Source organism: Cataglyphis hispanica, chromosome 6 (genome assembly GCF_021464435.1).
Source record: "Cataglyphis hispanica isolate Lineage 1 chromosome 6, ULB_Chis1_1.0, whole genome shotgun sequence".
In the NCBI taxonomy this organism is placed as follows: Eukaryota; Metazoa; Arthropoda; class Insecta; order Hymenoptera; family Formicidae; genus Cataglyphis; species Cataglyphis hispanica.
This window is the reverse complement of record NC_065959.1, coordinates 8,614,715-8,730,661: the sequence shown is the minus strand read 5'-3', so window position 1 is coordinate 8,730,661 and position 115,947 is coordinate 8,614,715. Positions and strand designations below refer to the sequence as shown.

The window sequence follows — 115,947 nt, the reverse complement described above, 5'->3', positions numbered from 1 at the left end:
TCTAATTATAAGGAATCACAAATTGTTATATACATAAATAGAGAAATTTTACTAATTTATATTTCTACATAAGTTTTCAATTGATTTTTCTGTCCAATAAACAAATGAATCTGTTAAGAATATATATTATTATAGAAAAAGAGAAAAGTGTTATTAAATATATAAGTTAATCAAAGATTAAATTATAATCTAAAGTCTAAAGTCAAAAGTCAAATAATATTGTTTATTACCAAGCCAAAAGTTTTAAGCGAAAATAACATCGGTGTCTAGGTTTAAAAATGTCTTTTCTCATCATGGGTTTATATCCGCGCAAATTGATAGATGTTTTAAAATTAATTTCTCTTCAATTATTGCAAAAATCTCAAAATAGTAAAGGACTTTCCTGACACGATCTAACCTGCTCTATCTGCATACGGTGATACAGTTGTTACTTCGCGCCTACACCCTACATACATGTAAATATACAAATAGATATTTAAATGCGTTATAAAGTTTTAAGTTTTTATATTTTTATGATTTTCAAATAATTTTTTTAAACATTAATTAACAAATAAAATATTTAAAAAAAATAAAATGTTTTTAAAAAAATATGTAAGCGAGTGAACGTGTGAAAGTGACGAGTCAGGAAAGGGTGAAATTAATATACAGAACTGTGAGCCACATAACGTCTGTATTAAAATTAATAAATAATTACAAGCGTTAATCGAGTCTAATTAAACAGTACAATTCCCGCGAGCGACGGATAGTTCCGCGAGCTACGGAAAGTTCTGCGAGCGACGGAAGGAATTTTGTAGCAAATATTCGCAAGCTACGAATACTCTCAGAAACGCATAAATTCGCGAACCACAAGCGATGGTGTGTAAAGAAAAGCGAGCTTCTTTAACTTTACAAAGCGAAAGTCTCCGTACAAAGATTCACACACACTTTCACGGAAAGATCTCGATTGAGTGCGAGCGGCGGTCTCCCGAGAGGGCTTATATACTATCGTGAACTCGAAAAGTTCTAGAATTTTCGAGAGGCGGTTTTTCAAACTATCGGGTCGACTATAACAATGATTTGCGATAATAGAACTAAAAATGTTGTATTTTTGTTTCTCTCGGATGATCGCTGTGAGGCCCGCAGCGATATCATATCAATGCCGCGAGGCCTCTCGTGATTTGCTATGCGAGACTGACATAGCGCTATCTAATAAGCGCTCTGTTCGGGCCTGCAGCGAACGCGCTTGAGCCGCGCATTATCGCGGCGCCGAGAATTCGCGCAGTTAGTTGCTTGCATTTGCGAGCATTGAGTTCGATTTCGAACAAAATAAAAAAACGTTACTAAAACCGTTAAATGAAATAAAATTTTTACCAAGAATATTATTTAAGTAGAAATTTAATATTTTTGACGCATAACAATAATTTTGGTTACTTTAAATTCCAAAAAAATGTTTTTAATTTTTTTCAAATTTTTATCAATACTAAAAAGTTGCATAATTATTTGATGCTTTACAACTGTGTATATAAGTTTGAACAAACAAAATATTGGGGAGGTCCCGTTTGTCCACATTCCGGATTGCTTACAGTTTCGTTTGCCTACAACGTTTTGCCGACAGCTTCAATTGCCGATATTCCCGATTGCTTACAGAGCGATTGCCTACAAGCATTATTGTACACATATAAAAAATAAAAATACAAAAGTACGTTTGTACACATGTCATTATTGTGCACATACACATTGGAAACATGACATTATTGTGCACATACACATTGTACACATGACATTATTGTGCACATACACATTGGACACATGACATTATTGTGCACATACACATTGTACACATGACATTATTGTGCACATATACATTGCACACATGACGTTATTGCGCATATACACAATTGTACACATTCGTATGATGTTAGGCGACGACTAACACTTTTATAAAATAATTATGTGTGAAATCAATTGTATTTTGTTTGTAGATGTAGTGCATTTATTTTTGTTTGATACTTCATAATTAATTTTTAATTAATTATTTAATTGTAGACCATGAAAGTAGTCGACATGTACTATAAAATTACAAAAATAGATGTAAAATCGATTGTATTTTGTTTGTAGATGATTGTGTATTTATTTTTGTTTGTTAATTTATAATTAATTTTTAATTAATTATTTAAAGTTTGAAATATACCAAAGTACATGCATGGACAGGAAGCACGCACGCGCACACACACACGCACACACACACACACACACACACGCACGCACGCACGCACGCACACACACACGCACACGCACGCACGCACGCACGCACGCACACACACACGCACGCACGCACGCACACACACACACACACGCACGCACGCGCGCGCACGCACGCACGCACACACACACACACACACACGCACGCACGCACGCACGCACGCACGCACGCACGCACTAATGGAAGGGGGAAGGGGGGTGCAAGGAGGGCCTTCGGCCCCCCTCCCGCACTCACTCCACCGATAGGCTGGGTGAACTTTGCTTTACATTATAATACAATTGATTTCACACATAATTATTTAAAAAAAGAGTTAGTCGTCGGCCAACATCATACGAATGTGTACAATGTGTATGTGTGCAATAACATCCTAGCTAAGCCTAGACGAAGCCTTCTCTAAAATCTCGCGTTTGAATATATTGAATATATTGTTTGAATATAGTGCAATAATATGCACATTTTTTATTTGTTGTTGCTTAACCGTTGAACTTTGACAATGTATAAAATGCATTTTAATTAGTCATATGGTTGTATTCATCACTCATTTTCACTCATTTTTCTCGGAAGTGACGCTGTTATATTTTAAGTAGTTATTATACAGTTCATACCTGATTTAACATATAGTATTGCATGTTTCGCTCTATGATATAAATTATCATCGAATTATCCAGTTTTCATAGTTCTGTTGTTACTAACATCGTTTTATAGTATTAATTTCAATAAAAAAATTATTTGAAAATTGAACGTGGTTAGTACAAATTTTCCTATTTCACATATTTTTTTTTAATTTTTAGTAAATAATCTTAAAGATTTTTTCTGTGTGTAACTGAATCATGTGCACAATATAGTGCGCATACTTAGAGCATATATAAAATAATGTTTATATATTTATGTCTTCTTTTTGTCTAAATATTCTAAACAACTGCTTTATATTTTTATTCTGCTAATTTTTTTATTTAATCTTTTATTTAATCTGCTTTTCTATTTTGAAACTCAAAATACAAAAATTTTTATAGCATTGTTTAATAATAACAATGCTATATTTTATGTTTTTTTAATAATTATTCCGACATAATAATAATACATTTGCATAGTTATTAGTTATTTTTAAAAGAAAATTTTTTTCTTTATCAGTAATTTTTTAAATAATGATGTTAAAATTTTTAATAATTAAACCAATTTTATATAAATACTATAATATTACAATTTAGACATTGTGTTGGGGCCGTTTCTGATTGCGAAAGTTCAGAGAGGTGAACACAATGGGAACAGCAATTGAATGTACACCTTTACATTTATAGAAGCTTATTTAATACTTAAACTTTTTTTGGTTTTTGCTCACTACAGATTAGTACGTGTTAACACTCTTGATCACAAGTCGCCATTTTGATCCTTACAATCGATAGAATATTAATGGTGCCACTATACTTTATATGTCCTTAAGGGGTATGTATTTATAATAAAATAAAAAAAAATCTTATATTGCATCTTATTTATACTGTATAAAATCAAAATAAATAAATTTATTTATTTACTTACGTGTAGAGAGATAAGAGTAAAATAGAAAAATAAATGTTGAACGACTACAAAAATATAATAATAGGAATAATGGAATAATGAAAGAATAATAAATGAACAAAAGGAAAGAGAGAGAGAGAGAGAGAGAGAGAGAGAGAGAGAGAGAGAGCGAAACAAATAAGGAGCAAGCGAGATAGCTAACATGAAAAAGTTTCTAAGCTCGCTCGCAAGGCTGGCTTTATCTATAATCTTTCGCGTTATATATCGTTACTGTAAAATTTTTGTTTTTCGCATTTATTGACTCGAAAATAACTACAATAAATTAATAATATTTTACTGATTAAAATAATACTATTAACACGATATAAATCGGATAATTTTTAATCAATTATCTAATTATGATAACTTATTTCATTAAAAATTATACTAATTATATCGTATTTAGTATCATTTTTATCACAAGAATGTCATTAATCTATTATATTTATATCCATATTGATAAAATGCAACTTTAAGCTTTTTTTATAAAATGTTTATATTTTATAAAAATTTATATGTAGATAAAAAAAATCCCCGATGCTGAAGAATCGACTAAAGCGAGAGCAAGAAAGAATGAAGCAGCAAGCGAGATGACAAACATCAAAAAGTTTTAAAATCTTACTCGCCAAGCTCTCTTTATCTCTGTAATGATGACGTATATATGTATTCTTATTACATAAAATAAAATCTCTGTATTTCATATTGTATTATCTTTGTATATTATACATTATATACAAGGTATCCTTCAAAATTTTGAAATTTAGATTTTGCAATGAAATAATTCTAGAAATATTAAATAATAAAAATTTTTATCAATTTTTTTAGCAGTATTTTCTAAAATGTAATAGCTTTTATTTTACTTAACTTACGATTTATGATTGCCTGTGATTCGTGCGTCCAATAATTGAAAATCGATTATTTAAAATTTCATTTTATATACAAAAATTAATTAATAAATTATCAAACTTTAATATCAATCTTGTTACTAATAAAATACTAATAAGATATAAATATATATAAAAATAAATATATATATATATATATATATATATATATATATATATATATATATTTATTTATTTATTTTCATATAAAGTTTCCAACTTTTTATTATCAACTTTTTAATATCAACATGTGTAAAACAAAAATATAATAATTAATTAACCAATTGAATATCGAATTGATCTTGTTAGTTATTATCTGATAATAATACTATAAACGCGCGCTACGCGCACGCCATTTATTTTATGTGTATGTGTATATATAATTATACTTACATATTAATTCTAGTTTTCCACTTTTTCTAAATAAATTAAATAAAAATTACACACCCACTTAATATTTAAACTATTAAATGTGTCTCTCAGTTATGACAAGCTTTTGATATAAAGTAATGTTCAGTGCATCGTCGAAATAACCAATTAGCATCGCGAAAAAGAGATAACAATAGTGTCAATATTAATTTATTAAACTCCGTAATATATTAATTGATAATTTAATAATTGATTTATAATTTAAAATACATGTATAATTTAATATTCTGTTTGTATATAGTCATAGTACGGAAAATATTTTGGCAACGAATAATCAAAACATGGTATAAGGCATAAACGTTAGCGCGCATTTGTTAACATGTTATGCTTACAACTTTAATAAAATTTCTCACGGCAATATTTGAACAGTAAGAAAGTAGAACGCGAGACACTCAATTAAATTTCTCTACTCAACGCGATCGCGACAAGCATCGGAAAATAATTTGATATCATAAATAATTAATTATCTTTCATACACTTAAAATTTTGAATAATACGTAATTATATCATAATGGATAAATTCCAAAACGCGTATTTTGCGTGACGTTTTAATCAAGAATCGAAATAATTAGAATCAAAATTGTAAATTATTGTTTTATTGAGATCTTTTTTTCTCTTTCTCTCTTTATGAACAATAATTATTTCTTTAAAAATACTTGATTTTTAATTATATTTTATATTTTATCGTTATTCGATTTTTTGATAAATTAAATATGATTCGGCTTGAGAATGCGTAATAAAATAATCAAATCGCAGGTTCGAATAATGATTAATATAATAATACGCTCCATGATATATTAATCGTTTATTAAATAATTAATCTATAATTTAAAATACTTGTATTATTTAATATTCCACATCGTATATATGTCATAGTACGAAGAATATTTTGACTGCAAATTATCAATAACATTGTATTCGGCCTTGGTGATGTAAACATTAGCGCGTTATTGTTAATGTTTTAGGACTTATAACCTTGTTATCATTCAGACAGCAACACTCGAGCAATAAAGTAGTACTTGTCGACTCACAGTACGATTTTCGAAACGGGGTTCGATCATGCCGAAAGTGCGGGAGTGTCGTTTAAAATATTGCGCGTGTGATTCAACCTAAGAGGAGAAGGCCTCAGACATCGGTGGAGCGGCCCTGTGATAAGTAATTTGTTATTTGTATATTAATTATTTATTAATTGTGTAATTTTAATTAGACAATTAATTGTGTAATTTGATTTTGTAATTATATGATTTAAATAAGAGAGAATTAGAGAAAATGATTTTTACTTTTAAATATATTTTAATTATAGCTTTTATATGAAATTATTAGTTATTAGTGTCTTTTTTCAAAATTTATAAAATTATTTTATTAATCTGTTTATTAGTATATTCATCAAATATAAAATTCAAGCATACAATAAATTTTTTGAAATATTAATTATTTTATGCGCTGCTACAATTTGATTCTATTTGTGTTACAGATCAACCTAATGACCTTGAGAAGAGGAGGAGGAGGCCTAGAAGAGGTATCCTGTATTGGCGGAGCAACCCAAGGGTGAGTATTATTATTTTTATATTAATTATTATAAATCCCGCACACGCATTAATTCGATTCGATCATTGTTTAAACAAGAGACACTCATACTATAAAAATTTTTATTTAAAATAGTTTTCTTTTTTAGAATTTATAAAATTATTTCATATTTATATATCTTCTTATTATTATACGCATCGGATATAAAATTTGATGAGCATAATAATAATTTTTTGAAACATTAATAATTATTTTAAACGTTGCTATAATTTGAATTTTATATTTGTGTGTTGCAGACAATGTGGCCTTAAGACCAAATGTCCGCTGTTGCTCATCAGTATCGGTGAGTGAGAAATTTTATTTTATTTTGAGGTGACGGATCCGTAGATATTGTAGATGCAAATGTAGATTGTAGATTGTAAATAAATCCGTCGCCTCAAAATAATGGATGGGCTAGAATAAATGCAATCAAATAACTTTTAACAGACTTTTTAAATATATATTAAAACACATTAGAAATATAATTTAAAATATAAATTAAAACAAAAAATTGGAAACAATATAAAATATTTTTTTCAATAGAAATTTTATTTAATTTATTTAATGTAGAAGACGCTAATAACTTTATTTCTTATATGAAATATTGATAATTATTGTGATGTTGCGCCAATTTTGTCATAATTTTTCATAGCCCATCCATCTTTATTATCATAACAATGAAAGCTTAGACAATTTGTCACGCATCGATTTAAAATAATTTTATTTTAGTCAATCTAATGCCAAGTTATCAATCAAATTTAATCATTGTTTGAAGTAATAATATTTAATCTTATAATATATAATATTTATAATAATATATAATATTTATAATTTATATTAAAATAAATTAATAAAACATTTGTGTCATATAATTTGAATAATTTTACTTTCAGTTAAATTATTCATATATCAAATTTTGCAATTTATTGAAACGATGCATGACAAACTGTCATGTCATAAATGAGCATAAAATTATGCTTGTATACCCCGGCGACAATAATTAGCCGACAACGGAAGAAATTTTTTTCCTTCATTGACCTCTGATAGAAGGGTCGAAGCTACATCTCTGGCTAGATGTAGCCAGAATTAATATGGCTCAATGGTCAAGGATCAATGATAGGTAAGTCCAACTAGTCCGGAAGCAGCCTACAGTACATTATATTAGAGCATTCTATTAGGGCACGCGAGTAGGGCACGCGGTTAGGGCACGCATCTATTATAAAATACATATAACTATTATTAAATTAGTTATATGTAATATAAGTATTATCTATTTTTTTAAAATCAATTAAATCAAAAATTATATATATATATATATATATATATATATATATATATATATAAAATATTTGAATTGTCAAATACGCAGCCATAACAGATTTTTATTAATATGAAGTAATGTACAGCGTAATATTAAAATAACCAATCAACATTGAGGAAAAGAAGCAACAATACTTGCGAGTATCAATTTAACATGTCTTTTTTAAGAGTGGAAACATTTTTAATGACACACAATTTTTAATACTATTAACCTCTTGATACACATAACTGTCAAAATATACAATGACAGCCGCTAACGAAGTAAGCGCAATGATAGAGCCAATCAGCATCACGGAAAAGAGGCCTCAATATTTCGATACAAACTGAATTCACTCAGTTGCCTTTTTTAGAGAGGATAATATCAGAGAAAATTACATCAATTAAAAATAAAAATTATGCAGTGTAGAATTTAATTCTTTTATTAATATGTTTCAATATCAAAATTATTTTATTAAATTTTATTAAACATATCAAGCAAATTATATTACACTTTACTTAATAAAATAATTTTAATATTAAAATATAATGATTAAAAAATTAAATTCTTCATGCATGATTTTTATTTTTATTTAGCGCAATTTTCTAGTATCATGTTTGTAGAAGAAATAACATTTTTTGTATAACAATTTCTTGAATGGACGCGTAAACTTGACGTTTTTATTACTTTTCTTTGAAAAAATAATAGAATTTTGTATCATTGAAAGTGTCTTCCAATCAAACATTGATAAGATGATATTTTTCTTAATTCTGTAAATTAAATATAAATTTGAAACTTGTATTATATCGCAAAAAACACGTATATATACTTATGGTAAGTATTAATAAATATCTTAAATATCCATTTCAGTTTTATTTTTAATCCAATGTCGAAGATATATAGCATTAGTGTATACGCCGGGTGAATATATTTCTGCGCAACCGTCTCCCCATGAAGTTATACCGAGCAGAATATTATCCTTGTTAACTAGCGATGCTCCAGAATCACCCTATTTGTATTTATTAATAATTATTATTAATAATGACTGATTAATATACAAGGTAATTTTAAATAAGTGCGAGAAATTTTAGGAGATTCTCTATCGAAAATTAAAGAGAGTCTTTCAATATGTACTACTATATTCTTTCCTGAGGAATTACATTCTTCCATAAGGGAAGGTGAAAATTATACCTTTAATTTTTTCAAATTTGGGACAAGTTGAAAAAATAAAATTTGATGAATATTTTTCATTAGTAAAAAAACTTATTAATCTTTTTTTTTTTAATCCTGCAGTATCGTAATAAGAGGATAAAATTAGCAATCCCTATTTAATTTTTTATTAGAATTTTTTAAAGAGTCGAAATGTGATCATCTAAAAATATGCATTTGAAAGTTTTATTTCTTTAAAAATCTTTTTATTATTTTAATTTTTTTTGTAAAATTAATTAAGTTTTGTAAAATTAATTAAGTTTTCAAGAAAAAAAGAAATAAAATACGTTCAGCACGATGCTAAATGGCATAGATTTCGAGTTACGAGAAGTTGAATTTTAAAATAAAAAAGCAAATAAAACAAAATTATAATAAATATTGAGAAAAAATGGAACAAAGATAACACAAAATTATATTGAAAATAAAAATCTAATTTTTGCCTCTTTCTTTGGAGGAGTGTAACTTCTCAATGAGGAGCATTTATATGAAAGTTTATACGAAAGACCCGCCCTTAATTTTCGACAAAGAATCATTTCCTAAAATTTGTCGCACTTATTCAGAATCACTTTGTATAATGGGAGCTATGACTTAAATTAAGTCTTACTTTACAAGAATCTTCGGCTCCATCCTGATATCCATAACATAACATTCGTGGTGTTATTACGTATCTATCTTTATAATCTTCGCAGCATAACTCTCTTTCTATTAGCGGTATTTCGATACACTGCAGAGTTTTGGGCAGAACTGGATCGATATAATCATCAATTATCTGTATATATTTTATAGAAGATTATTTTCTTTCACATACATAGAAGCGAACTTCAAAAAAAGAGAGAATACTATTTATTATTATATTATATTATATTATTATATTATATTATAATATCGATTATCTCGTTATATTAATTCCAATTTACCAAATAATATCCCCAGCCGCAAACTGCACCCCATTTTGTGAAGACATTTTCGGCGTTATCTGGTGCCAAGTCAACAGCTTTCGTAAAACTGTTGTATGTAAACGTAGGTGTTACTTTGATAACAGCAATATCATAATCATTGATCATGCTATTGTAGTTTTCATGTACAGAAAAATCAACAATATTATGAAGGACACAATTCTCGTAGAGAATGGAGGATCCACTGCATACGGTGATTTCGTTAAGAGGATCATTAACTCTGTGATATATTATATCTATTAGTAAAATAAAAAATATACGTTCTTATATGTAACCATATAATGAAAATTTAGAAATTATTATTTCTGAATCTATTATTTTACTCACGCTGTTATACAATGGGCTGCTGTTACAGCCCAATTATTGTTTATTATAGCAGCACTACATGCGTATTTACCATTCAACATCAGTGACAACTGTAAAAATAAAAAAAATTTTGTTTTAATCTTGATATAATCTTGACCAAAATTCAAAAGAAGTTACAGGTTCGAAGTTTCGACATGATATGTTTTATATATTTTAATGAAAGTTTTAAAAAGAGTCTAACTTTAATTTATTATTTTTTTAAAAAACAAAGTTGTTATCTATTTTTTATTCTGCACTACTTAATAATAAACAGCAAATAAAAATCGTTTTGTTTTCAAAATATTTTGTATTCTATCTATTTCATATACATATATTGTATTCTATCTATTTCATATATATATATATATATATATATATATATATATATATATAATTAAAATTTTATTATTATAATAAAATGTATATAATACTATGTGTATATATATATATATATAATACTATAATATTAACATTTTTATATATTAAATTATAATATAATTATATTAAATTATGATATAATATAAAAATTTATGATATGATATAAAAGTTTACTTACCATATAAGGAACTGACTCGATATTGACGTCTGAGCCACCGATGATTCTTTCAATTGAATTGCTCGAAATTGCTTTACATTGCGAATATGGTAAATTGGAAAATGTAATTCAATTTTATAGATTTAAAAAACTGTTTTTAAATAATGTGAAACTTATAACGATATAAATACTTACTCGTGAAATAAAGAAAACTTAGCATTAAGAAATGAGCATTCATATTGACGATGTAAAAGGCACTAGTAGTTTTGACCAGCGATTTGACTTGCGATTATTAGCAGAAATTATCAAAGGACAAAACGTTTATAGTCATTTGCAAAAAATAGTTTATCTATCGCTGTTCCGATTATTAAAATATTATCAATGAGAGCATATTATTTATTTCATCCTATATTACTTTATTTTAATCAAATATTATACATGTAAATATAGAGATTTATATATTTATTTATTTATTAATAAAAAAAATTATTTTATAAGATATAAAAATAAAGATATTTGCAGCAATATTATACGTAATATTATTATACCTATATATAATACCCATATTATTATATATAAGAGCCAAAACAAGTCACTTTTATCAATAAACCCTTATTCGCAAATGAGCATTAGAGAATCAAAGATATATATATATATATATATATATATATATATATATATATATATATATATATATATACATACATACATAGGGTATCCCAGATCAATGGAGACAAAACTCGTGTGCAGATACAGCGGACCAAACTTAGTCAAAAAGTCCTTTATCATTTTTTTGTATAACGCTTAATAAAAGAATTATTATTGAGTAAAGTCTGGTCAATTATCGCCGATCTTTAACTGGGCGCACGTCGGTGAGTCGCGGTGTAACAGCTGAGCTCTCTCGCACACTACTAGGCGCGAGAATTATCAACAAGCGCCCGACTAAAGATCGGCGATGATAGGCTATACTTCACTCAATAATAACTCTTTTATTAAGCGTTATAAAAAAAATAATACAAGTCTTTTCTCCTCAGTTTTATTTGCTCTACACCTGCAGATGACGGGTGATGCGATTGACTCCGAACACCCTGTACATATTATACACAAGGTGTCCCAAAAGGTAATATTACAAATATTAAATATTATATTTCGAGAGGTAATAACATTTTAAGAAAAAATATTTTATAAACAAATATTTTATTTCAAAGTTTCCGAAGATAGAACTATTTGAATGTATATTTGCAAAATTATAGATAAGAAAAGAGATCTAATGTACTGTTTTTAATTTATTGTTTGAATGACACATTTTTTACAATTTATAAATTTTCAAAAATTTCACATCAATATGTATTTATCAACTTTTGTGAAAACAGTATATAGAAGTTATATTATTATTCGGAATAATAAAACACTCATTGTTCATATGAACATTTTTGCTTAAAATGACCGATATCATTACCTTCCAAAATATTAATCTTTTCTTCTGCATATTTATTTGTTTATTTATATGTATTGTGTAAAAAATTGTGTTAATTTAACATTTTAAAATTAAAAAATACAGAAGATAGAAATTACCATTGCATTTATATGTACATAATGTATATAATATGTACATAATATATGTAATATGTACAGCCAATCAAATTTGCTTTCTGATATATTTTTTTGAATGAGTTTAGGAACGCTAAAGAAAATTGTGACTGGATAGTTATAAAATATAAGTTATATAAAATACAAATATAAATAATAAATACAATGTCCGAGTAAGTACATGTAACTTATATATAGACTAAATACTTACAACTTATATATAGAAAAATTTTTGCAAAAAAAAATAATATATTAATTATTATTAATTGCATTCAGCCGGAATAATCTTTTGATACATAACCTAATAGTAGTTAATCTACACTATAAGAATCAAAGAGTAAAAATTTAATAGAATTTTTATATTATAATGTAGATATATATTATATACATAAAATTTACAATTTATTATATTTATATTCGCCATTGATCTTATTATCGCATGTCCAGCAACCAATAACGACTAAGGAACTGTTGCGCGCGCAAATACAAATTACAATATGGCACGCAAATCATAGTTTGCAGATTTTCTTATAAATTTTTTTTTAATTTATTTCTTTTGTATAGCTAAAAAGAAGTACTATTTAATTTCATAATTTATATAGTTTTTATCTTTTTTACATTATAATCATTTTTTGTTTAATGTATGCAGTAATATAATCTTTGGAACGTACAAGTTTTTTCTTATCTATTAATTTCCAATTATATTGTTCAAATTTTTTATCAAATGGTAGTGGATCTGTTGTACAATTACATCCTTCCATAGGTCCAATAACGAGAATTAAACTTCCTTTGTAATTTTCTATATAATTACAGAATGCAGTACTGTTATTAAAATAGCAAAATAACATGGCATATCGTTTTGGTATCTGAATTTTCGGTAACTCTTTCTCAACAAAAATTATATTTTTCAAGAATTTAGGTGGAGAATATTTGCTATTCCACCAGGAACTATCCAATTCTATACCTATAATGTCTAATCCTAAAATATATCAAAAAGAAAGTAAAAGCATTGTTAAAAAAAAATATGTATTAATATACTTATTCATTTCAAAAACTTACCTGAATATTTTTGTAATAACCATTCTAGTAATCCACAACCACAACCAATACTTGCAATTCCAAATAGATTATACTTTTGTATAATATTATTCATCCAATACAAATCATCTATATCTGGTAATACCCATGATAATCTTCTGAGTTCATTAGTTGTACAAGATAAAGTAGTGATTTCTTTCCACTTTTGAGCATTATATAACGAAAAAATTTCTTCCTCGATATTATCACCACTCATTACTAAATTTACATATATTTATATAAATATTATATATATTGGGTAGTCTTAATTTAATTTAATATAGTTTTCTTCTTCACATTGAAAAAGAAAATAACACATTACTTACATGACATTATAATGCAGAATACAGAATACAGGATACAGATATGTGACAGACTATTTATATGAATGAGAGGGAATGTTCGACCATGAACTTGAGTTGTGTAATTTTTCCAATAATAGATTTGCTGCTACCTAATAGCTATAGTATAGTTCAATGTACATAATAACTCTGAATATATACATACATACATACGTTTATTCACTAGATTCTGCCGCGACGTGATATATGTAAAATAAAAATATAAGTCAACCTTTATCAAAAATCCTATTTATATTTTATCCTGATTGGTTTACACTACAGTATTACAGAAATATTTAAATTATAAATTCAATAATTAAAATATAAAATAATATTATTGTAATTCGTGAGAACGTGCACATACATCCTATATAATAAAATAATAAATTAGAGTTAATCTAAATCTTATGCTCTATTTTATCTCTTCAATCGAGATCAATATTTTGTAATGCATAATGTATATCATCTTTTGATACATTTAATAGAATCTTTTGGTGTATATTACTACCTGAATATTCATATATTAACAATCTGTAATCATCTAATTTTGTGCAAATATCAAGCGTTTGAGTAATATTGGGTGTTTCATAGCCTAAAAAAAAAAAGATAATTATAAAAAAGCAAAATTTTTTTATATCATTTTTTAGCATTAATTATCTATATACAAACCATTAAAGGAACATAAAAATTCAAATTGTTTGTAAACATTTATGAAACAAACTTCTTCAACACCGATTCGTGTAACTTCTGAGCATACGGCTTGCAAAAATACTTGTTCAAATTTCGAACAATGTCTTATTGCTTGAACCTTTGGATTTGTTATCATCTCCGACAAAGCTTCGTTTACGTCATTTATGGTTACTATAACACCGTTGCATGTTTCGGTAATTTCTGCCGCACGACGACAAATGTCCAAAGCACGGCGAGCGTCACCTGATACCGCAGATACTTTCCTAATATACATAAAAAATAAATATTATTAATAAAAAGATATTGTTAATTAAAATGTTTAATCATATTTTATTCTATTAATAACTTTTTGTAAGTAAAAAAGTAGTCTATAAACATTTAGAGCGGTTTAAAAAACTTTACTCCTTGAGATGAAGAAGAAAAAAATATCGAGGCAAAGTCATTAATCGAGAATTGAACACAAAAAAATATTTACAAATAAATAAAGACATAAAAAAATTAAATAGAAATTGAATATAATGCTTACCGTGCAATTAATTGTAAAGCTTCATTTTTGAAAATATTTACATCTTTAAGTCTAGTCAGTACTATTTCTTGCAATTGCTTATGATTGTATGGTTGAAAAGTTACTCGAGTAAGACCTAATCGTGATGTGACTCTACCCATTAAAACTCTTTCTGGAAGATCCATAGTATTTGCAATAGTAATGACTATTAATCGTGCAAAAGCTTTAGCAGGCCAATCTAATAAATTATATATCACATCTTGTCGTTTTGTACATAATAAATCAAGCTATAAAATCCAAATAAAAAAAATTGAAAATTAATGCAATTAAATAATAAATTAAATAATAAAAATAACAACATAAATTGATGCAAATTTAAAATAAAGATATAAACAATATATATATATATATATACCTCATCGACAAGTAACAATGTCATTGGTCTCTTAGCATTGCTATTGAATTTCTTTTCTAGTGCATTATATGCTTGTTCCCATGTTAAAACTTTTCCAGTTAATTGCTTTAGAATCTGAACATAAGCTTGTCTGGGATCAGATAATTTCATTCCATTAATTTCAACAAATTCAAAACTGTTTAATTTGCCCTTTTCCACCGATCTCTTTAAACATTTTATAATTTCATTTACAGTAGCAGTTTTACCTGTACCTGGGACGCCACTTATATAGATACATCTGCAATTAATATTTGTACACAATATTTTAGTCTGAATAAATAAAAATAAATGTTAAAAGATATTTATTAAAACAAACTTACCCTCCACTATTATCCATTAATTTACTTTCTAAAAATGTATAAATGTCATTAAATTGTTCTTCTCTACAAGGCAATGACTTAGGCACTGTACTGACATGTAATCTCATTCTAGCTTCTTGCAGTGGTGTAATTGGTTTAGCTAAGACTTTAGTTCTTCTTTTCACAGATGGTGTTAAAGCACTACGCTTCAGTGATGCACGTCGTGATTTTGTCTGTGAGTGTGAAATACTGATTAAACTTTTCTGTATTACTAATTAAAAAAAAAAGCATTCTTTACATCTTACTCTCTTTGTTTAGTTTTTATTAACAAATATTTTTTTATAACATTGTATATAGTCTCTATCTTGGTCTTACTTTTATCTTTCTGTATTATTGATTCATTTATGAAATACAGTAAAAATAATAAAATTATTTAAAAAAAGCCTCTCTAAATAATATCATTAATAGAATAAAAAAAAGGCCAATTAGAAACTATGTAGTAAATAATTCATAATGTGAAAACAATTTACTATATGACAAAATTGTATTGATATCAAATGTTTCAATCCACTTCGGATCCTTTTCATTCGAGGAAAAGAAATAACATAATAATTCAATCAAACAATCATATATAATTCTTTCAATATTGAAATGTCACTATACACACTTCCAATATACATAATACTCACCTCCATATTTATTAATTTCTCTCTGACAATTTCAGAAGGGCAAAATATGCAAGATTTTGCTTTTGTTATTGTGTTCTGCGTTCTTCTTCGTCTCAATAATTGTTTCAATAATACTCGTCGATATCTCAAAATCAATTTTTAAGAATCGACAGAAGAGACTAGTGATCAGCTGGCCGGCAAACATCAAACTTCTGCACACAGAACGATCTGAACGACAGAAACGCGATAATGCTTGCGCGCGGCTAAAGATGACGCGACGCGGTAGCCAATCAATTTTTTGCTCTAATGGAAAAGTTGTAAATTGATTGGCTACCGCGTCACCTTTTGCGGCAAGTTTCCACTGAGCTGCATCTCCCTTCTAATATGAAGAGAAAAAGATAAACTCTGAAGTGCTCTGAAATAGTCAACTGCTGCAGAGTTTAGCGTCAGCGTTCAACTCGGTTCAATTATAAAGAACAGATTCCGGTTATAAAGAATGGACCTAATGTCAACGAATATGATTGAAACGATTATTGAGACGAAAAAGGACGCAGAAGGCAAGAATAAAACGAAAATTTATTGTACATTCTGCCCTTCAAAAATGCTTAATGCTGGGACTGCCAGGTTAATAAATATGGAGGTTAGTATTATGTATACTGTGAACGTAGTAACATTTTAATATTGAAAGAATCATACTTCTTATTGATTATTTCTTTTATTTATTTTTTTTAATTTAGTTAAATATATTTATGTAGCTTTAATATTGTTAATTAATTTTTCAGGCCAATTGTAATCTAAAAATTGTATTGATTATTATTATATATGAATTATTATATACTCTATATATAAATTTTTTATTCGTGCAAAACATTCATTCTTGAAAACTTGCCATAAATAGATAATTTGCAATTAGATGAATAAATAATATTTTTTGCAGTTTGCGTTACCTTATATTCATAGCAAAGGAGAAGGTAAAGACAATCAATCAGAAGTTATTTCAAACTACTGGTTAGTAGAAGATATGTATACCTTCGAAAATATTGGTGTATCGCACACAGTAGATAATGTCAAGTACCTAGCTTGCGCTGATTGTGAGAAGGGACCAGTAGGATGGCATGATTTGTCTACCAAAAAATCATATATTGCATTGTGTAGAGTCAAACACGAATGAATAGAGATATATATGTTTATTTATAAAATAATTTTATAATTTTATATATGTAATGTGTATAATTTTTTATATGAGCACAAGTGTACAGAAATAATAATGTTATATAAATATCAAATAATAGTTATGTAATTATATGGGTTTTTTTTTATACAAAAGCTACTCTAGATTTTTATATCAAAATAAATTAACGTGTATCTTTTTTAAATTAGTCAAATAATTATTTTAAAGATTAAAAAAATTCCTATTTATATAAAACAACTCATAAATATGATATTACTTTATGTCAAGCTTAGAATTATTTTTATTCCATATATAATAAGGAATTGTGTCAATGTTATACAAAAGTAATAATCTAGTTAAGAATAAGAATAACAATTTGTTTATTTTAGTTGATAATGTTTTATTATGTTACAAAGAGTCAATAAATCAAATAATAAATTATTGATATATTTTAATAATCAAACTTTATTTATAATAAAATGTCATCTATACATACACATTGTGTGAATCAAGTATGTCATTACATATCACTTTCATATTAGTTCAAATATTATACATAAAGGTACAAGTGTAGTGTGTCATATATTAATATAATTAATCATAAATGGTTATTATATGGTTATTATATGGGTATACATAATGTTTATACATATATCTATTATTTGCGTGATTGACATATATGTATAATATACTTATCATATTATGTATCATATTATCTATACTTTTTTTTATAGAAAATTATTTTTACTTGAGGGAATTTGACTAACTATTATTTGTTTAATTATATCTATATGTTTTTTTTAATTTTCTTTTAATGTTAAATATTGCAAAAATAGTCACGCATTTATTTTAATTGTATTACATTGACATTTAGTAACATTACAACTTTATTTTGTTTAAAACATGTATCAGTGAAGTAAAATGCTTTACTTTTATTCACTGATGTGAACATATATGTATAATGTAATACAAATTGTTAATTAATGATAGAATAATTTTAATTACAATTATTTTTTTATCATTTTGCAATTATACTTATGATAGTAAGAGAGATTGAGAGCAGATAAAATCATAAATCCCGCGCCTGCGCGGTCTATAGCAGGGTCGCCACACTTTTATAACTCTTTTATAAATAAATAAATGACAATTTTTTAGTTTTAGTTTTTATGCATCTATTTCATAAAAAAAAGTACCAAATTTCTGTAACTAAAATATTATTGGAAAGATATAAAAATAAATTATTTTAATACAACAATGCAAAAAGAGATTAAAATACTAACAATCAATAATTTTTTATTATTCGATCATTACGTTACACTATAGATATTATTCGATGTGAGTAATTATAATTAATTGAAATTTCTCGAATCTCTGCAATTCAGCTATTATTCATTAAAAAAACGAATACATTTAATTTACAAGCTAAATAGCCATATGGAAGAACTGTGGTCACTAATAAAAGTAATAAAAAATACAATAAAAATTAATTCTTGATCACAATATAAAATAGAATTAATACAATTTATTAATAACTAAAAATAAAAGCAAGTAGATAAAAATAACTGTTCTATAGGTAGTGTTCCCGTAGGTATAATAAAGAAATGCAAATAATAGTAAAAATAAAATGTTTTAAATGATGGCACGCCATAATGCACCCTTCTTAATTATTTGCAAGATAAAAAGGGGACAAAAAATAAATCCTGCGCGTGCGCAGTAGTGCAAGCTGATATTAGCTTGCACTACTGATTAACTATTTAGCTGATTTTAGTAACATGTATTCCACTATCTATAATTATCAAAATATCAGGAAATTTATCTAATATGAATATTTTTCTAATTATTTAAATGTCTTATTTTACTTTATGTTAGTTTTTTTTTTTCAAATTATTCAAGAATGTTACAAATATTCGAATTAATTTTTTTACATTTTTTGACACGTTTTTATGAGTTTATTTTGTAAAAAGAAAAAATTAACAAATTTCTGTAATTATACATAATATTATCTTTGTATAGATAATTACTGACATCAAAGATTTGTAGAATATTGGTTCATTTATGAAGAAACTCCAAGAATATTTTATTGTTAGCTGTTTTAAATATCGAGATCTTTATTAAGAACTGCTTAGAACAAAAAAATGCATAAAACTAAAATTTTAATCTATGAAACATTTGGATCTTTTTTTTAAATCTCCATCGACAATTTTAATTCTCCGATGTATCCAGAATCGAAAATGCCGAATTTATAAAATGTGTTTTTTAAATTTCAATATATCATAAAAAGAAAAAAATATCTCCCTAAAACAAAATAAAATTCAAATTATATCGATAAATTTTGCGAAAAAGAAAAGGAAGAAAAAATTTTAGATTTCAAATTTCTATAATAATTTCTCAAGTGATATCTGCGATATTTTATTAGTAAATAAAAACATTAATTTTTTTCTTACTGACACATAAAAAGAAAGATTAGATTAGAGATGAATTATATAAATTAGAACATTTGTTATAAGAAATTGTCCTTTGAACTAATAGGCGATTAATTAAATTGAAATGAATTAATTCTAAGTCTCCAATCGTCGTAGGAATCCTATTATAGAAATACTATTTACATAAATTTGAAGTTTTTCTCATTAACTTAAATTCAAATTCAAAGAGATATAGTTAAAGACCTATCTCATTTATTTTACTTGTTTTATCTGTATAATCTTTCTATGTTCTATCTATTTTACATTTTCTTACGCATTTTTTGATGTTATCTCATTCTGCTTTACACTTTTTTATAAAGTTTTCATAAGCTTTTCGTGAACTTTTGATAAATTTTTGTAAACTCTTTTGGAGAGCTGAGAGAAATTTTGAAATTTTGCTATCATTGATACAACGATATATTATTATATTTACAATTGTATTTATACAAAATATCTACAATATTTCGCTATAAATTATGTATATTTGCATTTAAAAAATTTCGCGATATAATTTAACTTTGTAGCTGCGATGCGTTTTAAATCAAAATCATTTCCTGTATATATATATATATATATATATATATATATATATATATATATATATGCATATATACTATCACATTGTACTATTTTTACATAAAACAGACACACAGTTCATAAATTAGTGGTTAACGAAATTCTGAATAAAAAAATGAAACTATCTTCTTATAGAACATATTTATTCTTAAGAATAATAATTTCCATTATATTTATAATTGACAGAACGCGGAGTACGTGTTTTGCACAACGTATCAATATTAATTCGCTTTCTCTCTCTCTCTCTTTCAATGCGATGTATATTCTATAACATTAAACTCTAGATAGCGAGTATCGTGAGTATGACAACTTCTGTATAAGATACAAGATGGATTGGGAAACATAATTTCAATAATTCTACAATTGAGAAATAGTTCCTGCCATAATAAAATAAAATTAAAAATGTAGACAATTTTTTTTGTATGAAGCTTAACTTAGAAAAACTCTATTTTGTAATTTAGAAAATTAATAATATTTTTGGAATTTATCTAAACGAATAATTCCTAATAATATTTTATCGTATAAATCATAAAAAATTCACATCTCAAGATTATTAACACAAATATAAAATTACAGCGTTCTGTTTAATAAAACGATTAAGTTACCGAATATATATATGTGTAAAATATAGATAAATTTTATTTTTTAACAGAACAAAAAATAATTAACATGTTATCAATTTTCCAAATTTTAAAATCACTTTTTTTTTAAATAAAGCCTTGTAGAAAAAAAAAACATTTGCTTATTATACATTTTTAACATACTTTTGCACAAGAAATTACCTCCTTTTTAGTTGTATTCTATTTTCCATAACAATCCATTCTGTATATTAATATACAAAATGAACTAGATATGTACACACATGATGAAACTTAATGCATATATACATAGCACAACGATTAAATTATAACACATCCCGTAATATATACATTAGTCTAAAGCTGTACAATAAAAATACGACGTTATATTTTCTATAATATTTAGGACATTCGTAGAAAAACGTAATCATGATTTTAGCTTCCAAACACTTTTGATATTGTCTTCGATGTGTTATATTAGCTTATGACTATTATGTTCTACAAAAACACGACTTAGAAATCAGTGGTATCTTGTAAAATCTGATTCAATATATGCAAAAATTAGCAATTCCTATTATTTAGCATTTTACTATTGATAAATAATCGAATAATTTATAAAAATCTCTAAGTTCAATATATACTCAATAAAATGAAATATTTGAATATCGCCATTATCTGCATAATTTTTTTATACTTTGTTTTCACCAAGGTGCCCTTATTTTTACTATGTCTTTATTATACATATATATATATGGAAATAATTATATAATATATGAGAACAATTCTCCATATTTGTCAAATTTCTGATAATTACATTATCATTGATATTACATTATCATGACATTCTATGACATAATTTTGATAAATCTCTTATGAAATATTAACTTTATGGTAACAGTGGGACCAGCACCGTCAAATTGTAATACAAGCATAAAATACAGAAGGCTTTTGATAGAAAAATTTTAAACTGCAAAAAATATATTTTTTTACAAAAAAGGATTCAATTTGTTTCATCCGACATGATATAACTTGGAGTTAAAATTATATAACATTCATATGGCATATATTATATGTTTCGAAATGACACATATTAATTAAATTGTTACTAAACTTAAACTTTTAGCACAATTTATGAAAATATTTTGTCACTATATATATATATATATATATATATATATATATATATATATATAATTATTTAAAATTATTACTTTCATGCACAAACACATATATACAATACTAAAATAATACTTGTATTTAATATAAGAATGCCTTTAAAAAAAAAATATTTTATACAATTTTGCGTTCTCTAATTCAAATGAGTGCATGGTGAAATTTGCATACAAAAGGCAAAAAGAATATTTACACGCGCGGACATAAGCATATACGTGTTATTTTTTTGTTTATTGTAAATTCATGTAATGTTATATTATGCAAGCGCAGATGCCGGTAGGGAACTATGCTTAGGTTTTGTCTTATTTAAGAAAACCTTGATACATCCATTGAAATCGGCACTCACAAGAACATGCCCTCCACAGCCTTTAGTGCGTTGTTCAACGACAGGATCAACGGGGACACCTATGTTAGAACTATCTATGCTTTTTGCTTCCTCTTTGCTCTCCCATTGTTCTCTCGCCTCAATTTGCTTAATAATACTATCTGGATTCGGCGCAAATACGGCACATGTTACTACAGCATTGTGAGCCTTTATACCTTCCCAGAAATCATTACGATCTCTGCGAACGCTGGAAAACTTGGAATAATCATGATGAGTTTTCCAAATATAAATGCATTGATTTTCAGAACCACTAACTATGTATTGTCCATCTGGACTAAAACTTGCTTTAATTTGACTACTAACATTAACATATCCTTTATATTTGCAAGATAAGTTTAAATCTCTCAAATCGTATAAACGAATACGACTATCGTTCGATGTAACTAAGATTTTGTCTTCTCCTGGCATAGGTTCGATTCCACTAATCTTGCGACCGGTAGAATTTTTACCTCTTGTCGATCGTACGTGTATTTGCGTGTGATATTTCAATTGATCCGTATTGTAAAATATGCATCTACCATCATATGATCCTACAACTGCAAATTTTCCGTTTTGACAAAAGTTCGCCGCGGTAATTAATTTCGTTTGTCCGTCTACTTCGTTCCATACGGCGACTTTTTTATCTGGAATATTCCACAAGCGTAATTTGCCATCTAGTGATCCTGAGAGAAAGTATCGATCGTCCCGTGGATGGAATACTATAGCAGTGACAAAATCAATATGCTGAAAACAGCATAAGCATTCCTTGCGAGATATATGCCAAAGTCGCACAGTCTTATCCATCGATGAGGATAAAACAAAATAGTTTTTAGACCATGAAACATCAAGTAGATCCGAGGTATGACCAGTGTATGTACAAAACGGCTTTGGCATGAACGGGCTTTTCGTTCCTTCAATCTCGCTGAAAGCACTAGCCACAATGTTAGGATCTTCCATAGATTGCTGCGAAACTAACGATTCCTGCGAAGGAGTAGGACTGACCTTTTCCGCATTATATTTTGTTCGCATATCCTGAAAATATGTGAAAGCATCTCGTAAAACCCAAATTCTCAAAACCCGATCTTGTCCCGCAGTGGCTAACAGTCGACCGCAAGCGGAAAACTTCATGCACCAGACAGGTCCTACATGTTCTCCGCTAAGATCTTGAACATGCTGCAGACAACTGAATTCGTATGGACCTTTGTGGCTATTTGACGCCTTTAACTTTATGTATTGTTGTTCACCAGGATAAACTTCATCCACTATGTCCATAACGTCTTCTTTGTGTCGCGCATGCGATACTTCTTGCGCGATGGATTTGGCTTTATTCATAGTCTTTTTTACAGTGGAACCTAAAAATCGTTTCAACTTTTGCGTCCGCTTACGAACTCTATCTACGGACACATCTTCGTCTGGAGGTATACTAGATATTTTACTATCTACGCTTTCCTCATCACTCTCTTTTTCTTTCTCAAGACTAGAATTGCTTATATATTTAGACTTAGTGAGTCTCATAATGTGTAATGATAAAGGATTAATACACTGCGGTAATTTATCTTCTGCTATACTCAATGGCACCTGTTCTCCTGTATCTAAATTTGTTACAGGCACTTGTTCCAAAATTTCCTGTAAGAACAGATAATATTTTTTATTTCATTAATATTCTTAATATAGAATATTTGCGCTTAAAATAATTTATTGATGCGATCGATTATTGATGAACGAACCATATCGGTAAGACGCTTGCCGGAATCTGTCCTAGTTCTCACAAACATATTCAACTGCTTGACCATATCTTGGTCACCAGCGGATTTACGCCTTTCTCTGGAAATTTGTGGACTCATACTTGATAACCTGTGCGGGCCCAAAGAATAACGGCCAATACTGTTGCTCGATACTGATCCTAATGGACTATTAGATTTTTCGCTTGCTCGACTAAGCAATTCTGCTTTCATTCTTGCCACCCTTTCCAATTCCTCAGAAGATGGCCCCTCTGCTTTCAATTTATCCTCATCCTAATAAATAATGTATAATAAATACTGGTTATAAAATATCGCATATATAAAATATAATAAATAAATATATAATAAATGAGTAAATATATATAATGAATAAATATATATAAAGATTAAATTTTATAAAAAATTATTTTTCAAGATTTGCAAAATATTTACCTGCGGCTTAACAACATACTGTCCTTTTGTCGCAGATCGGATATCAAGAGAGTGCTCAAATTCTCTAGTAATTGATTCTATAGTACTAGCTGGACTTGGGAGCGGCGATGCGGGCACAAGCGTTTCTGCAGAAGGCTGAAATTAATTATATTATTTAGTCATTATAAATAAATCACATCTCCATTAATTATTAACCCATATTAATAAAAAAATAATGGTGAAAAATCTTACAGCAAGATCAGTAGGTGTATAAGCTTTTGTTTTCTTTTTACGACGTGGCGGAGCAACGGGTACACCAGAAATCGCAACATCTTCTGTCAGTTTTCCATTATTCTTTGTACTCGCGATGACATCAGGTTCTTGAAGCATAACAGTCTTGTCACTTTGCGAGTGAGAAGCATAATTGGATCGGCCATTAATAGAGGATTCCTGTAGGATATCCCCTGATAATGTATGGACACTGGAAGATTGGGACACCTTACCAGAGGTTGCGTCCTCATCTTTGCTTGGAATACTAGCAATAGAGGATATTTGACTTTCACGAGTAAGGGCGGCAGAAGGAGGGCACTGGGATATAGCAGGTATAAGTACACCAGAAGTATTATCTGTGACTCCTGCCAGAATTCGACCGACTCGTCCTAAAGAAGTCATACTTTGTAAACTGAGAGTGTCGTGTTCTATGATTCTAAATGGATGGGTTGTTTTTGAAGGGGTGGGGTAAACACCCTCGATGGAAGATGTCTGACTATCTGGAGGTGAATTAGTAATCGGAATATCGTCGTCTTCTGTTTGCATACGTTGTCGAAGTTCGCGAAACCGTTTCCTTCCAACAATTTTATCTGTAGTTGAATCTGCGCCATCTTCAATCTAAAATATTTTAGATATTAAAGTTTGTTTTTTTCTTTAAAAAAATTGTGTTTTAGATACAGGATAAAGATAAATAAAACATCATAAAGTTGTATAAGATACAACAAGATATAACTTTATAAAGTATTAAATGTGATATAATTTTCCTGTTTCTCAACTGGAAAATTCAAGCTATGTGATATATATATTGTATCTCATATGCAATATACAATTGTATATGTGTATATAAAAAACACATATTTATTGTATATATACAAAATTTACAATATATACTTACAAGTTTATCTTTATTTTGCTCGCTATCTGCAGATGTACAACTTTTTGTATCAATAGTTGATTTAGGTATAGCAGGCTTTGCAAAAACATGGTCATCGTCCTGTTTGCAAGTTTCTAATACTTTATCAGCTTCGACACTGCTGGTACACTCGCGTACTTTAATTTTCCTACAAAAAAAAATTTAATATAATTAATATTATCTTATATATTTATTCATATATGTATGTCTACATATATATTTTACATAATATAACAAAATTTTTATTTCTTTTGATGACAACTCCATGTAACTAAAGTCTAATTAGATCTAAATAGGGGATATATAAAATAATATAATATATGTAAATAGTTTTACATAAAATACAGATTTATGAATATTTCTACAATGCAATATGCACAAAATGATTACAAAAATTGCTAAAGCAAATTAAAATATCCTGATTAGTATGCATACTACATTAAGTATATAAATAAAAAATGTATTAAAACTATGATACACATCTTTGGTGCAACAAATCATAGTATGATGGACTATTCTCAAAATCATTCTTGGATAATCACGGTTAAGAACGATATTATTGTATAATCCATGAAACTGCAAATACTCGCGATGAAATTATTTACACGCACCATATATACGAGATGTGCACCCATTCATTTACGATGTCGTAATACTATCACGCAATGGAGAATCACGCGAATGAAAAATTACCGTGACGCACGATGAAACGAATCGTCCTCAGCGTCGAAGAACTCCTCGGAATCGCTGCTACCTGACATTGTGGTATTGCACTAGATGATCCGCGAGGACACTCGTCCTCGCATCAATAGATTCGCTGATACACGTCACGCACGTCGCTGGATCGCGAACAAAATGACTGATGTTGAACAAAAACGATTATGCGAATGCAAACTATATGGAATCATTATTTCAACTCGTAGCAACGATTACACCACGTTATAACAGAGACCGATGAACGTCCGCGCACGTCCGCGAGTGCCCGCAAAACAGTGCAAAACAGCACGCACCAATCAGTTCCAGAGAAAGAGAGATAGAGTGAGGGAAGGAAAGAAGAGAGAAGGGATGGAGAAGGATGAAGAGCGATGAAGGGGAAAGGAGAAGGAAGGAAAGTGACGGAGAAGGGAGGGAAAAAGAGACGAATGGAATGGAAAGAGAGAAAGAGAGTGGAAAGGAGAGAGAGAACTCTATACATAGATAATATAAAAATAATATAATATGCATAGATGGGACCTTTTCTGTGATAGGGTCCTGTTTGATCACGTGATTGATTAGAACCATTCATATTGATCAGTGCCTAGGATTACTAGCAACAGCTGACCAATTAAATGGCGTTTTTGAATAGACGGATTGATCTAATCCGGATCAATTAATCATTATATTTTACTATGAATTCAAGTCTTTTATTGGCTTTGATTGACCAATAAGAACCTTTTTCAGCTTGCCAATAAGCATTGTGTCCAACAATACATTCATCACAACTAGAATTCCTAGATTCCAGTCGAAACTTCGGAAAATGGAGTCTTGAAGAAATAACGGAGTAGGTGTCATCAACACGCGTATGGTCAGCCGACCATAGCCTGTGCTAATGCGCATGCTTGAAAATATCATGCTCGCTGACTGATATATTTACGATAAATTGGGCGAGCGGTACAAACGCAAATATGGGTCGCAAGATACCGGCGAAGAAACACCGAGGCGTCAAGGATCCCGAGAAACAGCGTGCCAAGCGCTTAGCGGAGTGAGTGTATATCAGCAAAGTTACAGATTAAACAATGTAATATGAAACGTGCACCACTTGACGCTATTTTCGTTGCGAAGCGCAAGATTCTTCGTCCTGATTGGTCCATCAAACGCTTCGAAGCAAAAGTAGCGTCAAACGGAGCGCATCCATGGACGATAATTCTTAGCCAGCAACGTGTTTTAGGTTAGAGTCGCGCACGAATGCGGCACCAAAGGATACGGATGAGCAGGCGATCCCGAAGAGTCTCGAACGCGTAATCAAATTAAAGGAAGCTGCAAAACATAATAATGGCATTCTGAAAAGAAAGCGAAGAAAGAAGAACGCGCTCATTTGCGTAGGTCAGCAACAAAAACCTAAACTAGGTTCACATCCAAAAGCAAAACCAGAGAAAATTGTGCCGGTGTTTCAGCAGCGACCAGATGAATCTGGTGAAATATTTTTGCACAGAGTTTCCAGAGACACATATGCCTTTCTCAAGGAGACTGCATTTGAGAAGAAGTACGGTGTTCAGATTGAGCGGAACTCTGAAACTGGTCAAATCCAGGGTCTAACAAAGTGCAAACGCGAAAAAGACGATGTAGAAATGTTGCGAGCTAAACACAAAAACATTAAGAAAAAAAGGAAAACAACTGAGAGTCCTTTAACCAAGAGCGAGAAACGAAAGCTGAAGTTGCAGTTGAAGAAAGAAAAGAAAGTAAAAGATTCTGATGAATTCGAGAATTTGCAAGACAAGGTTGCCTTTAATGAAGTAGTTCATGAACCTCCAAAGTTGAATATCAAATCGAAGAAAATTAATGAAGAGAGAAAACCGAAGAATTTGTTACTGAATTCACTATTGGAAAATTCTAAGCTTTCTCCCATTTCCAAAGTGATTGATCGGTCTGGAAAGAGAAAAAACTTACCTGTGATAGAGAGAAGAAAACTGGAGAAACAACAAAGCGAAGCTATTGCTGCCTACAGACAACTGAAATCCCAGCGATTGGCTAATACAAGCTGCTAGGGTATGTTTAAAATTTATAAAGACAATAAATTGTTTCAATAAAGAATTTATATTTGTTTTCTTTTTCTTAATTCAGTTTTCTTATTTTTTTTATCCATTACACATAGAGATCGGATGTCAAAATTCTTATAATATAACTTGTAATTTTTTCAAGTTAGAGAATTATGATAGGATCTTTGCTAGAAAAATGTAATCAAATAATGATTTTCAATTGCAACATTTAGATTCTTGTTTTAACCTGTGGTCCAGACAAAAGGTTCAAGTCTCTCTTCTATCGGCAACAGATTATTGAGTGTCTCTAAACTCTCGAGAGTTTGATTAAGAAGCGAGTGGCATCTGGTGAGTTGGCGGCTGAGTTCATGTATCTTGTTCAACTGCTCGGCGAATCTAGCGAATTTCTTCTGCCGATCGATAGCAAAATTCAACGTCTTAGCGAATTCCGCTTCTATATTAGTGCACAGAGCGACTTGTTCCGCGGCTATTGTCTGCGCGTTCGTATTAAGATGATGTTGATAACGCGCGCACAGGTTGAATAGGCCGACAGGATCAAGTCTCTCCAGGACTTCTGGATCGCGCACACCCGGCGGTAGGTTCAACGTGCCGCGCATAATTGGCAGAAACATCGGAATACTCTGCAATCTTACTAAATCAGGATCCTTGTCCGCTGTAGGATCTGCTTGAGCTGGCTTCACTACCACAATGTTATGAATCTTATTATCCGACATATTAGCCTTTGTGTGTCTGATAGAGGGATAGAACAAAATTAATTGATAAAATATCATATTAATTGATGCATATATAAGATGAAGTATTCCTAAAATTTTAATTTTATGGGACATTAATAAAATAAATTTAGTCTAGTAATAAAGTTTTAATTACATATTATGTTTGCACATATGTTAAAGGGGGATAACTTTTCTTACATATATAAAAAATAAAATTATGAGAATATTATTTGGTAGGATTAAATTTATTGTTTTTTTAATTATATATTTTATCGAAAATTTTTAAGAATTACTGCAAACTGACATTTGATAACTTGATGTACCTGTGATTTATAGCGCCCAAACTATTTTTTCGCCTCGAAATCTCTCCAGCTCCAATACTCTTTCCTCTGTAAAGCTGTGACTGCTTGTTAGTCATCTTTGGCGAATCTCCGATAGGTCGATTCACTGTATAAGAAATATATGGAAGATCGGAATCAGAACAAATACTGGCGCCAGGACTGGTGCATCTCGGTGGGGTATCTTCTGGCATTCTTTCGCGATTTGGAACACTTTTGCCACGTCTAAGCTGATTAGTTCTCGCTCTTCCACTATTAGTACCTTGGTTACCACTTTGAGAGCTTTGTTCAGATCCCATTTTGACGTTTCTTGCAATTTATCAAAATCAAGAGACTAGAAGTGTCTGTATTACAAAATTCAGCCAAATCAAAATATATTTAACATAGTTCATGATATATTTAATTCCTTAATCATCTTCATGAATTGCTAAGCATATAATGAATTTCACAAGTTGCGATGGAATCTGTCAAGCCACGAAAACTAGAAAAAGTTATATAAAATCATATTTCAGCAAAGTATCAGTACATATTTCATATATTTCACAGCATATTCTCACTATTTTCGCAATTTTTATGAAATGCTTGACAGTATTTTTGTTGTTATTTATATCTTATTATATACTGTCATAATTGTGTCAATATAATCGATACTTTATTTCGCATTTCCAGTTCTATAAAGTATCTTATCTATAGCACAAAATTTATTACACTAGGAGGTTATTGTATAGTACATTATTGCACAACATGAGAATATCCATCATCTTATTTACATATTTACTTCGCTATTTAATATTTTTATTTATTTTATATTTTATTAATTTTTTTATATTTTTTTATATACACATATGTTGTTTATAAATATTTTATTTTATTGTGCTTGGAAATTATTTCACAATTATTTATATCTGATACTTTATATTCGATTTTCGTCTGCTAACTTTCTGTCAATCTATGTTAATCATTAATTATATAGAATATAGTTAAGAATATTCATTCAAAAAAATTGATACGTGATAATTGCGCCATCTTGCATCGTATGAACGATGTAGAAAATAGGGACTGGACAGAAAATACTTGACTGTGATTGGCAATTTGCTTACCCTAGAGATTTTATGTACAGAACACGACGACGCTTGCGCATGACAAAAGGCGATGCGGTAACCAATCAATTAATTGCTTTTCCGTAAAAGCACAATAAAAAGTATAAATGTAATATAAAAAAATATAAATAAAATATAAAATGCCAATAATGAAGCAATAAAGAACGAATCTAATATCGATACTCAGCACATTGCTCGGCAAAAAATCATTGCAGACGAAAAATTAAAAAAACATTTTGAACCGCTATAACAAAATATTAAATGACAAAAATCGTAAATATTATATATATAGAAGATTAATAATTATTACAGAAAAAGATATCATATTTCTATATATACGGAGTTTGTGTGCCACTATATATATACATGTTACAAGAAAAGGAGCGGGAAAAAAAATAATATTCTTTATGTAAATTCTCAATAAAAATGATGTTTTACGTTTATAATAAAATATATATAATTGAGTTGTACATTACAATTATTTGCATCTGAAAAAATTTTATTTAGACTATATCAATGCAAAATTTTAACAGTTCTATAAAATATTTAGAATTTAAGTTTTATTTTAATATATGTTCAAAAAATGATTTTATATATAGACATATATTTCCAATATTATACAAATTTTATTTATAAAATTCTATGAATAAAATTGTTTGAATGTTTTTTTTAAATTCCTTTTTCCTCGTTTTACAATATTTTATTATTGTATATGACATTGAATTTGACACTGAAAATACATAAAACTTTTATGACACTTTTTATGCAAAGGCTGCTTGATAATATTTCAAAAATAAATATACTTTAACGATATATAATGATAAGAACGATCATTACTTCTTATGTAGATAAAACATTTTAGACCATTTTTTTTTATTTATATGAAGTGTGTATTTATGTATTAAGGAATAAAATAAGACATTTCTGTGCTAAATCGACTATAAAGTACAAAATAAATATTAAAACTTAAACTCAAAATTCAGAAAATGTATTTTTTATTATTATTAAAAATTTTTTTAAAATATTAAAATATATTAATTATAAATTTAAGTAAATTTAAATATTTTTTTAATTTTACATACATCACATTTTACGTACACACATATACAGGGTGTCCGAAAATTTGCGTAACACCCTTTAAGGAAAGGTAGAGGGTGTTATTCTGAACAGAAAAGTCCTACATCATTTTTTTCTATAACGCTTAATAAAAGAGTTATTATTGAGTGTCGGTGAGCCGTCGTACATGAGCGCTCACGCACACTACCAGGCGCGCGGCTCATCGACCGTACGTTCAGCTAAAGATCGGCGATGATAGGCTAGACTTCACTCAATAATAATTCTTTTATTAAGCATTATAGAAAAAAAATGGTACAGGACTTTGCTGTTCAGAATCACCCTCTACCTTTCCTTAAAGTGTTACGCGAATTTTCGGACATCCTGTATATGTAAAATTTTAGTATAAATATGTATTGTATGTGTTGCATTTTACATAAGAATAATTAACTGATACCATCCATCTGAATTTAAAAACTATTTGTAAATATAAGTATATATTATGTATGTATTTCATTTTACATAACATTAAATTAACTGATATCATCCATCTAAATGTAGAAACTACATATAGAAGATAAGTTGAAATATTTGATGCAACGAGACAATAGTGTGAAGTCACGAGAGAGTTGATCTGCCAAGTAAATAGTCAAACGACCGAATTTCACCGCAAAGTATTCGCGCGCACTTTTCTGCATATAAATGTATGATCGAAAAATTTTCTATTTTTGTGGTACATCTAAAATATCGTAAAATCACGAAAATAAAGGAAACCAAATTTACAAGAAAACATAGTTCACACCAAAAAATACATACAAATTTTCTATTATGTATCTATAATTATAAAGAAATAAACTGCGCTAACAAATAACTTTTTTGCCATCAATATTGAAATACTATAAATATTTCTTTCTAGATTTATTACAAATTATTATATTTATATTTATCTTAAATTTACATGCACATACGTTTATATATGTATATATATATATATATATATATATATATATATATATATATATTATTTAGTTTTAATTAATAATATAAAAACATTATAAAACAATATAAAAAAAAAATATTTAAGACATCGTGTAAAAAAAAAAAAATTTTTTACAATTATTTATTTCAGCTCAATTATCTCTCTCTCTCTCTCTCTCTCTCTCTCTCTCTCTTTCGTTTATTAACACAAAATATGTAATATTGTTTCAATAAAATTTTCCATCCGCTTTGCATTTGTATTTTTCATTTATGCTTTTATCGCTGATAAATATTTTATTGATGATTTATGATACTCTTTCAGGAATATAGAGATATGCGAAAAAAAATATTTGCGAAAGATAAATTTACGTAAATCGCGCTGCATTAAAGCGAAACGAAATGTGCAGACACGCATTTTGTTTATACATTTGTTCGAAAATTATTTTCACATTGATATGTGAAACCTGCTACACTTGAAAAAATACTTGTTTTAGAAAGTTTGTATTGAAATATTATTTTAACGAATATTTTATGTACATTACGGGGCGATTAATTAACAAAGTTGCTATAAAATGTTACGTAAAATATTATGCAAATTCTCATTAGTTCGAGAATCGTAAAATATCTGCATATTTTTCGTGAAATTATGTTTATTTTTATCATTATATATTATTTATCATGATATTTATTTAGAACACGCGCGAGCACATACATACATACATATATATATATATATATATATATATATATATATATATATATATAAAATTTATCTATTATGTAATAAAATAATATAATAACTTAATAAAATAATTATTATTTATTTGTAATTTATATCTTTTGTACAAATCATTTTATTTGCATATTTTATATATATTATCAAACTTTTATATTTATATATTTATATTTATATATTTGTTATTTTCTCAAAGATCTTTATTATATATTATTTTATATATAATATAATATAATATTATATTTTATTTCATTATTTATTTATTTTAATAGTTATATGTATAGTTATACTGTGTTATAGTGATAAATTTAAAAATAATTTTATTCCCTAGTTGTATAAAGCGAGAAATAAACCAAATGAAATTGAGGATTGCGATTTACTCGACATATACATATATATATATATCTATATATATATATATATATATATATATATATATATATATATATATATATATCTCGATTCGCTATACTCGAATCGCATATCTCGGGTGTCGCGAAAAGGTTGAGTGTCGCATAGTGCCTTTACATCTTTTTTTTTTTTTTGATGACAACAGAGGCCATTTTCTGTTAAAGTTTCGCGCGTCAGGATACGAGCAATTTGATTTTAATGTTTTTATACTCGTTTTTATACTCGTTTGATCATTTGATTTTTATCTTAGAATTGCGCCTTCAAGGGATACGACCGGACGAGCCCTTAATTCCATTCTACTTTCAAGTCATCTTTTAATAATTTATGCCGAGGATGTGATATACATTGAAGATATCTTGTCTTAATTATCTTGTCCTTAGTTGTTTATTTAAACTATTTTTTATTTATTTAATATAGTTATGTAACATATACGCTCACAAATATATATTGTAAAATATACTTATATATATTTAAATTCTTTTTAAATTATTTCTAGAAAAATGAAATACTTATATATATATATATATATATATATATATATATATATATATATATATATATGGTGAGTAAAAACAATTAAAATAAACAATTAAAATATCTGTATATATTTAGTTTAATTAAATGTAGAAAAAGTTACATGTTATTAGAATTTTCCTTTCAACTTGTTGTAATTTGGAAAGCCAAACACATTTGGCAAAAACTCAACCATTTGTAAAATAAATGCATTTTAATGTATGTACTATATAAATTGTACAATGTACATTATTATGTAACATATACATATATTAATGTATATATTATATAATACATATGTACATTATATCGGAAAATATTCGATGATATTTTATATATATAATAAGAGATATATTGCATATAAAAATTAATAGAATGTGAATATATAATATACACATTTTATTTTGTAACGATTTAACAAATTTTGTCGCTGCCATCGAATGTATTTAAAAGGCAAAGTAATTGGATTAGACGAGAAATGTATTGCATATATAATACTTTTTTATGAGCTAAATAAAGAAAAATGATTTCTTTAATAAGCTATTTCTTTTTTAACTTTCTTTTAAATTGAAACAAAATAAAATTAAAAAACAATGTATACGATATCTTTAATAATTTCTTAGAAAATTGCATGTAACAAAGTTAATGAAACACTCTGTATATAAGTATATAAATTTTTAAATATGTATATTACATTTAATAAAAAAGATCAATTTTTCAATGAATTATCATCTCCTTAATCGAGCGTAGAATATGATTATGAATTTATTATATTACATTATGTACCGGTATATATGTATATACCGGGGGTAGTGCGTGTACTATGAGGGTGATATGGGTGATGGGCGAGATGCGCGTTACGCGCATGCGTAGAATGTGGTGGGAGACACGCGCGCGGACCGCGATGACGGAGCAATGCGAGGATTGTGAAGTGTGCAGTATGCCGCGAGCTGCCGGCGTGTGAGGATAGTTTTTTGCGCGCGCTCTATCCTGACAACTGCACAACCACGTGGTGCTCCCATATATCTCTCGCCTTCCAACGTCGCTGTCGTACATTATATTGCATGATCGCGTGACACGTTTGGAAATCGGGTCGTGCGTTTCGTTTCGTTTCCTTGCAATTCAAATTGTCGATTGTCGGCATTACGAGCCGCCTATCCTTCGATTTTCCGCGGCGTCGCGACGCCATCATTCTGTCAAAATTTCAAAGCTCATAGCAAGATATCCATGAGTGTATAAGATATATTTGTGAGTGTTTATAAAGTTCTTCGTGTCATTAAGAGGCTGCGACAAGAGAGTGACTGAGAAAAGGGGTATGTACAACGATTTCGTTCAAGTTTTTTTTTGTTCTATTAAATAAAAGTATTAAAAAACTTTCAATGCATAAGCAATATAATTATTAATTTTTAGGAAATGGAAATGTTGAAGTATACATTATATCACGTGACAAACTGATAGATTTATTAATTGCGAATTCTATTATATATAAGTATGTTTAAATCAAAGAAAAAAACCATTTTTTTTTTAATATTAAATTATATTAAATTAGTGTATATCTATTTGTCGCATACAAATATAAGTTTTAGTATTTCTATTTACAATATTCATACATCGGTCAATATATAGCAATAAATAATTAATTTGCGTCTTACGCAAAGTCATGCGCATATTTATTCATATTTTAATTACGAAATAAAAGTTTCTTTCAAGCATCTTTCCTTCTCTTTCTCTCTCCCTCTCTAGATCTCTCTTTATAAAAGTAATTGAGTTTTCCCTTATTGGCACTCTTCTCTTTGAGCACATAAAGTACGTTTTCAAGCTGTCTCTGTCTAAGAAACGTTGTATCTGAAATATGTAAAATAAATAATTTCTTTTTTTCAATTTTTTTATATAAATAATTTTTTTATTTGGCTAGACACATAATACAAAATTTTTTATATGACATATATATATATATATATATGTATACATATATACATATATACATATATACATATATGTTTTTGTGTAATTAATTATCACAACACAACTATTCAAGTGTAAATGTGTTAGATTAAAAATTAATTAAAATAAAACTCTAATTAAATAATAAAATTATAAATGAGGATATAAGAATAAAATAGAACCTATACTAAAATATAATAATAGAATTATAATTAGATGTAATAATTAAATTATTAAGATTAAAGTGTAAACTGATGCAAATTTATCAAAAGGAAACATGTATTAACATGATTATAATATTATGAATTGTTGTTACGACATACAAAAGTAAACGCGAATAAATTGAACGTTGCCTAAATTGAAATGAAAAATTTGTATTGCATTGCGAAATTGCAAACTCTATCTGTTTCAACAATTGCGGTTTGTTCTGTGATAAACCGCATAATAACATCAATTTATCCAAGGGTGAAAAACGATAAAAAATGTTTACTTTATAGTTTGTCCGTGGAAATAATAGCGTGAGAAACGTTTAATTGCAAAATTACAGCACGTGTCAGATTACATAATACATTTTTTCAGAACGAAAAATTCTGATGCACCGAAAAATTATTGTGGTTTTAGTATTGAATATTTTAATACGTAAAATATAATATAAAATTAAGTACATCTTGAAAGAAAAATATTAAACATTATTTTCTATTTACATAAAAAAAAAATACATGTAAATTTTATTTTTAGTCTTTCAAGTTTTTTTAGTTTATCTATTATATTGTAAAAAAAAAACGATAGCGCGCGCTATTATATGATATATATAGATACATATATAGTATATATAATATTATAATAAATATAGTTTTTTAAATTTAGAATATTTTGTAAATTTAATATTGTAATAAATATAGTTTTTTTTTTAATATGATGTTGCATTATATATCTGTGGATTGATAATGTTAATTAAATAACAATCGTATTGACATAGATCGTATTTAAGACCTATGTGAGCAATATTTTTATATAAATTTATTAAAAATTATTGTCTCCGTTATGCCTTTGAGCTTCGGTAATGCTACAGGCGGAATATCTAATAATACATTGGCCGTTTATTGTGTTGTTTCGCGATTGCGTAATTTCGGAATTAATAATTGAGGACAAGCCGCACCTCTCGTGAAAATAGAAAAGTAATTTGTGAAAGTAATTTGATTACAATATAAAAAATACAAGAGGGCGCGCGCAAAAATGGTCTTAATTAATTCTAGATTGATAGTAACTGATTTGTAATCAACTGTATTTATTATTTCACATATTTTAAAGGTAAACACTCCACGTAAGATTAAAGAGAGCATAAGAAGTGACGCGCACGATTCTCTTTTAAATAATGGTATATTAATAATGGTATATATTTTCTTTTACTTCTTATTAAATTCTCTTTTTAATTAGACATATTTGCAGAATTTAATACTAATAAAAAATTATCTAATATCTGCAGTGTTTATCAAACGTCTTGTATCGAAACACGCTGATATTTCTTAGGAATTTTTCTTAATTTTTTATAAATAACTTAAATTTAAACAAGAACGTCATTCTTCTTAAAATGATTATTTTGTGAATTGAATAAAAGTAATAAAGGGAGATGTTTCAGATTCTAAGTTTTCACTATCAAGATTCGTTGTGAGCGTAGGACGTGTAGCAAGTGTCTTTGAAAATAGATCCCGCATGATCTAGAATAGTTCCAGCTGGCCGAAATCCTGATTTTCACGTGCATCTTTTCTTAACTGAATGCGGCAACATGCACCTAGAACCTGTCTATGTCATACAGGTGCGAATTTGCATCAAGGAAAACTTTTTTTGTTCTACATATACTATATATAAAATATATTTTTTCAAATAATGCAACTCTTATATTCATAATAAGGATTTTCTTTGTTTTCTCTTTACTACATGCTTGACTGTTTTCTATTCTAAATACACTGATAATTTTTTTAATAAGTCTCACAATTTTACAGTCAAAATTACAAACGCTTATATAATCGTATAAAAGAGTATTTTTTCGAAATGCATATTTGCATCGTGTAAGGTTATAATTAACAAACAAAAAATGTGTAACGAAATAATATCCTTAATACATGTACAATTAAATATTTAATTTAATAATTTAATTTAATAACTATTAATTTTGTTATTGTCTAATTCATTTAAAAATATAATCGCAAGAGACACGTTATACATACATACATACAAATATGTGTGAATGTATGCATTATAAAGGAATATTTCAATAATTTAGAACAGAAGATTATTTTATAACATCAGTACTAAATATATATAAAAAAGAGAATAAAAAGATAATTTTATTTTTAGCGCAAAGAGAGAAGGAGGGAGAGAGTGGAAGAGAGAGAGAGAGAGAGAAGGAGAGAAAGAAGAAAAAGAGAGAAGGAGAGAGTTTATTCGCCTCAAGCTATAATAAATATAATCATACTCGCATGCACGCAAAATCTACAGCTGTGATTATAAAAATACAATGGTTTATGTTTTTTTAAACCTCTGTTGTTTTATATTTAAATGTCCGGTTTATCTTTTAAATGGAATTTTATATTTTTGCATTTAGTATTTTAATAACATTAACATTATAGCAGTATTATGTATAAATTAATATTGTGCGCAATGTATATTCTTCAATATGGAAGAACAAATATATTCGACATATATACGAGCATTACGAAACTTTTGACATTTTATTTTGAACTGTGCATTCGCACATACCGTGCATATAAAAGAATTTAATCGCTTGCACTTTCTAAATTACTTTTATTTTATATCTGTATTTGCAAATTGTTTCCTGCTATTAGAATTACATTTTCAACTGCATTATTCGAATAATTTTTACATTCCTCGTCTGATTTAATGTTTATCATTTAAATAAACGGCACTCCTAAATTATATTATATAATAAGCAAAGAGACTCTCTCAGAGTCATTATTCACTAGTCATGTTTCATTTATCTTTTTTTTTTCGCAATTTCTCGTTTATTTATTTATTATATAAAATTTCGTTCATTTATTTATTATAAAACATAATAATCTTAATTTAAAAAAAGTAATTTTTCTGATTCTTTTTTTATCTGAAAAGAAAAAAAATTCTTAATTTGCCAGAAACAAATTTTTATTGAATAAATAAATAAATAATTATATATTTAATAAAAAAAATATATATATATATATACATATATATGTATAATAAATTAATATATAATATATAATATTGTATATATATTATATATTTATATATATAATATATATAATAAATATATAATAAATATTAATATAATAAATTTTTTTTATATTATATTAAGATAAATAAAATAAAATAAAATTCAACAAGATAGAAAATTGCAAAGATTAAGCTTAATGGAACGGAGAAAATTGTTGCGCGAATTTACAGGTATTACGGGTGATGTGTTGATGTGATTCGCATGATTGGCATTATGCGATACACGTATCGTCTCGACGAAGCTCGTCGCGCAATATGTCTCAGTTTGCAACGCGGATAAGACCGCATCTCCTTGATTAGGCTTTATTTCGTCCACCCACGACACAACGGTGCGGATATTAAGATGAACAAGCGTAATACGCGTATGGCGAGATCCGCTACAGTAATCGCATACATTTACCTTTCAAAGAAAAATGTGTTAGGCATACCATCACGAATTTGGGATACTTTTTCTTCCAAAAATTGATTGTTTATCAATCGAAATTAAAATAAAAACATACAAGATCATTATTATTATTATCGTAAAATACAATAGTAATTTAATTGCGCGATTAAAATAGGCGGTTAAATATTTTTTTAATTTGCAAATCAATTTGCGTTGGCAAAATAAGTAGCTCGACATGCCATAAAATATTTTTTTTAATGTTTCCAGCTCCGTTTGTTTCTTCGTTCCTTGTTCGTCATTTACCGTACTTTTCTTTTCGGAGTGAAATTTTCTCTCCTCTCAGGCAAGCGCAATTTTCCGCGCGAGCAGATGACGCAGATGAAGCGCGATCATCAAGATACAACTCTCGTGGACTCTTCGAAGAAATACTTAGGCGAAACAGTGTTCGCAACTCTTTGCTACCCCTCATATTGTTGTTGTTTCAAAGACTTTCACGTTGCGCAGTGTAAAATTTTCAAGGCGGGCAAAATTATTTCAGTTATTCGAATATAAATATACGAAAATATATATATATATATATATATATATATATATATATATATAACGTTTTATAATTTATAAAAATATTTATTGAAAATTATGGAATTTATATTGATGAAAGCAGTGGCAAAATAATTATTATAAAAAGATAAAAATAAAAATGAAACAATTAGGCAATTATAAACATAGACAATAAAAAAGACACACACACACACACACACACGTACATAATAGTATTAAAAAAGATACTTTGCTCTCTCTTATTATCACTTATTAGATTGTTTAATTCACCAAAAAATGTACGGAAAATACTTTCGAATTTCAAGAATTCTCGACACATGTATAAGCCGAGCATATAAAAGGATATAAAATATAAACCAACCAAAAGAGCTTAAATTATAGATTTCTGACGATTAAACCAATTAAATTTTTATCAATTTTAATAAAATATTTAATTGCATTTAATTGTTAAGAAACAAAAGTGTATCGGTTCAGAAAATTATAAATTTTGATATTCTTCTTCTATATGCAATAACTATATATAATTATATGTATATTAAGTATTGTTTTTCTGAATTCTTCTTAAGAAAGAAAAAGAAAGAAGAAGAGAGAAAGAAAGAAAGAGAGAGAGAGAAAGTTTAATAATTTATATGCATTTTAAAACATAAATTTTATATAAAATGTTGCGATTTTTATTTTTTATTTAGAAAAACATATATTACTTTAATATTATAATTATAAAAATTAAGCGTTAAGCAAATTTCACGAATGTTTTATGGCATGTTTTAAAAATTCATGATTTTGTTTTTAACGTGATTTTTCTCGATGTCATACTTGTCACTCTTAAATATGTCAGTGTACGTGAATAAGAGATTTAATAGAGAAAATGCGGTCACAAGTCAAATAAAGACGAACCGAAAGTAGAGTCTCTTTTTCTCGTAAAATTTTGTGAATGTAATATTTATATTTTTTATATATTTAGCATAATATTAATAGTTTATGTAATATTTGTATACATATAATATTTATTTTTGTAATAGTTTTGTTATTTTTACGAATCATTAGTTTACGTCGAAAGTTATATATATATATATATATATATATATATATATATATATATATATATACATATTTATTTGTTTTTATTTAAAGTTTCAAAAGCATATAGATCAGCATTTTTTGGAAAATTTAAGGATATTATTTGACAGATTCTTCAGACAAATGATGCGACGAGCAATTTCAGCGCAGATAAAATGGCTAGAATTGAAGTGAAATAATATATATACATAAGAAAAACGTGCAAACAATAATAGCAAGCGCGAAAAATCGTTTTATGACTCTTAACGTCGTTGATGTCACAGCAATTTCTATTGAGCGTAAAATTTGCTTTTCTACTTTCCTCAATATTTTTTTTCGTAGTAGATGCAATCTTTTCATTTCAAGTATCTTGTCTCGAGAGGCACAAAATAAAGTTTTTATGCGTAAACAAATATAAATAGTTTAAAAATAAATAAAGATTAAAAATAAATAATTTAATCTTTCTCTCTTCTTGTTCTCTCTCTCTCTCTCTCTTTCCCTCTTGTTCTTTCCTTTTCTTTTTTTTTCACGATTCTAATTCTGTCTCATTCAATTATTGTATTGTATTTTCTGTACATTAAAGAGTTTAAAGTGTGTGCGTATGTATAGAGCATAATAAATCAATTATCTATCTCTTCTTCTTTTTCTTTTTCTTCTTTTTTCAAAATTCTATATATCATATATTATACGCGCGCTTCTATTTTTAAAAGTTTTTTCAAATATTTTAGCAACCTCACACTCTATTAAACTCTTTCTAAAACTGATCTCCAATTATGTGCATCACGCAAGCTTCGTTAACATAAATTCATTTCGCAAGTTACAGAGACATTTTGAAGATGCTTTGACGGTGTACAGACGATCAATAAATTATTCATAAACAACCGAGCAGACAATATGCATTTATTTGTCTCGATCATTGCCTTCTCCGATCCAGCAATCCTTTGTGTCGTAATTTATTGTCGCCTGCAATTTGTTTATCGAGTGTCTTCGGCGGTGATGTATTGCGATGTCACTGTAGTGCCAATTAGTGTATTGAGCGTTCCCGAGTGTGAGAATCAAAATCTCTTTCACCCTTTTATTTCAAAAAGAAATTTTATTCTGGGCGAGAAGCTTTGAAAGGGTTTAAAATCACGTGATACGCCGACTTTATTAATGTTTTAATTTAAATTTAAATTATTGTTCTTTGATTTTTTTTTCTTTTCTAGCATTTCTTACATCCATATCTTAAGACGATAGAAAACATTGTCCTTTTCCATTTCTTATTTTTCCCTGTCGTTTTCAAATACGATGTTTGACGTAAGGAAGTTAGGAAGTTGCAGTTTTCTGCGGTTGAAATTTTTTGACAATGCTGCGAAGGAACGTGTAGCGAGAGTTAATTTGTCTTGTTGAAAAAGCGATTGATAAAACGGTTGATAGACAGTTTCTTAAGAGAAGCGGCAAGCCAGAAAATAGCAACTTTAAATTGAGTTAATTATCTCGGCTAATAAGATGAGCCACCAAAGTCGAAGTTGCGCACGTGACGATAAATTGTACATGCATGAAGCATACGTGCGATTTTTTTAGGCACACACACACACACACACATCAGATATTATTAATAAATAAAATATTTATTATATAATTATAATATAATAATTATTATAAATAAAATTTTAAAAACTTCTATAATCGGATGAAATAATATTTATGATAATAATTTATCAAAATCTTTCTTTCAATATTTAATGTATTTATGAATAAAATATAAAAAGTGTAAATATTTTCTAAATACTTATACAAGATCTTAAAAAAATTTACATATAATTTAATATTGTATGATGATATTGTTGAAAAATATTACACACACATATTATAAAGTTAAAATTTACAAAATAATAAATTATTTATTCTTTTATTTGCTACATTAAGTTCTAATAAAAAAAAAAATGTTATTTTTGCAACAGTATTATTTATACAATTATGCAATATTATGTAATAAATGTTTATTCTTAGTTTTTCATTTCTTGATATTTATATCCGGCAATTACTCTTTGCAATAGCAGCATATCTCTCACTTTTGCTTGTCGTGTTATCATCGTTTTATCGCTTCTGTCATGACGTGTCCAAGGGCATCGGTTCTTTTCGAGCAATCATTAGAAAACATATACGAGCAACTTAAGGTCACAAACTAAAATAGATTGCAGCTTTTAGTCGAATTACAAACAATTTTATAATATATTTGTGGAAGATTTTAGAGAATTTATTGAATATTTCCAATTCATATAAAAATATTTTAATTTCTCTCTCTCTCTCTCTCTCTCTCTCTCTCTCTCTCTCTCTCTCTCTCTCTTCATCTTATGTATTACACAGTTTAACAAGAAATATAAAACAAAAACAAAAAACTAGCTACTTTCTCATTAATTTTTTTTTAATGCTGAATACATTTCAGTTTTCAAATTTAATATATTTTATCATATTATATATAACTATACAAATATTTGTAATATTTGGAGAAGTTTTATTGTTATCAAAATTTAATACGAGTTAAGATGTTCGTTATAAAGTGTATCGACTTTAATAAGGTTAATAAGATATTGATGGTTAAATATATTTATATGCGATCTGTTGCGAATTAAATCAAATTGAAAATTTGTAAACAATATATATTAAATAGTTTTCAAATATGTTTAACTAAACATAAGATTTTTTAGATTGCTTAATACGAATCTGATGTCAAAATTGAGAAATTAAAAATGGCGGAATTAATATAAATGTCAAAATAAAAAAATGTTTGAACTTTTGCAAAAGTATATATATATATATATATATATATATATATATATATATATATATATATGTATGTATGTATGTATGTATACAAATATTTATGTATGCAATTTGAATTCTATTTGTCAATAAAAAATATAATGCAGAAAATGTTTTATTGTTTTATTAAACAATAAAAAGCTTACAAGATAAAAGATAAAAAAATCGCGATTTCTAAAGACGCCTCAAAATTATATGATATAAAAATTATTATAGAATAATGAAAAATCGATAAATTTTATTTGTATGTTTTTGCGACATGGATGTTGAAAGGAGTAAAACATCAGTCGAGTCGACGTTAATGTTTGCGTTATTAATATTTGCATGATAATTGGCTGGCTAACATGCGCGTTACACTTGTATCAAATAAGCTTGGCTTGCCGTTTATTTACAAAACATAGATATAAATGCATCTAGGGTCTATTTTATTAATTGTACGAAGTCGTGAATTTACACAAAATCGATGGTATTTTACATAAAATAACACATGATTGTTTCATCGCAATTAGTAATTGTTTTGGGAAAGTAACGCAGTTGCTTTCTTGCAGCTCGTCAAGATAGATTTTCATATGAATTTTGTTAATGATTTTACATGCGTAACTTTACTGATGTCTGCATTTAAAAGAAATAAAATTTTAATTTTAATATTTAAATTGAGAAATTTGTAAAGAAAGTACTTTTAATCGCATATTTTACTTTTTGTAAAATACAAAATTAAGAGTATACAAATTATTTTTAAATTAAGAAACTTTTTATAAAAAGGAAAGATAAAAATGTATTATTTTTAAAAGATAATAAACAAAAGAAAGACATTAAATATGTTCTTTTAAAGAGATTAATACATTTTTATCCTTAAGATGTCATATTGAAAGAAAATATTGACAGTATGACGATTTCTCCTAAAGTTCAATAAGAGAGAACTTGATTTAAAATAAAAGCAACATCCATAACGGTCATAATAGTTAATAGATGAGAAAAGATCGATTGTCGAGTCTCTTTGATGAGTGAATGAGAGCGTAACGCGAGGAAAAATATTCTGCTACAGATTTCTATAATTTTTTATGCTACAAAACAATCGCTTCGTGAAGAAAGAAATGTGATCGGCTCATTGAAAAGCTGCAATGAAAGCTTTCTTGTTCCAAAAATATTTAATAATTATATCTAAGATTTTATATATATATATATATATATATATATATATATATATATATATGTATAAAAGAGGATGGAAAGATAAGATGTATACATATATATTTTCATTCTTATAAAAGATAAATGTGCGAGAGTATGAGAGTATGAATGTAAAAGCTTGTACCAAACGGCAAGAACTAGTGTCCATCGGAGCTTCTTAGACAAACAATGAGATCTTTCTTTTATAACGCGTCGGTTAATTGCATCGGCGCATATAATTACGTATATCTTCCGTAAAATGCCGGCCGTAAAACGCCCGATTAAACACAGACCGATTCCTTTCGCTGTGTCGTGCTTCATAAATTCGAGAAACACTTTCACGAGATGTAACGAGATGGAACATAAAAATATAAGGTGATCTTTTTTTTTACATTATTTTAAAGAATGATTAATTTAATTTAGTTAGAGTTTAATACTCGACATGCAATATAGTATTAATATTAAAGATGTATTATAAATATAAAATTATATTTTCTACGTGTGTGTGTGTGTGTGTGTGTGTGTGTGTGTGTGTGTGTGTGTGTGTGTGTGTGTGTGTACATATATATATATTTTTTATTTATTTTTTCATAATCCTTCTCTTGCGGCTCAGGATGGTTTCCGGTTCAGTTCCGATTTATCTTTGCATTTTTATATTTTTATATTATACTTTTGCACATTATCCTTTTTTGTAATACTTTCTTCATGTTATTTACTTTCTTACATTCTTACAATAAATTCAAAATGAAATTAAAATTACACATTACATTATGAGAATATTAAACATTAAAATATTACAATTAAAGCATTAAAATATTAACACATTAAAAAATAAAAACATAGAAAACATAAACTCACAGAAACAAAGTAAAATTAAAAATTAAACTTAAAATATAAACTAAAAATTATAAACTCAAAACATATAAAATATATCTTAATCTAAATTGAAATCTAAATCTAAATCATAATGAAGCTCAAAATCAATATTAGATCCAAAATTAAAAATTTTCATTTCTAAATTCCAAAGTGAATTGAGAATTGTTAATCTTAAATCCTAAATCCTAGATCTAAAATTCTCAATTCTAAAACCTAAAATCTTAAACCTAGAAGCTTACATATTTCAAGGCAAATCAAAAACACAATAAATCAATCTTTATTCTATTTCATTCTATATATGTACCATATAAATTTTGAAAATATATGAAAAGAGAAATCAAAAGAAAGAAAAAGCAAAAATTTTATATATATAAATACATGAAGAATAAATATACAAATTATATTATGAAAAATAGGAATTTAAAGAGAGAGAGAGAAAGATACTTATTAAAAATTAAAAACTACACTAAGGAAAATTGCAGATTAAGCAGAAAGAATTTTTTTCCTGAAAAAAAAAAAAATCTTTTAATTAGACTTATTTTTCATTACGAATTCTTTAATCGTTCAGCAGTGTTAGTCGACCGAATAGTCATTTGTAACCCATATCTTCGCTGATGCGAAGCGACATATACTCTCGGTATTATGCAAATAATGCTGAAATGAAACACCGAGAATAGATCATGTTTAGGGCAAGTGGAGGAGTCAAGTATAGCTTGTTGCTGGAATTTGCTATATAGTCTGAAGTATTCAGTAGCTTATGATAAAATTTATTCGCCTCGAAATCAAGTTATAAAGCGTTATCAATATATAAAGTGTTTCATACGAAACCACTCTCTTAATCAGTGATTTAAAAAATTCGATTAAAATTTATTGAATCGTTCATTTTCTTTAAATAATTAAAAATTTCTAAATGATTTAAAAAAAAAACACATATAAAATTAAAATAATAAAAATATATAAATAAGATAAACTGTTACGCTGTTAATAATTTACGATGTTCACATTCAATTCCAATTATATAAATATTTTATATTTTTTCGTAATACGCAAAACAATAATAAATAAACGTCACAGCAAATCAAGCAATTATTGTAAAATAATATTAAAGGACTTTTATCAGAATTTTTGTCGAGTTCTCTTATCAGTGCGATCAGCCAACGACACGTTGATGGATATTGTTGGAACATGGCGGTTCGAATTAAACACTCTTGCATGATGGATGCGTGGTTCATCTAATGATTCGGACCGCAGATGATTAATCGGCACCATTACTCTCGTTTGCGTCCGCGAAAAATTTATATATGAATATTATCTTATATCATCTCTTCATAGATATGAGATTAGGTATATAAATATATGCTTGTTTTATATAATTGGCAAAAATCATTCTTAAAAATTCTCTATCGAGCGTTTTTTTACAAATCTATTGTAAATACGTACTAATATTATCAATATTTATTACAATAATCACAATACAATTATCTTTTCGAAAGTTTGTCTATTATTATTACACACACACACATATATATATATATATATATATATATATATATATATATATAAATTGACGCGAATAAAAATTACAAGAAGATGTTTTCAGGATTTTATTTATAATATATGTCACGTATACATAAATGCGCACGCATACACAAGGGCACATACATGCATAATTGTATGTTTATGACTTGTGCCAAATGAAATAATGACAATTTACCAGCTGCTGCTTCGTGTTTATTTACGACTGTGGTCTTGTTTTGCAGATGACTAACAAACGTGCGATTAATCGATGTGTGAATTAATTCTGAACTAACAACATGTAACGACACCGCAACGCGACCAATCATGGAGAAGAGGACGTTAAAAGGAATCGGTGAGTTGTTTCTAAATTTCAGTTCTGTTTATTATTCGTTATGTAATATGTAAAAATGAACGCCTAAAAATGAATTCGACTTTGGAACATTTTCGATTTTTATTCGATCCTGCATACGTATGTTTCTTATACATATGTATATTACATGATGCATTCAAATTATAGGAACATAGAATTTAAGTTTGTATTTAATTGCAAAATTATAAATTACCTAATACTTTAAATAGATTTTAATTACTAACATTTTAATCAAAGTAGAACTTTTATTTGAAAAAAAAAAAAAAAATGATTTTTATTTATTGGAAGGAAGTAAAACCAACGTAAAATTTTATTTTTATCTCTGGCTTTTAGCTCTGGCTCCTCAAAATAAAAATGTTAACTTATTGAGATATTTACTACAAATTGCGTTGCCATCAGATTAGCAGATAGAGATTTTGTTTTTCATCAGTTTTCATATTTCTACATTATAATTTTATAATATTCTGTATTATAATTTTTATAATATTAAATTTTTTTTTTTTTTGCATAAATAGTCTTTTTTAAAAAGAAATATGTGATCTTTGATGAGGAATTGATTTCCAAAACCGATACAATCACTGCAAAATGCAGAAATAGAAACAATGAGAGAAAAAATAAAAGCAATAAATATTTAGATGTTTACAGATGAAAAAGATTTAGATATCTATAAATATGAAAAATTATATAATATTATAAAAGGATAATTCTGTATCATTTTCTGTATTAACTGTATTATATTTTACAAAGAAATATTTTAATTATTTAAATATTTTGATGTACAAACAAATGCATAATTTTTAACAAAGAATAAAACAATATATATATATATATATATATATATATATATATAAAAATTTTGTTATATATTTTAGTTTTATAAATAAATGTTGTAAAAGAAATATATTTTTCATGTAATTTATATATTATAATATTTTGGAGTATGTATAGATGATTAATATTTCTACCATTGCTAATATATGTATATATATATGTGTATGTACACACACATATATATATATATATATATATATATATATATATATATACACGCATGTTATTTATATAGAATAATTTTTTATTCAATTGTCATCATTCTGCTGCGTGAATTAGATTGAAACATTAGATATTTCTTTGGTACATTTCCTTTCTATGAAACTCTCTTATTTTTTGGAACTAAAAGATAATTTCATATCTCGATAATGTGTTATTTGACTTTGAGAGAAAACAAACGTAAGATAGGCGCGATCAGCTGAAAATGAAAGAGAATAACATGTTTCTTATCGCAAGTGAACGCTGTTACGTGGTTCTTTTAATAACAAGAAAATCCATAAAGCCAGAGCCTTTTCTCGCGTCATTGTAATTACGGGAAAATGCTTCGAGCGTGAGTCATTTGAAATTTAAAATGATATTTTTTTTTATATATATTTTGAAGTAAAAAATTAAAATTAGTAGTATAATAATCGGATATTTTTACGCAATAGTGAAATAATAATAATACAAATACAAAAAATATATAAAATAATAATATAATAACAAAATAGTAATAATAATATAAATATAATTGCTACGCAATAATTCACGTTATCTAATTTAAAACAATCCAGAAATCGAATATTTTTTGTGATAGTAATATGAAAATAAAGTAAAAATAAAATAATTATTTAATAGAGCACATATACACGATAGCATTAATAATAATTTTGTGATTTTAGCATTAATAATAATTTTATGATTGGTGTTTTGTAAATACTTTTAATGTCTAATGTCTATTGCCATATTTTTTCTAACTATCAATTTTACATCTCCCTTTACAAGTCCATTTTTCCTCCTTTCTTATTTCAGCTCAAACTGTGCCTTCACTTTTGTTTATAACAGAAAATTATGAGGCTTGGACTGCAAAAATAAAAAAAAAATATTTAAGCACTGAGGTAAATTAATTGATCCTTGTATGCAAGCGCACGAAATTTCAGGATATGTATAATCAAAAATAATGCAACCTTTATAATCACAATGCCTTTAAATTCGCGATTATTTATTTTTTCGTAGTAAAATTTTTTCTCGTGCAGTTGCATAAAAAAACACGCACACGCACATTCAAAGGTTCTTTTTTACAAGGATAAAGTATTATTATTATGTAAATGAAAATTAAATTTTACAATACGATTATATGAGTTCATTATAAGAAAGAGAGAGAAGGAGAGAGATTTTAAACCATTTTTCTTTATTATAACTTTATATATTTTTATATCTCTTATAAAAAGACTTCTTATTTTTTAATATTTTTTTCATATTCCGATTTTTACGATAGCTATCTTCGTTTTTATTAAAAATTTTGTTGTATTTAATTGATTGTGCAACAAGTTGATTATAATTGATAATAATCTCTTATCTTTTCTGTAATCATTTCTGATGCATTATCGATTGCATCGTATTTTTTCCTTCTCCTCAAACTGAGAACACGATTCTGTCATAATTTCCGTAGAAACAAAGAAAAATCCCCTGGAATTTAAGCTAAATTATATGTTTCTGTGCACGTCGATGTTTCAATGAAATCACTACAGATACTATTATGGAATTGATATGTACTTTTTTCATTCTCCTCTTCTTTTCCTCCTTTTGCCATCCTACTAACGCAGAATCAGAGATACATCTGAATCCTTTTCCATCCTTTGCCGCAGCATACGTTAAAAGGACATATATAAGTCTCGCGAGATCCTTTGTCCCGTTCGCTTTTCTTTTTCCTTTTCTTTTTCCTTTTTTTTTTTTGAGTGAAGCAAAAAATCGCAAAGCGCATTGATCCAAATAATATAAATATATCTATTTGGAAATTATGTTTTATAAAATGTGTGTAAATATAATTTATCAATTACTAAAATATAATCAATTATTAAAATTATATATCAATTATTAAAATAAATAATAGAAATAATAAATAATAAATATAAGAGAGAAAGAAAAAGAGAGAGAGAGAGAGAGAGAGAGAGAGAGAGAGATACATAAGTATATTTTATCAATTTAAAGGGATATTTTTTAAATGCATAAATCATATTGTGTGTATATAAATTTAATATGTTTATGCAAAATTAATTCTATGTGATTTTGCATTATATTGATCTCGAAATCGAGAGAATGTTATTGCATTATTATTGAATAATAATTATTCAATTCATTTATTTGATGTTATTTTGTATTACTTTATATTATTATACTAATTATTTATATTAATTGTTTTATTTTCAGTATTTTAGAAATAAATACGTATCTTGCACATATATACAATATGATGTGAATTTATTATTACGTGCATATGTCATTGATTGTATTAATATCTTTTGTCATATATATATATATATATATATATATATATATATATATATATATAAGTGTGTGTCATTATTCTTCTTCAATTAAGACGTCATAATTTATTAGCCGTTTACGATATTTGATTATTTCGATTGCAATCGCTTACATCGTGACTAATACGCGTCTTAACGTGCAATTTAAATGACGACACGGTATGAAGCTTGCATAACCCGCGTAATGCACACATGCTCACGCATAAGAATTCATTATTCTCCCATTCGTATGCGCACGCAGGCTGTCATCAGTACATCTCGAGGACGTATGCTCGCGAAGATGATTTCACCGACGCGTAATAGCGCATCGTGTTGCATCGCTGATTTTTGGCTGGTTTTCACAAAAAAAAACGTAATGCTCCGGTCGATCAAAATATGTATAAAAAAATTGACATCTTTAAAAAATTATTCTATAAATGCAAAATATTAATTTATGTCGATATACAAATCACAGGGTATATCAATTTATGCAACATCCTAATTTTTACGTAGATTAAAGATATAGATGTCAGATAAGAGAGAGAAGACCAATATAAATCAAAAACAAAAAAATCACATATGTATGATATTTTATTAAAAATTTCACAAAAAGAGAACTCGTTAAATGAGGCGAGAATTTAGATGTGAGACATATTATATTATTTCATTATTATGTATAATAGTCTTATGCAGTAATTTTTACGCTTCTGTTGCGTTTATCTTTCTTCAAAATCAATTTCATTTTCAATATGGGAAAGTGTACGCTATAATTAGAAATAAATACATTTCTACCGACATCGTGGAGCTGCAGAGAGTCGATGGCTTCTTGTTATTGAAACATCGCGAGTGTAAATGTCGAACGTCATTTCGTTGCAACTTGTCTCGCGAAAAGATTCTGCCGAGACAGGTTTCGCGAAAGAAAAAAAGCGAAAACTCGCTAAAGATCAAGCGATAGTGCAAGTGCGAGTATAAGCAGTAGTGCAAATGTATCCCTGTCTCTTTTATTCCTCCTTTTGTTTCTGCTTCTCGTCTCACTCGTCGTTTCCGACTTCGAAAAAATTGACGAAACCGGTGAGGCACGGTTCCGAAAAAAAATGACGTTTCGCACTTTCACTAATGCGGTTTTACATGCAGGCACAATTAATTGGACTGATGTGATGGAAACTGGTTTGCTTAGATGCTTTCACGCTATAATTTTTTTTTTCATTCCGATAAAGATATATGTATAGAGTGATAGTTAAATAATTTCTGCAACTTTGTCGGATCTTTGGAATTCTGAAGTGTTCTTTAATATTTGAATCTTTTCAATATTTGAAATCTCTTTCCTTCACTCTTTTCCTCTCTTGTTTTTTCTTTCAATTTTTATTGTGTTTTTATATGCGTTAAAAAAAGTTTAAACACTTATTTAATGATATTTATTTACACAAAGTTCAAAAATAATTGTATATATTGATGTAAATATATATATATATATATATATATATATATATATATATATATATATATATATATACATTTACATTTATTTATAAATATTAAAGCAAAATACTGATTAACATTAATCGATTATTCTAAATAGTATTTAAGGATAATGTAACTAACATGTCATCTGACCGAATTATTTAAAGACATAATTGAGTTAATTATAGCACTCTGAGATATATTGTACTATTGTACTACTCGTGCTTATAACAGTGGTTGAGAAATAACAAAGCAAAAAAATATAATAATGATGCTATTGTTTTTCTTTATTATCATAATTCGATTTACTCTAATTTCTATAATATTTGTATAAATTTTTACAATTTTGAAATAATATTTTATTGACAAACAATGTCATATCGTATGCATTGAAATATACAAATAAATTTATTGTTTGTTGAAATAAAAAATTCAACAATTACTTTTTTCTCTTCTTCTTTCTCTCTTCCTCTCTCTCTCTCTCTCTCTCTCTCTCTCTCTCTCTCTCTCTCAGTCTCTCTTTTTTTCTCTCTTTCTTTGTCTAGATTATTTATAAGCTTAAATAAAGTGCATATTGTAATTCTTAAGTAAGAATCTTTTATTCAACATGCGCATTAACGTCGAATGGCATTAAGCAGGCTAGCCTACGGCCTCTAAATTGCAACTTTATTGCCATTTTCGCTCCCTGAAAGATAACACTTCCATACACTCGCATGGTTACTGCAGCGATGTGTGCATCTTTGTTGTGTATAAATACATAGATACAAATTCCGCCGATTTAATCCTTCCCACACACCTTCTCCTCTCCTTCATTTCTCTCCTCCCATCCTAATTTTATCTGCGATCGTGGTAAGAGTATGATAAGGAATTTCAGCATGTAATTAATGATTAAAATTCTTTTTTTATAATCTGACGAATCTATTTATTTATTTTAATGAGTTCTTTTTGCGTGATTATTAGCTTAATTATGAATAAAAAAAAAATAAAATAAATTGAAAGTATCTTCATTATATTTATATTGATAATTAAAGAAATTTAATTTTTTATTATTTTAACAATAACAAATAATTTTCATGAAAGTTTTCAACACCAAATTTGTCTTACGTTTTATCAAGTTATTTCTGAGAGATTTTTTTAGCGCGATTACGAATTTGGCTTGGTAAAAATAGTGTACATGAAGTTTTTGAGTAAACTATATGTAAGTGTGTATGTGTGTATGTATGTGTATTAAAATAAAGTGTCCACGTGTTGTCTAACTAATTTTTTTTTTTTTTTCATCTATAGGCTGTTTAAGCAATAAAAGAAATGTATCTTGTTCTAAATCCAAGTATTTCTTAAAAATAAGATTATACAGAGTTATATAAATCAAGAATTTTTACGTGCAACAAATATGATAATAACAAATATATAGATAATAAACATAGTTTCTTTTATCAGCAAATTTTCTTGTGCGTCTTTTTTTATGTTAATACATAAGACGTAGGCATATCTTTTTCTTTACGAATCGGCAACAACTGCTTTTTTACGGCTGCATAAAATGGCGCGTGCCGCTGGCAAGGTCGTTATGCTTGGTGATAATTGCAGTTCAAGATTTCCACCTTTTGTCTGCGAAACACATTCCGCATGAGATTCAATAAATGCGAAAGAAGTCAGCTGAAAATTGGAAAAGGGGGGGGGGAGGAGGACAGATAGAGGGGGAGTGAAATTTTGTCGAGCTGGCATGTATAATCGAATTCCCCTCAAAATCATTTCTTTTAGTGCCTCCTTGTTTCCATTCTCTTCGTGCGGAAAATTCACACACGCGCGCGTTTGTACATGTGTGTGTATTATTATATTAAATTCTTTTACGCGTATTTACATATATTTACACAAGGTGTCTCACATTCAGCATATTTTTATTTTTGCATTTAATAATTTGAGATTTGGAATTTATAAAACATTCATAGAATTTAATAAAAGGTCATACGCGCTCATACATATACATATCTCTACGCACACAAATATGAAATTCTTTTATAAAATATTTATAAAATTTAATAAAAAATTTATATAAATATGTGTGTGCATGTGTGCACATCCGTGTGTGTGTGTGTGTGTGTGTGTGTGTGTGTGATGCGTGCGTGTGTGTGTGTGTGTGTATGTGTGTGTGTGTGTGTGTGTGTGTGTGTGTGTGTGTGCGGATGTATTATATATATGTGTCATATGCATGTGTGTGTATATGTATATATAATATATCTATATATTACATTATATAATATATATATACGCACAGAATGTATGGTTTTTTATGATATGAGGATTTAAAATATCTTGTATTATTGGTGAACGATTAATTTTTTTTTTTCCATAGTTAGAGCAAGATTTTTTCTTACGCGGTAATGAAAATGACGGTTTATATTAATTTAAAATTATTAAAATATGGAAATTGATATTTCAATTTAGAAATTTGAACGACATGCAAAATGAATTTATCTTATATTTCCGGCGAGATATTCGCCCCTTATTATCGCGCTTGCGAAACCTTATCATCACGTGAATGCATATATATACATTTGCGATAAAATGCAAAATATGATTGCGCATATTTCAATGACGCAAACTAACAAGAAAATACATAAAGAGGTCGCACAATTCGTACATCATCGAAATATCAAAATACCTAGCGAGTCGCGAATCTATATAAAGATCGCGCAAGCTGAGTTTAAACTCGAATTTCAATTTAAACAATCTTTAACCGCACGGATAAATACCATCGCGTTTTTATACATTATTCATGATTTTATATTTGAATTTTGTATGTGAAAATATATATGCGGATTAAATAAGTCGCGAAATAAATTTTTGCTATTTTTTTAATTCTATTATTAACCTTAGAAAATGTTAGTGCATGCAAGATTAATATGTTTCCGATATACATATATGTTGATATGCATATTCTCTATTTTTATTGCGAGTTTTTCTAATTTATTCTCTTTAAGAGATAAGATATATACAGGTGTCCTAGATCACCTGTATATCCCTTTTCTTTCAAAAACTAAGCATTTTAGAGAAAAACGTTTTGAATAAAAATTGTACGGTTTTGAGGGGAACATAAGATGGTATCATTGGTTTGACCTTGGATGGCATCGTTAAGGTCAAGTCAAGGACACCTTTAATTTTTTAAATGGAACTCCCTATTTTTTATTGCATATTCTTATAGCTTATGTCGAGAGCTTTCCAAAACACTATAACAAAGTATTTTTTTCATTAAGATTTTTTTGAATTATTTTGTATCTTAATCTGACATATTTTAGTATAAAATATAAAATATCTCGAAAATTATTTAGTGTTTGATAATTGTATCGTGATACTTTTATGTACAGAATAATAAGATAAATCAAATGGTGTAAAGAAAAAATAAATAATTGTTATGAAAAAGTATATTGGAAATAATTGCATACCTTTTTTTAAAAAACAATTATTTTCTGTACACCTTCCAAAGAGAAAGACATTGGAAAAATAATCAGGACTAGTCATCAGGATTAGTAAATAAAAAATGTATATATATATATATATATATATATATACATATATATATATATATATATATATATATATATATATATATATATATATATACAATGCACGACTTCAAGACTCCTTTCTTCTTATTGTTAGCATGGCAGACAGATAAAAGTATTGAGTTATACAGTTTCGATGCAGCAACTCTCTCTCTTTCCATTTAATCTATATATATATATATATATATATATATATATATATATATAAAGCGTGTGTATACATACACACACACACGTATATAAATATATATAAAAATATGCACCCTCGCCTTTACGACGCGACTCCGCGGTAACTGTAATGGTTACCACTTTCACAACGCGAAGCACCCCATTATCGTCACTCTATTTCATAGTTGATATCTATCTGCTTTCATCCTTTCCTTAAAGACCGCACCTTGACCCGACTATGCAATCTTGGATGCAAACGATATAGAAAAGCAAAATGTGTTAATTCTGCGCGTGAATTTTCTTATCATTGCACCGCAATTTTTGAACCTTGCAAGACTTATCAATGGACATCAATCAGATTACAGGTGAATACAGATTATTCAATTAAAATGATCAAAAAATAAGATTTTTGTAATTATGAGGATAAAAAATAATATAAAGAGAAAATTGAAAAAATTGCAAGAAAGACTGCATAGAAAGACTATAAATAAATTGCTTGGGCTGAAAAACGTGAAGTAAAGATGAACATAAAATTAATATAAATACTTTTTCTTAAAAACACATATATTTTCTTCTATAAATATTATTTATAAAGCGACATGCGATAATTTGTAATTATAAAATGGCGACACATAAATAAAGAGGATGTAAAAAAAAAAATCTAATGAGATGTTTCATCTTCTAGGAAATGGCTATAGTCGATTTTATATCCTTAATATTTATCAGGATGTTTGACGATCTTTGAATGGCCATTTCGCCAGAATCTGCGATCTGAGCAGGCACTTACGTTGTGTAATGCGATCTGCGGTCTTGTTGTAAAAGTTGATGTGGGATCGAAATTGAAGGTGCCATTGAAATTCAACGCGTCTCTCCTCCACGATCTCGATATAATAAAGATATTGTATATACAGCCATATTTCTCTGCGTATGAGAAAAAAAAAGAGCTTGCGATGTTCGTAAAACCCCACGTACTCAGAGACGTGATTGTGTTTTTGAAATAATGTATGGACTCTTGATGGTATTTGAGGCTCTCGGGGGGGTCCTTTTGGCCTCATTTGCGTTCGCTAATTAATTAGCAATTAAGAGATTGAAATTTCACCAATAAATGTGAGAACAACGCAGTATTATCAAATATATAGTATTTAAATGTCATTATATTGTTCATTTTATTGTATGTTTCAATATTATTGTATGTCCTTAATGACATATATATATATATATATATATATATATATATATATATATATATATAGAGATAATTAAATATTTACATTACATAAAATAATAATAGTAATAATAAAAATTGTAATAATAAAAATTTTTTGAAATCTGCTAAATTTTTTTTATCTATTTTAAAACTTTTATTAAAATTTAGTCAATAATCAAGTAACTAATTAAAAAATTATTGTATATAAATTTTATGTGTTAGAAAAAATTTAATAGAATCAATTTCTTTTTTTAAATATTTAATCGCTTGAAACATCTATATTTAAGGCAATTGTTTATTGTTATAAATAAGACCGTTGCTGCAGTAAAAATAAAGAGGAAAAAAAAAACAAAGGAATAGCTTATCGTAATATATAGTTATATCATGCCACACACTTATCTGATTTCATACGCTTTAGCGCGATATAAATATCAAAGTGGCACGTGTATTATATATGTATGTGACGGTAACGTGATATAACGATATAAAAAATCCTGCGACGCGCCATTGTATAAAAATAACGCTGGCCGGTCTTGTTATCGACTTGAATTACATACCACGAACCACATGATGCATCCCGACGACGCATCGCATTAACTCACGATGCAACACGATATGCGTAATCATACTACTAAGAATTTCAATTAAATGATAATTGTTTTCGAAAAATCTTAAGAATTAATTAAGACATAAAATATTTTAGGAGGAGAGGAGAAAAAAAATATAAGAAAGGAGAAAGATATATTAGATATGCGATAGAAGAGATTTAGAAAATATAAAAAGTTTTAGTTAAATATATATAAATGCAACATAATAATAATATATAATTTTTCCCATGTAATTCGATATTTTTTGTTTTTGTTTCAGACGGCGCGATAATAAGGACGTCGTGGTGTGCACGGCACATTCGAAATCCAATTAATATCTATCAATTAATTTAATCTTACCGGGGTAATAAACATATTTATTTAACTAAACAAGTGATATATATATATATATATATATATATATATATATATATATCATTTATTTGCTGCGTTATCACAAATGTTCAAAGTGCAATAAAAGAGTGCAATCAAGTGATCCGTCGTTAAATTTATCAAGTTCCGGCGCATCGCGACGCCGGATTATCATTCCTTGAGATCATCCCGAGCTCTGGCTGACGGGAAATGTTCCGGAAGTGCAAGCTGCAGCAACGCGACAGCAACTGCCGACCGCCCGATATACACAGATAACGCGAATGATCGCGAAAGATCAAGATCGAGATTGAAACATAGAAAATCTAGTTCAAGGGGCAAGGAATCAAGATCAAGATCGATAAGCAGAAGATTTAAATTTAAAAATGAGAAGGACAGTGATAAAGAATCAAGGAATCCCACAAAGAGGGTAACAGATGAGTCCTTAGAATTATCAAAGAGGATTGACAATCGATTGAAAGTAGATCGTATTAGAAGATTTAATATAGCGGACAATTTCTTGCGAAGAGTGTTAAAGAAGAATATCGGTAAGAAAGATAGATTCCTAAAAACTATCAGCCAATCGTTTCTAAAGAAGAGTATCCAGCAAAATTCAAATCTAAGGAGGAAAAATGTTTGGAAAAATTTCTTGTTAAAAAAGGATTCGAGAAAAGTATTATTTGGCAAGAGAAGCTATCGACAGAGTATAATATTAAAAAGAGAAGATATCAGAAAAATTTTAAGAAGGGATATTAATGAATGTTGTCTTTTGCTGAAAAAAAATATTCAAAAAAGAATATTGTCGACTGATAGAGGCGATCGACAGATCCTAATATTAGCGAATAAGGACAGTTACGAAAATCCACTGAAGAATAACATACAGACAAAGATATTATTAACCGAAATAAACAATAAACAGAGAGCAATAATTGCAAAGAAATATAACCTAGATAGTCCTTTATTGTTAAAGAAAGAGAGGATTGCTGAAGACATCCATAAAAGCATTATATTGACAAAGAGAAAAAGTGAAGAAAATTCATTGTTGACGAAGCTAAATCTTGAAGAGCAATCAACACAAGAACATGACAAAAAGGATCTGTTATCAGAGAAGAAGAATATTCATAAGGATTTAGCTAATGAGATCTCGCAGTTGACAACGAAAGGTATTGAAGAAACTACATTATTCTCGAAGGATTATGTTCAAAAGAGTCCACATCTTTTGATGAAGAAAAATGTCAACGACAATTCGAAGAAGAATACTTCAATTGACCCATTAATGCAATTAATGGACAAATATACTCAGAAAAGTGCAGAGTTGTCAAAGAGCAGTTTCGATAATAAAATATTTTTAACAAAGAAAGATTTTGAAGAAGCTTCACAATTGTCTGTATGTGTAAAAAAGAGTTCCTCGTCATTGGAAAGAAAAGATATTTCTAATGATATAAAGTTAACAGCACGGATTGCACACAAGAATAATTTTTTATTGACCAAAGATATTTCTAAGCAAGGCCTGCCATCGAAATTAACAAAAAGAACAGTTCAAGATTTTTCTTTGACCAGGGAATTTTGTTCTTTAAGTGGGGAAGATATTTCTTTAGTTGAAAAAAAGAAGAGACTATCACAACCAACAAAACAAACCATCTATAACGATCTTTCATTAAATAATTTAAAATTTAAACAAACGAACGATTTAATTGATCTCCCTCATCATCAATCATCGATTATTCATAGACGTCATCTTCTATCCAAAGTTTCTCAGCAAGTTCTTCAGGGATCTAAAAAAGTACGGGAAGAACACAATAGTGACTATAAAGCAAAGCGGTCGCCTCCACCGGATGAAGACTGCTTGAGCCAAAGGTCAACAGGGATTGATAACGACGGGTCAGCTGATAAAGACGATTCGTCAATCGTAAAATGCAGACTTACGGATTCGAATTACTATGCGAAACATCAGTCGATCGCGAAACCATCCGAAGTGCATATTGCAATTTCTAAAGTCTTCTCTTGCCCAAAGCAACTAGTAGATAGCTCCAAAGAAGATTCAGAAGCCAATTTCATTGTCGAATCCCCTGAAAGTGTGTCAGGATGTACAGATTTTGAAAAAGATCTGAAGAACCTGAAGAATCCAGCCAGTAAGATAAAAGATACCGAAAAGATTTTAAAAATTCAAGCCATCGAGGCAAAACACGAAAAGATATTAAAGAAACCAGTCGTCGAAATAAAAAACTCCAGAGAGATCTTGAAAAATCCAATCATCAGGTTAAAAGATTGTGAAGAAACTTTAACGAGGCAAGTTATTAAAGTGAACAGTGACGATTTGCCAATCTTGAAGATAATTGATAACTTCGAAGATCCAAATTATCAGCGAACAATCTATCAAAATTCACAGAAGTTTTCCAATCATATAAATCATCGATTGGATAAACCTGTAGATCGACGATTATCATTAATAGTAAATTCTACAAAAAGTCAGGAAAATATCTTCAGGAAAAATCCATCCATTAAGATAGAAGAGTTAGTCACCAAGATCTGTACCAACAATTCGCCTACCTTGAAGATAATCAACAATCTTGAATCTTCGAATAGCCAACGACTAATCCGCCACACTTACCGTCTCGTAGATCATCGACTGGATGATTTGCAGTTGCCAATAATTAAGCAAAAATTGTTAGAAGATAACAAGAGAAGTGAATCGATCAGTAGACTCCATAAGAATCCCAAAATGAAATTAACCATTAGACTTATCCGCATTCGCGACAAGCTGGTGCTGGGACTAAGCGCGTTCGCTATCGTGTTTACGCTTCTGCTAGTGATGGACCTGCAGATGGACCTGGGCTACAGTGGCCATCACCTGACCCCCAGCCATGCTCGCATCAGGGTCGGCGACCCGGCGGACGCCGACAGTGTCTACAACAACTTCCGCCGGAAGTTCCTTCAACGAGGTAATGGTAGCCGAGAACAGGCAAATGGCGACACGACGCCCGCCGTTGAAAAATCCGGGAAAAGCGAACTGATGCCATCGTCGTCGACGATGAGAAAGCACGACGATTTCGCAGATTTGGTGGATTTGATGGTGAATGGATACGCGATGAATGTTGACGAAGGAGTGGCAAGAATTAGCGGGGAGAACCGAAAGTATAATCCGACAATTGGAGAGCTGAAGAAGATGAGGCTAAGGTGAGTAGCAAAATTGATAATGCAAATATTCTTTTATCAAGTATCATAGTGCAAAAAGTCATATCGAAAGTATCATATTATAAATATCATATCGTATATGCCAAGTAGAATTATTATAAAAAAAAGAAACACAAGAAGCTTAGTGTTTTGTACTTGTTGATGAAGCTCTGAAAGAAAATATTAAAATTGCATCGGAATATTATATGTTAAATTGTATGTTCTCTCTCTCTTTCTCTCTTTTTTTTATTTTTTTCATCGTTAATAAGAATTATTTTTGTATAATAATAAAAACATATCATAAATTCTCCAATTTATTGAAGGTTTAAATTGAAGAATTTATGATATGTTACTTAATTCTTTACTTTAATAAGATTTAAATTCGCCAATTCCTTCTTATTTCATTTAATTCTTTATCTGTTCATCAAAAAATTTTATCTTGACACTTAGAGATCAATCAGAGATTATTGTTAATTACACTACTTAATATGTTAAAACATATGTTTAGCCATACATTTGCGCGCCCGTGTGTACTGTATACATTTGTATGGTATGTGTGTAAAGCTAATATTTTATATTATTAACGAAGCTATATGCTTTGAAAAAAAAATTAAGTTTACATTGGAATATAAATGTTAAGTTGTTTTCTCTCTCTCTCTCTCTCTCTCTCTCTCTCTTTCTCTTTTTCTCTCTGTCTTTCTTCTTACTTTTTTCATTGCTAATAGAATTATTTTTGTGTAATAATAAAAACATATAAATTTTTTTATTCTTCAATTTATGATACATTACTTAATCCTCATTTAAATTTATTAATTCCTTTTTATCTCATTTAATTTCTCATCTGTTATGTACATATACATACAGGCGCGCGCGTATGTGGGTGTGTATATGCATTTGTACGTGTTCGATTTTTCTTAATTATGATGCATAATTTTCTATAACTTCTCTATAATTTCTTCCTTCAATATGAGTGCGGCTTTAGGCGTTGCGGGGTTGGCGGCGCATGCACGAGTGCGTTTGCCGTTTGCAAACGTAATTATACCGATGACAGTCGGGACGAACATACGTAATCTCGACGCGCGCGTGTATCTATTTGCGTGTATCACGCATACAACGGAAATGTTATTGGTACAGGTGCGCGATGTTCCATGGCGCCTTCCGTGGAACGGTGGAATTACGTTTCGTTATAATCGCGCGATAGAGAACGCGCACAAAGCTTGTTGTTAGGTCTATTCGATCCCATTGCTCGCTGTTTCCACATGGTATGTACCATATGATTCCCACTTTGTTATTCTAACGATTAATATTTTGGAGACATCGAATTATTGAGAACGTGGATCGCAAGGGGAAAGCGTTCGCTTATTAAATTCCCTCGATCTTGATAATTTTTCCATTTTTTTTTTTTTTTCTTATACCGTGAAATTTTTTTATCTCTAAAAACTTATTTACCAAATTGCTCTGAACGCTACTCTTAATTCTCTTTGCTTTTAACAGATTTTTAAATTTCTTATAAATAATTTCTTATAAAACGACAAAGACTTCTTGTTGAACCGCTATAAATTTTGCGAAGCGTGAAGGTCATTTTAGTTTCCGGTGCATCATGAACATGATTGTATGGCAAAAGCGGAAGCGTGATGATTGCAGTTACAATAACGCCTCATTTCCGCGATGACATATAATTACCACAGAAAACGTACGTACAGAATTGTATTTGGTAAAATTTACAGAATGTAAAATTAATCAAAAATATCTGTTATGGCTTTCATATATACATATATATATATATATATATATATATATATATATATATATATATATATATATATGCAAATAATTTCTAAGAACATCTCATTTTATTTAAAACACTTTCCTTTAAGCTCTAAGGAAAAATATAAATAATAAAAATATAAATAAAATTGTATTTCTTAAATAAGGTGAGAGATGGACTTTTTAACAGATAATAAAATTTTAAAATAAGATTTATTTTCAGACTTTAAAATTTAGAGATCTTATTGAATAATGATATTCGCCGAAAAAGGAAGGATTGGTAGAAGAATATCGCATTATCAAAATTAAAATTGCGAATCATGGGACAGTATATCTTTTTGTTGAGAGTACAACTCCAAATTTATTAAAGCAAAATAAATAATATTTGAAGTCAAATGTCAAATGTTATAGTGTAAAAAAAGTGTTTTATTTTTAATAGCAAATTATTCAATAATTTTATTGACATTTGCATTTCAGCAAGATGCTTTCGATATAGAATTGATTACAAATTGATGGAAAAATCTATCGTCACAATTTCCTTTCACTTTTTAAAGCTCGTCATTGTATTATGCATATGAAATCATGGAACGCGCGTTGGATCATTGTAGATTACGAAGAGAAATGCGTCATCAGCATGTATCCACTCATCATATGTTATGTTAACGTTTCTCATCATCTTGTGTCACCTTGCGGTTGATACTCGGAATGCAATATGCATTCACCGATGATTATATATTTTAAAAATTAAATGCAATAATTCTGAATTTATGATTTACTGCATAATTAAATTATAAATTAATTAATATTGAAATTATTGTTAAACTTGTCAACTTCATTAACATTTGTCAACATCATTAACGTTTGACAGCTTTAATATGCCTATTTGTTTATTTGTTTGTGTTGACTTATTAATTGTTATTAAACCTATCATGCTTGATGTCCAATTAATTAAATCGTTAGTTATTGAAAATTAATCGCTGATGTTTCTCTCAAGTAAAATATTCTGAAAAAAAAAAAAACTTATTTTGTATATTAGAAAAAATATAACAATTTTAATATATTAAATAATGTAGTTAATGGTAATCTCTGGTTGATCTCTAAATGTCCAGATAAAATTTTTTGACAATTAAAAAAGATTACAAGCAATTTTAAGTTTTTATTTTTATTTAGCTTATTAACATATTTAACATATTATCAAATAACATATTTAACATACTATCAAATAATAGATGGACAACATTTTTAATTGTAAGCAAATTTAAATATAATAATATTTTGTATTTCAGAGATAAGAGCATTACAACGTATTGTTAAAGAGAATGATTATATCTTATTCAGTTAATATAAATAAGTAAAATTAAGATATTTTTTAAGTTGCCTCGATAGTTATAACAAGAATATGAAACAAAGAATAAACTTTTGAATAGGCGTTTTTAGCTAAACGATAAAAAGATGTCTTTGGGTTCATGTGTGTGCTTTACCGTTGTAAATAAATGTGCCATTGTTTTTCAAGGCTTTCAAGAAATCTTCTAAATAGGCTATTTTGTCGTAGAAAGAGATACAGAAGCGAAATAAAAAAAAAAATAAATAAAATGCCTCAAACATTTAAGAAGAAAAGAGCGGATAAGCCATCTCGAAAATTTAGAACGTCTAACAACTGGCAAAGAAAAAATTTCCCACGCTCTCTAGTGGGAATTGACGCTGTGGGATCGGACACAATCTGAATCTTGATTGAGGGAAACAATACTGATTCAGAAAAATGAGAGTAATACACCGTCATCTTATCGACTTAATATTCGTTTAGGAAACAATTATACGTGTTTAAAATTCAACAGATATTTGCTGAAATTCGAGATAAACATATATTTGCTTTTCTCTCTCTGTTAAAGTATCATTGTAATTTTTATTTTATTTTTATTTATTAAACGGATAGTTGTGCTTATTTATAAATAAAAAGATAGAAAGATGTAAATAAATGAATAAATTTTTGAATGTTATTTAAATTTTTAAGTTGTTATTTTAATGCTAGATTTTTCCGCGACGACATAACGATGCAACAGGTAAACGTATTTTCATCATTGTAATTATTCCGCACATACTTGTTTCGCTTACAAATTTAATGATTCCAAAGACTATTGTAATCGCGATCGTTAATGTGCCTCAACTTGATGAAGCAGCATTTCTCGCTGTAACGTGATTTACAATGCACGTCATGCTACATCACCGTCATATTAAACCGGGAAAAAATAAGTACGCATAAATATAAATATAAATAATAAAATCGATATGTATATGACACCTTACACGCGTCCCATGTATTGCGTGTCCTATGTATTTCGTGATACGCTTAATCAATCACATTTCTAACTATAAATAAATATATTTGCACGTTTTGTAAATTTTGTGATTGCCAGCAAAAAATTTTTAACCGAGAATTTCACATGAAATCAACTGTAGGAAACGAAAGAATATTGCATATATTAGTAATATTTAGTTAAAGTGTATTTTATAGTCTATTTTCGGAATTTTCGGCATTGCTTTTTCATTAATAACTCAATAATGAGCTAATGAATCGATATCAATTTCTTTTACACACGTTTCTCAGTATTTTATTTACTCACAAATGAAGTTTCAGAATATTGGCAATGGTAATTCCTTATAATTTCGTTTATATAAATGAAAATTTGTTTCTATTCTAAGAATTCAAGATTTTAATCTGAAACTTATCTGAGATATTTAATATCGGAAGTCAAGATAAGAAACAATCATAAATTATTAGTTGAAAGTTGAAATTGATTCCGAATTCTCATGCATCACGATCGTAAAATAAAAAAGAACTGTATTGCTTCGATATTCCATTCATTCCACTCTCTAGATATGAATATTTTTTTCTTTCGTTAATACAGATTTTGATATATATTTTTATATTTTTATATTATAATATTTTTATATTAATTTTAATATATTAACATTTAATATTAATATTTTTAATATAAAAAAAGAAGCTAATTAAGAGCAAATAAATCATACGCAAAATCTTGATATTTTAATTTTCTTTCCGAGTTCTATTAACTGTTATCGTACGATTTTGCACGGTAATAATAAGAAACCAATGTAAAACCACTAAATCGTAAAGGGAACATATTTTACGCGTATCAAGTATTGTATGAGGAATAATTGCAATGATAATCTTACAATTAGAATTTGTATTGAATCAATACATATGTATACAGAAAAAGAGAGAAAGAGAGAGAGAAAAGATTTAATATTTTTCAAATTATTATTTTTTATTAAATATTTAGGATTTTTCTTGTTTTTTTATTCTCTCTCTCTCTCTCTCTATATATATATATATATATATATATATATATATATATATATATATATATATAATGAATTGAATAAAACGCGAAAAATATTTATGCTTCGCGTACTTCTCACAATTTATTTACGATTAAAATATATGTATGACACACACACACACACACACACACACACACACACACACACACACACACACACATGTATATATATATATATATATATACATATAACATTTGGTCAATCGTGCAATAGAAATACAGTTATATAATTGCAACACGTAAGGATAAACTGGATTTGTATCCGCGAAACTGAACTAGAAATACAAGTTATGTACGTTTAGCCGATATCTCATGGAATAATATCAATTAATAAAATAAGATGGAATAAGATTAATCAAACAAAATCGCAAGTGAACAAACGACTGCATCTTTTGGAGCACGTGCGCAATAATTTTACATAGTTTATACAAAATAACTGAGAGTCTTTTTCAATTCAAATATAATTCCATAATAAAATGTCGTTCACATATATCTATCAAACATGTCTTCCGTATAACTGATGCTACAATTGATGATAAAAATAATAATTTTATACGAAAAAAATAAGTCAAAAATGTAGAATAAAATTTTTTTTGTATGAAACTTCACTTTTGAGAAAACTGGTTTTTAAAATTTAGAAAATTAATAATATATTTATATTAATATTTTTTTAAGCATGAACGATCTCTAATTTTTTTCTATTATAAGTCATCAAATTCTTTATACATATGATGAAAACAAATATAGAACAACAGAGACAAATAAATTTTTGATAATTTATTTTTAATTACTTTAAATAATTTATTTACTTAAAAATGATAAATGGCAAGGTATTATAAGCTTCGGAAAATGTAAGAATTTTGTCATGCATACATAATAATTATTTTGCATAATATCGGTCATGATAAATCGTTAAAATCCAGTCCAGGCAATCGCAGATGCATGAATTTATTGATTAGAGAAGGACAGTTGAATTCGCATGCAAGAACGTAGAAATCGACGACGGGAAAATCGCGAAAAAATCTCATCGGTTATTGGGTCGCATTGACGGCTTTTGCGAACTTTTCAGGATGCTTGATTATAGATAATTAACCCTTGTCTGATGCTATAGAATGCGTGCGTGCGTGCATGCGTTGTGCGTGCATGCGAAATACGTTCTATTTTGTATTTTTATCATTATAACTGACAATAAGATAAATACATATATCACTTTCTATAGATCAACAAAGTCAAAACTGCACGTTTACAAAAGCGTTTCAATAAACATTATTAATAATTGTTTTTTTACATAAAAAAATATTTATATCCAAATATATAAATTAATATATGTTTCAGTTAAATAAGAGAAAATATTGATGTCATTGTCGTTTTATATATATATATATATATATATATATATATATATATATATATATTATATCTATAACAAAAGTATATTATAATTTTTCATCGATTTTAATATGTTTTAATTATCTAAAATTCAGTAGAGCAGACATGCTCGTTATTGAAATTAAATGTTCGCTCGAGAATGTCGTAAATAAATATGCCGTGTGCTGTACTACCTCTTATCGTGGTTTATCAAATAAGAGAGATAAGAATAACGACAGGTATATAATGGGCAAGGAATATGCCAGCCATTCAAGTTTGAATATCTTGGATTATTTGCTCGAATTATTTAATTTTTTTATATCCTTTTTTTATTTATCCTTTCTTTTTTTTACATATATTACGCACACAACACATGTAACCATATAATAAATTAACTGTAAATTCTATAAATAAAATTTGATTTCGCAATTGTCCGTATCTATCTTTTATAGATACGTCGATTCATTGTTTTGATGATCTCGATGTTTTCTTATGTAATGGTTACTTACATGGTTACATATGTATATCTACAGACGGCCAGCAGGATCTATAGACCTATAGATCGCAGGATTCTCGCTCGGTTAGTTTCGGTTTATACACAATGAACCGAAATTAGGTCAATAGTAGCTTCTCTTTCTCGTCAATTTCCGGCAAACAGAACTGCGTGTTCTCGAACCCGCTTCCCTGTCCAAATTGTCACACACGATCAAGATTGAAGCAAAGAGAAACATGGGAAATTGGTTTTACTTTAACTAATATTGAGAGATCGTTTGCTCAAAATATAAAGAAATACAAAAGAGATATAAATTTCAGATTTGTGAGATTTAATTAAATTTTTTCTTTAATGTATCATTTTTATCTGAATTTCCAAATTTTAAGTTATAAAGTTGTTATAATATAATTTAGTTATATATATGTGTAATTATATATAATAATTATTTAATATACAAGAAAAATTTAAAAACATTTAGAAATTAAAAAAAAAATATATATTTTAAAAATATTAAATTTATATATATATATATATATATATATATATATATATATAAATGTCTCTTATTTTACATATATATAGTATATGTCAAAATAATAAGAAAATTAGATGAACATTGAAAGGGGCAGAAGAAAAGAGAGAGGCGAAAAGATGAGGGAAGAGGGTCCGCGCACCGGGTCGTTCCGCTCTGGAAAATGCGGAGACGCATTTCTCTCCCGGGGAAAAGCCATTTTCTCGGCTCTCGTGCTGTGCCGCCTGTTTACCCCGCCAACTCATCTATAATTTCTATCTTCGCTTGTTTATGGCGCGTCGTCTCGTAGCAGCGCCACGACGTTCGGGCATCGCTGTTTTTATATCCGATCGGACCAATGAGACATCGAGAAAATTTCTCCGAAAAGAATTCTCAAGCCCGCTATCAAATAATCTTTCTCTGGCCTCTATTTATTTTAAAATCGCGGATTGAATTATCTTTTTTGCGCTTTTATGAAAAGTATACTTTTAATATTTTTAATTTTTCGATTGTCACGTAGTGAAACGTCCGAAAAAATAATTAAAGAAATATTATTTTTTGTTAAAAAATGAGAATTATATTATCTTTTCTGATATAAGTTTAATACAACTTGTATACTTTATCTTATCTGAAATCTTTTGAAGAAGAGAGATCGCACAGTTGTCGGTAATAAAAAATTAAAATCCAGAATCGGATAAAAAAATCCGCGGACAAGTTTAAAGTGTTACTATTAATTATATAAGATAGTTGTGTTATAATTAATTAATTTAAAAAAAAAATAAATGAAAAAAATATGCATTTCTTATTTTTTATTTTAAATTTATATGAAAGTTATACCTTTAATTATAAATTAAGGCAAAATTTTACTATGAATATAAACTATTAAATATATATAGAAGATATAATTAAGGGAGACCTAATTTATTATAATTTTTTATTATATAGCCTTTATAGGATAAAGAAAGAGAGAGAGAAAATGAATCATAAAAAGCAATTTTTCTATAGCAATATATATTATATACATATGTTCGTGTGTGTTTATAATTACTTTTTTTTACTTTTCATCCTTTTATTACTCGATGGCACGTATTCATTACTTAATAACGCGCGCAAAAATTTTCCGCGGAAATAATCACATCAGTCACGACCAGCCAATTCAATAACATTTTTCTGAAAAATTATGTTTTTTGATTGAAAGCATGTTATATCATCTTTGATATATTGAAAATAACTATTTTTTCATCTATTTTTTTTTTAAATATTGACACTATGTCAATATTAATAAACACATCTAATCAATTTAATTTAAATTGCCATATATTAATGCCACTTTAATATCAAAGGATTTTAATATTGAGATGAACTTTTAAAATAAAGGCATAAGTTTTTAATCTTTTTTTTTCTGCTTTGTGATAAAAATTCAATTAAATAAAATAGAGCAACGATGACGATGTCGCGTTGTTTCCTCAAAACAATGACTTATTCCCCCGACGACGAGCTCACGGTCTCATGTAACCTCTGATAGCACGAACTATGCTTGTGTACATGACAACGTTTATACACCGTAATCCTTAGGGAAACGCATGCCAGCATTTCTTTTGCAACACTTTGTGTTGTGACATAGTCGATATTACAAGCAAAACTTATTTCAATGATGGCTGCGATGCTTTTTATCCAAAATATCAAAAAATTCAAGCAATTTGAATAATTAAAATTTAGACATGATAGTGTCAAATATTTTGTTTCATATATAAATATTTTTGTTTTATATAAAAAATTTATGAATCATTTTTGAGGAGAAAAACGTATATAAATGTACGTATAATTAAAGACATTTAATAATCTTTTTTATGTTTTCTCCCAGAATAAAATGTTATTTTATTACTTTTATTTCCGTCAACTGTAGGAGACTTAAAAATAAAAAAAAAAGCTTAAAAATCAAAAACGTGTTTCCAGCTTTGTAGATTAAAAATGATTTGATTTTATATACTAATATTGATTTTTCTCACGCCCATATAACTTTTCCTAAATGTTTAATTTTATTACAAATTGTTTCTATGACATGGCGTGCACAAATAAACACACACACACATACACAGATACACAATATTTATATATACATATACATATTCGATTTTAAAAAATCGTAAAGGAATATTGTGTAAACTTCGCAATATTTTACTTTTTCACAAATTTATTTCAACGCAAACAATTTGCAAATATTTTAAACAAACAAGCAAAACTAAAACTATATACTTGTAAAAGATTTATGTTATTTATCATGTGATATATAATACAATTATTAGAAAACAATTGTGCCATAAATATTAGTTGTGTAAATGTTTATATAACTAATAAAATATAATCATATGTAAAAGTGCAATATTATCAGCTATGATAATTGTATAAAAAACTGCTACATGGAAACTAATATAAAAAGTTAGGAAAAAATTAAAATAAAAAGATGATATATATGAAATGTAGTATTGTTTTTTTTTTTTTTTTTTTAAGAGACAAATATACATAAGAAAAAATATTTAAATAATGCATCTTTTACCTACTTACTTACATACACACATACAGAGCTTATTCTCAATATATCCGTACCTACATGCATTTTTTTAATTCATTATGGGATAAAAGAAAAAGCAACATTATTTGGACATCAAGGCACACACACATTTATATAATTTAAATATATTTTACGATAACATTTTTTCTCTTGTCATCTGAATTCACTTGCTCTCGCGCGACCAAGTTATAGTTGAATTATTTCTTCGAGAATAGTAAACTCTCCTTTCACGTTTGTATATCGTATTTTCGTCATTAACAATTCGCATGTGTGTACTTGTATAAAGATGTGTGTGTTGTATGGTACCTAGGGTGCATCTGTATATTTGCATCTGCAGTTGCACGGAAAGAAACTGCGCTTTTATTCATTTTCAAGTTTATGGTCCCATTCCTATAGCAGTGGCATCCAAATATTTTATTAAGATATAAAACCTTGTTGTTATTATTAATTCAATTATGTCAAATTATTGAGTCTTGTTATTGTTATGTTTTTTTGCTTATTTTTATTTATCATTTCTTTTTCTTCAACTAAGGATTTTATGCACAATGTTTATTTATTTTAAATAATTGATGAAATTTCTTTTAGTAAAATTTTTCTATACAATTAAAAATCTTTTTTCTTTCAATATATTTATTTTATTAACCATTCTATATTATAATATCATATTACATATTGCATTGTTATTATTCTTATTATTATTAATGTAATTTATAATTTTAATGAAGAATATTCTACGGTTTATCAATTGTAGTGTGATATGAGCCATTTATAATGATGCGAGTTATGGTAAGTCAGGATAATTAAAATAGCTGGTAAAGTCGGTCAACGTTAATAGTGGCTGACTAAATACTTTATCACAATTTGCGTTATATGCGGATATATATATATATATATATATATATATATATATATATATATATGAATGTGTAGTGTGTATGTGCGTATTTGGTGCGTTAATATAAAAAGAAAATGTCGCTTAATAGAGCTCCTACTTGAACATAAATTTTGTTGTTTTTGCGATGCAAATTGAGGGACAGCGAGATATATTTCGAAGCGCTCTGTAACATCGTAGATAGAATTCGCGAATCGGGGAAGTTACATCTCTGAATCCGCGATTCGCTATTGATATCCTTTTACGGGATTGATATTCTCTCTTCGATGGCGTTGCGGGGGTGATCTTCCCTTCCTCCGTTACGAGATCACGTGAGAAAGTGCTTTCGTATGCATTATGCATCGCGGTAGCGAACGAACGGACATCGCTTGAAAATCTCTCGAATCGTGAACCACATTATGTGCTAAAAAAACTAGATAAAATTGCATTTATCCGGATAAAAAAAAAAAAAAAAAAATATATGAAATTGCGTCGTAGAATTTCGTGAGCGTCTCGCTATGATTACAATTTTATCAGTGGTATTTTATACTTTATTTTAATATATGAAGTAAAATTTTTCTTATCGAGAAAAAGAGAGAGAGAGAGAGAGAATACCGCGCTTTTTATAAATTATATTACTTATGATATGTAACTTATAATTATATTAATTTATAATATTTACTATTATTACGTTATTAATTAATTCGTATTCAAAAATAGTTAAATTATTGATTTGTATTTACATTAACGAATACATTCGGGGGATACCTACCATGTACCAATCTCGCTCGCTTTCGTTCTCAATATGTACGCGATCGCTAATGCAATTTCACGGTCGTATGCATGTGCAGTAACGAAGGCTTAGGTCAGCCTTTCATGTATTCACACGCTGCGACTGATTACGTCTTGTCCACACGCGATTCGCATTAATTTGGTTTGCCGCTTATATATTTTTGCATACCTCATCGTTCGCATTTCCGCCTCTAATTGCATTTCCACTTCACGCAAAACTGAAGAGCAGATGGAGATTAGCTATTTCGTTATCATTATTTAATTATATTAGTTATGCTTCTCTTTTTTTTTTTTTGTATTACTTTAAAGTAATAAGAGGGGCAGTGGGAGGGGGGGGGGAACTAATAATCCAGATATTCATGGATTTAGGAAGATTGGAAGCTGGGAGAGAAAGATCTAAGTATGTATCCGCGAATCCAATAATACTATCAGTAGACACCTCTCGTTCCTGGACTAATTTCGGGATCGCTACGCGTTATACATGAGAACCAGACTTAAGACTTAGGTCTCGACGGAGTTCCTCCGACATCGACATCGAGAAAGGAATAGGATGGCAGAATGAGGAGGGTGGGCAGAGGGGAGGAGGAAGAAGTCGCGGATTAGTTTCGCTCGCACGTGTGTTCACCGAGAACTCAATCTAGAGATTTGGTTTGTAGCCCGTGAGACAGAACGACGTTGCGACGATGTCGTCGTCGACGTAGACGACATACCCGAAAGAGAGAGAATACTCTAATCATGAAATCCTTAATCAGCCATCGCGTTTGTCAGTAGCTGTCAAAAACTTTTGAAACTTCAAGTTTGATGAGTCGTTGATTAGAGAAAAAAAAATAATTGGTTGAAAATTTTTAATAATTTTAATAAATTCAAAAATCCCCCCTTCCCTCTCTCTCGCGAGATGAAAAATCCGTGTCTAGAAGTATCACATCAACTTTTCGTCTTCAAGAAAGATGAAGAAGTATCCTTGTGGCATACTAACTACCCGGCAGTAGAATATATGTCTATCTCTCTTTTATCATCTAGATCCAAACATTTTTTTTTTTTTTAATTATATTGCAGAAGAAACTAATTGTGTAAACATATAAAATTGAAGGAAAGTTAATTTTTTTAAAGTAATAAAGTAAATTTATTTAATTAATTTGGCTTTACATTAATTTGATTAAAAATGAAATAATTAAATGTAAAATAGATTGATATACGTATTATAAAAATAATGAAATAAATAAATCGAAATCATTATCAAAATAAAATTAGTGTAAAGCCAAATGTATAAATTAATTGTATGTCGAAATAAAAATTGAAAATGTATTATTTCAATTATAAATCTACTTGCGGATTTTCCAGTAAATTCGATGGAAAAATCAAAAAATTGGAATGTGGCTGAAAGTTTCAGCAACTCGACGATATGATGATTTATTTAGCGAAAGTGGTGGATTTTTATTGGAAACACGTCGTAACTGGATATCGACAAGTGTTCAGATTTTAGGCTGGAGGTGAAAATAGGATTGGGAGTAGGAGGGTGGCAACGAAAAGGCCATGAGATGAATTTTAATAAAAGGCTGCGTTGGCAGTAAATTAATCGATTTGATATCGTCGAAAAGTTTTTTTCTACGGAAAGAATTTAATAACAAATTTTTCCAAGTAATTATTTGTGTAATTTATAATAATTATTAATATATAATTTAAAAATTTTATATATAATTTAATTATATGAAATAAAATTAATTATACTTTTCATATTTTGCTTTATTATACATGTTATTATATTATTTTTTAATTATATTATTAGATGACCTTTTTACATACACAGACAGATCTTTTCTACTGATTTGCATACATATTTTGCGCGTGTCATGTATGTAGGAAGATAGTCAAAACGATATCTTCTTATATAGGATAAAGGCCTCCTCACCCTTAAGATATAAAACGAAGATCGGAGGCCATCGTCGTCGTGAACGCCATTCCATGCATTTTGAAACGGCCAAATGACGTCTACGAATTATGTTTTCACGATCGTCTCTTCGATCTTTTTTTTTTTTTATGCCATCCTATAAGAACTCAATATCGTGTCATAAAATTCTGATGATTATTCTCGTAGAATATATTCTCATCTTAACCAAACACAATCATAAATAAAATATCAAATAATACATTGATGATATTTAATTTAATATAAGTATACAAATATATAAGTATATAAAAATATGTCTATATAATCTCTCAGCTTAAAGTAACAAACTTAAAACTTGAATTTTGATTAAAATAAGGAACTAATTTTTTCCGAAACATGCACATGCGCTTTGTTTTAGAAACATTGACATTTAAATTTGTAGTTGAATAAACTATTTTAAAAAAGTGTTCAATAATTAATAAAAAACATTAATCTTTTTAGATGTTCAAAATATATATTCAAGGCATATTTAAATATTAATAACTTTTACTTGACTGTAACAATCTTACGCGAATTTGTGATAATAAGATCGATATATAAAAAAGTTTTATAAAATTGATAAAATTAAAAAAATAATTATTTTATTTTTTTAAAAAAATTTAAAAAAAAAAGAAAGAAACATTTTTCCTCGTCTTTCGAAAATGTTTTATGCTTTCTGATACTAGAAACTCTTGAGCGCACTGACTGCAAATTATGGTTATACAAAGCAACTTTTGAATTTATATATTTACGTCAGATTTATATTTATGCACTCGTAATATTATCTAGACACTTTACTCTACCATTTCTTATCTTTTTCTTTTATCTTGTCACATCGCGAAAAAATGGCAACGGCAATTGCATTTTTATCGTTTGTCCTCGTTCGCGAGGAAATATTTGCCGAGAATATTTACAACGCCATGAACATTTTTTTTTTTAAATTGATACTGCATCAATTGGCATTCGATCTTTTTTCACAACGAAATGTTACTGCCAATTCATTGTTAAAATGCGTGCGTTCAATAGTAAATTGTCGAGAGTAGAAAAGCTTATTTCTTTCAAAAGTCATTCTATAAATAAGAATCAAATCTACATTTTCTTTTTTTTTTTTAAATAAAGCTATAAAAGAGATTTTCTAAGAAATTATGAGTATTAAGAAACATTATATTATATGTGCAATCGCAAAAAAAGAAACAGATTAATTTTTACATATGATACACACGTATAACATATTTTTTATGCTAACATTGTTAAATCTAGACATTTTTTATCGCAGAAAAAACGGCACAACGTTGGAGAAGTTTCATCTGCAGATCTCAAGATTGGAGTTATATCCCAAGAATTCAAAATACGTGGACCAGTTGCTTCACGAGATGGCGACTAAGCCGATTCTTCATGTCGGTGAGTATAAAAATATAATTTTTAATTAATCGCATAAAGTTTGTAATTCTCAAATAGTGTCTTTCATAAATCATTATTCTTTCGAATTTTTTTTCGAAATATTTGCCTTTTAATCATATTTTATTTTCAAATATATTATTCATTATATGCTATTTAAATTCAGATATTATTTTGCGTTTTCTTTTTAATTTACGGAGCTCTCTTTTATTATAATTATTATATTTTCCTATAATTTTAACCCTGTTCTTTCAAAATCGAAAGAATTTCAATTATTAATAATATTAATTAATTCTTTGACATTCATACAATTGTCCAGTGATAGATTTTTGCAAAATGTCATACGAAAAATTGAGATATCTCTCAAACATTAGTTTGTGCGTAAAAATGTTAAGAGTTGTTTTATATCTTATAGGGTGCCACCCAATAATAACGATGTTATGAAGTTGAATAAAAGAAGGCGAGGAAACAAAAATTGTAGTGAAACAGATAAATGAAACTTTCGCCGTAATAATTAATATTCCGCTCCAATTCGATCGAGAATAACAAGGACCGTTTTAATTAGTCATGGTAATTAATCTAATTATCCACGATGATTGTAATTATATATAAGTTGACAACACCGTCACTAAGTCGTGAAATATATTTGACTGAATTAATGCAAAATGATCGAAAAAGAAATAAAATTATAGCTGATATCAGTATTAGTATTTATTTATAGCTGATATTAAATTATTTCCCGCATGCGAATTAAATATTAAAAATATAGTAATTTTGATTTTATTTTCTATATTAATGTAAAAAATAATTAACACTCACTATTCGATGCACAACGGCGAAGTTGTAAAATATAATTACATCGAAATTATACAAAGCAATGTTCAATTAATTAATATTTTAAATAATATTAATATATATATATCGTTAACATTAATAACATTTCAAAAAATAATAACCTTACGCTATCAATTTTATTTTATTGTTAATAATATTTTTTCTCATAGAATAAAATATTATAAAATATTTAATAAATAAAATATTTAACTTTAAAAACTTTCAAAATTTTGTTTTTCCTACAAGCTTGTATAAAATATGATAATTTTTTTATAGTAGTTTTAATTTTTTTTAAGAATTACATATGTATAAATCTTAAATAATGCTAAGAAATATTTGTATATATAATTATTAAGTATAAATCTATTACTAAATGTTTTAAGTATTTTAATTAAAGGTTTAAATACTTAACAATTAAATCTACAATATTTTATATACATTCTGTATTTTATATACATTCTATATTATATACAATAATATAAATATGTGATAATATAATAATGAAAGTAATAATTAAATGTATGTAGATATACATATAATGATATAACGTGAGTTATTCACAAAGATAAGCGGGCAATTAGTTTCATAAATAAAAAATTGTAATAAATTTGGAATAAAAATAGCAAATTAGTGCTTAATTATGTTTTATTAAGCATATTTGATTTCTGATAGAAATTCCAGGTTAACAGAAATAAAATTATTGAAAGGCAAAATTGAAAAGTATTTTTTTTCGAAGATTTTCTTTTTAATATAAGACCCTTAATTTTGATAAAAAATGTAACGTGAAGAGAAAACGGGTAACAATCATTAAAATGTTGCATAAGATATTATTTCTCTTATATTCCAAAAATGCAAAGAAAAAAGATAATTATTTATAATGCGGATCAATATTTTTCATATTATTACAGAATTATTTAAAATTTTCTTATTTTTGCAAAAATTTGCAAGAGCTTTAGAAACATTCTGTGTGTGTGTGTGTGTGTTGTGTCTATCTATATGTGTGTGTGTAAAATATGCAAATTGTCGATTGATCGTGTTAGTCAATTATAAATCGTCCTGACGGCACATACCTAATTGTAGAATCACGAATAGTCGCAAATTTGCATTTGTTTATTAAAACGCTATCGCGACATGGAGGATAAATTTGATTCTATTTTCCGCTGAATATATCGATCTCGCGATGCCAACTATATCAATTTCTTGAATATTGTATACTATTTCAAACTGTAGACGGATATATTATTGTATGACCGCGACGACTTATTACTGCTTAACAAATTATCGATTTGTTTTATTTGAAGTTTGTAATAAAACAAGAATTAAATAAATTGCTTAATCCAATCGTATTTTATTAAAAGTGCCCTAATTATTTCATAACATTTTATAATTAATAATGTACAGAAAGCTTATGATATTTCATTCAAAATTATTGAATGGGATTTTATAATATTTAAATATAATCCCCTTTTTTTTATTATTTATCAATGATTACAACATGTAATCACGCACACACAAATAATAATAATAATTATAAATTAGACATGTTAGAGGATATATTTGACATATTAAGAAAAGAGAGAGAGAGAGAGAGAGAGAGAGAGAGAGAGAGAGGGAGAGGGATTACACTAATATAAATTATTATAGCAATTCTTGTATGAGAAAATTTTAATTTTTTAATTACGCCAAGTATATATTTTGTAATGTAAAGATTTATCGGTTGGTTTGTTACAGTTCAGAAGGACGGCGGCACGCAATTAAAATTAGTCATTGACTATGGTGATAACATGCAAGCATTATTTAAACCAATGCGGTAAGTACGCCATTATTGCTTAAGTATAAAAACATATAATTTAACTATTTTATTGTCGCTTCTTCACCCTTATATTCCCTCTTTAATATATATCGTCTCTTAATAATTATTTCAATATCGTAGCGGATATAAAAAAATTATATTCAAATTAAATATATACCAAAAAGGTAATATATATCAAATAATTGTGCGCGTGTAAGCAAATGGCGCTAATTAGTGACAATCATGTGCAAATTACGAGAGGCAGGTCAACTTCCACGACTTTCGCGAATAAAGACGACGGACCACTGCCGCAAAGTTCTTGGTATATCTTGGAGTCGCAGGCAGGCAATGCGCGAAATTACTTCGGCAGTTTGTCGACGCTCAATGGGCGTCGCGACGCCACCGTAGGACATCGTTCTGATAGCGCCTACATTAATGCCAAGATGTATATGAAATCTCTCTCTCTCTCTCTCTTTTATCGGAACAAATTTAAAAAATGGAATTTGAATAAAAATTTTAATGTATCTGCGAGAATTTTGCATCGTACTGATCTTCCAAAAATCGATATCGATAAGTTCTGATACGAAACGTATCACATATACATACGTAATCACGTCTCTCGTCTCACGTCTTCTCGTTGACCCAAGTTACGCGGATTCAATTACGAGCGCAATTATATAAATGATATCTCGAGAGCGTACACCCCTCATGCTGTGAAACACTCTCAAGCAGCCTTACAGTTCCTTTTCCTTTGATCGTCCCCTTTTTTTTTTTCTCACCACTTCTTCTTTTCTTTTCAAGACGCTTTTCTCGTAAATGATACGTCACACGCTCCATTGTTTCCGAGGATACGTGTCTTTTTGCCTGATACCTTGTCAAACAGCGACCAATTCAATTGAAGTTCAATATTTCAGATATTTAATTTCGATCATTTTTATTTTAAATTACAATATAATAACGATTGTGCAAATATTACTTCCTTAAATCAGCTGACTTTGTCATTCTTCATTTTTAAATCGATATTTATATTAATAAAATAATATTTGTATAAAATAGAGAGAAGTATATGTATCATAGTGCGTATATAAAATTATGTGATGAGCTGTAGAATAATAAATAATACTTTAAACAATTTAAATGTATGTGCGCGCGTCGCATATCGCAACAGAATTTTTTTTTAACACTATCAGCGGAGAAGTAGCGATAGTGTCAATATCCAATCGAGAAAATCGAGAAAAATTTTTCGGACAAGCCTGATATTATGACCCTAGTCTCCCCGTCCCACTTGCTCCATCCCATCATCCCTTTCTCTCAATGATCCACACGAGTCCGGAACCCTTTAAACTTCCAGTGGGCCGAAGATTCTACGATAAGTGGGGCCGCCGCCGCTCGCGCGGCTTAAACTCCGGTAATAAGTTCGCCAATAAGTTCCTCCAAAAGTTTGCGACCTCGCGAGAGAGCAGTAGCGAGAATTTTGGGGCCAGCTCGGTCGCAATAAGCTCTCGTTACTCGCTCGGACAAAATTTATTTTATTTAAAAAAAGAATAAAAACACATTTTTTTACACACACACACACATATACAATATATATATATATATATATATATATATATATATTGTATATGTGTGTGTGTGTAAAAAAATTTGTTTTTATTCTTTTTAAATAAAATAAATTTTATATATATATAATTAATAATAATTTTATATATATATAATTATTAATAATTTTATATATATATATATATATATATATATATATATTCTTTATATGATTATTATGTGTGATTTATTTATTCCAAAATTTATATATTTTATATATAATGTAAAAATGCTATTGAAAGTAAAAAATATATATATATATATATATATATATATATTCTTTATATGATTATTATATATACAATTTATTTATTTTAAAATTTACATATTTTATATATAATGTAAAATATATTAAAAAATAAAGCAAAAATATTATTGAGTTGTCTGGGATATTAGATTCTAAAAGTGGTTCATCTTTACGAAACACTTATGAAGCAATGACCCATATTTTACGGAACAATAGAGTCCAAGTGTTAAGCGTTCTTGCAACATTTATAATTTAATCTTCTAAAATTTAAGAAGTTAAAGGTAGAGTTCTTTAATAGAAACGAATATTATAAATTGTGACTGCTCGGATAATCCGATTTCTGCGATTATATTTTCTTTTTTTCTTTTTTTCTTTTCTGAGATCGATCACAGATTTCATTTATATATGTGTATTTTGTGTGCATGTGTTTATTGTCCTATCTCGTGTGTATACATATATGTATATACACATATAACGCGCGGCTCGTAAGCCCGCACTAAGATCATTGAGTAAATATTTGATCGCGCTCGAGTTTGCGGAACTCTTGAAGCTCTCTCTTTCTCCCTCTGTCTCTCTCTCTCTCTCTCTCTCTCTCTCTCTCTCTCTCTCTCTTTCTTCCTCCTCTTCTTTCCTTTCTTTCGTCCTTCTTTTCCCTCCCTGTCTTCCTCCTCGTCTCGAAAGAAATCCTCAAGAGAAACTCAGGGACCAATAAAAGCCCGAGCTTTCGCATTGTCCCTTCGCTGCACTTCCCCGGCGAATAATTTTGATTTTTCTTTATCATACGATGTGTTCCGCCCGACTGCATGTTGAACAATTTGAAATTTATCATTCTAGAATGATGTGATAAAATATTTTATTGACAAGATATATGTAAACATATATAGATAAAATATGACAAGATGAGATAAGATGATTTTATTTTTAGTAGATGGTATTTGTGTTTGTTTATTATTGCGACAATCTTCTTTTTTTTTAATTTATGTGCAGTCCTATATATTTGGTAATGTCCTTATTTAGTTATCAATTCAATACCGGAGAAAGCATGAGATAATTATCAACTAGCGAGGGATTGATAACGAACATGGATTTATAACAATTGAATATTACGATACTGATGCGCACGTAAATATAAATATATATACACGTACACGCGTATATGTGTTGTTCAATTATATTAATTTATCCGCTAAATGAATAATTACGATGTGTAGAATGTATTGCAAATTATTAATAAAAATAATATATAATTACCATATATATAAATCCTTTTACAATTTTTTAAAAAATTGAGAGAAAAAGAGAGATATCTTTTGTTGTTTTTTTTTTTTATATATAAATTTTGATATACAATTTTTATAAAACTTTACATAAAAAGAAGTTATTTTATTAATGCAAAATTAAATAGTTTTACGATAGTTTATTTTGTAAATTATAAAATTTAAGGGATGACAATCTAGTAAATAGATTTATAATATATATATATATATATATGTATATATAATTGACATGATTATTGAATTATGCAATATACAGGACGATCACAAAGTCACGCGACAGATATCGATCGATTGATGCCGTAATTCCCTGTAATCTTCCACAATGTAGCAATTTCGTAATAATCCCTACGATATTACGCACGCGAGTCTTTTTCTGAACACGTTCATATATCTCTGTCGATTACATAAGATATTCCCAAACCATTTTACATACTCTTTTAATCCTTTCAAAATCCAATAGAATTTATAGATTCTAAATTCCCACGTCAAACTCTGTTTCCTTAAAAAAAAAAAAAAGTTTATTTTTAATGTAACGATAACTAAGTCATTATCATGCACAGATTCCCGCGAGAGCAACAAACTTTGCCGAATCATTTCTACTTCACTGACTTCGAGAGACATACCGCTGAAATCGCTTCCTTCCATCTAGACAGGTAAAATTATATGTTAACTTTTTTTTCGCATAAATATATATATATATATATATATCTATTGAGATCAAAATTTGATATAAATTTCATATAAAAACTTGTTTTTATATGAAAAAGAAAGAAAATAAAAATTTAAAATCAATTATTTGAAAAAGAATGAAATTAATTGCTTATGAAAATATTAAATAGAAACACAACGTAAATTTAAAAAATTCAAAGATATAATCCACATACAATATATTATAAATCAATTACATTAAATTAAATTCAATAAATATTACGAATTTTTTTTTCAACCTATTTTAAAAGAGTTCAGATAAATCAAATTTCTCAAGACAAAGATTGTATATTTTTTTTTCTATTCAATGAATACTAATTAGAAAAATAGACCTGTTTACAGGATAAAAGATTGACATAGAATTTTTCTTCGCGAGTTTAATATTAAATTCAATAAATTGAATTTAATTTATTTAATTTATTTAATATTAAATTAAATACATTTAATTTAATATTAAATAAATTTAATTTAATACTAAATTAATTTAATTAATTTAATTTAATATTAAATTCATTTAATATTAAATTTTTGTTAAACGCACAAAAGATCTCGTGTTTTTTTTTTTTTTTTATTTACAGGCTTTTGGGGTTCCACAGAGCGATGCCAGTAACCGGCCGAACTCTCAATGTTACAACAGAAATTTATCAGATTGCCGATGGCGAGCTGCTCAAGACGTTCTTTGTAAGTCCAGCTGGCAATCTGTGCTTCCATGGCAAATGCAGTTATTATTGTGACACCGCACACGCGGTTTGCGGTAGTCCCGACACCCTGGAGGGCAGCTTTGCCGCTTTTCTGCCCGACAAAGCCTTCGCCGCCAGGAAGGCCTGGCGACACCCTTGGCGCAGGAGTTATCACAAGCGGAAGAAGGCCCAATGGGAAAACGGTAAGGCACCGAGCGAATTTCTTCAAGAAATTCTGTCCTAAGAAATTCTAAGGATTATAAAAGGAAAGATAAGGTCTTTTTCAGCTGTGTATATTTTATTTTACATTCAAAGCGAATGTTTCACTTTTTCATTGCATCTTATCTAACTATTTATTATTATTATTCGCTTTAACATCTTTTTCCTATTACTTTTTTTGTGCTATTGTCATATCCTTGATTCAATAATCGTTATGTCATAGGGCCAATTATTATTATATTATTATTATAATTTATTAATATATATATTATTTATTGATATTATTTATTAATTTATTAATTTATTAATATTATTTATTAATAATAATTATATATATATATATATATATATATATATATATACATACATATTTTTTTTACAAACTTGCAGATTCCGACTATTGCTCCCTAGTAAAAGAAATCTCACCATATGACGAAGGTCGAAGATTGCTCGATCTAATGGACATGGCCGTCTTCGATTTTTTAACGGGCAATATGGACCGTCATCATTACGAGACATTTAGGATTTTTGGAAACGATAGTTTCACGTTGCATCTGGACCACGGAAGAGGTTTTGGGAAACCCTTTCACGATGAGACGTCTATTTTAGCACCTCTCTTACAATGCTGTATGATTAGACAGACAACTTTAAGTACTCTACTCCGGTAAGTCAGATTTTCGTTATTTTTAGAATAGTATTGCCCCTCCCCCCCCACACCCACACACACATAATATTTTAATAATGCTGTGTAATAATAATAATATTGCATAATAATTTCTGCAATAACTATTCTAATTTTAATTTTTTTTTAATGTCAAATCTCTCTTTTTCATATATTGTTAAAAATTATTATCATAATTATAGCTATGTATAATAAATATGTAATTAATTAATTGAAAACAATTAATATGAATATAATAAATATAATAAATATGAAATTAATTAATTAAAAACAATTAATTTTTTTAGTTTCCTTTACAAGAGTTTGAATCATTAAAAAAACTGTTTTATATTAATCACTAAAAAGCTTATCATTGAATTTATCGTTCCAATTGTAGCGGTATAGCAATCTCTCTCTCCAATGACACAATTTAATATTCAAGTGTCAAATGTGTGTGTGTGTGTGTGTGTGTGTGTGAGAGAGAGAGAAAGAGAGGGGAGGAGATATGTGTTTCATGATTAGAGTAACTAGATGATATCGGTAAGGCAGAAGCAAACAATTTGATTAGAAAGGTTTTTTTAATCTGTATCCCGGCGTTAATCTCCCGCTTGACATTATTTATCGGTTTTCCATTTTCGATACTTTGCGCGTTCGCGAAATTCAGCCGGCTGAGCAACGAATTTATCGCGCCGCCCGTAAAAACGCGAATCTGCATCAAAGCGAAGATTCACGACCGTGACAATTCTGATAAAAACGCAGTCCCCGCCCGTGATTGGCCTTATCGCCAAGTTTTTGCCGGTTCCTTTTTTTTTTCGACAGAATCGAATTCATGCGGCGCCGAATCTACCGTCGACTATTCTGAATTGGAAATTTGGCCGATCGACAGGCACCGTCTATCACGCTCGATTCGTTGAAGAATCGACAATTAAAAATATAATTGCTCTCATATGTGTATCAAATTTCAACTTTCTCTGAGAGAGAGAGAGCTTGTAAAAAAATATAAGATCTCTTGAAATGTATGTTACAAGTCCTCTAATTCTCACAAACACGCACACATATGTATAAATAAGCTTATGCGTATAATATTCTTATACATATAAATAGATCATATACGTATATGTATAAAACTTTATATAAATCATAGAGAACAATTAAACTTTCAAATTCAATATTTCTGCCAGGATTCTTTGGAAAAATTGACGTGATTTAAATGTGTACTGTTATCTACTCTTACGTGAAAGAGATAGCGCACTAGATATATAAAGATATTGAATATTTTATTGATTGTTTGACACACTTAATTATGCATTAATAGACCATTAGCTAACTATTAATTTTTAACGCGATAGGAAGGAGGAGTCTTTTTATACTTAAATGCTTATTAATGCGTTAATGCATTGTCTACATTTTTTAATTATTAGATAAATAAAATTATATTTTTATCTACGATATATTAAAAATTACTGTTATTTTTTCTGTTAACAAAAATAATAACAATTATCATACCAAAGGGAGAAAGAGAGAGAGAGAGAGAGAGAGAGAGAGAGAGAGAGAGAGAAATTATATATGCAATGATTCTACTTCTAATCCATAAAAATTATATATGATTAATATAAAAAAATATATTACAAATAGGCTTTTAAATTTCAAATAGATGCTGTTAAAAATTAAAATTTATAAGCACCCATTTTAACATAAACATCTGAAATGTTCATCTGTAGAAAACGAATAGAAACATATACACATATAAATGCATCGCTGAATTAAAGAAACCTACACGTCTATTAAACGCATTATTGCAGAATAATTGCTTCCTGCTGCGCTGTTTCGTCGCATGAACCGCTGATTGTGTCTTCTTTTTGTTAGTTCATTTTCGACAGTTTGCACGGCGACCGATCGCCCGACTATCGACCAACGTAATTACGATAACAATGAAGCGAAATTGCTTGCATCGCCATCAATTAAACAGTTGTAAATTTTCAAAAATAATACGGAAACATTTTTTACATCATTAACGGGCTACCTTGAAATGAGCAGGCCGCGGCTAATGTGACTGAAAATAATTTTCCCAATATGTATTAATTAAATATTTCTCAAGAAAACAATATTGAGTTGGAAGGTTTTTTTTTTCCGGTTTGATAATAGCCTCGAGACGCTTTTCAGAGCGAACGTGGGTTTTTAGATCAACAACCAGGCGGTCGGAAGCTTTCAGAACGATAATGGAAGCCTCCTGGAAGGGTTGGTGGGACTGCCAATGAATAAAGTATCGGCTTGAGCAGACACTCGACTTGGGCTCTATTTATACGAGGTGACACACACACACACACACGCGCGCGCGCGCGCGCGCTCACATGTACGCACACAACGTGGCCGCGTTACGTTGGATAAAAGTAGACTCTCTCTCTCAAAGTACTTTGCTTTGCCACCGGCTGGCTACTCACCGGGGAGTCTTCGGAGGACTTTCTTTCAGGATTAAGGAGGAAGGATGAGCCACGAGATCGAATAGCCTTTTCATCCCGTGACTTTTGTTTACCTGGTTACTCTCATTGTCAATGCGAGTTCATACGCGCGTGTATAAAATTAATCTCTTATATGTTATTCTACTTAAAAGATGTCACGCTTCATCTTTTAACAGCAGTTTGTTTGTGTGATCAATTTAAATGGATTTACCTTTAGCGAAAATGTCAAATAGCAGTACTATTATATACATATATATATATATATATCACTTTAATCAAGAATATCTCAGAATCTTTGCGTTATCTTAAAAAATGTTTCGAATAAAAATTGTAGATTTTTTTTTTGGGGGGGGGAGGGAGGAATATCATTTTTTGGACCTAGGACCCAAGTCAGGCCCAAAACAATTTTTTTAGATGGAAACTCCCATATTTTATTGCACAATTCGTGTAGCTTATACAAGAACCTTTTCAAACACTATAATAAATTTTTTTTTCATTAAGTATTTTTTGAGTTTCATATCTTAATCTGACATATTTTGATACAAAATATAAAACATCTCGTAAAATATTTAATTATTGCATATTTAATAACTATTAATTTATATATATATATATTTATATATAAATTGTCACTGTCATTTTATTCAAAGCAAGATGGTTTTGAAGATTTTATGTTAAGAAAATCCAAAAACAAGCTTTTATCAACTTTAGATTTACATGTATAGCTTGAAACGATTATTTCATTAATTATTACTTTAAGGCCTGATTACGCTAATATTAAATATTTTGACTTTAAGCGAGATTCTCTTGAAATTTTTGGCTTTTGGCAATAACCAATGTTATTTGGCTTTCGGCTTTAAGCTTTACACTATAAGTTAATTAAATTATAACCTAAAGCCTAAAGCCAAATAACATTAATTATTGCCAAAAGCCAAAAGTTTGAAGCCTCGCTTAAAGCCAAAATAAAATTGACGCAACGGGCCTAAGAAAAAAAAAAATAAAGAATTCTATATTAAATATCACCATTTAAGCAGCTAAAATTTTGATTTTGCATATATATATATATATATATATATATATATATATTTATTGAAAATTATATGCGCTATGTAAAATATATAAAATAAATTTGCATTTGAAGAAATAATCATCTAAATAATATAAAAATATGGATTATTAAACATTAATGGATTTGAATCGAGTATATATTCTTCTGAAAATAAGAAGAATATATAAAAATATGTGTGTGCGTTTTTGTACAATTAAATAAAATACGTATGTTTATATTTTGAAATAGTGCGCGAATTCTATCAAATATTTAAACCAAGTAATTTTGAAAGAATAACATTATACACATATATAAGATTTATGAACTTATCATTATCCAAATATCTCTCTCGATTCAATAACAATTATCTGTTTCCATTAATCCAACAATCTCTCGATGATCCTCGAGGATCTCATGACATACTCGCAACGTTTGATTACAATCACAATTGATGCAAAACATGCAGAATACATTATATATAGTGCCAACACGTGTGCAAACATATTTATTTAAAAAAGACAAACGTTATCAGGATATCGATTGTCGATTACAATTAAATCGAAAATTAAAAGGTACAGAAAAATACCTAAATAATTAAGATCGCGTAAATTGATACTACAATTTATTTAGCATACTACAATTTATTTCACATTTACTTTCAACGCGCTCTATACCGATGCGAAAATTTGAAATGCCAATACTATAATGGCAAATACGAGCGACTTTATGCATAATAAATACAGTAAACAGACACGTGTGAATCAAACACTCTCATCGCTATTGATCTCACTCAGTGCCTCGCAGTAGAATATTACTGATGAATCTCGCTCACAATGTTCATTGGAGGTTGAATGATTCGAATCAGTTCATAACACAATTATTAGTTATTAACGTCAAAAGTTATTAATATCACTTACACGGCATAATTAATATTCAAAGTTCAACTGCAGATAAATTCGAGACCGATATATATATATATAAAACTTTATATAATATTATTAATATTATTTACATTTTATTTATTTTTTTTTATTATTATTTAATATGATCATGAAATATTTTATACAAATATTATATATACTTATGTGTGCACACACACACATATATATATATATATAACTGTATCGGTATAATTTTTAATTTTAATTGCAGCTTTCACAACGGGCCTATACGGCTTAGCGCTGCTATGCGACAGAGCATGGCGAGAGATCCCGTGGCCCCTGTTTTATGGGAACCCCATCTATACGCCTTGGACCGGCGGATAGGCGTCATCCTGCAAGCTGTCCGCGATTGCATCGCCCGTGAAAATTCTTCGCAGCAGGTTATCCGCGATGATACAATTGAGCCGAAATTATAGTCTTTGATCGCGACTGAGAATAATTAATTGCGATAAACATGTAAAGAAGTCTCTTTTTATAAAGGCATTAATAGAGTTAATATTTCTACATTTCTTCTCTTTCTTTTTATTTATAATATTTCCAATATGTTTTCTATTAATTCATAAATAGAAATTAAATTGTTTATTTAATTGATTATTAATTGATTATTGAATTAATTGATTATTAAATGGATTATATTAAATCGATCAGACAAATGAATTTTATTTTAAAAATTGAGTTTCATTTTACTTTTAATTTATTATAAGATCCGCATTTTTATTATTGTTTATCATTTTTTCTTTTGTTTGATTAAATCGATGTAAATTATACCAAATAATTTGATTCACTTAATCATCAAAATTTATAATAATTATAATATTTATAATAATTATAAAATTTATAATATTTTAGAATTATAAAATTAATTTGATGCAGAGATTATTATATTTATTATTTATCGTCCGTGTTTTTATCAACTCTTAGAGAACAATTTTATTTTTTATGTATTAATATATTAACTATCATAGAATGAGAATTATAATTAATTAAAATGTTGATTGTGCATATAATATTTTTTTTGCCTCAAATAAAATTATAATGCGCACAAAAAAATTAATCTATTAATTATAATAAATTTTTAATTTTATTAGAAGAAGCGTTAATTTCCGTAAATTTCCGTGAGTATTAAGCGTTAATTTTTCACAAAATGTTGCTCAACAATGTACCAAAAATAATAAAAAGTTAAACATAGTGTTTATAACCAATTCAATGAATATTAAAGGAATATTCGTAATATTTTATATATTCTTCGTAAAGAGAATTATAGGTAATTGTTTTATTGCAGCTAAATTAATATTTTTAAATTATGATCTGGTAGCTTTTAATACATGTAATTAGAAACAAAAAATATATAATTTTACATAATAAAAAAAAAATTAATTGTTTAAGAAAGAATTTATAAGAAGAAAGAATGTTAAGAAGAAACTAATGCCTATTAAAGAGAGACATTTAAAACCGAGTTAAGTTTTTTGATGTTTATCTTCTTTAAATTCTTTATCAGAAATAATTGAATATGTTCTTAGGATTATTTATTCTTTTAATTAATTTTAAAATGAGAAAATAATAATAATTTTATGTATTTTAAAATAGCTTTAATCAATGCTATACTATATAGTTACCTTTTCCAAAGAAAAGAGAATATATTCGAACATATCAATAAATATCTTGCTTAAATCACACATTAGTTTCATTTTGATAAGGAAATTTGTAATGTATAATAAAGAGGCTATTATGCATATTATGTGTATTATGTATATGTGAGTGTGTGCATGCGTATATAATACTTATAATTATAAATATACAATTTTTACTCATAAATGAGATATGTATGCATATTTTGATTGCGACTTAGCGATAATCAAAAGAAATTTTGTTAGTGCAATAAATGTCAATGTAAATAATTTTAACTAACAATGTTAGAAAATCAATCTTCTATATATTGGCCAAAATTCCATTTTTAAAACGAAGATTTTATTACTTATATATTTTTTATATATTTCAAAGAATATACATAAAATAATTATAATTGTTAGACATTAATAAGTTATAGATAAATAATGATCTATAACAATAATATTTCAATGGTTTTATTATTTTAGTATTATAATTCTCAAAGACTTTTAAAAATAATTGTAATGTGTGTATGCGTATTTTGTATATATATGGGAAGAAAGAGAGAGAAAATCAATAATTATATGTAAAAATTATTAACTATTAATTACTAATTATTATCTAATAATTACTAGCGATTATAAAATTGTTACTAATTATAAAATTGTTTATATAATCTCTATGGCCTGCGAAATGAATTAAAAACAAGTAATATAATAACATTTCTGTAAATAAAACGATTTAATTTTGAGAGCGTGAAAGGGGAGCGTTAATGTTTATATCATGTGCGTGAGTGAAATTTGCGTGTATAAAGAGCTTGTATAAGAGAGCTTTTGTAAATTACCTTTCATGTTTTAATTTTCTTGTGTATATATGCACCTGTACGTGAAAAAAAAAATGCATTAAAAAGAAAAACGGATTGCATTATTTTGAATTAATTATTTAATCAATATTCCTTATTTTCTATTTATCGAATAAAGTAAATTTGTAAGCGTGTGCGCACGCGCGCGTACACACACAAATACACATAAACATATTTATACATATAATCACAAGATCAATCGCGTTATTAAAAAGCAAAGAAGAAAACGCTATTTATTGATCCTCTTCCAAGGAAAATCCATCGTTAACGTTTCCTCCGAGGAAGTTTTCCTGCGAAGAGAAGAGAAGAGAAGCGCAAAGTTTAAGCCTTCGCTAAAGACGAATAAAGTTACGCGGAACCACAAATTCCCAAGTACAACAAACGCAGAGATCCGGCGGATACATTAAGGCGCGAAAAGTCGCGCAAATATTTGATGAGGTGCAAAAGCGAGAGAAAATGCGAATGAGAATCCCGAAATTATTTTGTCGATCATTTTACTTATTCTAATGTGCCAAAAATAAACCATCAATCTTTAACAATTAAATTAATGGAATAATGAATATTCAAAAAAAAAAATAATTTTTTTTGCATACATATTGCATTGAGATTCCATAGATTTAATTTTCTCAAGATTTGCACACACACATACACACTAAAGTTAGAGAAATCTATTGCAAATTTATGTAATAGATAAATCGTATGTGATAATTTTATTATTGATCATTTTTATTGACATATTTTTTATATTTTTTTCATATATTTTTGAAAATTATTAATACAATTATTAGCCTAAATAAGACACTAATTTATTTTTATTCACATAATAAATTTTCTTGACTAAAGATCGAGGCCTCAATCAACCATCATAATAATCGTTAATTTTCGAGTTAAAACTAATTGATATATTTATATTTTCATAAATTAAACTTCGGGAAAATAAATATAGCACAAAAGTTTATTCCTTATTATAAATTTTAAGTAGATTGCTGCCATCGAGTTAATTCGGGATCATTAACGTCGGGATAATCAAGATAATATGCCCGTCAAATTTTTGATGCCACTTCAACATCGCGAATCTCACGAATTCGCGTTTTTTTCCGCGCTGGTAGATTTTCCCGATTTTCGTGGTTGTAGCTGACAGACGAGGTGGTGATTTCCAGATCGCGAATAAATTTCGCAGGCCTGTCTATCCCGCAAACAAATGTCCGCAGATGGCAAGAATTGAGCTTCATGATTTTTCTCTTAAATTTATCGATCACGTGCTGTTTTCGTCTATAATTTTAATAACAAAGAGCGACAGTTATACAGTAATCAAAATAGTAAAATAAAAAATAATAAAAAATAATTGAGAATTAAAATATGTGAGTTACAATATTTGGCATTTTATAATGAACAAAATATAATACAATATCGCGACTGCTAATTTAAAAATTGAATATCTCGGAAATTATTATAGTTTGGTATGTACATGTATTTTAATTTCCTTTTTCTAGAATTTTATCGTGAAAAAATTCTACCATTTAAAAAATTTAAATATTATACATACACGAAATATTTTAAATTTTTTAAGTGGCAATTTTTTCACGATAAAATTCTATAGAGCGGTAAATTCTAGAAGAAAAAAGATAAAATACACATATATTTCAAACTAATAATTTCCAAGACATTGATTTTTTAAGTCACCAATCGCGATGTTGTATCATATTTTGATCATTATACAAAATGTCAAACATATATTGTCATTCACACATTTTAATTCTTGATTATTTTTTATTATTTTTTATTTTACTATACATATATGTACACACACACACATATATGTTAAATTTACTGAGGTTTCGCTTAAATATTTATATATTTCTATATTTTGTAATCTCATAATATTACACACGTTAAACATTTCAACCTGATATATTTTCTTTGACAATATCTCATGATCTCTTCTTTATCAAAGATCAAAGGATAAGAATCGTTATTTTAAACTAAGATTACACGATTACGGGATCTTATGACGATTTATAGATCGGAAGATAGGAAGGCAATTATTATTAATGCCCTAATATAATGCGAACGGCAATTCAATCTATCTGTCAAGGAACAGACGTTCTGTTCAAGACATCTAACGTCACAAGCAAATCCGAGATCGTAATTAGCAGGATATACGCTCTCTCACCCACTCCGCTCTCCCGCATGCCAATCCGTTCCTTCAAAGGGTCTGATTCTGTTGCTGTCGTAGACAGGATCAGATTCCAGGCTGCTAATATCGTGGAAGATATTCGTCAAACACAACATTCATCCGCTGTATATCCGCAAATCTCATTTATTAATTCTGAGAATTTCATGGTACAATATAATAAGATTTATGGTACCCCCTTAAACACGTTGAAAATATGGAAGGTAACGCGAATATCTTTTTTTCATCAAATATTCTTATCAAAATTATGACAATATTCAATAAAATAATTATATAATTGCATTCATGAGTGTGTATAAAAGTGAAGATGTATTTTATGGATATATATTTCTCTCAAATCATAGAAATCTTCACAAGGCGAGAAATTGTGAACTCGAGAGAAGTCCGCTTTATCAGCTTTATTAGCGCGGAAAGAAGTTATGGAGAAAGATCTATCCCCCGAACGGTCCATATATGCGCAGATAAAAATTATACGTAAAAAAAACTTATGTTAGTTGAAGGGCTCTGATATATGTTTATTCGAATGCTATAGATTTCTTGCGCACTTTGCCATAAGTCAAAGTCTCTCAACTGCCATCATCATCATCCTTTGTGATTTCAACGATGTTCTCGACTTCCTTCGTCTGCAGTTTTGCAAACGAAGAAGAACCCAAAAAAATGGACATTCAGAAAGTTTCTTCGTGCTACATATCGATGAGAATCGATATAACTTTTTCGCGAAAAACCACCATATATAACGATTCAAAGACTCGACGGAAAAAGGATCGTGAGTGTAAAAAATAAAAATTCTAAGAAAAAAATCTTTTTCTCTGTACAAGTTTTATAATATATATCCTTTATACTAGGAATAAATTTCTACTTATTTAAGCTCAGAAAACAATTTTTATTTTTTGTTTCCTAAATCTTCTTTAATTTGCTATGTTTGAGATATGTATATATATATATATATATATATATATATGTTATAAAAATAAGCTATATATACAAGATGGGCCCAAACATTCCGGCCAGACTTTGAGATTTTGTAGAAAAATTTAATTCTGAATAAAAAATTTCCGATAAAAAAATGCTTTCCTTGATATATGTAAAAATGTATGAAATAACCGTGAGCTGTTCTTGGGCGCTGACTTTTTAAGGAAACATTTTTCTCGATCCACGTTAATGTTAATTTATTTATATAATCAGATGATTTGTTATAATTTATCATTATAATTAATAAAGCATATTATCGCCAATAAATATTTAAAATAATGACAAAAAATTTTATAATTCTATTGTATTAAACAAGAAACTTTGCATTACCAATGTCCCCTTTAAGAGAGACAGGCATTCGAAATTTTCCGTCGTAAACAAATTTCTCTACGAGGAAAAGTCAGTCGTGGGAAATCAGACAGCATTTCATCGACAATCTTTTGCACAACTCGACGAAGTTTCGAACAAGAACTTTCTTCGAGCCGCTAATCGAAGCTCTGCGTAAACAAATGTTAAAGCACAACAGCCAACCTGCTCCTCACTCCTTCCCCCCTCCCCCTCGGCCTTTCCCAAAGGCAAATAAAAGCAAAATCTTTCTTGTATCTATTATTAGTATAGCAAAATAGCAGCTTTCTTAGCAAAAGATATTTATTTTCTCAAAAAAGAATGTGTATGTATGTATGTGTGCGTATATCCCTATTTGCCTGAGTGCGTATATCCCAATTTAAAATGGAACAGTCTCTCCCCATCTCTCTCTCTCTCTCTCTCTCTCTCTCTCTCTACTTGTGTTTGTGTAAATATAACATTATATAATATTATATTTTACCTGAATGTACACACAATATTAAAAATTATATTTTAGAAAAAAAGAAGGAGAAAAAGATAGATTCGATATAGTCTTTTAGAGAGAGAGAGAGAGAGAGAGAGACAGAGATTTAATACATACAATATAATAAACATTTCGCGACATATAAATATGATTGATTTACAATGTGTCATAAAAATTATATATACAATGTATATATACAGTAGGAATACAATTACAGACAACGAATTAGGAGATGGGAGAGTAAACCACAGGCGAAAATGTAAAAGCGTCACGACTCCTTTTTCATGTCATCTTTCGCCGAATAGTCGAAGATTTTGATAGAATGCATTTTAATGCGACATTTGCATAATCGCTTGAATTCACGTGCGATGCGCGCGTGATGCAGCTGAATAAAGAATCTGAACCACACTAAAGCTTTCTTCCACCACATTCCCCTTACGAAACCCAAACTTCAATTCTCTTTCCAATTTATTCTTCCATTTATTAAAAAAAAATAAAGGGTCAACTGATTTATCGATTCGAAATTGCTAGAATTTTTATAACAGCAAAGTAAAAAACTGTGCAGAATTACACTTGTTATAATGGTTTTTTTAAATATTTTTATTTGTATTACTATGTGATTAAAAATACTCTGTCAATTTAAATTAAACATAATTTTTTTATGAACGTAATATATAGATAAAGAGAAATTTCATATAATGCATATTTTATTACAATATACATAAGAGTGCCAAAGTCTCTCAATAATTTTTAAATATTACATATTTTGTTTCTCCTTTTTTATTTCTATTCCTTCTTATATAAAAACTTCTATTTTTGCCACGAGTATCAATTAAAATAGATTTGTTTATTTCATTGATGAGGTTCTGAAAATTATAACAAAATCTCAAATTAACAATCACAGATATGATTCAGTATCTCATACAAAAATAGTAATAGCAAAGTCTTTGCACTTTCACAATTTTTATAAATAATTGCTCTTTATTCAATCGTGACAATTAAAGAAAGATTAAAATATCTGCAAAGTGCAAGTTCCATTTATTATCTAACCATTCCAAATAATTTTTAAAATTAACAATTTTTAAAGAACGTTCTATTTTGCTATTAAAATATATATTAATGAAATAAAAAAACTCTCTCTCTCTCAGAAAGAGTTTTAAAATTATCTTAACACAAATTTCCTGAATAAAAAAATCAAAATTTTCTAAATAAAATATAAAAACATATTATAATTGATTATCATTCATCTTTTATAATTGTATCTCATAAATTATGATTCAATAAAGATTGATATATGTAATTAACATACAATGTCCGAAGCATATTCTACCTAGTGAGAAATACAAATCGTAAAAACGTCTATTAGACGTTTTAGTTCTCTCGATTTGTATCTCTCACTGTATTTCTCACTGGATAAATAAGATATATTCTCTCCGTTTCAATATATTATATGTATGTATAATATATAAATCATGTACATATAATTACAGATATGATATATATAGCTATATAGATATATATAGCCAGAATATACGTCAGAATTTATACAATATAGATCCGTTGTTCGAATTCCCTTATCGCCATTCGCCGTGACAATAATTAATTTAATTTAAAAAAGTATCAAAATAATTTCACCGCAATAAAAAAATTATTCCTTAAGTAGATGATTGATCAATAAAATCAAATATTGTTTTATGTAAAAATACATATCTTTATTTTACAAAAATTACAAGAAGTTGTAGCTTACACAATCAAGATAACTTTTTGTCCCAAAACTTTTTATAAATAAAGTAAAGTTAATATATGATTCTATAAAATTTTAATTGTAATTTCGTATTAGACATTATGCATAAAGATATCATAGAAAAAAATATATAACATATATTGTTGACAATATTATAACTAATATATTAAAATATGTATACTTATTTATATACATTATTCATTTATATCTATAAAAAAATTTACTATAAATTATGAAAAAATTTTCTAGTTTTGAAATCCTATATTATGCTATATAATTTTTATGTGATGTGATTTAATGAACTTTTTGTGCTGGTTTGAAGGTAAGAACGTATATGATGTTTATGATATTTTTATAAATTGTTTGAAATAATTAGGAATCATTATTTAATAGATGTTCGTTACATATATAAAGTGTTCATAGAGTCCATCCTGTTTCCTATATTTCGCAAATGGCTCAAAATTGAAAAAGAAATTCGTTTACTAACCGCGAAATATATTCAAATATATTTCAATCATTCGGGCTATTCTTTTAAGGAAAATGGGGATTGTCCTCTCAAGAAGATGCTCTAGGAGGACCCTAACATAGAAATTTCAAATGATATCCCCCATATTGTATACCGTTTGAAAGAGCATAAAAAAAAATTATTTTGATCCAAACCAGAGGTTGATACGTTAACCCGTTCAGGAGTTATTTAAAGTCAAAGTTCGAAAAGGTCAATTTTCAAAAACGTTACTTCCATTTAGAAAATCCTTAAAAAAACGTCCCAGATGCAAAAGTGTCGTCTTTTTAATAAAAAAATTCAGATTTAATTCCATAAAAAAAATTCTTCATTTTGAATTGAATAGTTTCTTTGTGTAACCTTTAAAAAAAACCGCAATCTCCTTAAAAGAGTAGCCCCTCAAAATAATCGGACACACATTTCGCAATTTTTCATAATTTTGAGCAGTTTCCGAAATATAGAGGATGGAGACAGACTTTATAGACACCGTGTATATGCGCGCATAAATATCCATTTCAAGTTTTAATTAAATTGAGAATTCTGCACATCAAATATAAATCAAATTTAAATTCTTTTTTTTTAAAGTAATAAATTAAATTTTTAAATTATTTATATTATTTTTGGATATGTTCAAATATTTTTATTATTTACATAATCTGCTTTTATTAGATACAAATTTTTGAAAGTAAAAATATTTCTAATCAAAAATTAAAATAAATTTTTTAAATATAATACTTTATTTTTAATTATTTTTAAAAACTTGATAATATTTTTAACAAAACGTCCTTACACACATACACACACACACGCGCGCGCGCGCACATACGCATACATACATAAAATTATTTTAACCTTTACAATATTAAATTCTTTTTTTTATAGTAAAATTACATACGTGAATCACAAGACGAAGTCGTCCGCTTTCAATATCTTCTTAGGGATCGTAATGGATTTCTAAAATAATTTAAAAAATTATTAAATCATCTTATACCAAATTATTTACTTTTTTCAATATACACATATATTAAGAAAACAAGTATGTAATAATATGTACATCAGCGCTTGCGCGCACATAAAAATAAGTAAAAACATATAAATATATAATTGAATGACATTACATATCAATACATATTTAATAATATTACATTAAGTATTGTAGGATAACATTCTTACAAACCTTTATGAATTTTTTGCCACAAGGTATATCTTTCCGCAGTATCTCATTCGTAAATTCTTGGTTTAAATATCTTTCATACCAGATAGCTCCCTGTAAACATTGTAGACATTATATTTTATAAATATAATAGTACATGGATTATTTCGTAAGTAACCACATTGTAGTAATACCGGACTAGATGGCATAATCTCAACGAAATTTTTGGGCAGTTGTAATGAAGAACTTGAAGAAGTGATATGTGGCTTAAAAGATTTCCATAGTGTGTGTCATTGCGAATGGACAAGTGTTAAAAATTACCTCTGCAGGCAATCTTAGGTACTGTGACGCGTCAAGATTATCGTTCATCGAGACAAAATTTTTTTTTCTGCAATTGTTCAACAAAATATAGAAACAGTTTGAGCAAACTGTCATAGCAATACTGTCACAAACTTTGCACAAAGCACTGTAAATGTCTGTAGAATCTTTGGCCACATAAAATTTCAATCTTGATGTACGTTAATCTTCATGCATCAGAGTACCTGAAGAATCTGCAGAGGCTCTTTTTAACACTTGTCAATTTACAATGACACACACTATGAAAGTTTTTTAAATCATGTATCACTTCCTCAAGTTCTCCATTATAACTGTCTAAAAATTTCATTGAGACCATTCCAGTTTGCGGTGTTGCATTATTCCAGCATTATTTATGAAATGATCCTTGTATTATAGACAATAATGATTTCAATTATTATTAATTAACTTACTGTTCTTTGAGATTCTTCCTTTTTCTTATCGTTCTTTTGTATTTCATTTTCTTTTACTTCTTTATAATCTTGATTTCTGTCAGATTTACAGACTGATTCTAATTTTTGTTCTTTCAATGATTTCTGCGATTCTTCAACTGTAAAGCAATGCTTTCCCAATATCCTTTTTTCTTTTCCTTGCTGTATATACATCTCATTGTTACTAATTTCCTCTATCGACACAATTCGCGGATGTTCCGAATTTTTAGAACTTCTCCATCTTGCACTTTCAAATTTACCATTAATGTCATTTAAACTATCCTTTTCAACAAATAAATTTTCTTTACGATCCAAATTATTATTTTCAAAAGTCGAACTATTATCTTTGTTTCTAAACACATTTCCCACTTGTTGCTTTTCATATTTATTTTCTTCTAAGATATCTTTTCTTTTATGATTTTTTGCAAGAATCGAATTATTTTTTACAAAAACTTCCTTTTCTTGCAATTCAACATTTTCTTCTTTCTCTATAGAAACATTGTTTAGAATATTTTTTTCATTAGATTCACTAGTCTCGAAAATAATCTGCGCTTGTTTATTATTGCTTTTGCCAGAAAAAATGTTATTCACACTTTCTTCTAAAAAAGAGCAGCTTTGAGGAATAATTTGATGTTGTTTATTGACTTTTCTAGAAACTATTGAATTATAAAAAATATTGTTCACAATATTACTCTCGTTACAAATATTATTTTGTTGGTTTTCGTTAAAAGAACATATATTATTTTCATTATTTTGAATTTTTATTCTACTATTGTCTTTGCTAATGCTGATATTACTTTGCTCATTTTTGTCAGAAAAACGAGTTTTTTTCAAAATGTGTTCATTGTTCTGAGAATCGCAAGTCTCGGGAATTATTTTGCGTTTGCTTTCTTTATTATTGACATTCTGTTTATCTTTCATCATATTACTCTTGCTAGTGTTATATGTACCTTTCTGTTCATTCTCATTAGAAAAGTAAGTTTCTTTAGAGATGTTTTTATTATTTTGAGAATCGCAAGGTATAATATTACTTTCAGGTATAATATTACTTTTGATTTGTCTCTTAGCAGCATTATCAACGTCTTGTGTATCCTCGGCTATTAACGTATCAGATGGAGAAAACATTTGCGCCTTTAATTTTACAAATGTAGCAAAATCGAATTTCGGATTACAATACATTGTTGTAGTGCAATATAGAATTGCAAGTGGAATTTCTGTATCAGAAACCATTCTTCGTTTGACAGCTTGTAATTTGGAATCTACAATATTAAAAAGTTATTTTATGTTTTTATTCTATTCACTATTTTCACTTTATCTTTCTCTCTCATTTTTCTCTAATAATCAATCACTTACAAATTATTGGGTAATCAACTACAATAACTTGAGTTAATTGCGAGGAATCATTAGCAGGTTGCTGTATAACAATAGCATTTCTTGCAGTGAGATCTCGAGGACTTAAAGGTCTCTTCGTAGGATACACACATGATTTACCACCTAAAATATATAATACCACTTTAAAATATTTATAAACTGAGAAAATATTGAACATATTAATAAAAGATTGCAAATATAAAAAATTAAACTCGAATTAAAAAGAAAAGAAATTAAATATAATTTTATTAAAAGATATTAAAAAATATATAGTAAAATGATTTAAACAATAATATATATATATATATATATATATATATATATATATATATATATTTATTACATATTTACATTTTTCCTTATTTCTATATACAAAATTTTATTTTGCATCTAAAATATGTCAGAATTAATAGAATTCATTACCTGCTGCAGTAATTAATTGTGCATATGTAAAGTATTGCTTTGCACAAAAATGTACAAATGACAAGCCTTTGAATAATGTTTTACGTTTTTCGTTTGGTAGAAACGATCTCGAATTAACTTTCAGCCATTCCTCTTTTACCTTTGGAAGAAAATCTTCAATTTTTGGTAATTCTTTAGATTCTTTGATAGCTATGTTTACTGCTTCCCAATACATAATTGTGACAATAGACTTGGCAGAGGCTAATGCACAAGCTAACTGTAACAAGATAAGTGTAAGTAAAAATTGACAAACAAATTTGTCTTTTGCCTAACTTTTTAATATTTTTGTAGATAAAATTTTGTATGTAATTTTCTGCTCAAATTAAGAAATCACACAACATAAAATTAAAACTAATACTAATGTTAACAAAATATATTTCTTAAGTAAATGCTCTTTTAAACTATGTGTATATATATATATATATATATATATATATATATATATATATATATATATATATATATTAATCAAAATTAGTTGTATAAAACCATATTGTAAAAAATCCAATTTTTTAACTTTTATTGCTTGGAAAATGTATGATATATAAGAATTTATAAAACAGCACTATAAGTAATAAAACATACCCTCAAAAAAACCTATTAAATTATGATTTTCAGTAATGAAAAAGATTTCAGTAAAGAAAAAGACGCAAAATTATAGAAAATCTTACTTTTGTGGTAAATAAAACACTTTCAGCTACTGTTAAATGTGTACAAGAATTGTCCCACGTTTCAGATAATATTCCTCCCAAATAATCTGTAATATTCCTTAATCTTTCAGTATCCTCTTCATTTAAACCAGATCTCACAATCACAAATAAATAGCACGATACACTGGAAAAAAGAATGTTATAAAAATTAAGACATAAATAAAAAAATTGTACAAAAACATAGACTGTTTTGTAAAACTCTTACACAAAAGTATATTTCTGACCAAATTGCACTATATCGCCAGATCTCAAAATAAATTTATCATTTGCGTATAGTTTCTGCTTCTCTTTATCTCTTATAACAACTGTTCCATATTTAGATACATTACTGATAACACACTTATATTGTGTCTAAAAAAAATTAATATTCTTGATGATATTTTTCTGAGAGATATATTGAAGCAGATTAATAAAAACATATTTACATTGGTTTCTTTTGTTGATTCCACAGAAATCACTGCATGAAATTCACTAACTGTGACATCTCCTTCCAGCTTGATATCACTCTGTGATTTACCAAAGGATATCTTCTGGTTTGGTAAAATATAAATGAAAAGACCTACAAGATTAAATTTTCAACATTTATTATAGATAAATGCATATATAAGAATCATTAAATTATAAGAAAACAAAATTGTAAAACAGAGTTAAAATCTTTTAAATCACATCTATATTGGAAATTCTAATCAATTTACCATTTGACTTTTTAGCCTGTAAACTTTTAGACAAAACTCAACTTTTTACGAATTATTTAATTCATTATTATATATATATATATATATATATATACTTCTTTTATAAAAATAGGGATTTAATTATATTAATAAATTTAGATATTTATATTGCAATATTATATTTATATTTCATCATAAAATATGAAAATTAAATATAAAATTTGTTCATTCCTAACCATATACACACCTTCATGTCCTTTAAGACACCACATGTCGAATATCACAGATGTGGAATAATTCAATGAATATAATTCAATTATGTAAAAATCTGCAAAAAATAATATAACAATATTTTAATTTTACGAAATCGTAAAGTTTATTTATATAAAGAAGCTCTCAGTAATCGTAGTATAAATATATAATAATAGTGATGGGCGATTTTGTCCGATATATCGAAAGAGCCGATTTTTTTTTTTTTGTAGAATAATCGATTTCTTCGTACGATTTGTTGAAGATCCAATATATCAATATCCGATTTTTGTTAGAATTATCGAACTTCTGCGCCATTTGTAGCGTAAAGCTGTGATCAGAAATTCACAGCCAATACTGAAAATCTATAAAGCCCGTATCAGACTACGTATTGAAGATTGAAATTTGATCAATCAGAATAAAAGAAACTAAAATTTGTTTGTCCTGATTGATTAAATTTCAATCTTAATGCATAGTCTGATACGGACTTAATGTGACGTGAACTATAGATTTTCAGTCCTAGCAATGAATTCTAGAACACACAAAATATAATATATTTTATATTAAAATAGCTTATATTTAATTATTAATTAAACTAACTGAAATATATGTAAATGCTTTTGAAATTAATTTTGAAATGTTTAACATTCAAATATATGTACATATTTTTCCCGCTTAATAAGGAAGACTTCTTTTAAATATTAAAAATTTATAATAATCGATTTTTCAATTTTCCAATTTTTTTTTGTATTAAAATCGATATTTTAGTACCAAATTTTTTTATTATATCGACATTTTAATACCATATTTTTTATTATATCGATTTTTTTTTCAAAATCATGCATCACTATACAGGGTGTCCGAAAATTCGTGCAACACTCTTTAAGGGAAGATAGAGGGAGATGTATGTGCATGTGTGGATTATCCCTTTTTCTATATAATCACATTTAAAGACAGTAATATCTTACATATATAATATTGCCACATCATAATGAAAGTTCTTTTTTAAATAATGCAGAGAATATTAATATTTCACATACTTAAAAAAATATATAGTCTTTTTATTTTTATTCATTCCAATGATTTTTAAGTTTTATATATAAACTCTCTCTCTCTCTTCTTTCCCTCTTTATTTTATTATTATTATGTGTTGTAAATTTGAGTAATGCAAAAAAAGACAAAAAATTATTCTTTCTGATTTTCATAAAACAATGGTTCATTATGTTTCCTTAGATGTTGATTATACTTAATGCAAAAATTCTTTGCTTTAAAATTTACAAAGTAATTTTTTCTCTTTTTATTTCTAGACATCAATAATTCTATATTTTTAAAATAGATAAACTATGCAAGTTTCAAAAAAATCAATAAATTGAACTATACATATTAAAATATTTTATCCATAAAACATTTATCCATAAAAGTACATTTTTTCAATTAACTTTTTCGTTTTTTTTTAAAGCTATTTCAATATCTTCTTACATTAAGCATTAAAACAAAATTTTTTAACAATAACAGACTAATATAATTAAAGAACATTTGCAAAAAATGTATTAAATATTTTCTTTTATAAATTGATATATAAATTGATTATAAACGGAGATTATAGAAAATTATGAAAAATAAACTCCATTTTTATTTTTTAGTGTAGTTTGAATTTTTCAGCGTTATCGAATAAAAATTTATCACTCGCCACAGTTAAGATAATTTTTTTAAACAAAATTATTATAAATTAGAATTTCAAAATTACGCGGGTAATTAAGAACTAGATACGGTTTATCATGTGCGTCAGATCTCACATACTATTATAAATTATAAATACTATTTACTATAAATTATATCATGAATTATAAAAATAAATAAAAGTTGCAGAATTTTTGAATAAACATTTCAAAACTTTAAATTAATATTTTGGGAAACATATAATCCAATTAAACAATATTGAATAATACAATAGAATCTCTATTCTATATCTCTCCATTTTAAATCAGCTGTAGACTTATATAATGAACTAAAATTCTCTATTTGTGTTATGTTCTCTCCTATTACCTACTGTATATTAACTTCATTACATATATCATCACGTGAGCATGCATTAAAAAAAAAAAAAATGAATTAAAAATAAATTTTATTCTGTGAATAGAAGGCGTCGAAATCCCATGTTATTTTGGAAAATAATTCGGGATGTTGACAATTCTAGAATAGAATAGTTCGCCGATGGTAACATTTCATTGAAAATTAAATAAATTCAAACTTAATGACATTTCAGATTTATCTAGCATTTTTCAATCCACAAAATGAAATAAATCCAAATCGCAACTAAATTTTTCGAAAACTTCTTCAACTGTTTCTACCAATCAATAAAATTAGAGAGAATTCCAATTTAAAAAAAATTTCTGCATCTTCAAAGCTGATCGATCACCATATTGACAATTGATAGCTTCAATGTTGCTCTGGCCCGCGATGGTAACCGATGCATCAGTGGTGTTATTTTTCTCAAGAAATGCTTAATCTCGTTTCTGATAGGAAACATAGTTCTTCTCATGGTTCCTGTAATTTTCTTCCGCCGTATTGTCTTCTTCCTCTTCATTATATCTTTTTCTGAATCATCCAACTTTTCAAAATGTTGTTTCTTTTTTACCTGCAATATTCAAAGTTATTTGAATAAATAATTATTATTTATTCAAATATTACAAATAGAATATTATGTATTAAATATTTGAATTATTTATTTTCTAATTATCTAATATTTATTTTTTTTAATTTCAAATTAATCATTAATTATCAATAAAAAATGATGGGATGTGTGCATGCACATCATCTACAATCATATTTGTTATTGATTAATTGCAGAATTAATTATTATAAAAGAGAACTTGACTGTCTAAAGTACTTTTAATTATTTTCTGATTTTTGAATAAAAGTAAATTATATATATTTATATATATTTACAAATCTTTATAAAAATCAAATCTTCTATCTAATATAGATAATTATTACATTTATAAATACATTTTTATATGTGTATGTACAATTGTATTTTTGAAAATATTTAGTTGTTGAAATATGTAATTATAATTGATAATTTGCAAATATATTAATAATTTACGAAATTTGCAATTGCACTTTTATATAATGTGCTATTCCTTATTCGCGAATATACTTTATTCAATTTATACCGACCTGCAGCCCAACATTTTCCAAAATTTCCAAAGAGAGTGGAAGTTCTTGTTCTCCTACTTGTACTTTATTAGAATTTAAAATCTTTTTAGATTCTGTAGATCTCGATAAAATTTTCACTAGACTTTTGTCTAAGTCCTGCTTCTTTTTTTGCAAGATAACAGAATTTTGATTATTGTTCATCCAAATTTGTTGTTCGCTCGAATTACTCGTAGAATTTTTCGTTTTGCTTTGTTTTTTTATTTTCGAAACTTTCTGGAGATTTTGTTGTTGTTGTTCTTGTTCTGGCAGATTTATTTTGATTAACAGTCCTGGAGGAATACTCGACAAACTGTGAACTGGTATCGGATCACCAAGCTTCGATATATCTCCAGTAAATGGCATTATAATCTTCTTGATGCTTCCTTGAAGATTATTTGCAACATTATTTGAAGCGACATTATTAATTGTAACGGGTTGAAATTGTTCTCCCAACTGGATCTTCCAGTTGGTCGTGGGTGGAAGAGGTAGTTTTTTAACTTGGTTTTCTGTATTGTTAGAATCAGGTTTAGGAATATTAATAGAGGTTGGTCTTCGAGATTTTCCCCGTTTTTTCGCCAATGGTGCAGGTTTATTATCAACCTTGGGCTTCTTGCTGGACACAAGTGGCCTAGAGACCGAGCAACGCTTCATGTCTTTAGAAGGGTCTTTATTATCTTCTTCAAAATACTGTTCATCCTCATTTTGCTCCAAAACATTTTCACATTCTGAAATATCCTTTATTGTGGGCACTGCGTCGCATGGGCCATTGTGGAAATTCTGCTTAGTTTGGAAGTGTTTGGAACACAACACGAGCTTGCGTATTTGATTAGGCGACATTTTGAGCAGATCTTCACGACCGAGAAATTGGCACCAGCGTAAACATCGACCTATTTCATAAGCTGGGAACGGATGAAATTTGTAACGCTCAAGTTTATTTCTCGGATCAGATCTTAATCGACCACAAGCCGCACAAGCTTGACTTTCCAATACTTCAGTAGAAAATGGTTCCAGCTTTTTACCCTTATCTGGGAAGTTGAAAATCGATTCAATCTGCGAATCGGTAATAGACGGCCCTGATTGGTCCGACTGGTCTGCATCGCGAATGTTAGGAATAGCATTTTCTATTAATCTTCCTTTATATCCTGAAACAAACTGGGAACGATCAAAATGCTTAGAACAGATATAACAAAAAAGGATTTCTTTCCTTGTTAATCTGTAATATGACTCTACGCCAACAAAATCTAGCCATTTGAGGCAGCGAAATTCTTCTCCGGGAAAATGATGGAAGGTTGTTCCATCATAATCTGCAGCAGGTGGATCTTTTCGTGCTCTTCCACAAAGAACACATGTTATATTATATAAACTCTGCTTAGGATCATAGACCGATGGAACTGCACTAGCATATAAGCGGTCTAAATATTCATTGAGAAAGTCTTGGGGCTGGAAATGCTTGGAACAAACCATACGTTGAAGAAGTTGTTTCTTTGTAAGTTTGTAAAGATCCTCACGACCACAGAACTCGAGCCAATCACGACAACGAGGCTCATCGTTCACCGGAAAGCCAAAGAACATGTATTCTTCCTCGCGATTGTTGGGGTTCATGCGCGAACGACCACAGACAACACAAGGATGTGGCATTGTTGTGATATTACAGTTTTTAATAATTGAATAAATCTAATTCATAATTCAAATTTAAAGTTGTAGATTTCAAGTCAAATATCCTTCATATCCTTCATCTTCATAGTTTTAGCTTGAAAGAAATTGTATCTTTTAAATTCCTCTTTCTCATAATTAAATTAGTTGCTCTTGTAAATAAATCTTTTTCACAGTTTGCAGTTGTAGCTTTAAAAATATACTGTAAACACAAAAATCTCTTCTTTTTAATCTCTCTCTTTCTTAATTTGAAATTGGTATTATAATTGTTAATGTCAAATAGCTTTCAAACATTCTTCTTATAACTTCACGGTTTAAACTTGAAATTGTGTTATATCCTATTATATCCTTTCTCTTCCATAACTCATGATTGAAATTGTAATCCTTAAATATCACATGAAGAGATTCTCAAATCTTTTTCTTTCATAGTTCACATTGAAATATGATTTTCAAAAGTTAAACTGTCTTCAAGCTTTCCTCTTCACAGTGCAGTTCAATGCAACAATTAACTCATAATTTTAGAAAGAATTCTTTTAGAGAGAAATCTTATATTATATTATATATTTGCATTGTTTCTTCAGTTCCTATTACAGCTGAAAATAATTATAAGATATGTTAAAAATATTGACAATAGAAGATAGGAAAGAAAGCTAAAGATATTTATATGTGTATATGTGTGTGTGTGTGTGTGTTTCTATGATTTATAATATCTATGTTTTAAAATAAATTTTATTTTGCTTTATATTTTTATTTATTGGATAAAAGAGGTTAAGTTGCAAGAAAATTTAGCAAAATTTATTGATAAATGAGATAGCAAACAAAGTTAAATTGAATTTAAAATCAATTGTATATTACTTCTCTTACAATTCGATGAAGAATTTGTGGTGTAATTCCTATCTGATTATTTCGTCGCAATTTTAAAATATACTTTAAACAAAAAGGAGATGTATAATCACTAAATTTTAAAGTTCTCCAAATAACGGATAACTTAAGAAAGCACTCGAAAATGTTTATTTTATTAGAATTCGCAAAATACTTGAATTATTGAGAAAATATTGTTAACTCATTTAAGAATTGAATGTGTACTTGTTGCAGCGACGATTGAGGTTAGGTTGAGCTTCGCTCGTCAACGTTCAGAGAGAAATGTCTAATCTGTAAATGTCATTGTGGATAATTTGACAGCAGATTGACAATTGTTGATATTTATCAGCACAGTATTAGCAAGATAATATAATAAAGATTGAAGTAAGTAGCAAAATTGATATTGTTATTTAGAGAACAAAAATTGTTATATTTGTTTAAAAATTATATCAAAATGTTTTATTTTTACAATAATGAAAAACATACCTGGAAATGCTTTAACATAATATTATTGTAAAAAAAAATTGTAATATAGATATATGTGTAATTACAATAAATAATATAGTAATTTGAAAAGTTAAGATTATGTCTTGCATGTAGTATCTTATATGCGATATCTCATATTTAGGATTACAATATACATCATCCATTTATATAAAATATCAAAGAATTCAAATAAATTAATAATTGAAGACGAATAAGAATTAAATAAAATTTCTTTTATTATTTCTTGGAAAAGAATATATTTTTAAAAGATGGCAGAGAGTGTTAACAATCCATATGATATTAATGGACAATATTTCAATCCTGATATGTATTTTCAAAAATTATTAAAGGTGAGTTTATTAAAATATAAAATATAAGTATTTAAATAAATATTTTAAAGACCCAGTATTATTGCGTCTTTTATTTACTAATTAAAAATTTTTATACATTATGTAATTTTTTATAAATCTTAATTTTTTTAAGATTAGTTGCATTATTTAATTTCTTTTTTTGACATAGGAATGTACACTAAAACAAATTATGGATCACGAAGCTGAGATTATAAAAAACACCCAGATTTTACATTCAGATATGCAGACTTTGGTATATGAAAATTATAATAAATTCATATCTGCCACCGATACTATTCGTAAGGTAAGCATATATTTACAAAATCACTGGACCTACTTTTAATTTTGAATATAATTTAGATGAAAGCAGACTTTAAGGAAATGGAGGACAGCATGGATCTCTTGGCGAAGAATATGGACAGTATCACTTCTTTTTCGGAGCAGATCTCTTCAACTTTACATGGAACAAGACAACAAATTGCTAAGTTGTCCTCTGTACATACTTTGTTAAAAAAATTGCAATTTCTTTTTAAACTGCCTGGCAATCTCAAAGATAGAATAAATGAAGAAAAGTATGAGCAAGTATGCATTAAAGTTTATTTATATTTGAATATATAATACATAATAACAATATAACTTTTCTTTTATATCAATTCTTCATTTATAAGTAATTTAATTTCAGGCAGTTAAAGATTATGTTCGTGCGCAAAGAGTTTTAGATCAATACAATAATATGCCATCCTTGCAAGGCATTCAAAAAGATTGTGAAGACATTTTGGAAGAATTAAAATCCAAACTCAGATTACAATTTCATAAAAGAGACACTTCCACTAAAGCTCTAGCTGACACTGTTAAACTTTTATTAAAATTAAAAGAACCAGCTGAGTCCTTATGCATTGAATTCTTGATGCATACTGAAGGAAGATTAACAGAACAATTAGAAATTCTGAAAGATACATGCGAAAACGATATTATAGAGTTTATGGACATGGCTTCTTCAAGATTCCTTAATAACTTGTGCCTGATTGTGGCTTCCTATAACGATATGTTCATAAATCGATTATTGGAAGACAATGATTTAGTTGATGATTTTGAGATAAAAGCTGAAAATCATTTGAATAAATTTATTGTGAGCAATATGAAAAAATATTTTGATTTAGTGAGTAAACGAGTAGAAGATGTAAGTGATACAGCACTTTTGGTGAGAGCTCTTGACAGATTTCACCACGATCTGCAGGCAATGAATATATCATGCAAGGAAAAGGACTTTACAAGGTAATGGAGAAAAAGGAAAACATTAATTACTATTAATATTAATAAACACATTAAAATAAATTTAAAATAATTTGGAATAAAATGTATAAATATGAAATATAGAATAGAAAATGTTTAATAAAAAATAAAGTAGAATAAATATCACAATAATATATATATATATATATATATATATATATATATATATAACAAATAGAGAATATATATAATAATAATAATAATAAATAAATAAATAAATAAGTTTTACATATAGGACTCACATTTAGGCCTCACATAGGAATTAAATGATAAAATAAGAGATTTTTGGAGAATAGTATGCTGTTGCAATATTATTATAAAATTAGCCTTTTTACAAAACTATTTTATAAAGTATTGAATTATTGTAAAACAGAATATTTTATAATCAGCCAGAATTTACAAAGAAACATCACAACACATATAAACACAAAACTAATAAAATTTGTGTGTGTGTATGTATAATATGATAAAATAAAAAATAATAAAATAAATTAAAATTATTATTTTGCAGAATTGGAATCGACATTATTGTTAATGCTGGCCGAAAACAATGTCGCAATCATTTGCATAGTTTAAAGCAACACTTAAACGAAACTTTAGTGAAAGTGAGGCAGACATTAGCCACCAAACTCACACAGAATAACGATGGGAATTTAACAGAACGTCAAGCCATGCTCATCATACCTATCATTGAAAAAATCAAAGGAGTGTTGCAAGACTTATCGGTTTGTATTTTCTTCTGTCTCATTTATTTATTCAGCTTTTTAGATTTTTTATTATAATTATTCACATTAATAGACATATTTTCAATAACTTTCATATGTAGATTTCAAGGTACTATAGAGATTTTAATCTTATTTAACTGCCTATTTATGTATTATTTTAAACTTTTGTAATCTAATAATATAAACGTGAACAAAGAAAAGGATTTAAATTGGTTACATTTGTTTTTTCAGGAATTTTTGCCAGAGAACTTGTCGTTCAATTTAAAAACGCAATTTCTGCAAAGTTTTTGTGTAGATGAAGTAAGAGAAGGATTAGTAATCGGTTTTTTGCATCATCTTAAAGCTACAGCAGCTGGATTCTGCAATGGATCTGATGTGCCAAAATTTCCACCTACCTTGTTACTTTTGCTTAGCAAAATGTGCATTGACTATAAAGAGATCCACGTCGATTATTTGGTATTTAAATATAGAAAGTTTTTAAAAAATATGAGTATTATATGTATAATAATATAAAAAAAAAAATATAATATAAAAAAATAAAAATATTAAAATTAAAATACAAATAAAGTTAAAATATAAATACTAAATAAGTAAATAAAGAAATAAATATATATAAGATATAAATATATATTTGTATCTTGCAGCTTAAGGAAACCGACGATCTTTTCAATATTGCTCGATACACATCTTCAGAAAACATAACTCCTATGTCAGAAATGTGCGATCACTTTCAAGAAGCTGCTCAAAATTTGCTTAATCATTATGTACGAATTCAAGGATTAGCAGTTTCTCAAATGTTAAGGAAATCTGTAGAAACCAGAGATTGGTTGCACACAATTGAACCTAGAACTGTAAGAGCTGTGATGAAGAGAGTTGTTGAAGATGTAACAGCTATTGATTCCCAAGTTGCTGTTCTCTATGATGACAATAATAGTCAAATAGATAGAAGTAGTGATAGCAGTAGGAAGACTCGCAGGTAAAAAAGGACTTAGTTTAATTAAATATATCTTATTTTCTTGGAAATTATGATTATCTTGATATAAAAACGAAATTTCATGCAATGCAATACTAATTGTATATATCTTTAGATTTTGAAATATTCTTCAAGTTTTTTTCCCATATTTATTATTTATTAAACATTACATTTTTTAATTTGAGATAAATAATTGCAGTTTCTTTTTCAGCATTAGTGTCTCAAGACATCATTATAGGTCAAACTGGTCGTCCTACACACCCAGTCATATCGATTCCTCTCTAGTGTCAAATATTCATAAACTGTTTTCTGAACGAATCGAGATTTTTTCATCTGTGCAATTCGACAAGGCATCTATTCTAACAGGAATTATCAAAATAAGTTTAAAAGTAATGTTAATGATAATATATTACCCTTTAATAAATGTTAAGAAAATTAAGAATATCTTCTTTAAAATATAATAATAATAAAATCAAATATAACATCAAAAATTTTTAATATAATAATATAATAGACTTTTAATTTATTTAATCATTGAGTTTGATTTAATCTTTGTATGTTTTATTTTTTATTTATTATTTAAATTAATTAAATTAATATAATTATAATTATTTAAATTAAATTATTAGTTTCATATACAATTTGTTATTTTAATCTATTTTAATCTATTTTATACATTTATTATTTTTTAGTTTTTTAATTATTTATTTATTTCCTTACTTGTTATGTATTAAATAATTATTTTTTAGCATGTAGAGTGATCAAAATTCTTCTGGATTAATACTTTTAGCAAGCAATGTACTGGCATAATGATCGATCAGGTGCAGAGTGGTCAATGACAAAATAGCACAGCTATTATCCACTTTGCAAAGTTGATTCATCTTTTCAACTTTGCCATTGTTCACTATGCAATAAACGTTTCATATTTTTGCCATTGTTTACAACTGTTGTAAAAAATTATTGCTTAATAATTATTTCTTTTTAATGACGTTCTTTTTGATAAATTATTCTAAAATATTTTTTAATAAAATATATCTCTCTCTTTTTGTGTATATAGACTTTCCTAGAATGCGTGAGATTGCGAACATTCAGTAAATACGGCTTGCAACAAATCCAGGTGGACACTCATTATTTGCAGCTTTATCTGTGGGGATTTGTGTCGGATGAAAAGTAAAATTTAAATTTCATTTTTTGCAAGGTAGAAAGAATAGTTTTATATTTAATTATTAAAATATTTTATTATTTATAGTGTGGTTCATTTTTTACTGGACGAGATTTTGGGTAGTGCAGTACACAGATGTCTGGAACCAGTTTTGATGGAGCCCAGTGTAGTGGATATCATTTGTGAAAGAGGCTGAATTATAAACAACTGAAAATTATCTTGTGCAATTGCATACACTATATATAATGTTATAAATGGTAAAATATATAATTTATATAAATATGATAGTAACAATTATAATATGAGTATATGTAATAAATAAAATAATTATATATATAATTATATATAATTATATAATTATATATAATAATTGTATATGTTTTATATATCTCTCTTATTTACATAAATACATTTCTCTGTTGTATTAATTTTATATAATTATAATTTAAATTATCACAATAAAAGATTCAATTTCACATATTATGCTTTTCTGTTTTCATCATTTTTTCCATTGTATTGTAAGGCTGGTTTGCTATTTCGTTCTTTTCTGTGATTCCCACCTATATCTTGCTCAAAGCATAAAGCTATTAAGATTTAGTATACCGGTATAAGAAGCAGCACAGGGTCAAATGATTTTAATAAGTCTTAATTCTTCGCCACATTTTGTACTTTCGAATTTTTCCACTGATCACACTTCTTCGTTTTAAAAAATTTTTTTTTAAATACAATTATTATTATATATATTTTTTATTAGTAAATTAAAATAGATTTATTTGTATACAAACATACATATATATGATATATTTAATATTTTTTATTTTTCTATTATGTTTTTATTGTTTTATATTTTTTAATATATGTATATATGTATATTTTTTTACATAGATTTGTTT

The 115,947-nt window shown here is 27.8% G+C and overlaps 11 protein-coding genes and 1 long non-coding RNA gene across 19 annotated transcripts; 5 read left to right on the top strand and 7 right to left on the bottom strand.

Annotated features, from left to right (window-relative positions):
* Positions 1–8,589: 8,589 nt before the first annotated feature.
* On the bottom strand, positions 8,590–11,337 carry LOC126850700 (hypodermin-B-like). The gene is made up of 6 exons (XM_050593955.1): positions 11,213–11,337; positions 11,039–11,109; positions 10,465–10,553; positions 10,099–10,357; positions 9,786–9,950; positions 8,590–8,981 (listed from the first exon to the last, which is right to left on the bottom strand). Exons 1-6 carry the CDS (start codon positions 11,253–11,255, stop codon positions 8,826–8,828), a joined length of 783 nt encoding a protein of 260 aa, XP_050449912.1. The 5' UTR covers positions 11,256–11,337; the 3' UTR covers positions 8,590–8,825.
* Positions 11,338–12,951: 1,614 nt separating this feature from the next.
* On the bottom strand, positions 12,952–14,146 carry LOC126850702 (uncharacterized). Of its 2 annotated transcripts, XM_050593959.1 has the most exons (4): positions 14,011–14,146; positions 13,667–13,903; positions 13,279–13,586; positions 12,952–13,171 (listed from the first exon to the last, which is right to left on the bottom strand). In XM_050593959.1, the coding sequence occupies exons 1-4, from the start codon at positions 14,015–14,017 to the stop codon at positions 13,136–13,138; spliced, it is 588 nt and encodes a 195-aa protein (XP_050449916.1). In that variant the 5' UTR covers positions 14,018–14,146; the 3' UTR covers positions 12,952–13,135. The 2 variants fall into 2 exon arrangements, with proteins under 2 accessions (XP_050449916.1, XP_050449915.1); XM_050593958.1 differs by having other exon boundaries at positions 12,952–13,586.
* Positions 14,147–14,258: 112 nt separating this feature from the next.
* Positions 14,259–16,860, bottom strand: LOC126850689 (origin recognition complex subunit 1-like). The gene is made up of 6 exons (XM_050593937.1): positions 16,663–16,860; positions 15,995–16,206; positions 15,636–15,912; positions 15,242–15,507; positions 14,695–14,978; positions 14,259–14,617 (listed from the first exon to the last, which is right to left on the bottom strand). The coding sequence occupies exons 1-6, from the start codon at positions 16,666–16,668 to the stop codon at positions 14,451–14,453; spliced, it is 1,212 nt and encodes a 403-aa protein (XP_050449894.1). The 5' UTR covers positions 16,669–16,860; the 3' UTR covers positions 14,259–14,450.
* Positions 16,861–17,047: 187 nt separating this feature from the next.
* LOC126850708 (guanine nucleotide exchange factor MSS4 homolog) lies at positions 17,048–18,275 on the top strand. The gene is made up of 2 exons (XM_050593966.1): positions 17,048–17,281; positions 17,579–18,275. Exons 1-2 carry the CDS (start codon positions 17,138–17,140, stop codon positions 17,810–17,812), a joined length of 378 nt encoding a protein of 125 aa, XP_050449923.1. The 5' UTR covers positions 17,048–17,137; the 3' UTR covers positions 17,813–18,275.
* Positions 18,276–22,588: 4,313 nt separating this feature from the next.
* Positions 22,589–27,338, bottom strand: LOC126850672 (WD repeat-containing protein 44). Its single transcript, XM_050593904.1, has 6 exons — positions 26,995–27,338; positions 26,284–26,449; positions 25,371–26,006; positions 25,140–25,274; positions 24,693–24,980; positions 22,589–24,591 (listed from the first exon to the last, which is right to left on the bottom strand). Exons 1-6 carry the CDS (start codon positions 27,060–27,062, stop codon positions 22,858–22,860), a joined length of 3,027 nt encoding a protein of 1,008 aa, XP_050449861.1. The 5' UTR covers positions 27,063–27,338; the 3' UTR covers positions 22,589–22,857.
* A 469-nt stretch (positions 27,339–27,807) lies between these two features.
* On the top strand, positions 27,808–29,116 carry LOC126850696 (uncharacterized). The gene is made up of 2 exons (XM_050593943.1): positions 27,808–28,042; positions 28,229–29,116. Exons 1-2 carry the CDS (start codon positions 27,966–27,968, stop codon positions 29,043–29,045), a joined length of 894 nt encoding a protein of 297 aa, XP_050449900.1. The 5' UTR covers positions 27,808–27,965; the 3' UTR covers positions 29,046–29,116.
* A 33-nt stretch (positions 29,117–29,149) lies between these two features.
* LOC126850697 (BLOC-1-related complex subunit 5) lies at positions 29,150–31,032 on the bottom strand. 2 transcript variants are annotated; one of them, XM_050593945.1, is made up of 3 exons: positions 30,666–31,032; positions 30,094–30,589; positions 29,150–29,786 (listed from the first exon to the last, which is right to left on the bottom strand). In XM_050593945.1, the coding sequence occupies exons 2-3, from the start codon at positions 30,405–30,407 to the stop codon at positions 29,279–29,281; spliced, it is 822 nt and encodes a 273-aa protein (XP_050449902.1). In that variant the 5' UTR covers positions 30,408–30,589; positions 30,666–31,032; the 3' UTR covers positions 29,150–29,278. The 2 variants fall into 2 exon arrangements, with proteins under 2 accessions (XP_050449902.1, XP_050449901.1); XM_050593944.1 differs by having other exon boundaries at positions 30,094–31,032.
* Positions 31,033–35,846: 4,814 nt separating this feature from the next.
* On the top strand, positions 35,847–59,576 carry LOC126850710 (uncharacterized). The gene is made up of 3 exons (XR_007687569.1): positions 35,847–36,212; positions 48,724–48,833; positions 59,450–59,576. It is a non-coding gene; the product is annotated as an uncharacterized LOC126850710 (long non-coding RNA).
* Positions 59,577–59,586: 10 nt separating this feature from the next.
* Positions 59,587–92,780, top strand: LOC126850670 (uncharacterized). Of its 2 annotated transcripts, XM_050593901.1 has the most exons (8): positions 59,674–62,715; positions 77,652–77,776; positions 80,339–80,417; positions 84,083–84,175; positions 84,809–85,113; positions 85,520–85,793; positions 87,973–88,098; positions 90,450–90,598. In XM_050593901.1, the coding sequence occupies exons 1-7, from the start codon at positions 60,761–60,763 to the stop codon at positions 88,046–88,048; spliced, it is 2,907 nt and encodes a 968-aa protein (XP_050449858.1). In that variant the 5' UTR covers positions 59,674–60,760; the 3' UTR covers positions 88,049–88,098; positions 90,450–90,598. The 2 variants fall into 2 exon arrangements, with proteins under 2 accessions (XP_050449859.1, XP_050449858.1); XM_050593902.1 differs by lacking the exon at positions 87,973–88,098 and having other exon boundaries at positions 59,587–62,715; positions 90,450–92,780.
* Positions 92,781–93,943: 1,163 nt separating this feature from the next.
* Positions 93,944–104,740, bottom strand: LOC126850675 (nibrin-like). Of its 3 annotated transcripts, none has more exons than XM_050593911.1 (10): positions 104,352–104,685; positions 103,856–103,989; positions 103,636–103,781; positions 103,392–103,554; positions 102,682–102,937; positions 102,241–102,381; positions 100,870–102,146; positions 100,127–100,216; positions 99,845–99,903; positions 93,944–93,980 (listed from the first exon to the last, which is right to left on the bottom strand). In XM_050593911.1, the coding sequence occupies exons 1-9, from the start codon at positions 104,374–104,376 to the stop codon at positions 99,850–99,852; spliced, it is 2,286 nt and encodes a 761-aa protein (XP_050449868.1). In that variant the 5' UTR covers positions 104,377–104,685; the 3' UTR covers positions 93,944–93,980; positions 99,845–99,849. The 3 variants fall into 3 exon arrangements, with proteins under 3 accessions (XP_050449868.1, XP_050449867.1, XP_050449865.1); XM_050593910.1 differs by lacking the exon at positions 93,944–93,980 and adding an exon at positions 97,419–97,569; XM_050593908.1 differs by lacking the exon at positions 93,944–93,980 and having other exon boundaries at positions 98,163–99,903; positions 104,352–104,432; positions 104,607–104,740.
* A 1,507-nt stretch (positions 104,741–106,247) lies between these two features.
* LOC126850678 (uncharacterized) lies at positions 106,248–110,326 on the bottom strand. Of its 2 annotated transcripts, none has more exons than XM_050593916.1 (3): positions 110,291–110,326; positions 107,534–109,797; positions 106,248–106,991 (listed from the first exon to the last, which is right to left on the bottom strand). In XM_050593916.1, the coding sequence occupies exons 2-3, from the start codon at positions 109,187–109,189 to the stop codon at positions 106,755–106,757; spliced, it is 1,893 nt and encodes a 630-aa protein (XP_050449873.1). In that variant the 5' UTR covers positions 109,190–109,797; positions 110,291–110,326; the 3' UTR covers positions 106,248–106,754. The 2 variants fall into 2 exon arrangements, with proteins under 2 accessions (XP_050449873.1, XP_050449872.1); XM_050593915.1 differs by lacking the exon at positions 110,291–110,326 and adding an exon at positions 110,069–110,212.
* On the top strand, positions 110,305–115,525 carry LOC126850676 (vacuolar protein sorting-associated protein 51 homolog). 2 transcript variants are annotated; one of them, XM_050593912.1, is made up of 11 exons: positions 110,305–110,449; positions 110,694–110,901; positions 111,071–111,205; positions 111,262–111,483; positions 111,584–112,176; positions 112,706–112,919; positions 113,151–113,375; positions 113,564–113,895; positions 114,104–114,281; positions 114,950–115,062; positions 115,142–115,525. In XM_050593912.1, the coding sequence occupies exons 2-11, from the start codon at positions 110,821–110,823 to the stop codon at positions 115,248–115,250; spliced, it is 2,202 nt and encodes a 733-aa protein (XP_050449869.1). In that variant the 5' UTR covers positions 110,305–110,449; positions 110,694–110,820; the 3' UTR covers positions 115,251–115,525. The 2 variants fall into 2 exon arrangements, with proteins under 2 accessions (XP_050449869.1, XP_050449870.1); XM_050593913.1 differs by having other exon boundaries at positions 110,325–110,449; positions 110,805–110,901.
* The last annotated feature ends 422 nt before the right edge of the window (positions 115,526–115,947 follow it).

What these genes read in the sequence shown, in the direction of transcription:
- LOC126850700 (XM_050593955.1), bottom strand. Translation starts at nt 11,255, where the DNA reads ATGAATGCTCATTTCTTAATGCTAAGTTTTCTTTATTTCACGA. An exon ending in TCGAGTCAGTTCCTTATATG is followed by an intron (nt 10,554 to 11,038) that starts GTAAGTAAACTT and finishes TTATTTTTACAG; the next exon opens with TTGTCACTGATGTTGAATGG. An exon ending in GCAGCCCATTGTATAACAGC is followed by an intron (nt 10,358 to 10,464) that starts GTGAGTAAAATA and finishes AATATATCACAG; the next exon opens with AGTTAATGATCCTCTTAACG.
- LOC126850702 (XM_050593958.1), bottom strand. An exon ending in GTTATTACAAAAATATTCAG is followed by an intron (nt 13,587 to 13,666) that starts GTAAGTTTTTGA and finishes GATATATTTTAG; the next exon opens with GATTAGACATTATAGGTATA.
- LOC126850689 (XM_050593937.1), bottom strand. An exon ending in TTAATGGATAATAGTGGAGG is followed by an intron (nt 15,913 to 15,994) that starts GTAAGTTTGTTT and finishes TATTAATTGCAG; the next exon opens with ATGTATCTATATAAGTGGCG. An exon ending in ATTTTTATGTTCCTTTAATG is followed by an intron (nt 14,618 to 14,694) that starts GTTTGTATATAG and finishes TTTTTTTTTTAG; the next exon opens with GCTATGAAACACCCAATATT.
- LOC126850708 (XM_050593966.1), top strand. Translation starts at nt 17,138, where the DNA reads ATGGACCTAATGTCAACGAATATGATTGAAACGATTATTGAGACGAAA. An exon ending in CCAGGTTAATAAATATGGAG is followed by an intron (nt 17,282 to 17,578) that starts GTTAGTATTATG and finishes TATTTTTTGCAG; the next exon opens with TTTGCGTTACCTTATATTCA.
- LOC126850672 (XM_050593904.1), bottom strand. Translation starts at nt 27,062, where the DNA reads ATGTCAGGTAGCAGCGATTCCGAGGAGTTCTTCGACGCTGAGGACGAT. An exon ending in ATACACCTACTGATCTTGCT is followed by an intron (nt 25,275 to 25,370) that starts GTAAGATTTTTC and finishes AATTAATTTCAG; the next exon opens with CCTTCTGCAGAAACGCTTGT. An exon ending in GCAAGCGTCTTACCGATATG is followed by an intron (nt 24,592 to 24,692) that starts GTTCGTTCATCA and finishes CTGTTCTTACAG; the next exon opens with GAAATTTTGGAACAAGTGCC.
- LOC126850696 (XM_050593943.1), top strand. Translation starts at nt 27,966, where the DNA reads ATGGGTCGCAAGATACCGGCGAAGAAACACCGAGGCGTCAAGGATCCC. An exon ending in CGTGCCAAGCGCTTAGCGGA is followed by an intron (nt 28,043 to 28,228) that starts GTGAGTGTATAT and finishes AACGTGTTTTAG; the next exon opens with GTTAGAGTCGCGCACGAATG.
- LOC126850697 (XM_050593944.1), bottom strand. Translation starts at nt 30,407, where the DNA reads ATGGGATCTGAACAAAGCTCTCAAAGTGGTAACCAAGGTACTAATAGT. An exon ending in TTGGGCGCTATAAATCACAG is followed by an intron (nt 29,787 to 30,093) that starts GTACATCAAGTT and finishes TCCCTCTATCAG; the next exon opens with ACACACAAAGGCTAATATGT.
- LOC126850670 (XM_050593902.1), top strand. Translation starts at nt 60,761, where the DNA reads ATGAAGAAAAATGTCAACGACAATTCGAAGAAGAATACTTCAATTGAC. An exon ending in TAAGCCGATTCTTCATGTCG is followed by an intron (nt 77,777 to 80,338) that starts GTGAGTATAAAA and finishes GGTTTGTTACAG; the next exon opens with TTCAGAAGGACGGCGGCACG. An exon ending in ACTTTAAGTACTCTACTCCG is followed by an intron (nt 85,794 to 90,449) that starts GTAAGTCAGATT and finishes TTTTAATTGCAG; the next exon opens with CTTTCACAACGGGCCTATAC.
- LOC126850675 (XM_050593908.1), bottom strand. Translation starts at nt 104,376, where the DNA reads ATGTGGTGTCTTAAAGGACATGAAG. An exon ending in AGTTGATTACCCAATAATTT is followed by an intron (nt 102,147 to 102,240) that starts GTAAGTGATTGA and finishes TTAATATTGTAG; the next exon opens with ATTCCAAATTACAAGCTGTC. An exon ending in AGGAAGAATCTCAAAGAACA is followed by an intron (nt 100,217 to 100,869) that starts GTAAGTTAATTA and finishes CAATGTTTACAG; the next exon opens with GGAGCTATCTGGTATGAAAG.
- LOC126850678 (XM_050593916.1), bottom strand. Translation starts at nt 109,189, where the DNA reads ATGCCACATCCTTGTGTTGTCTGTGGTCGTTCGCGCATGAACCCCAAC. An exon ending in TGGAAAATGTTGGGCTGCAG is followed by an intron (nt 106,992 to 107,533) that starts GTCGGTATAAAT and finishes TGAATATTGCAG; the next exon opens with GTAAAAAAGAAACAACATTT.
- LOC126850676 (XM_050593912.1), top strand. Translation starts at nt 110,821, where the DNA reads ATGGCAGAGAGTGTTAACAATCCATATGATATTAATGGACAATATTTC. An exon ending in ATTTTCAAAAATTATTAAAG is followed by an intron (nt 110,902 to 111,070) that starts GTGAGTTTATTA and finishes TTTTTGACATAG; the next exon opens with GAATGTACACTAAAACAAAT. An exon ending in ATGAAGAAAAGTATGAGCAA is followed by an intron (nt 111,484 to 111,583) that starts GTATGCATTAAA and finishes ATTTAATTTCAG; the next exon opens with GCAGTTAAAGATTATGTTCG.